Raw genomic sequence first — 114904 nt, 5'->3', positions numbered from 1 at the left:
TATTTTCCCAGTAATGGGAATAACTCATACAAATGCTTATCTAGTTTTCTTTTCACCTTACTGTGTGAACACCAGTACCAAATTGAGTTTACCAATTCATTTTATATGCAGATTCTGCTAGCTGTCTATTCTTATGAATATACTTGAATTCTAAGTATACTGCCAATAACTTTCACTAATTATTGCAGAACTTACCCTGTTCCATATTTTATTAATGCCACTATATTTACTTCTGCACAGTAAGCTCATAGTAACTATGCACCTGTATGTGATTCTCTGCCTTAACTCCCAACCCAAGAAAAAACAGAACAGAATTAGGTGAAAAATTTGTCTTCAGTAGCTGAAAGTTTCTAACTGAGCAGTCCATGTAATGTAAATGCTGTAGTTATTCTTTTCAGGTGACTGAGAACACAGCTTTCTTCTATGTCTTTAGAAATGAGTCATTTAATTGTGTATAAATGAGTAAAAGAGAACTTCGTTTTCTTCAGTTCAGCCTTCCAAAGTCAGTATTTATGCCCTGTGTATGTTACAATATGTCTCTTTCGGGGTCAGCATTCTTGCACTTGTGCAAAAAACAGGCATATCAACACAGATTTGCAATACTCTTCTAGTGTGTTGATTCCCCGAGGTTCCCAGCATTAAGTACGCTTTACAGCTTGTTTCCTTTTCTGTGGTGCTGTTCCAGACTTTTTTGCTAGAAAGCCTGATTGATCAAGATTCTTAGCTTTATTCTGGATTTTTATTCCAATTTAGTAGTGTTGGAAATACAAGTATTTTAGTGATTCCTAACTCTTCAGGGTAGGTCTCAGTAGATCTCTAGAGATGTTTTGTCTTCAAATGCTGCAGAAGTGTCTCCCCAACACATTGCATCATTGATGCAGTATTGTTTACTACGGAATGTCTAAGTTAAGTGATTTGTGGCTAAAGTTTGGATGAAAAGTTTCTGGCTTTTTTTTTGTTTTCTTTTTTCCACCTGCTGTGTACTGTACTGGGCCTTAAATACAACTATGTTTTAGTCTTATTGCTCTCTATATTTTCACCTGGCTTGTCTCTAATGAGAATTTTGAATAATGTGTTGAAACTTCCAAACAGAGCAAAGCTGAGCATTTATCTATGATGCTATAAACTCTTGATAATAGTAGGAATTATAATATATACTAGAGCAAAGCTGAATCCTGTTTAAGCGAGCAAGGCTAAACTTACATACTTATATTATGACAAAAGGTCATTATGATCTTTCTGATAATAGATGTATATTTTTATAAGATAAGGAATCATAAAGTAGCCTGGTTATAAGACAAAGCTTCTCTTTGATTAAAAATTGTCTACTTAGAAAATATTACAAAAAAACCTTCTTGTCTGTAGATATCATTCAAATGTTTAGTCTGTTGGTGAAAAATTGTTGTGTTACCGTTTTTGAGTCCTAGCCCACCAATTTTTAACAAAATTTGAAAGAAAATACATGTTAAAAGAGAGCTTATTAAATATTGGTTTGTATCTGTCATAATACACATAGGTAACAGCTGTATTTAGCACCTTATGGCCAGAAAAATGTACAATAATCAGATACTGCTATGTTTCTAAAACACCTTGCCAACTAATGTATAAAACAAGTAATTGTAGCAATCCAACTTAGGCTTTGCAGTTATTTTATTACTAATCTTAATGTTTAATGTCCTTTTGTTTCTGTATGTTCTTATACTGTATAGTTCAACAAAGAATGTTTATATTTGCACTGGTGGTGCAGTTTATTTGCTTCTGAACTACTGAGGTTTGCACATCGTTTCTATGTGGTATCTGTGTCGGAAAAATGGAGGCTGAGATGAAAAAGTATATTCTGGTTTAAAAAGCATGTAGAAATGTTCATTCTGATGCATTGGAATGGATTCTTACTTCAGAGGAATAAATCACATTTTATGCTTGTGCTGCCAAGTGCTGAATTTGGCACTGTATTCTAGTTGTGCATAAAGAGCCTTCAGCTGGGATTTATCAAAACAATATCAACAGGAAAAGGCCTGATCTCAAGTTTAAACGTGCTGTCTTGGGCACATGGTTCTTTTTATGCAACCTGTCTAGCCTGAGAGCTTGTACAAATCTATCAAGGTCTAGGAGGAAATAAAGGGTCTTTGAAACGTAGATAGTGAATAAAAAATAAACTACTTTAATCTCAATCTCTCACCAGCAATCAAATAATACCTTTAAATGGTATAAAACACAGGAGTGGTTAAAGTGAATGTTCAAAGTTGTTTTTTAATGTGACATGGTTAAGTATTTCCCTAGTTGCATCTAATTTTACCTGATGTTTCACAGCAAATAGGTCATTTAACTGTTTACTGGGAGTTACCAATAGTACCCATTACCTATTACCAATAATTGCCATGGTTTGAATGATAAGAATGGTGATTTTGGTTACCATAAGAACAGAGATTCTAAGCAAAAGAATGGAAATGTTCCTGAATACTTGCTGCTGCCTGTAAGATCCTAATTTACTTTCAGCTATTAGACATACCATAGTCCAGAATAAAACCTCTGTAGCTACATCAGAGTGATTGCAGAGTATTAAGTACAGGAAGTACATTGAATAGAAGGAGGAAAAGAAAACACACTAAGGAAAGATAGAAGCACAAAACCAGGAACTACATCTGCATTCATGCCAGCATGTGGCAGAAGTTATGTTATAATCTGCCACCGGAACACTGCATGCTGTTGAGTAATAACAGTTCTGTTTATTGAACAAGTCACCCTTTCTTAAGGAAATCTGAAGAAGAGCCAAATAAGCTAACTTTGCATTCTGGTTACGCGCTGTTGTAAGTGGAAAGTCACTGCATTGGTATCTCTGGGATTTCTGGAGTTGTGCAATCTAATTAAAATAAAATTATACCTTTTCTTGACTGAACAGTTCCAGGGGATAGATTTCAGTGCCACGTGGTAAATTGTTGGGCCTTATATTACGAATTTTCCATCTTTTTCAGTTGATTTATGTTAAAAACGCTGTGGTTTTTATTTGATATGCTACTAAAATAGTTGCGGTAGAGATACCAATTGGTTTTGGGTCCACTGTAAAGCTGAATTTAAATTTCACTGACTGAACGTTAGCAGGACAGAAATGGAAAAGTGACTCCTGATTTCTGATACAGCAAGTTTTCTTAGCTTCAGGAATCTTGCCTGTGGACTTTGGAAACTGTTACATAGCCAGTGCTTCTGGTGTATGAAACCCAGTCGGAATAGTGAGAAGTTTGTTGGCGGCTGTTTTCTTCCTGGACACTTCTGAGGCTAAAAAGGGGAAACTGACTTTCCCTTTTGAAGGGGAAAAAAAGGGAGGGGGGGAAAGGGAGAGCTAACACTTGCTTTTGTTTTTCTTCTTTGAATTTTTCATTGCTTGCCTAGGACAGCCAGGTTGGAATCCTATTCTCTGTCTGCCTGGCTGTCTTAAATAGATAGCAGAGCCTTCAAAGAAAACTCTTTCATCTGTCGTTAGTATCTGTGCTCTGTGCTTCCCTGGAATTATGCAAAACAGAGGGAACTGCTTGTCTTGGCTAGCTGTAGCAGGATAGCCATTAGGAAAGGATCGAGAGAGAAAATGCAGGAGAAATCTGGGTGTAAAGGTTAACAGTGAGGTAGAAGTAGGGATATATTGGATAGGGATTTCCGTAGCACCTGAACCGTTGATACCACATTATACCACACAGAATAATGTGACAGAATAGTGCAAATGTCATTGTGATGGAAAGGCGTTAAATAAGAAAAATTATAATCCAGAGTAATCACTTACTGGCTAAAAGGAGGCAATATGATCTGGAGGTAACACAGAGCAAACCAGTTACTTCTGCTTAAGAAAAAAGCTGATGAGGGTAGGTGGACCTCCCTCCAGGCCAAATTGCTGGTTTTATGTAGTTGGAGTTCTCTGATGACAACTGCAGAGAAAGTGTGTTTTGAGTTCCTGTATGAAGACTGTTATGAGTACAGCCAGAACAGGATTCTGTGTCTGTGTGAAAACCTTTCAGAGCTATGGCTAATAGCCATTTCTTTGGATGACGTATGTCTGAAAAACACACCAAGTTGGGGGAAAAAAAAGGAAGTTTTGTAACGCCAGACCTTAAAAGTTTAATGGTTTTAGTCCTTTTTTCTCAAGTTAAATTGAAAAGTCTGTATTTATGAATTGCTGACAGACTTGGCAAGACTTTTTAAAAAAATTCATTGTGTTCATTGTGGTTTAGAACTAGACAGTTACCTCCATGTAGATGTGAAGTGGGATTCATTCCTCCTTCTGAACTTTGGGCGTGTGTTGTAGGTTTCCTCGGGGGACCTCCAGGGAAAAGAAGGTGAATACTGATCAGATATAACGGCTGAATTAGGTTAAATTAAATTAAATCAAATAATAGGAAAATAGTTGGTCTTGTTACTTGTGATGTCTTCAGTGTAAAATTAGAGGTTTGGAGGCACTTGTTCACTCCTTTAGGATGCTTCAGTTTCACAGATACTAACTGTAGGAAGAATCCCAGTATAAAGGAGTTGCTTGCAGCTGCAGATGTTCTTAACAGAAACATTGCTCAGCTCAGGGCAAGCGCACAAGTTTTCCTGGAATAAGAAGCTTTTCCAAGAGCACTGTTCTTAAAACAGGGATTATGTAGACTGCATAGTGACTGGTGTCCACTATAGTACAGTTGAGTACCTGTACTCAATTTGAGGGGATAAAAAAATAATGAAAATCACTTAGTAAATTAATAGCAGCAACAATTTGAGTAGAAGATATAGAGGATAGAGCCTCTTACCCTGGCAGAAAAAGCTAGAAATGAGCTGATACAGTACTGCTTGTTTAGAATGTTATAAAATAGTATTTTCTAAATTTTTGAATGTTTGAATTTGAATGTTCTGAATTTTAATGTTCTGTCAATGGTTCTGTAAGCTCTTGCTGGTTTATTTCCTGTGAAATCTGTAATGTTTGTGAACCTTCACACCTAATTTTGAAGCTGCTGTTCTGTTGATTGTGGGGGATTTTTTTGACACAGAAGCTAATACAACTACAGCAGTTGTATTTTTCACTACATAATAAATTGTTTCTATCCAAAACTGTATGCTATCTGTTTGGAGGTGATGTTGGGCACCTGGAGGGGTGAGGGTGGTGTATGATATAATCCAACTGAAGAGACTGTCCATTTTACAGGCTAAGGAGTTTTAATCCCCTGTTGTTTCCTGACTTGGGTAGTTAGTCAAGGTTTTGGGAGACCAGGATGCCTTTCAAAACTCACTGAGAAAGAGCTTGGATGCTCATATTTTCTAGGTGGCTTCATGACAGCCACTTACGCAAACATGCGTACAATGACCTGGATGATTTTCAAACTAGGTTTTTCGGTTTTAAACCATAATTGAAATTTTGGAGGGGGGCAGAGAACATAATCTCAAAACATTTGTGACAATAAGATCATACAAATGCAAATGGCATAATGGTTATATTACATGTCCAAGTGTTATCTATGCACCTATCTGAATTCTTCAGCATTCAGATTCCTTTGTGCTGCTGTGCCAAAGCAGCACGTGGAAGGGATGAGGACATCCATGAGGGGACCTGCTCCATATCTCTAGGTGAGCAATAAGGGGATGGAAAGAAAAGCAGACCACAAATTTTTCTTTCAAGGCAGACCACAGGTTTTTCTTTCTGCTTTGCCTTATAAATCTGTGTTTGACCAGCATGTGTGTAGTGGGGGAATGGTGAGTTGGGAGTCTTGGTTTATAGTTCTGTTTTGCAGGGGGTAATACAGTTATGATGGGTGGAAAGGTATCATCTGTGTTACCTGTTTTAGGTGTATGTTAAAAAAACTCAACCAAGCAAAAAGCAGAACAGAATATCCCACAACAAATGCGCCCCCCCCCCAGTTAACTTTGCAGTGGGGACCCTTGATTGAGCATGGATATTGAACAATTTCAAAAGTAACTGGGAAAATTTCGTTCTTCATTGCTATTCATTTAATGAAGGCTCATACGTCTTTATTCAATTGGTGGTATGTGGTAATTCAGCTGAATCTCCACTTCTGAAATATATTTTCCAATCTAGTAAATAATCAGCTGCCTAGTAAAGTACATCTTTCGATGAAGAAAGCCTCTTGGATCAATTCAGTGGATCAATTCAGTAACAAGACTCACTAAAGTAAAGTGAGATCTAGTGACTAATGTGAAAGTCTTACATTCCAAGATCTCCTCAAAGAAAATACTAATAAGGAGCAGAGTGAAAAATGCTCATGGAAGTAGCTGCCACTTAAGAGGCAACATGAAATTTTTCTGTGCAATTCTTTTAGTTGTTTGGAGCACAGTCCCTGCCCCCTGCAGAGAACTGTTTTAAAATGCAATGTGTTTGTAAAAGAGTATCCCTCAAGAGGTACCCCAGGAGAGAGACACAGTAGTGGTGATTAATCCTGGCAAGAGGAAATCTGGATCTGTGTTGTAAGAAGCCTAGCTCTTTTCATCTGAAACTTCTTAAGTCATAAGATTGGTTTTGTAGCATGGGTCTGACAGTTCTGCCAATGGGTGAAAACTTTTAGCAGTTATTAAATGAATTAGTCTTTCATGAACCATGTACATGCACAGTTGTTAACTCTCAGATGTCTCAACTTTCAGTGACAAGATCTGAGCAAGTATGTAACATTAACAGGATTATTTCCAGGCAAAGACAGTAAAGTCTTCAAGCAAAATCTTAAGTCTGAAGTTGGATTTCATTTGGAATAGAAGAGCATTGTTTTGACCAATTGAAAGCACGCAGTTAAATCATAGCACTGAAGTAGCAGATTGGAGTAAATTTTTAGGTGGCACGTGTTGCTGTTACTCTGTCAGAGGAGCCGGTGACTTCTATTAAAAGAGTGAGTGGGGCTTGACCATTTCATTTCTAGAATCTCTCTCAGAGAGCCTGTGCGGTGTCGTAACTGTGCAGAACCAGAAGCAATGCTGAGAGATAGGCAGAAGACCTTACCTACCACCTGAAGACTGAAGTTTGTTCATCCATAAACCGAGCATGTTTCCAACAGCCCATTCTGTCACCTTCTTCACCTAGCACATGCACATTCTGCATTGATACCTTGTATTGCATACTTTGGCCTAAGGTTGTCATAAACATGCAGTTAAGGTGTCCTGGATTATTGGAATACTTAGATAGTGTTTTATTTAGGAACAGGTCAAGTAACACATCTTTCCATGTCTATATGTAGAAATATGTGCAATAAGTTTTCACAAATATAAAAAAGTTGATATTCCAATACACTTTTGATCAGTATTATCCTTTGTTAACTCCATTCACTGCTGCAATATAGGTAGGCAAGGTGAAAGGTTTAAGAGGCTGGCTGCACAAGGGCAAGGACTCGGCTGATATCTGTAGTAGGTATGTGAGAACAACATAGGAGGGGTTTTCTGGGCATAAATCCATTGCATTGTTAATTAATAGTTGTATTTTAATAATTATAAACATTGTTTCTCAGAAAGCAGATTGCTTGGATAAATGTAGCTGTCCCACAGCTATTTCTGGGTGAACACTCAACATTTAAACTGTCCTGTTCTGCCTAATACTGGCAGCTGCCACCCAGATTGCAGGGCAGAAGCCTGGAGCAGTAGGCCTGCTGGGTCTCACAGGAAAGACTTTGCACTGTAACTCCTACTTCAAATACAGAATAACCCACTGTTATCCACCCAGTGCATCCCTATGGATTTCAGTGTGCTTGCTGTGACTATGTGATCATACTAATTGGTCTCCTATGGCCAGCTGCTACTGTAGCACTGTAAAACACTTGTGTGTTTTACAGTAGTGAAGAGGCATTAGAAGTATCTTGTGACACTGTGTAAAGAAAACAGGAGTTCCCAGTGCCATAGCATCACCATGTTTCACACGGAGCTTCACACTCTGCTGCTGTGCTGCTGTGCCATTTAGCAGGGTTTCCTGGGGGAGTTGTTTCTTCCCCCTAGCCCTGTTACCTTGCTGACTTTTTTGAGGGACCTCAGATTGGCTGCCACCACGTAGGTACCTCTAGCACTAGAAAATATCATCAGCAAAAGCTTGTTAGCTCAAACAGCATTGTTTTTAAAGGAAAACAAAAGAGCCCATCACCTCCCAAATCTTTCTGGAGAACGGGCTTCCAGGAGAAGCATCAGAGGCAGTTTCATTCAGAAAAGGCTGAAATTTTTTAAGTATAAAAAGCTAGTGGTGGATGGCTCAAGGATCTGAAGTATTTTGAAACGGTTTCATGTATTTTCCTACCAAACATGTAATGTTTCTGTGAGCCATGGCGGGGTTGTGAACATTTCAGCTACAGAGCCAGGATGAAGCTGTCTTCTCAGAAGGTCAGGAGCCCTTGTGGGACAGTTCCAGTTAAGAAACATGAAGGCACAGCCACCCTGAAATACCCGAATCTGGATGTTGGAAAATGATCAGGAACACATTTTATGGTACAAAACCAGAATCAAACAGAAACTGATTATCTGAGCTCGTTTGTTTATACTTCAGGCTTTTTGATAGGTCTGTTCAATCTCTTAACTCAGGAAGTGGCTGATTTGTCAAAGGACAAGCTTTTGAAGAAAGCCAGATGGAAGGGCATTGAACTCCCTCTTACTTCGTTTGAAAGAAAATGGATTGTTTTGTTGCAGTTCTGGATGTTCTGGAAATTCAGCCAGTTTAAGCTTCATTTGTCCTCATTGCAATGCATGTGCTAGAAGCTTGCACAAGCTACATTTTACTAAACTGCAATGTCATTAAAGAGTGTTAAACTAGCAGAATATGATTACAAGACCTAGAGGCTGGACACATGAGAACAGGCTGTGCCCTGCTCTCATGACAAAAGCTGACATGCTCTTGGGTTAACACAAGGCTCCTTGCTGCTTTGCCCCATTGCAGCAGTTCAAAGCAGTAGGATGAGCAGCCTATCAGTGAAGCTGCAAAATTGAAAGGTAACACAAAGTGCAGTTTTAACAAAGAAATGCTTTTTTGAGTTAGGGGGAAAAACCACTCTCTTCCTTCTCCTGATGCATTCTGTTTCCTTTCCTTTCCCTCCTTCCTTCCCTCCAGGGGAGGGAAACCCAGCAGCAGAGCCCAGTCCCAAATTGTGGCCAGGACCAGCAAGTACACAATATTCTTCCCTGTTGCTCCTGCTCAAGCTTGGCAGGTGGAGCTGATTGTGATCAGGATATTTATTGCTGTTCATGTGGTACTCACTGTGTGTGCAAAAACAGGGCCTCGAGCCTCTCCATAAATTTACAGATCTCTTAACATGCTGCAGGCATTCTTCATAGAAATGGAATGGATGCCACCCTGCGGTTATTGAACAGGGAAATTAAATAGGCTAGGTGGTGTAAAGAAAATCACAGCTTTGAACTTTCCTATTTAAAAATAACCCTGCCCAGAGAGTACTATTTTGAACATGTGAGAAGGCATTCCTGGTAGGGCTTGTGGGTGATGTGGCACTTCTCCAGTGACAGATAGATGCAGGTGTTGAAATTGGGCTTGTTAGCAGTTAGGTTTCATCTTAGTCCCAGAACTGCTCCATCTCCCAACCAATCACCTGAAAAAAATCAAGGGTGAGGGAGGTGGGTTTGCCTCTTACATGGGTGTGTGGATGGTTGCATCTTTATCAATGGTTAGGCCTTACATGGGAAGGCAACTTCAAGAGCAGTTGGATCATTTATTTTAAGTTTTATGAAAATGGTATGTCATTATTGGTCAGAGAGAATAATGCATATGAACAATGTATTTCTCAAAGGAAAGAAGGCGTTTGATACAGGGGGGCTTTAGGGCAGTTTTATGACCAGTCAGAGAGAATCTGAGTAAGCCACCGGAGGAACTGCCAGCGATGCTCCTGCTGCAGGATGCTGACGGAGAGGTGGTGCCAGGGGAAGCCCTGGGCTAGGAGGGTGTTCCCTCACCAGTATCAGGGAAGACACCCCAGTCTTCCTGACCATGGCAGAGGCAAGATCAACAGCAGAAACTGCAGCCTTACTGCCTTGCTAAAGCACAGTGGCCCAGCATCAGCCCCCAGGCAGGGACCCTGGAACACCAATCATGATGTAAAGCATCTTGTGTTTTGTTCTTCTTTCTCTCTTCTAAGTTCATGCCCTCTCCTACCCTTATCTTGTCCCCTGTGAATAACCTATGTGACCAGATCAGCACTTCCCAGAGGGCACAGATTCTGCTCCCCAGGGAGAGCCGTGGCTGCTGTGAGCTATCCTCACCCTTATCAACACAAAGACAGACTCTCAAGCTGCAGAGAAAAAAGGGGTTGCCCTTTACAGGAGCTAATTGAAACTGAGAATACAAGATGCTGTGGGAACTATTTCTCAGGACATGAAAGAAATAGCTGTAGCTTAACAAGGTTAGCAGAACTTGAGAAATATGTGCAATGTTATTTGGGACACTGTTACGGTCGTTGGGGAAGCAGTTGGAGGACTGAGTACAGACAGCTGCGTGTTACAGAGAGATGCTGTTCACAGAGGAAGCAGCAGTCTGAAAAGCAGACAGCAAGACCTGGGAACTGAAGGAATAGTACAAGTCCTATCAGTATCACCAAAATAAAACATCTTCAGAAACTAGTGTCATAGGTTCATGTCTCCAAAGCTGTAAACTGGCCATTGTCCTTTTGGCTGCATTGGCTGCAGACGCATGAGGACATGACCGGGGGCACAGCCAAAACAGCAGCTGAGAGGACACTGACACGGAGGTCTGTAGATGCAGTATCTGGCACATCCAAAGCACATCACTGCATAAGGGGCTAGACAAACTCCTTCCAACATTTAGGATGTGAAGGGTAACGGTGTATTTGAAATGACATTGCAGGGGTGGTTGAGACAGATGGAGGTTAAGTGTTTTCAAACTTCTCAGACTGTCTTGTACATTATTTGTTTGGATCTCATGCAATTCAAACATGGGATCTGTGCACAATTTAGAGCAGAGCAGGAGCAGAACGGAGGTGGGTACATAGGCACTGAGACTCATGCCAAGACTGGGCTTAGGGTCCTGATGCACTGACATCCCAGCCCACTGACAGGAGAGAAAGCAAGTGTTGCAAAACTTCGAGAATATGTCATTTTCCTACCCAGGGTTTCCAGGTAGGTGCCAAAATGAGAAAGAATGTGAAACAGGGGCTCCTGTACAGCCTGCAAGAAAAACCAGATGATAAAGCACCAGGACTGGATTGACGTGCAGCTGATTTTAAGGGACATTGTGAGGCAAATTACTTCCAGTTGTAAATGAAGTTGATGTACGTAAGAAACAAAATATTTTCCCCTAACCTAATTTATCATACCAGGAAAAAAAGCCAGAGAAGTGTAGAGTGTACAAATCTACGTCACTGTCTTGCACTGACTACAATAACTGTAAAAAGCAATTCCTATTAGGTTAGGGGACAACATTATAAGATTTTCTCAGGAGAAGTCTGCTAGAAGCTACTGTCTGAATCACAGCACAGAGTGAGTGTATCAGCTTTACTATAGCATTACAATTTGATTGACTAGGGGTATCTCAGCAGGGCTTCATTTTACCTCCTGAAAAAGGAAGCTACTCACTCAGGCAGACACTCTCTTAACCTATTTGTTAGAAGAGCATTGATTGCCCTTTCCCACCACTGCCCTGGGAAGTGGAGCACACTCGCCTTGTATGTGTTGGAACTGCCTCACACGCTGCACTGCTGGCCCTGAGGGCTCTGAGCAGCCTGGATGTGCACTGGTATGAGGCTCTAAAAGTGCTGACACAGCAGCTCACAGCAGTGGACACCAGCTCAGTGTGTAGTGAATTATGCCTTTGTCTGGGGCCAAAAGTACGTTGTGAGTCCAGTAATTTCAGTAGTGCATGCCATTCTCTGTGCAATGCAATTATCATCACAGTTTATCAAGAAGTGTTTCTGGTTTTTAGGTTATACCACTCAAACCTAGATTTTCTACTTGTGTAAGATGCAGTATGTCTGCATATATATCTATGTGGGTGATAGCCTGCAGAGCTATCTTTGTCAGAGGTGATGTTTTTGAAAGACATTACCCTATTATCAGAATTTGGGTCATTGTTCAGCATCTTTGTTGCACATGTATTTCATGTGCTTCTCTCTATCAACATGTATTTGTAAGGTATCAGTTGCTGTGGTGTAAACTTATACATATGTATTAACACGTAGGCATATATATGTGTGTATATATGCTTTTTAAACATCTATTTAAAATAAATAATTATTCCACTTGGGCATAATTCCATGTAACGATGTGAGCCTTAGAAATATGAATTTGTAGCGCTTGGAGAACACTTCTCCCCCTGTTAGCGTTTGCTCCATAGTTGCAGCACAGGCACAAACACAGAGAGGTTTATTATAGGAGGGGAGTAGAGCTGTCTCCAGAATCAGAGCATCCCTCCCCTCAGATGGCCCTGATGTCACTGGCCTATGCTGAAGCGGAGCTACTCGTCTGCTACAGATGTATTGTGACTACTTTTAGTGCAAGATGTCTCTGGTAGGTACCTGATCATCCTCATGCTTTCCAAATACAAATGGAATCCCACCTCCCTCCCTCCAAACAGAGGGAGATGAGCTTGGCTGTGGAGCTGTTGCTCTCTGCTGTGCCAGGCAGCAAACTCATCTGCAGAAGGGGGTTCATTAATGGTTTGAATAACATTTTCAGTTTTATACAGCTTTTACCTATGTGATTTGAAACAAAAACGACTTGCTCACGGTCAGCGATGTCTCCATGGCCTGTGTAAAGGACTCTAATGCTTTGCTCTGAGGCTATGCATATGCCCTGCCTTTCATACAAGAGTGTGCTGAGAGGTTTTTCAAACTGTAACAGGGATTTCTAAACTTTATCAGAGTATTTGTTTCCCATGTTTGTCCTGTTGCAAACACAGACTCTTGTTTCTGAGCAGCGCTTCCTACCAGCCCAGGAGGTGAATAAAAAATAGCCAATGTACTTTTAGAAATGGTTCCAGTGTGACCTAGGACATCTCAATACCTCGGATGTCTAGAACTTATATGTTCTCTGAAGAAGCTGGGAGTCTTTTTTCAGTCATTTCAAGGTTTGTAAGATAACATCTTAGACTGATTCAGGCTAAAACAGTGTATCTAAGGATTTATGTATAAAGGAGTAGGAGAAGTATTTCTGTTGTTTAATCGATCCATTGCCAGCTGTCTAGAGATGTCCAGAAGCCTCTATATCCACAGTCTCCAAGAGCAAACATGGCTATACCATAGAATAGCTTCAGCACGAAGTTTTTATTCTGCCTTTATTCTGTCGTTGCTGTGCTGCGCTTTCCTCAGTAGGTGGCAAACTTGACAAGCTGTAGCTGGCTTGGTATTTTTGCAGGGCTTTTATCCCTCAAATAAAAGAGCATGTGCTGAGAAAGCTTTGTTTGGACTTCATCCAAATAATATTTGCTTTCCTTCACTCGCAAAAAAAAGGAGCCATTATTGCTCCTAATTCAATCATTTTCTTTTCTGGGCTGATCTGTGGAAAGCCCATAGCTCCTGCAATGGAGTGTTCACTTTGTGCAAGAGTGTTCTTTGTAATTGTTGAGTAAACAACAGGGAAAAGGCCCTTTTTTTTTGCTATTTAAAAAAGAAACACTTCACATCAAGTCCATCCATGAAACACAGGCCTGGTTTATTGATCCCACAGAATAATTAGTTAAAATGAGGAAAAGCACTGCCATTTTCCTATGTAAATTTACTTTGGGGCTACCATTTTTTTAGTTTCACTATAAAGTACAGGAAGAGCACTTGGCACTCTTCATACCACAGAAACAAGGATGACCTTCAAGAAAATTATATATGTGTGTATATATACATATATATATATGCTATATATGTATATCCAGCTACTAACATGACTCGTGTTTCAGCAACCGCATAATCTAATTTCACGTTAGTGATACAGTGTAAGTAGCTAGGTGATACAGAAAGCAGCGTCTGCCTTGGGGTCCCAGCAGGTTTTCTTTTCACTCATGGACTGGTGGCATTTCTACTAAGCATCAGTGGGCTTTGCAGAGGAACTGATGTCCCAGGAGGCATTTGAAAGGAAACAAAATGAATGTCTGATGCACAAGGGCACTAAGAAAAGTCTAAAGTGTACAGGCCTGTGCCAGGTTGGCCTGACTCTTACCAGAAACTCTGAAAACAATTTTTATTACATTTGTTGCATAGTACCTTAAATAATGTACTAAATTTGCACATTATTTTGTATAGGTACTTGTTCACTAGCATTTCTCACAGTAGGAAGACAGAGTGAAGAAAATTGGAGAAACAAACATCAGGAACAACAGATAGATAGATTTCAATACAAGATGTGAAAAGTACTGGAGAGCCTCAGTACCTGGGATGACAGTTCAGCTGAAACTGCTGCTGCAGCTGTTAGGCTTACTGTTAATGATACTGAATTTAGACTAAGAACAAAGCCCCCCTAATCCACAGGAAGAAAGTTCTCTGTGGGAATGTTTCTGGGTCTCTGAAGGAGAAATTGCTTGCCCATCAGCAAGAATGCAGTGTGTGCCTGGGCAGTTGAAACCAGTCGGACTGATAAAGTATTGTGGTCTGAACTGCAATTTGCTCTTCTGAGTGGTCACGATGGCATGCTGTGCTTCTAGGGGCATGTTATTTCATTAGTCTGTGCCTCTAGAGTTTTCGGCTGCCAGCCACGAGGTCCTGAAACACTAATAAGGGTTTTTTTTAAAGTCAGACATCTACTTTTTTAGCTGAAGTGCCCAGTCCCTAGGGTTCGTACCAGTGGTCTCTAGCAGCACACATACCATGCCTGTGCTTTTAAGAAGTAGCTGATTCACAAGTGCCTCTTCAGAAAAGGGCTTTTAAATATTCCTAAAGGGGCAACAAGGTGTCAATTGGAGGAAAAGGATTACTTTTTCCCCTATTTCCTTTTAACAACACAGCAAAAAGTTTTTAAAACCTCAGCATGGGCAAATATAAATATTTGAAAGTGCAAAGTCCTCCTGAGGGACGTTTTGGGGGATATGGATTACCAATGAACAGGAAAAGAAGACCACTATTTGCTCTGCTGGCCAAGATAACCAGTACTTCATGAGGGGCTGATTGGGCTTCACTTCCCACCCCCTGTTGCACAGGCTTTGGGTTGACTTTCAGAGCTAATATCAATAGCACCGTTCCTCCACAGCCCCAGGCTGTGCCTGTTGGTGGAACAAATCAAAGCAATCTGCACCTCATAGCTCATAATCCCTTTCCTTTGCATCCCACCCTGGCTAAATCAGCTTGTTTACAAATGCAAGCAAGTCTGGGATAAACAGATGGTTGTTTACTGATGTCCTGTGCAAACTGACAGTCTTCCTGCTGGAGAAAGGGAAAGAAAGCTTAGCCTGGGCTCCATGGGGGCCAAAGGCAAATAGTGAAAGCAGCAGTGTGGTGGAGGCTTCCTCAATGTGGCCATGTGGTTTGCAGTATGTAATGTCATGCACAGTTGAAAAATACTCCGGTCCACAGTGGGGCTGCATGATCTTTCTGGATTTGACACACTCTTGTTTCTTCAGAGCAGATGGTCAGGTTAGAAGCACACAGTGTGTTTGACACATGTGGCTCAGCCTGTGTGCGGAAAATGCAAAGTCCACCAAACCCCACACTGCTCTGTGGCTTTCCTGAAGCTGCATACCAAATTGTCATGGGTGGGTTTCATTACCTGGAACTCTTTACGGTCCTACTGTGAACATTTTTTCTGGCCTGTATGCTTGGAAATGTTAGAAGCAAAACCTGTTAAAGGCCTTTTTGGTGTAACTAGGAAGAATCTTACTGTTTACAAATTCATGTTTTGACACAAAAAGGGAACGTGTTTTTAAAACTTGTAACAGTTCTCCCCTCATTTCACTATCTGCTTGGCCTCATGCCTGCATCTGCTACACAGTTTTATCACTATAGCTTTGTGGAAGAAAAAGGACCTTAAGCAGATGCAATACAAAATCAGGCTTTGTTTTTAACTGTCATCTTCTCTATTCACCTGTTTACTTATCCAGTCACTTGAGCTTCAAAATGTTTAAAAATACCTAGGATTTTCAACTACTCATATTTTCAGACACTCCTGTGTGGATTAAAATAACTCCTGAAGCAGGACCCTACGTTGCTGCCAGAATGGCTTTACAAATTCCATTGACTGGGATCTTTGCAGGATACAACAGTTAAGTAAGGTTGACATGAATCTCTTTTGAAAGCATGTACAAAATCTCCCTGGTCTCTAGTCCTTGCTTTCAGCTGTTGCCTTTTCTTGGGATTGCCTGCAGACAGTGCTTGCTCTGCTGCGGGGTAGGTACTGGGGGTTGAATTTGAATGCTGGTGGGAGGAAATGCAGCAATTATCATACCAGAATTACTCATTGTTAATTGTGGCAATGGAAGAAACAAACGTTACGTTCTAATACCAACTGTAATTTTTGAGTGGTTAAGGCATCACAGCACCAAAAAAACCTAGATAAAATAATAAAGAACAGAGTCAGTCTAGGAATAGAAATAAGTAAGATGGCCCAGCCAAGGAGTGTGCATCTCACTTTTCTAGTTTTCTGTCAGGAAAGCTTGATTGTTCGCTTTTTGAAAGCATCGTTTTGGAAGCAGAGGGTAGCCTGGTAGCACAGCTATCCTCTCACCTTCTCCCTGATGTGCAGCATGAGGGGAATGAAATGGAAAACATGAAAACAGGAGGGAAAACATCAGTTCCTCCTGCAGTCTTACAAAAAAAAAAACGGAAGGAGGAAACTCAGCTTGCTAAGGTCGCTTTTGCTAAGGCTTCTTTTCACAAAAGCAGCCCGCCCTGCTAGGTAGCTGGGTGAGATCGCTGCTGTCCTTCTGCACAGCACAGCACAGCTGAGATTAAAATTTAGCTGGAGCTGAGACAGCTTGCAAAATCATGGATTTTCCAAGACCGTGGACAAGTTCCGAGTCTCGGTGCCCACAAGGAGGCGTCTCTCACATCGCTGTGCAGAGTGCAATGGAAGCTGCGTGAAGTTTTGTTCTGAAATCGCAGCGCCAGGCAGGGAATTTTACTGCCGCTGAATGAATCTGTGAGACGAAGGCAAACTGTTGATAACTTTTTGTGACGTTTAAGCTCATTAGTTCTACAAGTCAGTACATGTAGGCATAGCTGGAACAGCAAATCCTGCATGAAAATAAGTGAAAAGACAGAAAGAGCGTTGTTCTGATTTCTCTGAAGGACAGGGAAGATTAAGATGAGAAGGTACACAGCCCAGTGTGGCTTATTCTATCTCTAAGGCATTCCCATGAGGCCCTTTTCTGTAATTGCACCTTCTCTGCCCCCTCATGGAGTTATTCCTTGGGTGGATTCATCCCATCACGAAAAATTTTGGGTTATTTCCCTTGACTGCTCTGGTGCATCAGTAGAGCAGCAGCTCTGGTACCTCTTTCTCTGGCTAATATGCACAGTTTATGTCAGTCCTCAGGAAGAGAGTCAGAGGATGCTGGAATGTACAATCTCATTTCTACAATGAAAGGCATCTTCTGGCTAGAGCTGCTGAACCTTCGTTTCAGGGATCAAAAGTGGTGCACTGATATCTCTACATGCTGTCCATCCATAGGTCTTGCCTACTGATTTCTACCATCTTGCTATTTTACAGACAGTGATTCAGTAAAGTGCAGAGATTCTAGGAACTGGAATAAAAACCCTATGTACAAAAGGATCTGGAAGTTAGAAAACACATGATAGGAGAGGGTTGGAGACAGAAGTCTTTAACGTCTTCTGCATTGAACTGTTTGAACTTAGGCAGGTCAGTCCTCACCTTTGTGTCTCTAAATGGGGATAAAAGTAATCCATCTGTGGTGTTATTTGTTGAAATATTTTACACAAACTACAGATATTTTCTTGGTTTAGATCAACCATGCCCACATACAGAGATATACTCCTGTCCTAAATTCCCCATTGAAATTAGTATAAACTACTACATTACTCAAAATCACAGATTCCCCTCAAACAAATATAACCTGATGCTTCTTTTCGTGGTGTAAACCCTTCATAAAAATGTTGCTCTATTTGAATGAAGAAAAGCCCTTGTGCTGTGAATTAACTGTCTTAGGGTGGACCACCATATAAGAATGATTTCCTTAAGAAGATCATTCTAGGACCTTGGGCTACTTCCCTTTAACTCATCACAATTTCCCCTGTTGTACCTCCAGAATTAATCTTCTTTTATTTTTTCCCTAGTAATTTCTTTCTTGCTTCAATGCACTAGAAAGGGAATTTGTAGAAAATGATTTATGGGTTGTTTATGTACTTAGATGCCTCCTTAAGTTCCTGACATCATTCTTGATTGAATTAATCTTTCCTCCACATAAACCATCCATCCTTGTGGTAACAATGAGCATGTGCTTCACCCCTCCTGACCACATCTCTGACTCTCAGCATCAGTGTGGCAGACAGCACATATTCACTCTGCTTTGTTGAGAGCAACCCCTCTAAACTGCTGAACTGTATTGTAGAATAACTGCCCACTCTTCCCATTTGACTTCTTTTGACAACCTGTATCTTGCAGCCACTGTCTGCACTGTTTGATCTGCTGGTATGGTTTCCAGCCCTAAAATTGAACTAATGTGTACAAACCATAGATCTCTCTTGGTCCCCCTGAAGCTGGTAGCTGTGTAAAATAGCTTGGTGGCTCAAAGGCAGGAAGAGCAGCTGCCAGTTCTGTCCTTTACAACACCATGCTCCTCAACATGCCTGTGACTTGGTCTGTGAAGTGAGACATGCAAATATGCCATTGTACTGTGGTCTCTGTTTGCTCTGTCAGATCAGTTTTGCTCCCAGAAATACAACATCTACTATCTTTCGTCTTGCTAGACTAGGAAGAGCTTCTGACTTCATTCTCCTTTATCCCTTGCATTCTTTTTTTCTCCACAGCATATCAAAGTACTGACTGGGCCTTAAACATGACACCTTAACTACCATCATGATCACTCCAGCTTTGTCTTTGGCCATGCTGGGGGCTGCAAAAGTTGCTTTCTTATACCCTGTCATCCTAACCACATTTCTGTACTTTTCATGTCTCTTCATCACCAGTTTTCCTTTTCACTGCATTGAATTCAACTATTTCCCTCAATTTTAAGGCTTTCCAGCAGTGCTTTTGGCTTTCTCTCAGTGCTATCAGCTCCTGAGCAGAGCCTTGCCCGAGTTCCTCTTTTGTATGTTTTTTTCACACAGTTGTGTGTGCATGCTTAATAATGCCAAGAACACATTCTTCTTTTATTTTTAGTCATCCCTTCATTCTCCAAGAGCTCACTGATGAATACCATCACATATAATTGCTTTTCTTAGTTAACAAAAAAATGGAAATGTGGTAAAAAGCACTAAGGGAACCCGCATTGTCTTTTCTCTGTTTTGACTACTGAATTGCTGTGTGCTTTTTCAGCTTTTTCTTCGACCTCTTCTAATCCTTCTAGTCCATTTCATGGGCTTTTAATGCCCAGTTTCACCTTCTTGTATATTTGACATTTATTTCTGTGTGGTTATCCTAGATGTGCACACCCTCTCTCAGACCTGAATGTTTCTCTTTCATCCAGGAAATCTCTCTAATACCTTCTCATCTCATATTACCTTACAAGAAAATATGTAACGGTCTGCAAAAATAAACCCAAACACCACTGTGTTGAAACACACTTACATTCACCTTTCACAGTGCTTATTCTGCTGCCATTCCTGCGACATAAAAACATGGAAACTTTGTCTTTGGTGTCCTGAGGTGTGGTAACACCTCAGCACAAGGCTTAGTGTGGGAATGCAAGAAGGCTAACTTTACTTTTTTATTCCCCCATTAAATGTTTCAGGCTAAAAGTGAAGACAATATGGACAAGAATGTGCCATACAAAAGGATATGGGCAATGAGCTACAATCTTATTTTCTAAAACATGATTTCCTTAACAGCTACTGAGCCTCATTAACTTGTAGAAGCTATTTGCAAGGCTCCTGTGCAGCCATTTGTAAACTGAAAGTGCTTTATAAGCAAAAGTACTCAGTTACAAAGTAAGCATAAATTGCTGACTCCTTTGGTAACCTTTTCCCCATGTCCTCAGATTCCATAAACATTTCCCAGTTAGTTTTGACTGAAAATATACAACTGGTGACAAAGGTAACTACCGAGCTCTGCAAAAACCCACTTGCAAGGTCTATTTTCATGGCTTGCTCTTCTGTAGACTGCAATGCACTGCAGTGAAAAATACTAGCTTTCCCATTTCGCAGGTGGAGAAACTGACATACAGGACTTAAAAGAAGAAATGAGGTGAGCTGGGTAGGACTGACTAACAGTTAGCTGACTGACATGACTACTTTCTTGTCATGCCTGTGACACACAGCAGAGTATAGGGCAGTCACAGGGAAAAGAAAGAGGATTCAGAAGCCCACACTGAATATAACCAGTCCAGCAAAACTAGCCTGCCGTTGGGTTTTTAGCCTCTTCATACCATGCAGTATTGATATGCTCTGTAATCTTTCAGATTCATGCCCAAGAAACAGCACAGCCTTCCAGCTTCAGTCAAAGCTCAGCCACGGCTCTAATCTCTCACAGCTGTGGTGAGGGCATTCTACTACCTACAGTAAACTAGAGATCCAGCCTACATATTTAGCTAAAATCCTTAGCAAAGCTTCTCCACAGACTACAAGTTGATATAAGTGCAAGTTGATTTAAAAATATTTAAAAATAAGGCCTCTATTTTACAGAAAAGGTCACAGAGTCTTATGCTGTGTGCTCCCCCATATGTGCCACAGCTTTCATGAACCAAAAACTGCTTCATAAAGGCATGTTCTTTAACAGTTAATTCTGGATGTGTTTTCTTAATAAAGCATCTAGCAGAAGACCACACAGGGAGCTGAACAATGCAATTTAAGCACAAGCCCTTAGTGATCGGGGCCTCCTAAAAGCCAGAAAACCTCAGAAATACAAGCTGGCTGGAAAAAGGGCTTGACAGCCCTTAGCTGGCAGAGCCTTCATCTTGGGCCCAATTTCCCTTCCACTTGCAGATAAAATATTTGAAACTACATGAACTCATATCATTGCTGCACTGTGATCCTTTTGCACCGGCAACCCAAGTGCGGCTCCAAGTGTGCATCAGTATTGAGTACAGGTTTGGGGCAGCAGCAGCATTTAGAAACCCACAGCTGGGGTGGAAGGGGTGCACAGTGGTCCATTGCAATAATCTGCTCTGGTGTGGCCCCATCTGTTACCTGAATGTTGGGTAAGTATTTTTATGTCTGTTTTAGGGATATCCCAGGTATTTGAGTCTCCTCTTCCACAATGTGTGTTACTGCCTGGGACACTTAACTGAGGTTAGTACTCTTATAAGCCTTCACCTGTGACTGCCTTTACCAGCTCTGCTGTCGGTTTGAATGTATCTCAATGTAACATTCTTATTTTAGATGTCTTTCAGAATACATGATATGTTTTGTTTGGTTTATAGAGGTTTTTTTAATTTTAGATGGATAATCCTCATCCTTCAATTTATTCTTTAGCAGTGCAATCTCTGCAAACTCAGAGTAGCAGTAAACTGACTGCCAGTTTTCCTTGTGAAAACTTAGTATGTCTCCTGTCCTTTGCTGTGGCATTCCTGGGATTTCATGATCCTGTCTCCTTTTCCACTTGGATATCTATGCTGTTGGACTTCAAAGCATGAAAGCATAGTTGTAAGCAACTTACTGCTAGTCTGGTTGTAATTTCTCTTGTGCTTTGTAGTTATTATTCATGGTTAAATTGGTCGGTCCTCATCCCTTAGTATTGGAGATAGACCTTTCAGGTAATGAAACTATTCACAAGGCCCCTGGCTAGTTGTTTATAAACTGGAAGGCTGGCAAACTGCATTTTTAGCTGCCTGAGGTATTTAATTATTGAATTCTCTCCTCCAAAGACCAGAAAAAGTCTCTTTGAAGAAAATCAGTAGAAGAATCAGGAATCCTGCATAGGTTTAGAAGGAACATCACTAAACGTATGTTCCCATGAATGGCAGTCACTTCTCAATTGGGAAGAGGTGTTCTAATGACTGTTTTTAATTTCTCTGACTGACTTTGTTCAACATACCTTCTGTAAAAAACCTCGGTTTTCTGCTTATGAATTACATGCTTTGGTGTTCACCTTTGTGGAACATCAGTTCAGAACATCAGTTCTTGTGCTCTTTGTTAGGATTATTTAGACCATTTGAAACAACTATTTCATCATCAGTAAGTCGTCAAAGGATATACTGTTATTGATGGAAACAGCTGAGGAACAGAGTCAATGTTACATCTGTAATAAGAAGTATATTAGGGGTTGCTACTTAAAAAGCAGATATTTTTCTAGGTGAAATTATAAAACTTGTGTTGGTATGCTATGGTATTCATTTGATTGACCTTGCTTCACTTTCAGTTCTGGGAAGTTATTGCAAGAAACAATTTCACGATTGTGGTTGGAAAATTAGCACTTGGTATATGAGGTCTTCGTTGAAGTTTTTAACCAGTATACTTTGGTGAGGGAAAATGGTTCAGTGAGTTCAACTTCCTGAGTTTGGAAGATGAGTATATTCTACTCTGAATTTGCAGTGGAGAAAGAAAGGCAAAGTTGCTACAGCTGAAATGCAGGATAATGACTTTGTAAGGTGTAACTGCTTATAGTTTTCTGACCTCCTTCCACTGTATTGCATTAATGTTTCCTGAGAACTGATACAAAAGACAAAATTTGCAGCCTACAAGCCCTGTATTTAGTCAGTTTCTTCTTGTCAGAATTGCATTTTCTATTAAGCAGTCATAGCTCAGTCATCCAGGAAGACTAGCAACATCATCTTTCAGCTTTCACTCCCTCAGCTCCCACTGTCTAGAGGTCTTGTGGACTAGATAATAATATACCTTTTGGTCTGCAGGGTGAAGGAGGAGGTCTCATCGGTATTGTTTGTTCATTAGAGAATGTAGATGTTATTCTCTCACACGTTTTCCCAATTTCAGTGTCAGGTGGGAATTGCTGCCCTTTCTGTAGGAGTTTTCGCTTTCTTCATTGCATGACTCTAGTAAGTGTTACAGATGCACTGTAATCTTGTTTGGATTTGCTCGTCAGCTGATGAAGTCCATGTTGTGTAGTGTAGCCTTCCAACAGAGATACTTCTGTAGAAATTGGACCTATCAAAATTCTTAGTATCTATAAGCCAAGTAAATCACATAAATTTCAAGATCTGTCACAAATGGGTGCCCTTTGTAAGGTGACTACTTTCACTGTGCACTAATAATTTAAGAAGATGCTGTGACAACTGGAGTTCTCACGCTGAAATTTTCAGGAGAACAAGATTGCCAATGGTAATTTCTTGTTTGTCTCTGAGCAAGCCTGAGACTGGACTTCTGGAGGAATTTCTGCACTCCCTGTTATTCACAGCCTGTCCTGTGATACCCATCTGAAAAGTTCAGAAATATTAAAGCAGTAACATTTCTGCTATTACAGAAATCAGGGTTGTTTGAAACTTTATAGGAAAAACGTCACCCTTAACTTGTAGTAAGCTCTACCTACAGCCAAGTCTGGGCCTGCAAACAAAACATAGAATTAGAGTGGTGTGGGGTTGACATTCCAGGAATCTTTTCCAGTTGCTTCCTGCTTCCTTCATGTTTCGGAGGAGCATTGGTCCAGTGTCCATCAGTCTGGCAGATGTATGTGTCCTCAGAGAGCTAACATGATGGGCAAAGAAAAGACTTGGTAGTCCGGCTAGTATGCAAAATCATAAATTTCTGTAGTTTTTTATAGCTATGAATTTTGTGTATGAGTTTGGTTTTGCTTATGGTTAATGGATAACTTTTTAAAGGATGTCTTTTGCAACTAAACAGGACCTGCAGAATGAAATTAAGCTGATTAACAAGAAATGGAGAAAGAAACTGCTATTTCTTTCTAAAAGCAACTTGAATATGGGGATGATCAGATGACCACTGCCAAGAACATTATTTTCCTGTTTTAAGTAATTCAGCTGTGGTTTATTGGAGTTGTGCTTGGGTGTTTTGTTTTGTTTTTCAATCTTCTAACTTCAGAGTAGGGAAGGTTCCTAGTGTTTTGATGGAAATTTACTGCAACAGGACAATGATTTGTTCATGTGACCCTGCTGATTATTTTTTCTCCCTATCTCTAGATGTAAAATGTCCACTGAAAGTAAAAGATTTATTGGGACAAGGCACTGGTTGAGCTGTTCGTTCTACAAAAGAATAAACACTAGCACTAGTTAAAAACTAAGCAGCTGTTATTAATGGCTTTATACAGAGTTACCTTTTCTTCTAATTTTAACCTAAAAACCATGCTGTTCAGAAGATTGCAAAAATAAAATGAATCTGCACTGGATCTGTGCAGGGTCCAGACTCTGCCTCCCAACAGTGCTGAAAGTGGGCACTGAGGAAAAAGGGTGGAAAGAGAAAGATCACTACACAACATTTCAGCCTTTTTGTTCCCCTTCCTGCACTCTGTGCTGTCCAAGCATTTGACATTTCCCATACTCATGTTGCTAAATTAGGAATGGTTTCTGCGTACTTTGTGTAGCTCTGTGGATTTCTTCTCCACTAACCTGCAAGGACTCCCCTTCAATGTATATAAATCATTATGGTCCATATTGCCCTGTGTCGAGCAGTTCCACAGTGTAACCACCTGGGTTTGCCACAAATCTCCCTGCTTTGCTTGCTGATCACTGTTTCTTTCTGAAGGGGATAGGGACTAACCTTTCTGCCCAGATATACTCTAGGACAAACTGGTATGTGGATTGTTATTTCACTGTGTAAAACATTATTGGTCAACCTGAATTTTGTGTTTGTGTGAAGGGGTATGTGTATATGATAGCCATACCTGCTAGGAATATTTGCTGAAGGGAAGGCCAAAAGAGGACACTGTTAACTTTTATGAAAACTTGCACAGATTTTAGCTGCTGAGTTAAAATTTTTTGACAAATGTTACTGAGGTTGGACTAGAGTTTTCTTAGGGTGGTGAGCTCCATCCACTGCATTGCAGCTATTTCTGGTTGCAAACTTAGGTCAAGTGTATTTTTTTAGCAATGATTCTTGCTTTCAGAAGCTCTGCTGGGTTTGTTTCTTTGAGAAAAAACAGTCAAGAGGTCAGTTGTCAGTATGCTCAAACACTGGTTATGGAGTTATATCTCATTACATGTTTTCTTAAGGTTGGAGTTTGCATTTGAACTAAACCTCTACTATTGATATGCAGCTTCCCTCTTTAGAATCACATAGGAGGTGAAGGCTGGTTCCTACCCAGGTCTGTCTGCACACTGTATGTGGACAATTGACAACTGCAAATTCAAGCTTATACCTAGCAGCTCCCAAAGGCAATGTGGCCATCCCATGTACTGCTTCTAAACAGACAACCATTGTATACCCTGGAGTCCCTTTTCCCAGATTCAAGAGGCTGTGGATGTGTGGAAACCACCAAATGTATTTTTGGGGGATGGTGGTATTACTTTATCAGCTCTATGGCTCTGTAAGAATGGACAGGGTGACCCAATGCAATAGATTTTTGGTTTTTTCCCATTAGCTGTAGGTTTCAGTTTCCAGATCTAGTAAGGACTTGTGGGCTTGTTTTAGCTCTTGCCAGGAAGGGTATTGCCTCTGACTCCCTTTGCCTATTACCAGTGAAGCTGCCTGAGGTTTAATGTTCCCTTCTCTGACATGCTTTTTTTTGAGAACTTTTTTAACTGTGGAAGCCATATGTTCCTTGTCACACAGAAGACCATTAACCATGCCAGGCTGACTGCCAATAGCCCTGGAGCCAGTGAGGTGCTTTGTCTCTGGAGATGTTTTTCTTTTTCATCTTTTCAGTATCTCCCTGTCTTTTGCAGGGATCTGGCTGTACTTACAGCTGGTTTAACAAAGAGAATTCCATCTTCAGCTGCTTTAGGAATAAATCACATCCTAGGCCCCCTTATCAGCACAACTCCATGAATGCTGTTACTGACACAGAACAAATTGCTTTACCACTGCACCAGACAAGCTGTGGGCAGTGATGTGAACCTGATATGCCCTTGCACAGCCTGTGCTTGAAACCCCTTGAGAATGCACAGAGATTCATCTGAATGGGAGAGAAAAGAAAACCCTTTAAGCGGTTTTTCCCTGAGGTGTTCTTAGTATTTTGTTTACTCTTTTTAAAAAAGAGAAATTAAATGCCTCAGTTCACAGGATTTATTTAATGACCTTCAGACTCCTTGAACACAGACTGTAGTAGGGTGCTTACTCAGGATTATTTATTAATGAGAAGCCTGTATCACTTTTTGTTAACAGTGGTGAATTTTAGTATTAGTTATCGTCTACTTTAGAAGAAGGTATTGCTAGGTCAGAATGAACTGGACTATTAAAACTCTCTGACAACATCCCAGCTATTTAGTTTCAAGAAAAATAGTGTTTCTGTACAAGCAAAAAAATTCTCTAACCATTTGACAAAAAGCTTTATGTAGGACTACATAAAACCCTTATACAGGAGACCCACTAAAGATCCCACATGAGCAAAGTAGTTTAGCAGCTTTGATGGCATAACGGCCTTTGTACTTGTTCCTGAATGGCGGTCTCCTCAGGCAGGAACATATTCATATCATCTCTAAAAGTGTTCAAGGCCAGGTTGGATGGCGCTTTGAGCAACCTTGTCCAGTGAAAGGTGTCCCTGCCCATTGCCAGGGGGGCTGGAACTAGATGATCTTAAGGTCCTTTCTGACCCAAACCACTCTGTTATTCTATGATTCTGTATCAGCTACTTAAAAACGCATTTCTGCTATTCATATTCTCTGATTTTACAGATTTTGAAGTGTCTTCAATATATTCCCCAGTGATGACTGAGAAGTTTCTGTTACAGTTCTTCCCCCCACTCCCCCCTGCTTCCTTTTAAGATTTAGTGAAATAAAAATGTGAAGCATGGAGGTAAGCAAATTTTTTCAAGTGAATGGATTTCCCTATTGGCATGAAAGCAACTGTTGCCTCTGGAATTGACATGAGGCTCCCCAGGAGAGAAGAGCAGACAATTCACTCCCTGTTCTGTCACCTTTCCAAAGGTATGCACTGTAAGTCAGAGACTGCTGGTAGGAGCACCCCAGGAACTTTGTGTTTCTCCAGGAACCTTGCATTTCCCCAAGCCCAGACTAAGGTGCAAACCCCATGAATTGGACCTGTCATTGCTAGGAGCGTTTGCTATTTCCATGGAAGAAAAATCCTGAGATTGAAAAAATAACTCCTATGTTTGCATGCTGAAAATGCTAATGTTTCAGAAGCGAGACAATGGGGGTCTAGTGGGAACCCCACTAGCCATTATACCAGTATCCTGTTTAACTGCGAGATATGTTTGAAAAGAGACACAATCATCCACGTAGGCTGATATAGTCTAAGGATCCTTTTGCTGAGAGTGTCTAAGCACCAATACGATGGCACCATGTACTGAATAGCATGCATATTGGCATTCAGTGCCATTGCCAACTTCTGGCAGCTCTGAGTTTGCAGCTTTGTCTCTCCGTTGCCTGTGCCTTACTTTTAATAAATAACATTTTATACAGGTATGTGTTCTATATTAACATACATGTGTCCCTAATAGTATTCTGTAAGTCTGCCAAATATTTACTTGTAGTTATTTTAATCACTGCTGTCTTGTCCTCCTTTTTAGTATTTCATAAAAATCAAGCTAATGCTTCCTGCTTCATGTCTAGCTAAAAGCACAGAATATGGCTTACTTTAATACCTGTTGGGCCTGATTTTAACTTTATTCTGTGCACAATGCCCAGAATAAATATTGTTTAGCTTTACAGAATGTGGAATTTTTCCCAAAATTTTTCCAAAAGCTTGTCCAGGGCAAAACTTTAATTAGCACAGTGCAGTGCACTGGCAATTATTAATGGAGCCTTTACTTGGTATGTGTTCTGGCTATCTTGGGGACTTAAGCATCTGTCAGAAGAAACACAGTAATTCTTCTATTTCTTTTGCTCTCCTAAGCCTCTTTATGCTGAGAGTTACACCACAGGCCCCAGCTCTTTCTTTGTCACGATTACCAAACACGTGCTTTTTTTCTCTACCACTGGAGAAAATGGTGGATGAGCAGTGTAATAAAAATGATGGAGGGAAGTTACACACTGTGTGCTTTGAGAATCTGCATGTCCTGTCACCCTGAGAAAACTTCCCCTTTTCACTAAAACCTTTTAAGTATGTTAATAAACGATATAAGGGAGATGTGCCTGATGTTTTATGGTTATCTGTGATTTCAGAATAGTCTGGGACACTCTATAGTTAACTGTGGTAAGAGGAGGCCTTTGCGCAGCTTTTGTAAATCTAGCTATCTCTGGCTGTGCTAATCACAGAGTTTTATTAGCTCAGGCTAGATAATGTGACTTTTCATGGTTTGAACTTCTGTCAAGGTAAGCCATGTAACATGTTTAGACTTAATTTCTAAGAATACATCTCACAAGAAGAGATTAACGCAACCAGTACCGTATGTGGAGACCACAGTCCTGGAGAGGACTAGCTATGGCCATCACACCAGGCGGGTGTGATATGAAAACATGGGAGGACATTTTTCTGTACTACAGGAACCTAATGTTCCAGTCACAGGATTCAGAAAAATGCAAGGATTGATAATGCTGCTGCAAGTGGAATACAAATGCTTTTCTCCCTACATTTAGATTTGCACCCCTGCTTACTTTACTCTGACTTCCAGGGCAGAAATAAAGGGTCGAATCTGGCGACTCCTTCAACTCTGAAAAAAAATTATACCAGTGATTTTAAAAAATAGGAGGTGAAACCATGAAGGTAATATGCTGAATGTTTTTTTAAAGGCAGAATATGATGGGGGGATTAGTCCGTGTGAAAATTGAACTAGATATCCTATTAACAATTGATTTTTCTTCAGAAGGATACTCTCCATCTGTGCTTAATTAACAGAACTGTTTTTCTATTTTGTGGGAGTCAAAATCCACCCAGTGCTCATCAATAGAGAGGACTACAAACATGTTTACTTTATCCTGCTGTGTTATCAACATGGCACTTTATCACCCTGCATTCTTCTTACTCCACAAAAGCATCTTCCATTTGAGTGAGTTTTTGTGAGCTCATGAGCAGCCCTGCACTGAAAGGATTCAATGAAATCTGAGTAGTAAACATTTAATTGTTTTGCATAGGAAACAAACATTTTGTTTGTACTATTGTTTCGATATTTCTTTTTGGTGGGCTGAAATACAACCCATAAAAGATCTTTCAAATAAAGTTTTTAATCTATTTTTCAGCTTTTCTGGCTTTTAAAAAGAGCTGACCTCCTCAACCTATACATTTCTGTTTTTAAGAAGAGTCTCTTTGGGTGTTTTCTTTCCTAAGAAGCATCAGGAGTAGTTGCTCTGCTCTACTCTTGTTTTGGTGAAGGATTTCCTGGCCCAGGAGAAGGGTTTACATATGTGTTATCAGCATGTATTCTTTGATTGACAGGAAAACACTTCAAAGTGTTAGCCGAACCATTATTACAAAGCATGGTAAAAAGCTGTTAACAAAAGCTTAAACAAAGCCGAAATTCCCAGAAATCTGTTTTTAACATCCCTTTTGCTGGGTTTGTCAGTTTCGTCACTCTAGTAAGATAATAATTTTGCCAGTTCCCTATATACCTTAAGGGAACTTGTAGCAGCTGAGACCTGATGTTCTGACCAAAGAGGAAAAGAGTTTCTGCTGCAGTAGACCTCTTTCATCCACAGGTTCTGTCTCTCCTGTACTTACATTTTTGCAGACTATTTTTGATGAAATAAAATATTTGATCTTCCTTTCTTGTTCTTACTTTTTCTTTTTTTTTTTTTCATGTCCTTCTGAAGGAAATGGTGGTGGAAGGATGAGAAGAAGCAGAGTAAACAGGACTGCAAGCTAATGGACAAGATACTACTTTGGCATTCCTGCAAAAAATATCCTGGACTGGCTGCTGACCCCTGAGCTCCCTCTGCTCATGGCAAAAATAACAGGGAACACTTTTTTCATGGGAAAAGGGTATAACTCTTCAAAAGTAAGCAAATGCACCAGCAGCATAACCAGCAAAGTGTTATGAAGCAGCATTAGCAAAGAAATGTGTTTCTTTGCAGTAAGTAATGTTCAATTTTAGTTTCTTAAACAACCAAATTATTTTGTTGTTAAACTGTAAATGTTGCAACCAATGCTAACTCTGTTGACCGTTACAGCTGTTACCAGTCTGGTTCTGCAGAGAACTTCCCTGTCCTGCTTCTCTCACCTCCTAGAGGTGAGGAAATATGCTTTTCAGTATACTAGTATCTCATTTTGGTAAGGCTGAGAATGGCACGTGGGTTAGTCACATGAGTGGTAACACAGGCCTCCTAATCTTATGAATGTATTTGCTACAGGGAGTGAAGAAATTGTCCTCATAGAATAAAAATATATTGTGCAAAGCCCACATGAATAGGTACCCTGGCAATTACTTTGGTTTTGGAAGGTGATATACATACTTCATATCTTGTCATTGTCAGTATTTGTCAGTGCCCTTAGCAAGAACTAGTTTGGTTAATTCAGCAGGATGCCAACTTGGGGCCCCTCGAACTACGGATATTCTAGAAGTCATGCCCTCAGTTTCAGAGAAGATAGCTGAAATAGAGGTGGTCCCTTTAAATACATTTAAAGACATTTCTTATATGCGATTTACTTCTGTTTACATGAGATCTTATCTAGAGGATGCTAGGAATTTAAACATCACTATTCATTTGTGCTTACCATAAAAACTGATTGCAACCATCTGTTGTAAAACAGCCTCAGAAAGGGAAAACCTTCCTGGTTTCTAGTTCTTCCTAGCTGAAGCTCAAGAGTGCAAAATGAGAGAGCAGAAATACCATTGTGTTGTTAAAGTCCTGAGCTGCAGGATAGGCAGTTGTTTGACTGCTGTTTGAAAGGAAGTTAATTGAAGTTTTCTATACAGAAGTATTTTACTTTTAATGCACATTGCCACTAAATGTTTTGAAATGTACAGACTGTTAAAATACTGATTCTGATCTTGTTGTCAAGTCTCTCTTGATGTGACGCTGTTCCCTTAACAGCTAGCACCAGCATTTTGGAGATGCCAGAAGGTCAGCATCTCAGCAAATGAGGGTATCATCTATCTCAGCAGCACTGCAAACTGCCATAACATAGGAATTTCATATCTGGTACTGACAGGACTGAGGGGGACTCCTGAGAAGAGCCAAGTGCTAAAAATTGTGAGGAGATGGGTTCAGAACTGGTAGAAATGAGACTCCAGAGAATTAAATCTACACCTATGAAGATTGGGAATCATGGAACCATAGAATAGTTAGGGTTGGAAATGACCTTAAGATCATCAAGTTCCAACCCCCCTGCCATGGGCAGGAACAACTCACACTAAACCATGTCACCCAAGACTCTGTCCAACCTGGCTTTGAACAGCCAGCGATGGAGCATTCACAACTTCCCTGGGCAACCCATTCCAGCGCCTCACCACCCTTACAATGAACTTTCTCTTTAAATCCAACCTAAACTTCCCCTGTTTAAGTTTTAACCCATTACCCCTTGCCCTATCACTACAGTGCCTAATGAAGAGTCCATCCCCACTATCCCTACAGATGCCCCGCACATACTGGAAGGCTGCTATGAGGTCTCCACGTAGCCTTCTCTTCTCCAGGCTGAACAGCCCCAACTTTCTTAGCCTGTCTTCATACAGGAGGTGCTTCAGTCCCCTGACAGACCTCATGGCCCTCCTCTGGACTTGTTCCAACAGATCCATGTCCTTCTTATGCTGAGGACACCAGAACTGTACACAATACTCCAGGTGAGGTCTCACAAGAGCAGAGTAGAGGGGCAGGATCACCTCCTTCAACCTGCTGGTCACGCTCCTTTTGATGCAGCCCAGGATACGGTTGGCTTTCTGGGCTGCGAGTGCACACTGCCAGCTCATATTAAGTTTCTCATTGACCAACACCCCCAAGTCCTTCTCCACAGGGCTGCTCTGAATCTCTTCTCTGCCCAGCCTGTAGCTGTGCCTGGGATTGCTCCGACCCAGGTGTAGGACCTTGCACTTGTCAAGGTTAAACTACATGAGGTCGGCATCAGACCACCTCACAAGCGTGTCAAGGTCCCTCTGGATGGCATTCCTTCCCTCCAGCGTATCAACCAAACCACACAGCTTGGTGTCATTGGCAAACTTGCTGAGGGTGCACTCAATCCCACTGTCCATGTCAGTGATGAATATGCTGAACAAGACCGGTCCCAACACCGATCCCTGGGGAACACCACTCGTTACTGTTCTCCAGCAGGACATTGAGCCATTGACCCCAACTCTTTGCATGCGGCCATCCAGCCAGTTCTTTATCTACCAAGTGGTCCACCTATCAAATTGATGTCTCTCCAATTTAGAGACAAGGGTGTGGGACAGCAAGAAAACATGGGCTGAACACAGTAATACAGAAGAGGCAGGACACCAGCTTGTTTAAGATTTTTTTTAAAAGAGAGACCTTTTCCCTCTCCTTTTCACTTGAATCACAGTAACTTTCTGTTATTGGTACAACCTGCTTGGACTCCTCAGAATAAAAAGTCTGGAAATAGAAATCTAAAATGTGTTTTGTCTGAGGCTGTTGGTTTACACATAGATTTAAAAAAAAAAACCCCACTGCTAAGTTAAAGGGTCTTTCATCTATGTGACATGATTGTCTCTTCTGTATCCAGGCAAAATCTATGAATACCAAGAGGTACGAGTTCAAAAGGGTAAAATCACTAATATCACAGTCAGAGCTCTGGCTGGCTTCAGCAGAGATGGTCTTCCAACCCCAAACCTGACCAGAACTCGGAGGTTTTGTAGCTAGCCTGTGTCTCTGTTTAAAACATTCTTGTCAAGTGTCTTGGCTGTCCTGCATGTGACCCAGGTCAGCTTTGGAAATAAGGGCACAGTGCTAGAGACAGAAAAAGCATTTTCACACAGAGAGACAATTTCTTTTGTTTGGTATCTTGTTAATCAGTATCCCTCATTCTGCTGGAGAGAAAAGGGAGGGGCAGGTGGGGGAAGTGAGGGGGATTTTCTGGCCTACTCTAGCTTATATGGAATACTGAAGTTGACATTTATTTTACATTGAACACTAGGGTCTGGTTAAGAACTTGTCCTTAACTTTAGATAGGGCTCATAAGCATAATTGACTGAAGGCTAGAAAATTTTGACTAAACAGTTCTCTGTTTTGGCAAGGCCTCTTTTGCAGAGGAAGTCAGCTATGTTGGGGAGATACAGTAGCAAAGATCACTGGTGTAAAGCATACATTTTTGTTAAGAATACTGAAACCCTCCAAAATTTGCTAAGGTGCAGTAACTAGCAGGTAATTACTCTTTCCCTCATGGGTACTAATAATGCTCCTCTCCCTCCAATAGTTTTGGGGTCTTTTTTCCATTCTGACGCCACATAATTTTTACAAGTTAACAGCATATGTAAGTAATTGCCTTCTTCAGTCACAAGCAAAGTACCACATTCTTGCTTGTCTGAGCTCTTTGAAGGATGAGGTTTAGCTGACACCTTAATTCTCTGTAAAAGGGCTTTGGCAGGGTTGAGAATGCAGGGAGCAGGCTTAGTAAATGGAAAGAACCATTTATTGCCATCTGATTCCCACCCTCCCCCCCAGCCCAGATCTCTCAGTTTGCAGATTTGTTTCCTCTCATAGTGGGAAGCTATCCCAGCCCAGGTTGTGTCTGAGGAAGGAGCTGTTTGCAGATGTCTGCTGAGGCTGGGATTTCTGTCAGCAGCCTGCTCCTCAGCCTCAGGCTTCCTGAGGACCCACCCAGCTCCCACCATGTTCAGATTTACCACTTAGATTCAGCTCCTCAAGCACAGAAGCTGGTGCACTCAAGTTGAGGTCTCTAGTCTCCCACTGTGGTGTTGTGTGGCCACATGGTCTGTGGCCAGTGCAGTGCACATGGAGAGAGCGTGTCTCCACAATGCTAGTTTGCATGAGTGGATGCTGGCCTTCACCAGGGTATAAGCAGTGCACAAAGTATCTTCCAACAGTGGCACCCAACAGTGCTACTCCCTTCTAAAGTCAGTTTTAGGGGGACATCTGTGTAATTACGGAAGTAACCTAAGTTTGTGATCTGAAAGTATCAAACTACAGTTTTTGGCTAGGCTCTTAATAGGGTTTTGTTGTTGTCTGTATTAGTTAGTTTTAATAAAACTACTGGCTGCTAGACTGAACAGTTCAGTAAATTCCACTGCTGAGGCTTTTGGCTGGTCTTAGTTCAAACTGAATATTAGCAAGGAGCAGTTTGATACACTTTATAACGGTGAATCTATGATGTACATTTAAATTTCTGCTCTTCCCAGAAGATTTTAAGTGGAGCTTAAACCTTTGTAATATTTTATATTGGAGTATTGTATGTAGTTCTGGTGTCCTCAACATAAAAAGGACATGGAACTGTTGGAACAAGTCCAGAGGAGGGCCACAAGGATGATCAGGGGACTGGAGCACCTCCCGTATGAAGATAGGCCGAGAAAGTTGGAGCTGTTCAGCCTGGAGAAGAGAAGGCTGCGTGGAGACCTCATAGCAGCCTTCAGTATCTGAAGGGGGCCTATAGGGATGCTGGGGATGGACTCTTCATTAGGGACTGTAGTGGTAGGACAAGGGGTAATGGGTTAAAACTTAAACAGGGGAAGTTTAGATTGGATATAAGGAGGAAATTCTTTCCTGTTAGGGTGGTGAGGCACAGGAATGGGTTGCCCAAGGAGACTGTGAATGCTCCACCACTGGCGATGTTCAAAGCCAGGTTGGACTGAGCCTTGGGTGACATGGTTTAGTGTGAGGTGTCCCTGCCCATGGCAGGGGGGTTGGAACTTGATGATCTTCAGTTCATTTCCAACCCTATTTATTCTGTGATATTAGAGACCTTCTTTTCTTTGCTTCTTTATTTTTTAATCAAAAGGGTATTTAACAGAATGTCTTTTTTAGTTTTTGAAGTCTCCAAACTTCCAGTGATGTTGCTATGGGTGGTGACAAGCTAAATGGTTAGGAAGCAAGAGTTATCAGTTCTGATGCCTGCATAGCAAAGGATCCTCTCTCCCCCAAATCAATAAAAATTCAGTTTTGCAGAGCTTCAATCTTACTGTCTTTGGTCTGAAAGGCTAAAAAGAAAATCTTTCTGGAAATGAACCAAAACCAACCACTGTAAAACTGTATATGCACACAATACAACTTTTTTCTTTTTGCAGGTTTTAATCATGCGAGATCAAAGCCCTGTTTCTGTGGATAACAGTAGAGCTGCCTGCTTTGAATAAAAGCTCATTTTATGCTGGTTTTCAGTTTTAAATCCTCGCTGTTTTGGCTGCATCCTGAATATAGCTTGGTGGCTATCTTGGTTCTTGTGCTGAAGTTGTTGAGAAGCACCAAGGCCATCTCCCCTCCTGACCCTGCTTTGGGCCCAGTGACCTTTAAACAACGGTGGTCACAAGCTGCTGGGAGGTAGATACAAATGGATGCCACTGCAGCTCTCAGTGAGTCATAATGTAGGGCCTCAACTAATTATTTCTGCTTAAGCAGAGTATATCCTCCAGGGCAAAGCTACGCGTTGACATGGTTGCTCATTAGCCAGTGTGCGAACTCATTCAGCACCAGCCAGGGAGTGTTTACTCAGCATGATGGTGCCCTCCAAGTAAAGCTTCCTCTGGGCTTGTGGACATAGATGCCTCTAAATAACTAAGTAACCTTGAACTTTAAGTTGGTTATTTTTCTGAAATCATTCAGTTTGACTCTGAATGCAGTCTGGAAAGTGCCATTTGCAAAAGCTGCAAGGAACTGAGATGGGCAATCCAAATTTAAGGGCATACATCCTTTACTTCTATAGCTACATCCCTGCATACTGTACTGTTGTTAAGGCTGAGCAGGTTCCTCACAACTATGCCCAGGCTCTGAGGGAGATGCTTCCTTTTATCTCTATCTGTCTTTATGGAGAAATACGGTAATTAGACACTTCAATCTGACACTGACACAAGATATGCCCCAATCTATCCTGTGGAATCTGTACCAAAATGGCGTTTGGTGAAATTTTGAGCAACCTGACCTAGCAAAAGATGTCCCTGCCCATAGCAGGATCTTTAAGGGTCCCTTCCAAATCAAAACAATCTGTGTTTCTAGGATTCCATGTGTTTTGTTGTTGGCCTTGACATTTAGCAGCTGGCTCAATTTCTGTGGTCTTGTGCTTTCACTGTTTGAATCTCTGACCTTTGAGAGGGGAAGGTCAGAAAATGGGAGAATTTTCTTTGTTTCTTGTACATATTTCTATTTTCCCACAACACCCAGCCCTCTCTGGCAACACTAGTTTCTGGCCAACACACTGCAGTCCTCAAAAGACTTCCTGTGTGCTTTTTTACTTAGACCTAGTTTGGCTAATTTCAAATTCTGTTTGGACAAACTTCCAAGTGAAAAAACGTGTCACGCTATCGTTCACTGGTACTTTATAAAAAATCTCAGCTGGAAAGAAATTAATTTTGATACCTTGTAAAAAAAAAAGAGTGTCTAGTTAGGAAAAAGAGGAACTAAAACAGAAACCAGAACTAGCAGTAGATATGATCCAATTCAAGGAGAAAGCATCTGAGCGTACAAATTTTAGCACAGAGGTTTGGGAAACCATGATATTAACTAACCAGTTTATGAAGTAAAAATCGAAGAATGGTTCAAGTAAGGAACAGACACTGAGAATAAAAAGTAGGCACTCCCAAGAGAAACTGCGATGAAGCTACATCTGGTCATTAAAGACTTGGAAAAACAATGGCTTGAAAAAAACAGTGAAAGAGGAAGAGAAGGAAGAACCTGCTTTATTAAAAAAAAAATAAATAATGAATTGCTATCAGCTACAGATGTGATCATATGATGAATTTTAAGAAAAGTTTCTGCTCTTGGTAACTTGTACAGGTGTTTTGTGGTGCATGTTTTACAATTTCTTTTTCTAGACATGGAAAACTTCAAAGTTAACTCAAAATATTTATTCAAGGCCCTTTCTCAGTCATTCAGAAGTTCTTGCTTGAGAATTTTCTCCTTGTATTATCTACTGTCACCCTAAGATACACTGAAAAAAAATTAAAAGAAAAAAAGAGGAAAAAATAATTAATTTCTTCCACTGACCTGGCTTAATTGCATTACTTGCATCAAATCCTTGATGGTTTTTATCTGTCTGTAAATTTGCATCAGGCTGGAGGAGTGTTTATTTGGCTTCAACAGATTACTACTGAATACTAGCACGTTATTCAGTAAGAATACCAAAACAAAGGTGTGCCTTAGGCTGCATGAGATGGAGCTGGAGGCTATACCCAGTGCCTGGGTTTCAGGCTCTCCTTTTCTGTTGTATTCCTTGTTCTGCGTTCTCTTTCTTTTGGACTTCGTCTTTCAAACCTCCCAGGTTGCACATTCTCTCCTTTTCCTTTGTACTTCCCATCATTAGGTCTGCATCTGCCCAGACAACTGTGGATCCGGCTTGGGCCACAGCTGGGCTTTGTTATAGTAGGAAGATTACAGTAATACCTACATGTGCAGTGGGGATTTTCTGGAGGAGTCTGAACTGTACTCTTCCAGTTGATAATTTCTTTCACTCCAAGCAAGGATCATATCTGTTACTATTATAATTAATGCACACCTTCCTAGATTTCCCCAAGCTCTCTCTAGGTTCACACAAGTCGGGTTTCTTCTATTCCTGTATCTCAGAAGGCTCTTTCAATTTTCTCTAATTAAACTCTCATCTTAATAACACCTTGGCTGAATGCCAAGATATGAAAATTCTTCAGAAAGTAACCTTTAAAGGATTATAGCAGATTAAAGCACCATCCTGTGCCTAAAGACTTCAGCATACTTTCCAAACAGCCAGGGATTGCAGTGATTTCAGAATATGTTACCCTTATTAAAGCATTGCTCTAAGTAAAAATGTAGATTTCAGAAGGAAGGGAAATTCTTTATGAAGATTAGAATTCCTGGTTTTCAATATGATGCTGTGTGTAGCACGTACAAGGATAAGCACAATATACTGAAATGTATGGGTTTACTGGAGCTACAAGTTGAGGACAGGAGTGGTATCAGTTATGTTAGTCCTACCTGATTATGCTTCTGAGAAGCATTCTGCCTTCATAGAACTTGCAACTTTCTGCACAAAATGAAATAAAATGGATGATATTTTTCAGATATTTCATTGCAGATATTTTGTAGTCAGTGGCAATGTAAACTGAATGAAGAAAGCTCATAAAAGTTTAGAAGCATTAACTGATACGAAAATCAGTTGTGCCAGCTGTGGTCTAATCCACATAAGCCAAAATAAAGTCCCTGCCCCCAAAAGGCTCCGTTTTCAAAGACTGGATAAATATCTTCAGACTCTCAGTAAGTTCACTTTGATTGATCTCAATTAAAACAACTAAGGCAACTTTTCTGAGTGCACTGATATTATTTTAATAGTAATAATTATAATATAATTATTATAATATATCAAGTATATATTATTATATAAATATAAAATAATAAAAAATATAAAGTAACATTCTTAAAATCCTTTCAGTTTGTGATAAATAGTAGTTTAACTACAAGAAAATTCCCCATCTGCATTAATGGGACAGTGTTGTTTCGGGGTTTTGCTGGAATGATTGGAGCAGGAATAACATACTTTAAAGAAAGGGAGGGAAAGCACTGGAATTTTGAATATGCTGTTTGAAGCCTAGTTATGAGCATTGTTACAAGGAGTGGGCAGACTACCAGCAAGCAACAGTCTTCATGTAGTTTAGGGCTTTGTTCGCCTATGGTGTCTGACTACATTTTGAGCCTGAAGTCTTTACCCTTTCTCCCTGTGCTTCTTGACGTGGAAAAAAAAAACTAATTCTATCCCTTGTTAGGTTCATTAAAGGATAGGCCAGCTCTTCACAAGCTGGAATCTGATTTCCTGTTACGGGGACATGGATGCTCCTCCAGCACCTTCATTCCTGTCTCCAACTGTGCCAAAGACCCTTCTGTGCCCTCTGTGAACATACTGGCTGTCTCAGGAAGGGATGGAAAAAGGTTAATCCAGGGCCTCATTGGTAACACCTGTGTGACAAATCAGACTGTCCCCACCCTCAAAACTTAGAAATGCTGATGGCCATCTTAGCTGCCACCAACCATTTCACGCTATGTTACCTAAGATTTGAAAAAGCCAACCTCTATCTTCTACCGTAGATAAGCAGTGTACAGCAGCAGCCTGGGACAAAATGGGAAGAATCAATACCTCTATAGATGCTGAAAGCATAAGTACAAATATTCATAACCACAATTTCCAGAATTGAAGTCCTGGGAGGAAGCTTAAACATGCAAGAATGCACTTTAACGTTGCAGAAGATGCTATGCAAGACCAGTGGTAGCCTGATTTTCTCTTACTATATTGTTATGTATCATCTGTACTATCCTCATTCAATGATGGACATGTCACCTCTGATGATCACATAGTCCCAAAACCATGGTGAGGCTTGCCCTGAAAGGGACAGGAGTGCTCTGGTGCTGTGCACCCAGTTGTGCCTAGTCTCCCTCACGTCTCTGAAAAGAAAGACGTGGCTACTAAGAGGTGTTTTTATGATTTGTGGTATGTATGCTGATCCTTATGGCTGTATATTTTGAAAAAACTTTAGAAGTGGTGATGTGCTCTAGGTGTATTCAGGCCAAGGACTGCAGGGACTGCCAAGGTGCTGAAGTCCTAAAAGACATCCGTTTACTGTTTCACTGCAATAAGTGAAGACCTAGCATAAGACATGAATAATTTTGAGAAAAATCAAACTGTTTAAAAATAGAGAGACTATCATCAAGCATGGATTTTTCACTGGAGATACTACATTGTTTTAATTAAGAGACTACACTATTTCAGAGAGTAACTTTAGTAAATAAAACATTTGTCATGATATGTGAAATAAATAGTATTGTTGTTCTCTATAATATGTTCCAGTCAAGAATCTCAGTGTTTTATAAGCATGCATCTTGACTGCTGAGGAGCAACCATGATTTCAAATAGCTTTGATACAACCAGGGCATCGATGGATCAGGTCATTTAACACAACTGAGGTGAGGAGTTTTTATTTGACAGAAAAACTGAGACACAAAATGCTTTCCAGGAAGCTGGACTAAAGCTTTTGAGTTGAAACCAGTGTCCAGAATTTCTAACTCTAAATGTTATGCTCAATCTGACTAGCATTTTTACATGGGTGCATGTCTCTGCCATGTTCATTACTTGTTAATAGTAAGTTGGGGGGCAGCTGCTCTTGCTGAGGGACTTTCCCTGCTATTTAACCCAAAATAAATCTCTAAATGCAATTTGAAGCAAATAGTATTTTCTCTGCTAGTTTGAGGTTTTACAGTAGGGTAAATACAGGCTTCCTTATATTCAGTAAATGGCTGTTTTTAGTTGACTGGATCTGGGTAACATCCCTCATTCCCTGAAGATTAACAGGTTGCCTTTCTTTCTCTTTAGTGGAAGTGTATACAGGTTAAAACTCCCTTTAGGTCACAGCTGCTTTTTTCAACAGCACAGCTATGTCATGGTTCATAAATTAAGAGGTCAGTTATTTGCCGCTGAAGCTGAAAATAACTCCCTTTAGGGTTAGCCCTCTTTAAAATGCTGTCAAGTTTCAATGGCAATGGTCCTTTGAAAAGAATGTTTTCTGATACTTACCAGGAAAGAAACAACAGTGTGATGCCTTATCACTTTTCGGTGCTGTTTGTGGAGTGTCATTGACATTTCTACTGTTGGTTACAGACAGTTAAACCTGTGTTGCATAAACTCTAGCACTGATAAAATGCAATTTCCAGTCTTCTTCTTTCCCAAAGAAAATAATGCTTTTGTGGAATACAGCTAAACCCAGTGCTCTTCACTCAAGCAGATGTACCAAATCTCCAGGACTGCTTCACTCCATGCTTGTAAAGGGGTAGGTGTAATGTGACTCTAGATCGCCTAACTAGCAGGTCACAAACCATTGGGTTCATTATGAAAGTCATCAAAACTACCCAGGACTGTGTTCCAGATTATGTCACTAGGAGTTTGAAGGCCGCAATGTCTTTGTACAGGCATCTCTCTCCATTCAGTCTGCTGTTACTGCAGCAACCTTTCCTGAGCACTACTGCTGCAGTGACTGTGGGCAATTGAGGGTTTAATGAAGCAGAGAAGCTTTTTTTGGTGTCTTTGTGTTGGATGAGGCTTTTTAGTGCCTCAGACATGGAAGAGGAAATGGATGTACTCCCTGCAGCAATGACTGTTTTCTCTGTTGTGTTGTTTTGCACTATGTGAATTAAGCAAGTTTCTTGCTTAACTGTACCTGACAACCAATAGATCCACAGTCTTCTATGACAGAACTTAAAGGAGTATCTTACACAGTTTTTCCTTGTTAATGTTTCAGAAAATATTTTTGGATAAAAAAGGGAAACAGCCGGAAGTCTGTTTAATTTTGAATTTCATTATTAACTTCTTGCTTGTAAAGTCCAGTTTATTGTGGATGAAGATGACAGGCTGGAGCATCAGCATTACCCTCTTAGTTGTGGTGGCAGTGCACAGCACTGCAAAGAAGCCCCAGGCAGTGACTCTGGCCACAAGCATGCAGTATTCCCAGATTATCCTTGTTTCTTTTATAGGAAGTACTGAGGTTTTTTTGTTTGGTTGCTTTTGTTTGTTTGTTTGTTTTTCTAATGGCATGAACATGATTATCATGTTCTTACGAACTTGATCTTGAGAACCACCAGGCAAGTCTCCATGCAAGCCTTGTGATTTTTCAGCCTCTTGCAGAATTAGCTTTCTATCAACATATCAATCCTTATTTTCCTCTTCACTGTCTGACCTTGCATTGTTAATCTTATTGTATCTTTAACCTTGCATTTTTATGTTTAGGAAGAACATAACTAAGTGAACTCAAGGGCTTTACCATTTGCAGTAGCTAAGTGAATCTTTATGGACTTGAATATATATACATAGGCTGGGGAAGGATGAAAAGGTAGATTTAATATTTCCCTTTTTAAATGTAATCTTTATCCTGTTCTCCTCAGCCTGAATTAGAAACTGAAGAATGGACTGCTGCAGCTAGGTACTGGTGCTCACAGAATGAAATTTCTGCCATTCAGTAAATATCTGGGAAGTAATTGTATCTTTTTCCCCCACAGTTCAGCAGATCTTCCTGTGTGCAGGAAAATTGAGATTTGTGATTAGTACAAGTCTTTTTTTGCTCTGAGAACCTCATCCTCCTTACAGGAGTATTGACTGAATGTGCAGATGACAGTGTGCGGTTCAGGACTTTGCTCATCAACTCAAAAGTTATCAAGTTGAAATGAAAGAGAAGAGATTGGAGTGTGTATGTATGTGCATCAGGTACGGTTTTTTTTCTCTTTTCCAAAAAAAGGCCTGGAAAGAAAGGGACTGATTTCTTGTTAAAGAAAGCTTACAGAAAAGAATTGACTGATTACCTTCATGTCAACAGTCTGAGCTGCACAATTTTAGCTAGTAATTAAAAAGGAATACATACTGTGCTTAAGTTCCTTTCAAACCGAACTATTCTCTTCCCTGCGTGAATAAATGTTGAAATAAAAAGACTTAGTATGCATACAAAATGCATGTCTTCTTTTCAGTGCTCTGGCTTTTCTCAATAAAAGCTTTTGTAATTTCAGTCTATCCTTTAGATAATGTCTCTGATAAACTGCAAAAATGAATTGTAATTAAGATGTACAATCAGCAACTAAATACCAAGTTCATTGCTGAAGTAATCAAACTGGTTTTAAAAAAACTTCTGCACTTATGTTTTGGATTAATGGGACAGAGACCCCCATACTTTAAAGTAAGCTGCCACTTTTTTAATCCGCCTGTAAGTACAGTTATATTGATGATCCTAACCAGACCACTGGACAATACAAACAGGCCATTCATCATGGTGAATTAGAAGCTACATTCCAGCAAGCACAAACACAAACATACAAGTGAATGCATAGTCATCTACAGGACTTAGAGGAGGTAAATACTCCTGAAACCCAGGACAGTATAACAATCCGATGTTAGTATTGTACCTCAAAGAATACTTTTTTTGCCTACTGTTTTTTCATAACCAAATATATCACAGACTGTATCCTATTACACATGGTGTAGCTTTGAGTTCATTTTAATTTCTCACAGTCATCTGTTTTCTTCATCTGCCTTCAAGTCGTGCCACAGTTAACATCTGTTGATTCTTTTCTTCCATACTATTGACTTCAGTTTTGCATTTTTATAGTGTGGTTTTGTTTCCGTATGAGGGTCTAACTCAGCTTGCTTGCTCAAAAGAGGGCAAGGGGAAATAACATACTGCAGTTACTGTTATGCTGGATTTGGCCCATGCTTACAAAGGAAACCTGAGAGTCAGAAGTTCTTCCCTATGTTGTCCTTCTTCTACTGCAGCTGGGCTTGAAATTTGTTTGTCCACTATGCTTAAAAATGCTTTTAGTTCCTGTCTCTGTATTGCAATTTTGCTTCTGTACTCTGAAAATGTGGCCTGTGAAGTTTATTTCTCAGGGTGCACCAATGAGCCACTGTGTGGTAGCAAATTTTACTTAGATTCCCACCAGCCAGTCCAAGCTGCAAATCTGATATGAATCTCATGACAGAAGGCTGGAGAGATACCTTGAGTTTTACAAGTTATTAAGTAATTGATGGGACTTGGCCTATAGACTTCCTCTATCCTGTTTTTCCGAATGGGGATAAGAAATCAGAATTTGGATAGTCATGGATTTTCCCTTGTTGCAACTGCAATTAGTCAGTAAAATGAATATATGTTATTTGAATCCTTAATATTTTAACACATAACAGGATTTTGAACAGCAGTTAACCAAACTTTTCAGCTTGTAAATAGCATCGCATTTATAAGAAGGCAATACACATTACTATTAAATTGTTAATTCACCTGATTTTAATTTCATCACCCACCTTGAAACAAGAGCAAACCTGTTTTGTTATCATCTTTAAAAGGAACTTAGTCACGTCTGTATTTTTATAAGGACTCTTTTTCTTCTTTTGTGTGGGAAAATTGATTGATCTGAAAAGACTTTAGGTCACCCCTTTGTCTCTTAATCTTTAATATGTAAGTGTGTGTGTGTGTGTGTGTGTGTGTGTGTGTGTGTGTGTGTTGAAGAAAATAAGCTAACAGAAGTGGGGAGGAAAAATAAGCAAACCTTATTAACAGGAGCTCAGTTTTTAGTCCCAGCAGACTTAACTAGCAGAAGGGGAAGGGAAGATCTGGGGCTGGCTGCCAGTGAAGCATTGCTGAGTGTTAACACTCCAAGGCATCTCAGAATGCCCTTATCATAGGGAGCCTGAAAGTGTTTGTACTCTGTGACTCTGCAGTCAGGAGCAGTCTTGCAAGGAAAGAGTGTTTACTGAGGATTTGAAGTAGGGAGAAAACTACAGCCAAGCTGACCAGAAAGACTGGAATTTCATCTATCTCTGCCTGTCCCCTCCCCCTCTCTGTCTCCCACTCACTGGATTTCTTTCTCTGCCAGCCTTTTAAACCAGAGATTACTGGGTCAGAGACATTCATTATTCCTTTTATTCTAGTATGATCTCGTGTTTGGCCGCCTGGAGAAGCGCTGCTACGTGTAAGTATCTGCTTCAAGTTTACAGTATACACTTAACGCTGTCATGCTTGTGTTTGTAATAGTGTTTAACACTCGCAACATTCAGTTTGCTGCTGAATGTTGCAGAAAAGCAGTCGGACAGTAATTATTGTACTTTGAATGGATGAAAGCTCAGTTCTAACTTTCCACGAAAGCAGGCGCTTGCTCTTACCAATAGTTTAGCAGGAGTTAACTTGGAAGTAAGCGTTTGAAGCAACTTAGTTTACCCTAATATTCAAGTTGACATAGATTTCTCAACTATGCTGGCTTTCTTCCATCAGCTCTAATAAAACTACGTGGTTTTCTCTTTTATAAAAGCTTGGAAGCACTAAGCAAGATTTCTTAAATCAGTCTTTTCAGTAGGATACACTGGGAGGGATGTAAAAAAAAGAACTGAAAAACATTCATTATTAGTAAGTGTTTCTAAAGGAAGTATCTAATTTAGCTGGGGGAACATATTTTTTAAACGCATGCTTTAAAATTGTAAACTTTTATTTTGCAGTAGAGATCTGTAATAGTTTTCACATTTCCATGTACATTCAGACAGCTGACTTCCTTCATCTGAATTAGACAGATGTTCATTGGCCATATGTATGTGTAAATATTTATGTGTGTTTCAGGGAAGTCACATACATTCTTGCACAGTTTTTGCATTTCCTGCTGCTTTCTATGAGTTTATCTAAAAACAAACTCTGAAAAATCACCTTTTAATGGTTAGTTGCTGTAGCTCTATGTTGTGCTGAGACACTTCAACAAATTCTGCAGATTATTATACACAGTTTTTTGGAACAGTTATTAAAAAGTGATTTTGTAAATTATTTTTGCTAGTTAGAAAATTCTACTACTTCACCATCTCAGCTAACTCAGGACTGAACATTACCTTAGACAAAATGCATCTCTGCTGTTGACATATGTCCAAGGTGTCTGTGGGAGGCATTGGCACTGCAAATCTCCAGTTGCTTTCACAGTAAAAGAACATACACATTTCCAGTTGTCTCATCTCTTTTCCCTTACTTGGCTGTTACTGCTGTGTGCCTGCCAGCATTTTCTTCATGATTTTTCCTTGGGGTTTAGTTTTGCATGCAACATGACTGCATGCAAATTGTTTTTACTCAGAGAATGAGGAGCTGGAGTTTTGGGTCTGGGCACCTTTAGGTTTTGAGCATTTTCTCCAGTGTAGATCCCCTCTCTCAGGAGAATTAGTCAAGTCTAAGGACAAATGATTAAACAAGTGCCTGGACAAGGTCTAATTTTTTTTTTTTTTTTTAATGAGAGTACGTCATAGCTGTTCATTCATTACATTTATTGTCTGCACTCCTTGAAGTAGTCTTGATAATAGTAATCTTTGATATTAGTTACACTACAACAAGGGAAAAGAAATGGTTATGGATTTCATCAACCTAACATTGAATATAGATGACAACAACTATGTGTAGTAAAAACTTCACAGTAAAATAGCACATGCTAGTCAAATAGTGACATTAAAAGTGCAATCCACTTGGATGTACCTGTTGAACATAAAGGGAAATTAAGAAGATGATTTGTCATCGATACTTTAACTTTGCTTCTCTCATTTTTTGAGATTGTGTGGCAGTGAGTTGTGGACCTGGATGAATTTATTTCATGTTAGCGTCTGTGTGAGCTACAGTTACTGAAGCTAGGGTGTCCTTGCAAAACTTCCTGCTTTCACACTTTGCAACGTAAGATCCTCAGGGCGATTCAGCTACCTTTTGAGCAGTTGGGTAAAAAAATGTGAAAGGACTACAGCTGGGAAATTGTTAAACACTCCCTAACAAATGTGTTATTTCAGTCTCTAGTTGCTGCAATTTTGAAGTCTGCAGCAGTAGTTCAAAGAACTCTAATAGCTGTCTGTGGAGATAAACTGTAGCTGGATTGTGTTTGATTTTCGATTTTCTGACAAATATTGTCTAAAACCATTATGCAATTACATGAGCTGAATGGCTGTAGCTGCACTGTGCAGGCATCCTGAATGTGTAAGGATATACATATGTAAATGAAAATTGTTAGCTAAAGAGGAATCATGGGTTTGTTTTGTTTCTTTTACTGGATCTAGATTAATTTTGATGAGATGTGTAACTATTTATTCTAGTGTACGATCATTGTTTATCAAACATAATTTGAAGGTAATCATACCACATCTAAGTAACCTACATGATTCACAGAAGAATCTGAAATCACTTTAGATTTGTATGCATGGGCATGAAACTCCCAGTGAAGTCCCCACCTTTGCAAACCTAATTTTGTTCTGGACTAAACCTATCCTCTTTCCCTAAGATAGCTGTATAAACTGGAAGGAAATGCTTTTTGGAGGCACATTTTTTGCTCCCATAATAGGGCAATAATTCTGGCATAACCTTCAAATGAGCACCTAAATTTCACATATGTAAGGCTCAAAGAGAGGAACCAAGCCACTGTGTTTGTGGGAAAGTGTAAACCATACCATCTACCAGCTGTTAAAATTTAAGCATTCAAAAAAATCCTCTGTGTAACATGGGCAGCAGATTGCAAGTCTTCCTTTGTTTAGCACTGTGAGATGGGGCACATCCTCCAGTGAGCTTGTTTTTGTGAAGAACAGTCTGAAAAGTCTTTCCTTCTCAAAAAGAACCAAAACCTCTGCTATTACCCTCAAGGATTGTCAGCTAAAAGCTCAGCCTTCTCACTCACTCTTTTAACCATACAGTCAACAGCAGTGCATCAATTATTCTAAACCCACTAAAACCATATGCTGTGCTTCAGGTAGGTTTCTACCAGTAAAAGGGGGTCTGCCAGAGGTGGAAGTCCATTGCTCTGTACCTCCAAGTAGAACAGCGTTGTGTGCTACCACACACAACTCACTGAGGACAGGAACAGATGTTTAACATCTCTGTGTGGAGATGTGCAAAATGTTGGTGGTATTGCATTTCACCACCATTGCCCAGCAATTGTTTCACTGAAGTGTCACTCCTTGCAGTTTGAGGTGTAGTGAAATAATGTTACTGTTGGGCAGCTGGTTACCGGCTCCTCATCTCTGCGCCTGCACCTTTCTATTGCCTGTGCAGGATGCTTTTACTGCTTCTTTATATGGATTTTGACACGTCACACTTGTGCATCAGAGATGCATTCACTCTGGTAGCGCTGCTCTGGCTAGCCCAAGCTCATCTATAGCACTTCATGCAAAAGATCTGACCATAGCTTGCAAAGATCATGGGGGTCCAGAGCTGGAAGCCTTGTGTAGCCATCTTAGGTACTGAATGCAATACTGTTAAGTTTCTTTCTTCACTCACCAAATTTATGGCTCAAGGTGAAGGTAATTATTTTGTCCTCGTAACACAAGCACAGTGGTCATTGACTAATCCTAGGCTGTTTGCCAAGTTTCACTAGTTTCTTTTCTATCCATTACTAGATTCTTACTAAAATGAAATGTCTTTTCAAAGTCAATGGACTTGGGGGATTTCCTCTATCTACTACACTCCCTTCGGCTATCTACAGTTTCCATTATTAGGGGTGGTTTAATTTTATTTTTGTGTCATTCTCCGGGTGGATTAGGGAAAGCCATTCCACTACCCACATGTTGTTATAGACTGCTTGTCTCAGAACAAAGCCGAGAGAGGAGAAAAAAAAAAAAAAAAAAATGAAAAAGGAAAAAAGAAAAAAGAGAACTGTTATCTACCCTTTGTTAACTCAGAACACACCTTGCTGAAGTTCCTATGTGACCTGTAATCCTTGTTTGTAGCACACAGAGAAAAAACAGTAAGTAGCAAACAGTCCAAGCAGTGCATGTGTTAATTGCACATTCTGAAGTGACAACCCCCTAATTTAATAGCTCAGGATCCTTCCATTGCCCTGGGCTAAATTTTAATTGCTGTAATAATATCGGTCTTGTTTCCTAGAAATCGTGGAAGCCTGCTATTTTGTTTTTTTTTTTTTCTTTAATCCCATCATCTAAAAAAAGAAAAAACCCAATGTTCTTTCTGTTTCTTGTAAACTTTTTCTGGTGCTCATTAAAACAAACCAGTCCAGCTCCCAGCCCACAAGAGTCATTTTCCATAATCCCCTTCAAGCTTGGCAAAATAAATGGGCAATTTTGGATCCAATTGTTCAGTGAAATCTCCCAGGCAACCAAAGATTTTGTCACACACAGAGAAACTGTGACAGTCTCATCCAAATCCAATTGAAGACTTTGAGTGTCATTGAAATTTGTTTCAAGGTCAATAGTGATTTAGATTTCTTTGTGGGTGCTCTTAAGGATTTAATGGAGTTCTCCAGATTCCAGAAGCCAGGGAGGACTTCTCAAATTAGGAAGTTTTGTCAGATAATTTGTGATTATGATAAGTCTACTGCAGTCCTTTTTGTATTTTTCTATCTTTTTTTTTGTTTGTTTGTTAAGAATCTTGAAAGCCAGTTGTATTTGGTAAGAAGTGAGAATATTAATGTTTTCAATTAACCATTGCATCATCTCTCACATCTGTACCAGCAGCCCTGAGGAAAAACTAGCTCTTTTGGCATTTGGAGGAAATCTTAAACAAACCACATCAGAAGTTCTCAGTAACCCTCCCCTACACTGTTCCCATTCTGGTCTGTCCCTCTGTTACACCCACCACCTCTTCAGAGGCTCGTTCTCCATTTACCTTTTCCTCTGGGCTCATCTGCAGATGGGGCAACACTGCCAGCAGATGAGGAGATCCTCAGAGTTCCCCTTGCTAAGTCTCCCTTGCACTATTCCTTGGACATGTCTCTGGGACTCTCTTTCCAAGCTCCCAGACCTCAGGGTCAGCTTGGCCAGTCAATCTCTTATTATGGGAAAGGTCTTTGTTGTCACATTTTTTATACCAGTCTGGTTTTATACTGGATCTCATGGGAACTAGTGGAGAGTTTGTGTGATACAAAGCAGTATTCTGCAAAAATATGCCAGGAAATTAACTTGGGCCCAGGAAGCCAGACAGCACTGGCTCCTGCTCCTTTCAGAGCCTTTCTGCTGTTAGTATGTGATGCAGCAAAGAAACCGTCACCTGTGCCTGAGGTTTGTACCGGCACCCATTGCTGGGATTTGTAAGGCAGGCACCAGAAACTGATCAACTGCACATCAGATCTGAGGTGCAGATGTCCCTGTATGAAACTTCTGGCAGTGCCTGTTGCAGACAGACAGCTTGTAAGCACATATGTAAGGTGAAAAGAGAGTAATACACTTCCCAACCAGTGCTATTTCTGAACTGGTGATTAGGCAGTCTCTGAACTATAACGTGTTCTTGTTGTGGCAGCTATACAGGTGGCAGTGGAGAAATTCGGAACCACTCAGGCTTCAATTTTGTATTTTCTCTAAAGTACTTAGTGCCCTATGAATAAAGACATTTTGTGTTGTAAGTCAATGCCCTTACCTGGTATTATGAAGCATGCAGTTACTGGCATTGTCATGACTATAAACCACCAGGTCTATGCTTCAGTTATTGACTGCTTCTCAGCACTTTGACAGGTTCTAGTTGGAGCCTAAATGTCTAATTACTTTCTTCTTATCTGAGCCCAACTGTGGCTTCAGAAACTGTGTCTTCTCTGAAACAATTTGAGACTTATTCACGCACTGCTTGTTCATCAGGGTCTGGAATCAAAGGATTTAAAATCCATTTCTGTCCCTGTGCCAGCAGGTTCCTGCTAGACAAGTATCCTGACATGCCTGAAGTCACAGGAGACAGTAGGCAGAGCATCTTCTTGAGACACGTGCCAAGAAAGTTATTTCACTTCCCTTAGACCTAGCTTCACTTTGTTTGATGCAGGAAGTAGAAAAAGGGTACAGCAACAGAGAAGGTTTTTGCTCAGAATATGTCTCCATGCTTTGCAGCTGGTATTTTAAGGAAACACAGATTATGTTGGATAAATGCTAGCAACCCGTGCACTATGTGACAAATGCCAATCAAATATTCAGGTTAAAAGGATGCGCTTGCTGCAAACCATACATTCGCACTTGAAGGCTGAAGTGTAATCTGTTTTTCTCCCCATCTTTCCAAGTTGTCGTTTATGGGATTTAAGCTGTGTTTCAAAACTGTGAATTTTAGGAAGTTGATTGCTGTCTCAGATGTGCTTATTTCAGTAAAGTGCTATGCATAGCCATCCCACTAAAGAAAAACAAAAACTAGCAAGTACTTTGGGCACATTTACACATCTGGGTTTTAGTGGAAGCTGTCTGGGTAAGTAAACTTTATTAAAAGGAATTGAGATTTTGAACAAATTAAAAAACTTTCAAACATGAATTTCATTCCTTTTCCTCTGGCAGAACTTTACATTTCCTCTCAGGCTTTGTTCAGACTGATCTGACAGCATAATTTTAGACCAAAATTGAAATAGTTTCAGGTAAAAAGCTAGACAAACAGCGTTGAGATTTGTGGCCCAGACTGCATGGTCAACATACATCTAACTTTAGACGTTAGTTCCAGTGTCTTCAGTCTTGAATCTGAGCTGAAGTGAGTGGGTCTGTCTTGTGTTACTTTAGGAAGTTAATGATTTTAAAGACATTAATGACTACTGGTCACTTTTCACTGAGAGGTAAAACTGGGCAATTGTAGTCTGTTTAGAAGGTCATCCTGTGAGAAGCAACAGAGAAAACACCTATTAACAACAATGAAGAAAATCAAGAGATACATGGATCTTGGTTTTTTACTCATGTTCAGGAAATCTCGCAGATGGTGGTAGGACTGGGGTTAAATCAGACCGTACAATTAGGTAGACAGGGTACTAAAAATTTACAAGAGACTAAAGGAATGTTGAAGTTTCACTACCTTGAAATACTCAAGATCTTATGAAATTTAATTAAATCAATACCATTGCCTATTCTTTGGGACATATGTTCAGTTACTTTGGAGGGTTGTAGAAATTAGGGTCTTATAAGGATTTCAGTTGGACTTGTTCAATATCAGAACTCTGTTTTTTGTATGAGTTTATGAAAATGAAAGATGAAGATTAACTGGAATTGGGGGGCATGAGGAACTTTTCTATTTTTTTTCATATTATATTTTGCTCTTTTTTTTTTCTTGCTGAAATGCTTTCAGAATGCTTACTTTTTTTGTGAGTGAAAAATAAAAACCTCAGCTTTCATATGTTTCCATGCTGATGTCCTGGCATAGTTACTTGCTATATCAGGAAGAGTAAAAAGGCACTTGCCATGTATTTTGAACTGAAGTTTTCCCCCACAAATTCAATGGCAAAGAAAAAATGAATTTAACAAAAGGCTACTCTTCTGTTATCCCATTTTCAGGTATATTTAATCTGGTCAAATGTCTACTCCTTTATTTTCACATTATTTGGATGCTCAAACCCTTTTATCAATACCTACGCAAATCAGCAGTAAAAAAGCCTGGTAACAAAGAATACTATGCAGCAAGTATTTATTACGGATCATATGGATCACAGGTGGCTGGAATTCATATTGAGAGCTGACCTGTTGAAGGAGAGAGTATCATTGGTACATAGTTAATTTTCTGAGCATGTGTGCTTTTAATAGCATTCAAATGTAAATTCAAGCTGCTGTTTGCAATGAACTGCAATTGTAAGAAATGGATTTTTTTGTGTGTGTGGTTATTTTAATTCCCCCGATAGTTGCTCAGAGTTTTATACCAATTTTCTTTCTTTCCCCCCCCCCAGGATTAACAAACATTTGAAGCACTCTGAGGACACATTCATCATCTTGTCAGGCTTGACCAACGAATTTCATAAAAACTCAAGCATATTTTCAAAGGCTCCTGTCCAAACTTCAGTCAATGGGTGCATCTTAATATAAAACATGTGGTACATATTTACCTGTGGATAACGTTTTGGTCCTTCATTGTATGGTGGAAATCTGCTGGTGGAGAAAGAGAAGACTTCTGGAACATTTTCACTGGTGGAAAAGAGCTGTTTTTCCCTTTTAATATGAAGCCCATTGAGAAAAGCTGGTTGTTTCTACTGCTGCCTTTGTTACTAAGAGTTGTATGCTCCTCCCTTATTAGTGTCAACCTTGGGGTGAAAGTGATGAAGGGACAGTCTGTCTTCCTGTCAGAAGATGATCTAAAGTTTTCCATCCCCAGAAAGAAGGATGCCTGCAAAGTAGAAGTTGTGATCAATGAGCCAATAACACAGAGGGTTGGGAAACTAACTCCACAGGTATTTGGGCTCTGTTTGTGCTGCTCTGAGTGTCCATGGGTGCACAGTTGTGGGACAAACTAGGAAGAGCTGCTTTATTGATTTTTTTTTTTTATTTCTTTTTTTTTTCTGTTAATGACCAAAAAACACAAAATGGGATGGTCTATTAGATTCAGCCTTATCCTGAAAGTAGCCAGCTGATAGATAGCTGCACCCCTGAAATCCTAAAGCTCACTTCAGTATTACAAGTGCCTAAGAGTGAGTTTGGTCAGAGTCTCCTTTCACAAGCAGAGAATGGGTAATTCAAACCTTTTGGTTAGGAAGCATTCTCCAGTCTCTCAGCTGCTTGTTTTTCCACCATGAGGGTAACCAGCGCCCCTCGGATAATGCGTAGCCTCCTAGAGCATTTCACATTTCAGTCACGCAGCCACTACTTAGGGAGCAATTAAGAAAAAAAAAAATCATCCCATACAATAAGCACATTGTGTACACTGTTGCTTGCTCTGCTACAGCTAAATTGCTAGCAGATGGCGAGTACATGAAAAAAAACCCAACTGTTTCTGTTAAAATGTCAAGATCGTAAGAATAATGAAATGTATGTCACATATCACCATTTTGCCACTCATTTGCCTTACAAATCTCCCCACCTGAGTCATGGCAGGAAGGAGCTGAAAGTAATTGACATGAAAGTGTGATGCTAGAGATAGAAGATGAATGGTTTGAATGAAGCATAACCAAAGAGGTTTTGCCTATTTTCAGAAAGTTTTGTTTGTTGCACCATACAGTATATGCTCTTTTATGTTTGTATATGTATATTGTTTTAAACATCCTCTGTGAGGTTTCTGGTGGTCTCTGTGAAGGCGGAGGCAGGAGCACCAGGCTCAACATATTTTTCAAAGCTTGTTGCTCAGTCATTGACATTATTTTTGTATACCACAGACAAGTACTGTGGCTGAACCAGAAGGAGCAGAGGCATGCTAGGGAATACAGGAGGCAATGAGCAGGGCAATGTGTGACCTTCTGTAGAGACTGTTCCCAAGCAGTGTAGTGCTTCTGATGAGACTACCCCAGGGCTTGCTCTCTATCAGCACAGGGGCTGTGGCCATAATCCCCCTGCTCCACTTCCTCTGCCTAGTTTGCCCCATGAGAAGAAAAATAAGGACTTTGGTGTGTCATTGCTGGAAAACCTATTTTGTAGGCAAGCTGGCTGACTGATTGAGTGACTTGGCTTTTGATTTCTGCCTCAGCTTCTATATGCAGCAGGACCCAGCTATGTTGAAAAAGCCACTTTGTCCTTTGTAACCTGACATGCTTCTAGCAAAGGGTTTTCCAGAGACCCCTGGGGACCTGTATTCACACACCTTATTTTACAAAATACCTATGGACCCAGGGACTTGCCCCACTCCCAACCCCATCTGTGTTAAGTGTCCAACCATCCAGGGCCTCAGTGCGAGTCCAGCCAGCTGCGTGTGGAGGCTGCAGGCCTCCCTGCAATGGGGGTGAGCTCTGCTGGGCCGGTGGCACTGGGGTACTGGGCCAGTGGCACTGGGGTACCAGGCTGGACGAGTGTTGTGGCTGCAGGTGATGCTCGAGATACCTGCCCTGAAAGGCTCCTCATCTGAGTGCTATCCTGGTAGGAAAGGTGCCTTTTCTTCTCTGCAGCCATGGGGAGCTGGGAGTTCCAGAGACATACCACAGCACAGTGTCCTCCAGGGATACTGCCAGCAAGATAGGCATTCTGGTTATCTGAAGTCTTATTTCCCTGCTGGAAAACAGCAAGACAGCATTTGCAAGTTGAGGGCTTTTGTTTTAAATGACAAAATCTTGAGCCATACACTGTAAAGAGCTGCCTGAGCTTTCACCGTTCCTGAAAAAAGGTGCCAGGGTTCAGTCAACCCTGTGGCATTCATGCTCTTTCTGCCAGGAAGTTCTGCCATGTCTCTGATATAATCTCTTTTACTGCCATTAAATGAGTAATGTCCTAGGAATGTACGACAATTTAATTACAAATTGTAGTTGAAAAGCAGTTGAAGTGGAAAAAAACAAAGCTCGACAGTAATTAGGAAAAGATTTAGAACCCCTTTGTCTTACCCAGCGAATTTACAGACAATTAGAATTGCCTGTTCATATAAAAAGGAAACATATTAGGAAACATGAAACAGATGTTTCTTTTTGCAAAGCAGATTGTGTCATATATGTATATACAATGACTGTCAGTCAATAGTAATAGACCTTTGTGGAAAAGTCTTTCATTTTCAATCACCCTGTTATCAACTAAGAGGTGGAACTAATAATGCTTTAGAAAGAAAGAAATTAATTCTTTGATATCATAGACCATTTCCTCTGTTGTAGGCAGTCACCTCCGGTTTGAGCATCATCTGAGCAGTATCTCATCATCAGGTCCGCACCAGACCTACATGTCACCAAACCCCTACTGACTTTGAGGGTTCTATACTGATTTGTTTTTTGTTAAACACTGAAAAATAACGTATTTCTGAGACATTTGAAAATAATACACAACAGAACAGCCACAACATTCTCAAAACCTTCATCATATGAGAGGAATTTTGATTTCCACAAACTGTTCCTGCCCTTCCTTTCTAAACAGTCCAAATAAATACAATCAGTCATACATTCTGTAACACCCTATATTACAGATTATTCCAAGATTATTTTAGCCATTAGGAAGAGGGGTAAATCTGTGTATATGGATCTGATAGTCAATTAATTCATCACTTAGTTAAAAATAGAAAGACTTTGTACAGTGTGTTTCTTGATACAAGTTGAAACCAACAACACATTTAAAAGTCACTAGGAGTACAGAACCATTACCACATAGTTTGAGCATCTGAGAATGACTTCAGTGGAAGTGGACAAGTCAGTAATAATGGAAGCTAATCAGCTCCAACTATTCTTCCATTATAGAAAGACACAAGTTCTAGTTCTGTGTAATTGCTAGAAAGAAACAGAAGTCATTAGTTCTTACATGCGTTAGTGTAAATCCAAAGAGCGGCCATGATGTGCTTCAGTTAACCATATATTAACAAATTAAAGTATTTAATGTAATGAGAAATCGAAACATTATTTTGTTTTTACACTGAAAGTCAGAGCATCCAAAGAATTTCTTCATGCACTGCACTTCTAGTCAACATTTCAGATCCTCACTAAAATTGCCCTTCCATTTCACCACCCTCCAAATTGTCTGGGAAGATGTACGTAATTCAGGCAAGCCACTTCAATTTCATGATTCTTTTGGTGCATTTTAAGAAATGACTGGCAGTAAGAAATGACCTCATCTTTCTGAAAAACTAAACAAAACAGAAGGTAATTTGTCAGCTAGCTGTATATTTATATTAATCTGTGTTAGTAATGGCCTCATTATATCTACTACTGAGTACTGAACAAATTTTACTTTAGTCCATAGGTGTCCCAAGACTTGTATATGCATACCACCCATAAAAAACACATGCAGTTTCACACTGAGATATCCAGGAAATGTAATTATTATTTTTTGCCTTCTTGCTGACAAGAATGTTTCCTGTCTTACTGTAAATATAAAATACATATATATTCTCCATCTGCGCATGGACTATGTAGGGATTCCCTGTTATCACAAGGATAACATAGACAAGGTTTTATCAATGCTAGCATCTTTCAGCTGTTAAAAATCTGTAAAGAAATATAGATACATGGGAACTGTAATTTGCCAGACTTGCAAACTGGTATGTGCAGACATGAAAATCATGTGTCCCAGAATCCAAATCCCTTCCTCAAAGAATGGTGTGTCACAACTCTCCATAGTAATCTTTTTTCCAGTTGGGAAAGGCATTTCTACTCATTGACTTACTTGTGCAAGTCAACAAACCATTAAATAAAACAACTAGACTGAGAGAAATGTCTGGTTTAGATGGCTAAACTGTGTCCAGACAGCTTTGTAAATTTGGCTTGTATCAGACATGTCTCTTAGACTCTTTTGAATTTGCTGGTGGATCGAATATAGAAATTCTTCATGCTTTTATGCTGTTGGATTACACTGACATTGGGGTTAGGTGTTGGTATGGCATGGAGAAGACATCGGATCTGGTAAAACGCTATCAGTACAAAGTCGGTATTCCAAAAATTGTAACAAATCTGAGCTAACAAATTTTCCAACAGAGAAATATCACCAGATAATACTTTTGTAGTCCAGTGGTAGTGGCCCTAAAGCAGGATTTACTATCTAATCAAGCTTCTGCCACTAGCAAGTTTAAAAGCTAATGTATCTAACAGTAAATGGCAGGAATTTGCTGCCTTTTCGGATCCACTGAAGTTGTACTACTGAATACAACTGTGTGCATGTGTGAGCTACTTGTTGCACCAGAGGAGGGACTCAGCAGCCTGCAACAAACACATTTATATGGCCCATTCCTTTTCTAATTGTAGAGTGCCAGCAGCCCCATGTTAAAGTGGTTACTCTGACTCTCACTGGGAGACAACAGAATGGGTGAATACTTATTCATAAATTACAGATTAAAAATTTCCAGTTGGAGAGAGATGAAATGGAAGCTGTGAAGTCAGCACCCTTGACAGTGTTATATCTGTCTATTCTTTCTCCTTCACAGGTTTTTGATTGTCACTTCCTTCCTAATGAAGTCAAATACACCCACAATGGCTGTCCAATTTTAGATGAAGATGCAGTCATGCTCAGACTGTACAGGTAAGTGGACAATTCACTGTTACCAGAAGCACAGTTGCCCTTGGGAAGAGCAAGCAGTTCATTTCTCATGGTAAAAGCATGTTCTGCTACACTTGTTTTACCTACTTAGATCCAGTAGTGGCATCATTCAACAAGCAACCAACTGTTTACAGAAACATTTCTCACAATGTATTTCAGCTACATTTAAATAACTTGTTTGGTAATATTAATAGATATCATGTATTGCTTGTTTATTACAGATAATCAGAGATTTTTCTTTTTATTATTGAAAATTACAACAGAACTTTCAGAGCACTGCATGTTCTGTGCTGTCCAGCTGACAGTGACACAGACCCTTGTATATATGTAGCCACCAACCTCTTACTTCACACAGACATCCTTTTTACAAGTATGAGGGTGTCGGCAGCAGGGTCTGGCACCTCATGACCTCTGGTGGTCTGGGGTTTGAAGGCACATGAGAGAAAGTGGTTAAAATATTCAGTTTAGAAGGTGAGGCCAATGCCAAAGTCACAGAGTGACAGAACATGGGATGAAGCAAATTAATTTCCTTCTATCACCTGCAGGTTTACAGAAACTGAAACGTTTGTAGAGACATTCACCCTTCGTGTGCAGTTACTAGAGCCAGACTGTAACATCATCAAAATGCGTTCCCGTGCCCTGGAGGTCCCTGAGTACTATGGTCTGTCTAGGGTGATTGACAAGAACGTCCTCACATTTGACTATGACAGGAAGATAAATCTGGATTGCACCATTTCCATAGCCTCTTCGGAAACCCACCTGCCTGCTCATGGGCAGCTCATCGCTGGGGAAGTGCAGCAAGAGCAGCTCCGTGGGGATCAGCCGCAGAGCTTCTTCCCTGGCCCTAGTACGAAGTGCTTAGTTGTTTGTACTATCAGATTCAAAGAGTCCCAGCAGATTAAGTATGCTGAAGTGGGTTGCTTCAGACATGCTGGGTAAGAGTTGGTTATGTTAAGTTTAATGAACAGCTTGAGCTTTTGTATAAACTGAAAGGGCCATGAAGTTTGTGTGGGGCACAATATGCACCACAGAACTGGGTCAGTAGTCCCCTCACTGGAGTCTGGTTTTGTATGTTAGACACATGAACCAATGTGACATTTTGTGGGTGTCAAGACTCAGTAGACACAGCACAGGGAGTTTTTGGAGGCATCACCTACCCAAGAGACCAAGGGAGGTTGGAGTTGGAAGATGTCAGTTGAAAACAAAATCCTGTAGGAAAACCTAAGTCATGAAAGGAACCTTAATTCTCATCACTGGCTTTTTATCAGGGTTAGTTTAGCTGTAGGGATAGACTTCCCATCTTGGTTTCTGCTCTGATAACTGTTTTGCTTTTGCTTCCATTGCATTACAGAGAACAATCTGGGCCAGCAGTGCAGAAATAGGAGCTGCACACTGGGACTGGGAGTTGTTCACAACATAAAAATGAGCTGTGAAGATTTTCTGCGGATGGGGATTCAATATCAGCATCTTGACCCTCCCTCACCTGACACTGACTATATTCCTGTGAGGTTGGATCTCACAGACACTAGAAGCAAAACTGTGCACAAGGTAGACTTTCGGACAACCTCACAACGTCTGATTGTCCTCCTGGCTTTCAAAACATTTAAGTTTTTTGCTCCTTTTCACATATAGAGATAGTGAGCCTGAAAATTTGTTCAGTTCTTACACTATTACATCATCTTACACTATTACATCATCTCCATGCCTCAGTGCTTGGACCACTGTGGGTACAGAGAAACGTCTCTGGTTGTTTACTGGCAGGCATAAGTCATATAGCTCAAGAACGAAATTAATTCTGGCATAATTCCACCTTTTTATAGAGAATGATACGCACTGAATTCAACATATATAGTAATTAATAAGTTAAGAGCTGTATGAACATATTCAGTTAATAATAATTAATGGCTCATGCATCCTTCTGTTATACATTACACTCACATCAAATTAAGCAAGTTGTTTTGGCCCAAAATTAAGAACACAAATAAGATTAATGAACCTGGAAGACCTTTTCATGAGGTCTAAATATTTACTTTAGGCATTTGCTCATAAAAAATGTTTTTTTCCTTTTAAAAATAATTATTGCTTTAAAATGTACCCCAATTAATTACATGGGGGTAATAGAAGTTTAATGTATTCTGTTTGTTTCACTTTGTCCTTTTATTTGTCTCATTTTTTCCTGTTGTAGACTGAGTATGCATGGCTTCCTGTTCAGATTACAGGCGCTGCTCCCAATCAAATACCCAAAGCTGTCCCAATGGCAAAGTTCATCCTGGAAGTGGACCAATTTATTTTAACCACCATTACAACCGCAACTGTTGATGCTGAAGACAATGAAACTCCAAAGTCCCTACTTGTGTTCAACATTACCAAGCCACCTCCACGGGGCTTCATCACTCATCTATCTGACCACACAAAACCTGTTGGCTCCTTCACGTGGAAAGATCTCAGTGACATGCTCATTGCTTATCAGCCTCCAAATGTCAGCCACACAGAGAAGAGGAATTATGAGGTAACAGTTCAGTGTATAGGCATTTTTAGGTATTTTCTGGTTTCCACCTAACCAGGAATCCAGGATTTTTTGGTTCCTGGTTGGTTATTTTTGTTGTGGTTTTTTTTTTTTTAATTGTTTATTTGTTTGTTCTTTAATGAGAATAGGGGAATAACTACACTTGTGGATCTAACCAAGAGCCTTTGGGAAGATCATGGTACTACTTTCACACAGATTTTACTCCTATGTGACAGTACTGATTCCTATGACCTGTAGATAGGTGACACATTTGAAGCCATGAAAGAGGGACCAGCTAGCTGTCAGGATTACCATTTGATCTCACAACTTACCTACCGCAGCAGTAGCGGTGTAGGGATAACAAAAAGGGGCTCCCAACAGTTCCTGCTGGGAGTAGTAAAAGCATATCAGTAACACAAAGAACATGGTGCAAACAATGAGAGCAGGGTCTGGAGTGAGTAAACAAACAGTGCTGATTTATGAGACCAAAGCTGTAGGAATACATTTACATTTTATGGGAGCAAAAAGAGGACCATTTCTACCTTTCCCATGTTGGCTGCTAGGTGCACAGTGTTACTTCATTTCTTCAGTAATTAGTGCTGGTAGATATTTTGTATAGTTTAGCAGTGTGCCAGCACTCTCAGAAATAAGCAGTAGTCTTAAAAAGGAGATATGAAAGGAAGATAAATGAGTTAAAGGAGTATATGGATATGCTGGTAGTTATAATTATTTGATAGGATAGCTAAGCAGTATCCCAAATAAAATGGTTGGTACTAAAAGCATGACACCAAAGCAACAAAATCAGAGCAAGGTAAGCTTGGGAAAAGGTGGACTGGAAAGCAGAGGAACAGTAACAGTAACTGGCACCTGATCCTGACAAAGATTGTCTCTTTTTAATCTTGGCTGTTTCCTTAGTACAGGAATCAGTCATCCCACCAAACCACTGACTCCTTAAGTAGTTCTTCTCTCTTCTGCTTTCAGTGCTGTTTCACAGCAGGTTCAAGAATTTGACAGTTCAGGAGCCTGACATTTTCTTCAACAAATAGTTTGTCTGTTTTGACAACAGGTGGAGTTTGAGGTTCATGACTTCTACTTTGAAAGGAGTTTACCGATCACTGTGCATCTTTCCATCAGAACAACAGATACAAATGCTCCTCGGGTTTCATGGAACACAGGTGAGATCTCTTTTCCTGAGTTTATTTTGCTACAGAATTTATAACATTTTGACACAGACCTTTGACAAAGCTCTAAACTTCAGATTTACTCCTGGGGCTTAAAGACCATTAAACTAATAAGAGTGTAAATCTATTCCTTCCCTTTATCCATTGTGGGGGGAACATGCTACACCAACTTCTGATAATCTTATGTTTTAACTGGAATGAAAAATAAAGAAAAAAAGGGTATTACAGGAAAATCTGGATTTTTGTATATAGTCTTTTCTTCAAGAATGAACTGAACATAAAAGAGTATAAATAGTAAAGACAAATATGTGATGGAAAAACAGTAGCAGGGTAGTGTGTGGCAAAGACCAGTGTTTGCTGATTTTGTTTAAAATGGAAGTCGGTAAAAACAAGCAACTAGAGAGGGCATGATACACCACCAGCCATTAGAAACCTGGAAACCTTAGAGGGTTAAGGTTAATTCAAAGGGATTTATAATGCTTACACTGGAAAGGGGGCAGGCTTTCCCATCTGGGGTGAAAAGTACATTGATATTTAATCCTCAGAAGGCAAAGATATAAGATCAAACAAGTCTTGAAGTTAACACCAGAGTAAGTGCAGTCTCCTCACAATAGAAAAGGAAGGAAACTGAAAAGAAGAGGCTTCATGTCTCCCAGAGAAACCCCACCTGAAATGACTGTCAGAGTGAAAAGAAGAGATATCATCCTCATTCATGAAGATTAATAGATATTTTCAAGTGCTGACTCACTAAGGAAGCTCAGTGCCCATTTTCAGGCATTGTGAAATTTCAACTGCAGTGCTCCATTTTGTGCAAATATTCAGAAATGTGTCTAACTAGTCTGTCAGATCATTTGGAATCAAATACATTATTTCTCTGAAAAAAAGTCCTTAAAGACAGTTGACTAAGGCAAGTATCCCAGAATAAAAGTTGATACCAAAGTTTTGTGCTGGCTTTGAATTGTCTGTCACAGGTAGTTATATAGATGGATTTAAACGTGCTTTTTTTTCTGACTGTACATACCTTTAGAAAATATCTGACCAGACGCTGCTCACCTTGAATGTCGCAGATGTTTCGGTGAAATAAAGTTCTGCTCTTTACAGGCCTCAGCCTCTTGGAAGGACAATCCAGACCGATCACATGGCAGCACTTCCAAATTGTAGACAACGATGACATCCAGAGTGTTCGCTTGGTCACAGTTGATGGCTTACAGCATGGGAGGCTCACAGTGAGAGGTAAATAATTTCAATTTGAGGGCCTGGGAACATTCTCTGGTGCAAATGGATATGATAATATGGCAGTCAATAAGACACTGATAGCATCTGTTTTATATCACTCCCTATTGAGGCCTGCCAGCCTAAGAGCCAGATTTACATGAGAATAAAGGAACAGAAGGAAATATCTGGATGCACAGTAAGAAATTAAAAAAATTCACAAGCTCATAAAGAAAAACAGTTGCTTTACTTTTGCAAACAGTTTACTTATGCTGTTTATATCCTTAAATGGGAATACATGCAAGTCTGGCATTTTGCCTACACACCACTTTCATTTGAAAATTAAACTGGTTCTTAATTTCTCCATTGGAGGTGAGTTCAGCCCAGTGAGCCAATGCACTTAGTAACATGCTTGGTGCTGGCCTGTCTCACTGAGGCTAAATGAGGACGGATGCCCGTGATAATGCTGTGATGTCACTGCAAAAACAAGACTAATACCAGCATGGCCGTATATTGCTCTGGGTTCCTCAAAGAAAACAAGAAAATTCTGGGGCATGAGAATGCGTCTTCTGCAGGTTTACCCTCCAAAGCAAAGAGCAAGACCAGTATGTATGGAAGCAGGCAGCACTCCCGGCTGCAGCCAGACAGGCAGGGAGCTCTGCTCCCTCTGCTGACTGGCTTACGAGGAATACAAGAGTATTGAAAAATTCGGTATTTAAACTTTTACTTTCCTAACATACATTTACTTTTACCTTAAACTTTTACTTTCTTTTACTCTATTTTTACTTCATATCATACTTTTAAACTTTTTACTTTCTTAACTTTTACTTAACATTAAACTTTTACTACCTAAACTTTTACTACCTTAATATACATTTACATCCCAACGCTAAAATTTTAAAGGAATCAGGCTTGCTATCATTGAGCAGACATGACCTAGGCAAAATGCAGTCATTGTATTGTAACTTCCTACATTTTTACTTGAAGATGTTAAGGAATAAGGAGTGATTTTGATTTGTTAGCAAATACGGACAGCATATGGATGGTGTTGCTATTTATTGGAAACTTTAAGGTTTATTTCAAAAAGTGGCAATTAAATCGGACCTAATTCCTTAGTAATTTTGCTTTGAAGTCTCATGAGGCAGCATAGTGCTGCTTTCTTTGGGAAAATGATTAAGTTTAAAATGTCACTCTGCTGTTGGCAGGGTAGAAAGATGCTGCCTCTGTCAATGCTGGATTTTTTGGTAGTTAAATGTATTCATGTAAACTTCATAGCCTAGAGACATACAACAAGTATTTTAAAAAAGGGAAGGTGGTGTTTGGAATTTAATGGAAACAGAAGTTTTCCAGAAGTGCATTTCATCTCAGGAAATTACTGCTGATCTGCAGGATCATTCTCCTGTAATGCTGTCATTTCTGGTGGTGAGGTAGTTATTTCTCCATCCTAAAGTTTGTCCATACTCTTCAAGCAAGGAGCAAAAATAATGAATTGTGTGTCCCAGCTGATGTTACACAGCCTGGAGGGCAAGGCAATATTCTCCTTGGAGACCCTGGGGAGATCATCTCTTCCAGCATCAGCTTTCAATTCTTGAAACCTTTAACCCACGTGAATATTTGTCTGTGTACATAACATGTCTATAGAAGCAGACCTGTAAAATTGTCTTATTATAGAGAGTAGCCTCAGTATACAGAAAAAACAAGAATCAGAAATTAAATGCTGAGCTATATTTATAAAGCATATCCTCTTTGATGCTTAAAGTACATACAAAATATTCTGATGAGAAAGTAAAGTTTGAAATTAAAGTGGTAATAATTCCAGTTAAAAATCCTTTATATCTCTGCTTAGCTTTAGTTCAACGGACATTTTGAGGATTCTCTTTGCTAGCACAGTTACAAAGTCTGCATTCTTATTAACTGTTCCAACTTTAACAATCTTGTTTCCAGTAGGAAAAGTTACATTTGATTCTTCTTGTTGGAAATGCATTCTCTTTCTCTCTCTCTCTTAGTAACGTTCAGATTGGAAGGATTCTTCTCTGGGCTGAACTGGACATTTTTGATGTGTTTTCTTTCATTGTTTTGACAGGAGGGAAAGGATTCATGTTCACAGTCTCTGACATTCAGGCTGGAGTTGTTCACTACCATCATGATGACAGTGATTCTACTAAGGATTTTGTGGTATTTAGGATTTTTGATGGCCTCCACAGTATTCGCCATAAGTTTCCAATCAATATCCTCCCTAAAGATGACAGCCCTCCATTTCTTATCAGCAATGTGGTCATAGAAGTTCACGAGGGACAGATGATCCTGATTCAGGGCTCTATGCTTCATGCATCTGACATGGATTCCAGTGATGATCACATACTATTCAATATTACCAAGCCACCACAGGCTGGAGAAATCATGAAGAAACCAGGACCAAACCTGATAGGTAATGAAACACATCCACAATAGCACACTTATCTTTGTCCGTGCTCCCCTTCCCCCTTGCTTTTTTAAACTGCATTAAATGTTACAGTTAGGCAATTCATTTTGGCTCAGAACAAATAATAGAAAATTTGGACTTCTTTGTAGAGACCCATCATTAATGAAGGTTCGTCTTGGCACCAGGATAACTGTACATGTGAATACAATTTATCCCGTAATTCTTTCATTTTCTATCTATTTGCCTGATGTACTTTTCTCTTCCAGAAAAGTGGGGCTAGTCAGGAGTTACTTGACCGATAAGGATCTCTGACAAGTTCAAAGTTATTAGGTGATGCTAATGATGCTAAAAGGGAAGAAAGATCTCCTTTCATTGAACTAAACTCAGAAATTCCTGTGCTAGACTGTAGAGGCTGCTAGTCCTGCAAATACTCTTTTGCCCTCTGAACAGGGCTTTAGGCCAATTTGCTGTGGTGCGTAATTTTTTGAATGATCTTTAAGTGATGTAGAAAAGATGTTCGTGATTTTCAGGAAATGTGGGAGACAATACGATAAAGGACTTGCCCTAGTTAGGGTGAGAAAAAGGACATTTTGCTTCACCAGTTGCTTGCACAGCTAACAGATAATTTTTACAAATTATCAAAATCATGCACTGTTCAATATAAGATATATTCTTCAATTCAACAGGGTATTCTGTCAGCAGTTTTCTTCAGAAGGATATATTTAATGGAATAATGTATTATCATCACTTGGGAGGAGAAGTATTTGAAGATTCCCTTGAGTTTGTGCTGTGTGATAGCCATGACCCCCCCAATCTCTCAGATCCACAGGTATAAAAATGAAGCATCTTTTGGCAGAGCCCCACGTATTTCCTTCAAATGGATGATGATTTTTTTGCCTTTTGTTAGACTTTAAAATCAAACTGGTATGGATCTCTTCTGTTTGCTGCTGCCCTGGTCATCACCACAAGTAACGGTCTTCAGAGCTAGCTCTTGTTCTTGATTCCCATAGGGTAATTCTTTCTCCTGAGCCACAGGGAGACAAGGTCATTGCAAAGGCTTTTTGCTTCAGTGTAAAATGAAATGTTGAAAACAGGTTAGATTTGGAGATCATACAAACAAACAAAACAGCACTCCTGAAGTCAACTGACTCACCCAGGAGTCCAACATACTGAATTTAACTTTGATTTCAATTTAAAAGGAAACTACTAAGAATTATAGGCTTTGCGTTTAACTGCTGTGTATCTCCATTGCTCATGTATTCATGAACTGGGCATGATAGCCACATCATGTATACCATATTCCAGTGATTTACTTACTTGTCTGTGTGCATGTTTATAAACAACTGCTTGGACAATCTCATCTTGAGATGAATGTCTGCTGATTGCACTGTCTCCCTGATTTCAGGTGATGGTGGTGCACATAATCCCTGTGGACGATCAGCTACCCAGAGAAGCCCCAGGCGTGACCCGTCACCTGATCGTTAAGGAGACTGAGATTGCTCACCTAACTAAGAAACACCTCCACTTCTTAGATGTGGAAGATCAGGACAGGGAACTCACATACACCATAACCACTTCCCCATTTTTCTCTTGCACACACAGGTAGGTGTGACCTGCCATACCTTTCAGGTGGGACTGGGCAATGACTTATGTAAGAGAAGCAGCCTCATCGGCAGTAGCATTCTTGTGTATCAGGTTCTTCAATTGTTTACTTAAAGTGCAACAGATGGTGCACCACCCTGTTGGTGTGAGCTAAAGCTGAAAGCAGCAGAATAATACATGGAGTAATTAAAAAAGCCCCATAGTTTAGCAAGAAATAAAGAGGAAAGCACCTGAAATATTTTCTTTCCTTTTGTTGGACTTGCATTTTACACTGCCATATGAGAACCTGTGCAGCCTTGAGCACAAGTCACAGCACGTCTCTTACTGATGGAGTGGGACTGACTTGGGCCTGCCCCGGGCCTGCCCCAGGCTGAGAACATGAGCTGCTATAGTTTTTTCTAGGATAGTAACATAACCATGGCACGGCAAAGGACTCCTGGTCCTGGACCCGCGGAGCACAGTAGAAGCAGAACTGGTTAAGGAGGCAATGAGGGTATGGGATGAACGGGTATATTAGCTGTTTACATGTCATTGATGCTGTTTCACCAGCTGGAAATTCATGAGAATTCATGAAAACATTGTTGACAATTTTCCAAATAGAGAAGTTTAATATCCAGCCATTGCACAGTTCAAGCTGAAGAACACCACTTTCAGTTTTGACCTCAAGTAACAGAGGATCAGTGTGCGACTAGGAAGAAGGATGTTTATGCTGTTCCCCTATTCAGTCAAAGAGCTACATGGTTATCTAGTTTGCTGGCTACTGCTGTTGGAAAGCTGACTTGTTGGAGACGCTTTTATTTCAGAAGTTTAAAGATGCATGATATAATTTATTTTTCTACATAAAAGTAAATGCAGGTTTGTAAGTAATAAGAATGTGATGGACTGGACTTTCAGGAGGTGTAATTGGTGTCTGGGCTGTACAGAGACACACTTGTAACAAACCCAGAGCTTGCTTAAAAGGTATGTAATAAATTTTCATGACCATCCTGATACACATTTTTTTGTGGTCAGTTTTCTGTGATAATGTTTAAATGAATAACAAGTACAGAAGAAAGAAATAGAATATAGTTTGTGTGGGATTTAATTTGAAATGCAAGACTGACTGAGCTATGTGACTGTTGTTTTTCCTGTTCTTCAGTTTTGCAACCAGGATGTGACATACTTATTTTTGTACAGCCACTCAGATGCTGGGAAGCTGTTTATGGTGGACACCATCCCTAAACTAGTCAAGGACCCTACTGCTCTTGCACTGCGGTCCTTTGCTCAGGTGTGTTATATGTTACCTGACATAAAAACCTGTTCTAAATGATTTAAAAGTTCCAAGTATACAGCTTCTTTTTTACTAGAAGAGGTTAAAAATCAAAACTTTCATAATTCAATTCCAGCTTCTAAAAGAAATGTCCATTATGCTTCGGTTCTGCAACATGTAAACACAACTTCTGAAACCAGCAGGGGCTGCAGTTTCCTAGGGTAGCCTGTGTTTGGATCCAGAATGATTTTAAGATGAAGGAAAAAAGGAGGCCTTGAGAGTTTTCTGCTTATTCTCAGTGTCTCCTCCAATAGATTCCATACAGGCTGAAACAGGCCTCTTTCAGGATTTTGTTGCTACGTTTCCACTTAGTCTGGTGGATGTCTTACGAATATTAGTAAAGTGCCCTGGTTTATATCCTGATGCATTGATGAGGTAATCGTAATAGATGATAATGGTGATCATCGCAGTACCATAATGGGAGCTCTGAGCCTACAAATCCTTAATCAGGTGCCTAATATGGGTGTCTGGATGCCAGATTTTGGTGGTTATTTTGGCCTTTTTCACCAGCCTGCTCTCGGAAAAAAGAAAATAAAGGAGGAGGCAAATTCCGTATTCAGACATGCAGTTCCTGTGTGTTTGTTAAACTTCATTAGTTTACAAGAAAACATTTCATTAGAAAAGGCTTTTGGACCAGCATTCATAAAGGCATCCATCAAGGAGACAGGCCATCACCTCTGTCATCATTTATAAACTGTGCCTGTGCTTTTTGCTACAGGTTTGAGTATTTGAACCTGTACTTACTTGATTGGTAACTAAAGATGCATTTAATCAAGGTATTGCCAGTATATAAAGAGTAGATGAGAAGTTTACGGAATTAATTTTGGCAGTTCAGATGCCATCTAATCAGGGGGTGAGAAAGGTCCCTAATGTCAGTTTTGGCTCTCCCAAATTATGGGTTTATGGCTCTCCCATTATCTCTTCTTACGTTCACCTCTCTTCTCTTTTTGCAGCATGCTGTGAACTATAGGAAAGTTGCTTACATGCCACCGCTGCAGGACATCGGGCCTGAACCTCAGCACGTCCAGTTTATTTTTTCTGTCAGCAATCAGCATGGTGGCACTTTGCATGGGATATGCTTCAATATTACAATTCTTCCTGTGGACAATCAAGCGCCAGAGGTAGGGTGGTGGTGAAGGCAAGAGGAAAGGACTGGAAATGGCTCTGAGTAGAAACAGAAATGCAGAGAGAGGTCTTGCTCTGACTGAAATGAAAAATAAGTCTTCAGTGGGATCAGTGTTTCAGTGCATTATACGTAGCCTGCATTGGGACTACAGTGAGGGGAAAGTATGGTGAGCGTGCAATGTGATTTTGTCTGCTGAGTAATCTGAGGGCTACCTCCAATGCCTGAGTGGCTGTACAAAAAGATGTATGCCATATCCTGGTTAACAAAATGAATCCCTCCTCCTTATACTGCCTATTGCCTATAAAGGCCAGGAGCCTCCTTGACAGGTCTGCATGTAGTAGGGCCTACTATTAGTAAATTCCTTAGGTTTTCCTAACACAGCCGTTGGCATTTTATTTTTTAAGGTGTCATACATCCTTATACTGGAGCAAACTGAAATTGGCCTGTTTGGTGTATATTGGGAAATGCAATAGAAAAGAGAGTGAAACATTTTCTCTTCCATGCAGGTTTATACAAGCCATTTAAGAGTGGAAGAAGGTGGCCTGAGCCCTGTCACAGAGGAGCACATTCTCATTTCTGATGTGGACACAAAACGGGAGCATCTCCTCCTCCTCCTGCAGAGACAGCCTAAGCATGGGATGTTGGAACTGGATGGCATTCTCGTCAATGAAGGTGGCAGGCTTTCCTGTGGGGATCTGCGTACCCTGGCAGTCAGGTTAGAAGAGTGGCTGTCTTCTCCTCTTACAGTGGCTGAGTTTTTCAGTCAGATGAGTGAAAGCCCTGCAATGAATTGGTGAGGTGCAGGTGCTGCAGCCAGGAATACTCACCATAGCACAGCTCTGGCAGAGCTGCTCCAGGCCAAGATTGCTGGCTGATCCTCAGGACTGCAACAATCACTGCAGAAGCTAAGCTGCTGTGTTGCCAGAAAGTGGGAGCTAGTGACCATGTCTGGTTTAGATAGGTTTCCCTATATAGCACTGCCCCAAGCAGAAGAAGAGGCAAATTCTGTATTCAGACATGCAGCTCCTGTGAAGAAGGCAGTGGCTGGCAGCTTTTTTCTTTTAAGGAAATTGTATGTTTATTAAACTTTGTTAGTTTACAAGAAAACTTGTATTAACAGTGATTAACCCATAGATGAAAATGCTGCTGATATATTTGTGGCAAGAATGAGACTTGATTTCCTACATGCATGCAGAATAAGAGCTCTCTGACTCCATTTTCATCTATTAGCCAAAGTAGGCACCTACCACAGCAAGGGCATACATGCTTGGCAGACATCTCACAAGAAACAGAGACGACAAAGCCTCAGTGAAACCTTTTTCCCAGCTATTGTCTGTTTTTTATTGGCAGTTTTCTTCATGTAGGAGACCCCAAAAGTCTCCTGAAGACTTCCTAACCCAGAATCAGCAGTCTTAGATGGACACACTGGCACAGGGATTGGCTTTTATGTTGGGAAGGATCCATATTGTCTCTGGCATGACCAGAAAGCAGAGCTTCTTTGTCTATGTGAAATACGTGTAGCTCTTTTCTTTTTTTGCCCCCTCACAGTTATCGGCACGATGGCTCTGAGACTCTCACTGATGATATCCTCTTTGCAGCCACAGATGGCACCCACTTTGTAGAGTTCATTCTGCAGGTCAAGGTCAGTGTGTTGCACATTTCTGAAAGCAGTTGCCTCTGTAGAAGAGTGCAAAGCTTGATGCCTGAAAGTCTTCGCATTCTCTTGGAAACTGGATGATAATGGACTTGTTAGGCATCAGGTTTATGTGGCAAATTGAGACATTTGGCCTGTACTAGCTGAAAGGCGTTTGCACTTGCTCTAGTCTCGGTTGTTTAACTTGGAATTATTCTCTCTGTACTTAAATTTGGGCACTGAGATTTTTCTCAGGCTGTAATTATCTAGTTGAGTTTACTTTTGTCTTTGAATTTTTAACGTGACCCTAATTCAGCTAGCTTCATTTGTTTCATAGGGAAAGCTCAGTGTACTCTGACCATGACACCATACTGCTGGTTTGAGCAGTATGGAAGGCAATGTATTAAAACAACAGCTTTCCACTGAAATGAAAGATAAAAGATCTTAATTTATTTTTCTGATTAGGTGTTGCCTGTGAATGATGAGCCACCTGTTATACAGACAGGCCTTGTTCCTGTGCTCCACTGCCTAGAGGGTGAAGAAGTGGTCCTCTCCTCAGAGTACATTTATGCCACAGATGCAGACAGTGATGACATGAAACTGATGTTTACTCTGGCTCGCCAGCCCTATCATGGGCTGGTGAGGAAAGCTGGCATTGCTGTGGATTGTTTCTCCCAAGCTGATGTAATCTCTGGTTTAGTCACATATAAACACACCAGTAAGTGAGTTCAGTATAGAATTTGGCTGGAAGGTGGTCACAGAGTTTTCTGGAAGAAAATCTTAAAAAGAATACATATAATCTTTGCAGAAGCTCAGCAGGAACTGCTGAGAAGCCACACGTGTTCTGTCCAGGGAAAAAAATAAGGTGGCTTTGAAAGAGCGCTGATGATATAAAACTACCAAATGCTTTAATGTGCTCTCCAAATCCCTGTTTGAAGTGAAAAAAATTATTACAACAGCTCCATGGAAATATCATAACCTTAGAGGGTTTCTTTCACTCTTCCTGGTAAAATATCTTTGGCAGGTTTTTTTTTTTTTTTTTCTTTTTTTTTGGGGGGAGAGGAGGGGAATTACTGTTAAATTAGGTACAAAATAGAACCTTTTTATTTGTTTCATGACATTAAAAAAACCCACTTCAAAATTTTTCTATAGTCATGTTTAGATAAAAAGATATAATGCTGTAAATTGGGATGCCACGTTTTAATAGAAAACTGCTAACAACCTGAAGTACTTATTGCTTGCCTCTCCAATCTAGATGGCTATCCATTTCTGGACTGTTTATAGTCTTTCTGTACCATAAGGTAAACGATCAGATTTTCTTCAAGAGAACCACAATGCTAAAAAGGTGTTATTTTGTGGTTTTATTGTAAAAATTAAAAAAAAAAAAAAACCCAAAAAAGTATTTGGGGGTATTTTTTTTTTTTAATTACACACTGAAATCAAGGGCCAGTTAACACCATTTCCTACTTAACATCATCTTTTTCTTGGCATTAAAGGGTTTCTCTTCTATATCTCTGATGACAGCTTTAGTCTTGTTTGTTTTTTTCTCCTTTTTTTCAAAGGCTGTTTTCTATGTAATTAGTCTGTAATTTTGTGCTATATATGTGATATTTTCAGGCTTGGCACTATCTAAAATAAGCAGCTGGTATTTGAGAAGAGAAGCAAGCACTTGATTATGTCCACCCATAACAAACTTTTCTTCAGCAGCTGAAAGATACCAGGAACATTATTTCAATGGCAGTGTTTTGCAGAGTAATGAAGGGCAGAAACTGACTTTCAGGAGTGCAGTGTCGGTGTTTTTTCATTCCCAAATTTCTGCATGTGCCTGCAGTCAAATGTTCTAACAGCAGATATCACAAGAGATGGTGGGAATCACTGCCCTTTCTTTGCAGACAGCGTATTAGAAATATCCTGCAACAAAACAAGACATAGGCTGTCAGAAGTGCTGAGAAATGCAACCACAGATGTTTCTTGCAAGGGGTGGTAGTTCCCAGTCCTGTGCTGTATCAGCCCACATTTTGAACATGATTACATATTGGCACAATATACAGTTGCAAAAAAGTACATATACAAAGCACAGCCCTTGTTATAGTCCATTTTGTAGGAATAAGAGGTATATATGAATACATGCATTTTTAGGTGTGCAAAAATGTTTTCTTCTGGAACACTGTGGATATTACCATTTGTAATAGAGAGAGTATATATACGTATATACATATCTAAAGAATGACCTTTTCCTACATTTTTTTAGAAAGAATGCAGGAAAATCTCTGTGCATGAATGTATGTTTTGCAAATGCCTTAGTGATCAAAGAACAGAATTATGAGTGCTACTAGCAACTTTATTACAATTACAATATAGTATTACAAAATTGAATGAGTAATGTTATAAATGTTAGTAATAATTAGTGATATACTTTTCTGCACCGTTTTATTCTAGAACAGAAGCTGGTTAAACTTAATTACAAACAGCAAACCAAATTCTTAACCAAACAGCACCCCCATCAGCCAGAATTAAGAATTCTAGAAATTTTTTTTTTTCTTCTGCTTCGAATACTGCAGACTGTCCTTGCAGGATACAAAACTATTCTTCATGAAGCTTTGGTAAAACATTTCCTCTGAACTGCAATATTTTTTCCAGGTGGGGAGATTGGCCTGACTCCTTCCATTGAGATCTTAACCTTCATTGTCTCTGACAGTGAGGCTGGCATAGATGTGAAAGACTGCTGTTATGATGGACCTCTTTCTCCTCCAGTTCCGCTTCAAGATCCATTTCCAGTATATGACCTTAACATCACTGTACTTCCAGTGGACAACCAGCCTCCATCAATTGCAACTGGTGAAAGCTTCCTCTCACTACACAGTTATAATGTGGGCTTACACAGTACTGTAATGGCTAAGGACACAGGGATATTACTTGTTTGTTTGTTTATTTGGGATTCTTTTTTTTCTTTAGCATCAGAAAGAGCTGAGATCAGCATACAACAGTTTTGAATCAGAATATCCATCGCTATTTTTTTTCTTTTGCTAGTACAGTATAGCCAACAAATTCAGCTGCAGGTGCAAGTGTGAGTAACTGCTTGTGGCTCTTCAGCTACATGTTTAAATCATGTGGTTAGAGATAAGAGTGTTCAGATCTACTCCCCTTCATCTATGCATGTCCATTGCTTCACGTACGTAGGCATCATAGTTTATCTCCAACCAGCTACGAAGCGCCACACAACCTCTCACTCACTCCCCCTGGTGGCATAGGGGAGAGAAACAGCAGAATTAAAGTAAGAAAACTCACCGGCCACCCATACCAGCGAAACAAAGCAAGACAAGGTATTCATTCACTGTTTCCTACGGTCAGGCAGGTGTTCAGCCATCTCCAGGAAAGCATTACATGTTAATGGTTACCTGGGGAGACAAACGCCATTGCTCCAAATGTTCCTCCCTTCCTACTTCTTACCCCAGCTTTACATGCTGAACATGATGCCATATGCTCTGGGATATCCCTATGGACAGTTAGGGTCAGCTGCCCCGGCTGCGTCCCCTCCCAGCTACTTGTGCACCCCCAGCCAGCTCACTGGTGGGGTGGTGTGAGAATCAGAAAAGGCCTTGGCTGTGTAAGCACTGCTCAGCAGTAACCAAGACATTGCTGAATTACCAACACTGCAGCACAAACCCCAAACTTAGCTACATACAACCTATTATGAAGAAAATTAACCCCAATTCAGCCAAAACCATCATAGTAAACTATACCTGAGAAAAAGTGATCAACCTCTTCTCCCTGAACAGAAAATAGTCATATGCATTGTTTATACAATAACATAAAGTAAATATCTATCTACTTTTACATGTAAAATCTACAGAAGAAATTTAGACTCTGGCCCTTATATAAAAAGAGATAATCTTTTAATACCAATATTTAACTCTGTTAATAGATGAAGCCAAATTTATGTTATACATGCAGTCAATCAAATGCATAGATTTGAACTCATATTTTTACTAATACTCTTCAAAATAAAAAATATTTAGTTAAAATGGAAATAGTTTTGGTAATATACGTGTAGCCTAACAGACATCATTGTGCGAAATTTCCATTGACTTCCTGGGCTTTCAATGAGGTCTGTAGTATACACATAAAGGTATGATTTCTGTATGCCTGCCTTTTTCAATGTCATTTGTTTGTTAGCATAAAATACATGTTATGTATCTCAGAGAATACCTAAACATATGTATGAGTAGTTTCATAATTGGCAGGCTTTCACCCAAATAATGTTCTGGAATGAAGCATTGTGCCAACAGGGAAATTAAGCAGTGTTGCATGAAAAATTATTCATTACGAGCAATTCAGAACAGCTCTCAAGTAATTAATGCTCTGACTAACACAGGTAACATCTGATTTTGAGCAGCACATAGACTATAGCTAATAACTTACCAGCAAAATAATTTCATGATCCCCTTCCTCTCTACATACATGATAGCAAAAGTAATGTTGACAGCGTAGGCACAGAAAAAAACCTTAAACCAAACCCCTTCGGTAACTCAGTATTTGTTGTCTTTTCCTCCTTACTTACTCCTTTCATATATATTAACAAAAGCAACAGCAAAATGAGCTAAAAGAGCAATAACACTTATCATATTGTTTGTGTGCAGGTGCAAGGTTTGTGGTGGAGGAGGGCTCCTCAGCAGCCCTTACCACAAACCATTTGCTTGCCACTGACCCTGACACCACTGCAGATGACTTAGAGTTTGTCTTGGTTTCTCCTCCCCAGTTTGGTTACATTGAAAATATACTGCCTTCTCCTGGGTTTGAGAAGAGCAACATTGGTATAAGTATAGGTAAGTCTTAGTGACATACAGTAATCAAACAGGTGCAATACAGAGGCCTTCTGGTGCTGTGGGCTCTGGTAGTGTGTGCGTTAATATGGACTTATTGAGGAAGGCAGGTGCTGGCAAATAGAGAGCAAATGGGACTGTGAGGGAGGAGTTCAAAGGCAGACTACAGATCTGAAAATGTGAAGAATTAGCACTTGAAGTAAATAACCCAGTCTTCGCTTTATGCATTCCAGCTGCAGTCTATTAGAAGTGGCAATATGAGACATTAATCTGCTCTCTCTCTGCCTCTGCCTTCAATCCCCCATGCAAGGATCCTGCACTTCCCTTCACCTAAACCTCTGTCACTTAAGTGCTTTAGCTGAGAACTTGAGAAGCCTGGGTCCATGTTAGTTTTCAAGACAAAGTAACAGAAATGATAGACATGTGGGTTGGGTTGGGTGTCTTCCCTTGCCCTTCTTCAGACACTGTAATGCAGTTTTATCCTCAGTGGAATGGACTGTGGCATGCTCTGTAATACTATCAGCTTTCACCAGTGTCTCCAGACACTCGGAACCACTGAGCCTTTTGGTCCTCATTTTCCTGGTCTGTCATAGAAACATTAGTGTTGAAGTGGACCTTAAACCTCATTCCAAACCCCACAGCCATTGGCAGGGATACTTTCCGCTAGACCGGATCAGTCAAGTAACAATCAATTTAACTACTTAGAGCCCAGATCTTACCCATCATTTGGGTCTTATTTTGTGGGGCTGAGTTCTGCAGACTGAACTGGGAAGCATGAAAGTTGCACAGTCCCAAGAGCAGCATTTGTGTTTCAAGGGAAGGGCATGTGTCCTGCGGTAAAGTGCAGTGTAAATCTTTCATCCCCCCAAAAAATAATTGAAAACTTATAAAAACCCTTGCAAAATCCAAAATATTTCTTTGAAGAAATACATAGTTTCAGAATTTTTTATGATAAGACCAGAAGGCTGGAAAAGATTGTGTTAACTCATAATCTCTTTAAAATCTCTAGCTTCGTTTCAGCTGAAGCACCTGAAAGCTCTGAACATAAACTATGTACAAGCTAGGCATGAGCGAATGGAACCAACAGCAGACCACTTTGTGCTTTATGTCACTGATGGGCTGCATCGCTCCGCAAAGACTCCATTTTATGTGCTGATCAACCCAACCAATGATGAAGTCCCGGAATTCATAGCAGGAAATATTACCGTAAGGAAATAATCAAAATGACTGTTACAGAATTATTTTATACCAGAAAACACTTTTTCACATAGATAGGAACATAGTTCTGACACTTGTTCCTCTGCATCTTTCCTTTGCTTATGTAGTTCAGCCTAGCTCAGGAAACAGCCCAGTTAAATCCCACGTAAACTGGTAACAGAGAGCTGCAATGGGACTGTACTAGTGCACAGCTCTGGTAACTTGCAATTAAGAGCTCAATCTTTAAACAAACAAGTAATCTGGAAAGCAGAAGGATCTTCATGCTCCTTCTGGTTTCTCAAGAGCTTTTATATTTTCCTGTAGTTTTTTTATGCTTCAGGCTTAGCCAGTCCCCTCTCTAAAGACTGCTTTTAAAATAAGTAATAGTTCTGCCTTCCCCTGGGTTTGGGAAGGGCAACATTGGCAACCATGCTAAGGCAGTGTAAACTAATCTTCCTGTGAAGTAAAAAATGTGTGCATGTGTATAAAAGTATATGCATCCATCATTTATACATACATACCTTTACATATTCAAATTCTTTCTCCTTGGCACCTAATATGAAGTTTATTTTTACCTAACAGCTTTCCTATTAATTGGGGTGTTACAAACTCCTTATCCCTCCTTCTTTTTTCATCACTGTGACCATTTACTTCTCTATGTCACTTAAAGTGGTTTAAGTCAGTAGCTGATTCAAAAGCAACTGGGAAACAGGTGGAGGAAACAAACTCATACACAGTAACAACCTACTTAGGAAACTGAGCTAAAATTCTCTGATTCTTTTTATGCAAAAGAATTTGACATTCTTTTCTTTTGTGTTTAGGTTCAAGAAGGGGAGATGAAAGAGCTGGATCTTTCTATTATCAATGCAGTTGATCTGGATGTGCCTCAAGACCATTTGGTATTTGGGGTTGTACAGAGGCCCCTGTATGGGTTCCTTATTAATGGAGTTCATGGCAAAGATATTCTATACTACAAACAGTTAATTAACGATGACTACCACAGCCATGAGTTGCTTGTTCATGACTTTTCCATGGAGCTACTGAAGAATGGTAGGTGCAGCATTCGTCTGACATTGGTCTTTCATCTTTTTAATGAGGCAAGGTGGCACAGTAAGAAACCTTCAGCACTCGTTTAGTCACTTGCCTTATGTGTATTTCCAAGATGATGTTTAGGAAGCCTACTGTAGGAGAGCATCAGTTTTGAGACCATCTTAAGAACCTGAACATGCACAAGTCCATGGGACCTGATGAAATCCATCTGCAGGTCCTGAAGGAGCTGGCAAATGAAGTTGTTAAGCCACTGTCCATCATATTTGAAAAATCATGGCAGTCAGGTTAAGTTCCTGACAACTGGAAAAAGGGAAATATAACCCCGATTTTCAAGAAGGGGAAAATGGAAGGCCTGGTAAACTAGAGACCAGTCAGTCTCACCTCTGTGACTGGCAGGATCATGGAGCAGATCCTCCTGGAAACTATGCCCCTTCAAAACCTGAGGAGAGATTTTTCTTTTCTCTGTTGCCTAATACGAACCTTCAGAAGTGTCAAGTTCCCACCCCAAATTCCTCAGCCTTCCCAAGTGCTGTTTTTTTCTCTCTTCCAATTGCTTGGCTTTTCTCTTTTCCCATTCACAATGGTGACCAAGCTACCTGCAGCCCAGATCCTCTGATTGGCTATGATCACAGCCACAAGGTCATCTGTCCTCCCTGAAGCTTGTTTAAAGATCCCTGAGGATTAAGGCACAGAAGAGTGTTGCCTGATAGTCTCACCCTTGCTATGGTCCCTGTTAAAATGAATTGGAATGAGGAGAGGAGAAGGAATGTGCCTTTTTTCAGACCAACAGAGACTTTTTTGTGGAGGGAGTCACTCCTTTCTCCAGTCATGCTGGTGTCTTTGAGACAATGATGAACATCATCAGCTCACTAAGCTTACTTTCTGGTAGCTGAACAAGACTGCTGTGACAGGTCATATGGGGAAGGGAGATGGAAGAAGGGTGAGGTGGAAACAGAAAGAAATGATGTGAGAGATTTTGCTGCAGTCAGAATTATTTGATTTTTCCATTTTTCTCCCTCTCTTTTTTTTTTCCCCACCTGCATAGGAATGAAGCTGATGTATATGCATGACAATTCGGAAAACCTCACTGACAGCTTTAGAATCCAGTTATCAGATGGGAAACATAAAGTCATCAGAACCATTTCAGTAAAGGTCATTCCAGTTAATGATGAGAAACCAGTGCTGAGCAAGTAAGCCACATGTTCCTGTCTCTGACAGAGGGATAAGTTTAGACAAAATGATCCAAAAGTGATCAAAACAGCAAGTTGGTGACTCATGGGGAGAATCACAGACTAATGTCAATACAGATGTTTCCATATGGGTCTCTATCAGCCTGTTTAACAAAAAACATTTCTAGTGAAATAAGGATACGCTTTAATGTGGCTCAATATTAAAAGAATAGTAAGAAAAGAAAAAGTGGGGGAGAATGCTGTTTTGCCTTTTACAGCTTACTTGAAGATGTCTGTCAGAGAGCTCTCATGTTTGCACACATCTAGTGGCTAGACAACCATGGTATTGACTACAGCTACTTTGCTTTGCCTTTCCCTGGGACAACTGCATGTCTAAAACATCTTTCTGAAAGCACTTATGTATTTTGGCATGAGATAATCCACAAAGTTGATGCCTCCTTGCCTCACAGGGGAAAGCTTTTCAGCTTAATGATTCTTTTCTCTTTGCTTAGCTATAATTCAGCTTCTGACTAACTCCCCTTACATTTCAGCATGCTAACTTCCCTTACAGTTCAAAACTAGGAAAGAGAAATGAAATAGACATAGTCAGAAATTGCTTGGCTGACCATTTGCAGATAGGCAGCTGGCTGTTAGAAAGGCAGACCTCCTGGACATTTTAACAAGGAGCTTTTCCCTTGGGATCCCCATTTTTTAGCTAATGATCTGCTACAGAGCATGAGGGCTTCCATCTTCCTGCATGATTTCCAGTCCCAGTCAGGCAGATGGGGAGCTGGGAACCCAAAAGCTTTGGGCACACAGCTTGAACCTCTGAAGTCTGCATTTCAGAAATGACTCACAGTCTGTTCAGCAGGCTGCCAATAACGTGGGCATTTCTAATCCCTCAGGATATTTGGCCTACCTTCAGATCAGACATACATTTCCCATTGCAGAGATTTTTGAACATTTTGTTTTGTTTACTATGCAGAGGTTCCTGCATTAATAAATTTTAGCTTTATAGTTGAAAGATTATCAAGGATCACATAATACTAACATGAGAGAGTGTCCATTTCTTGTTAGAATAAATTATATAGTTTATGAATTCATATCATATATTGATAATTGCCTATTTGTTCCTCATATGGTGAAGACTGATACAACATTTTCCATCCCTTCTCTCTGAAGGAAGGTGATGGAGTACTAGAAATCAAGTGTTTCTAGGTTCGCCCAGCTGGATCCAGAAACTGTTGCTGCCTTGCCGGGTGTTGTTAGAACTCACCATTTGCCATTCCTGTGATAAACAGCATACAGTGAGCCACCTACTTGAAAAATATCTATTTCATTATAAGAATTTACTGCTTCTTGCCTGTTACTCTTCCACTGATATGCAGTATGCTCCCAGTATTTAAGCAGTAGTGCTTTGAGGAAATGCGTTCAGCTTGGCGTTGGAGTGGTTTAGCTTCTACATTCAGTCATGACATCTTTGCTGTGGGGTAGGAGCTCCCTTATGCTACTGAAGTGTTTTACGGGTAAACATCTGACAATACTTATAAGCTTTTTCTCACCTTTTGATCTGGGGACACCCTTTCACCTCAGGGAGTTTCAGGTCTCATCCCCATTAGCGGTGGTCAATACTGAAGAATATGCAATGGGATGTTTTTAGCTGGCAGTGAGTGCCAAAAGCTCAATCTGTCAGCTCTTGGATTGCATTCTGTAGCAAAGAGTGCCCTTGGGGAATGTAAGGCCCTGACACATTCCCCTTGAAAGCTTCTTCTCAAGATGAGCTATTGGTGCTAGAAACAGCAAAAGAAGTTGGTTACATCTTTGTAGTATCTTTTAAAGATTAAGTGACAGAGTAGTCAGCTGAAAGACAGTCTTTAGTGAACAATCAGTTCATTGGAGCCAGTATTAATATCATAGCAGTAACATATAATTCAACCTATTTGTTTACATCACACTCTTATAAATTTTATGAAGGTAAACAGAATAGATTATAGATTAAGACAGATGTGATAAATCCCTTATTGCTGTGTGTATCTGCTCTGCTATTTTTCACCATTCTAAGGAGAAGCTGGTGTACCCTGTTTGCTTTTTTTTCCCCTGAACTGAAATAGGCACCCTTCTTTTAGTCTTTCTGTAGTCATCATTTCTGTCAGAATCTGGGTAATCCACGTTCCTGGCAAAGAAATTACATTGTCAGAAATGTTACTTTTCTTTTACTGCATCAATACATGACTTTTAACTTTTGCAGAAAGGATGATATAGAGGTGAACATGGGCGAAACTCGAATAATTTCGAGTGCTGTTCTGTCAGCAGAAGATAAAGACACCCCCAGGGAGAGAATTTATTATATATTTGAAAGACTTCCAGAAAACGGTCATCTTCAGCTCAAGGTTAGTCTTTGTACTTCAACAAAAAGCAGGCATGCAAACAACTCTCTCTTTTTTGGATAGAATGGAGTTCGTCTGCCTTTTCTCCCAAATGTCCGTCATGTTTTGAAGTAGACAGCTATGGCTTGTTTGACTGTTCAGTGTTTGACCCAAACAATGATGCTGTCTCATAGGCTTTGACAGTAAACACCAGATCCTCAAGGAGAGGGTGAAAAGCATAGCAGATCATCTAAGGTGACAATGGAGAGAGATGCTGGGAGAATCAGCCCATGGAGGGGACAAAGAAAGTGTCAAAGATGACAGAGGTGAAGGGGGAAAGTTCTTGATCAAAAAAAAGTGACAAGTAAGCCATTACTTCAGGATTCAGAAGGAATGGAGGGAGATGTGTGTGAAAGAGTGAGGAATAAATCATGAGCTAGAAAAAAAGTGTAAGGGGAAGGAAGGGAAAAAAGGAAGCGGATGAAAAGGATACAGCAAGAAGAAAGGCAGAAAATAAGTTTGGAAATGGAAGGAAAGATGACCATTAATTGACCAAATATAGGCCACAGGAAGGAACAAAGTTAGAAAAAATGCCTCTTTTAAATTGCATGCATATATAATAGGAAAAAAAATCAGTTTTTAAGATCCATAAGCAAGGAAAGTATTTTGATGTTGGACCCTTGCAAGAACCTGTGGATCACAGGATCATAGGATCATAGAACAGTTTGGGTTGGATAGGGCCTTAAAGCTCATCTAGTTCCAATCCTTCTGCCATGGGCAGGGACAACTTCTGCCAGGTCAGGTCACTGCAAGCCCCACCCAGCCTGGCCTTAAACACTGCCAGGGATGGGCCAGGGATGGGGCATCCTCATCTTCTCTGGACAACCTGTGCCAGGGCCTCAGCACCCTCATGATGAAGAATTTCTTCCTGATGTAAATCTACCCTCTGTCAGCTTAAAGCCATTACCCCTTGTCTCATCACTAGTTGATTTAACAAAAAGCCCCTCTCCAGCTTTCTCCATTTAGGTACTTGAAGGCTGCTCTAAGGTCTCTCTGGAGCCTTCTCTTCTCCAGGCTGAAGAAGCCCAACTCTCTCAGTCTCCGTAGGAGTGGTGCTCCAGCCCTTGGAGCATCTTCATGACCCTCCTCTGGACTCACGTTAACAGGTCCATGACGAAATCTTACATGAGACTTGTGAATTAGAGGGGTCCCACTCACTGGCTGAAGTCTGAAAGTTTGAACATTCAGGGAACCCAAGCGTGTTTGAGCTCTCTGTCCTTGATAAGCTTTGCTCCAAAGCCACTGACGCTGTTACTGCAGGCTAAATGTCAAATATACAGATCAGTCCAGGTAGATCAGAAAAGCAGGAAATTTCGTTTGTCAATTCAATTTTTTCCATCAAAAGACAACCTCTGGGGCTCACAATTTCTCTGCTTTCCTGAAGTTCCCTGTAGGTTCACTTCTGATATCCCTTTAGGTATGGTTTCAGATGGAACCAAAGACAGCTTTGTGAAATTAAGAAATAAAAAACATATGCTAGGTCAGGAACCGTTTAATATTCATCTTGTTGGTGTTTCAAAGAGAAATGTGCATAAATGTATTTCCTGGAGTAAAAGTAACTGAGAAGGATGCATAGGTGACAATCTGTTTAATAAAGGGTGTTTATACTTTCTAGGAAGACCAAGGCTGGATAAGTCTCCAAACTGGAATGAAGTGCAGTCAGGAAGACCTGGATATGAACCTTGTGAGATATGTCCATACGGGAACTATAGGCTCAAAGAACCAAGACAGCTTTACATTTTACCTGTGGGATGGGTACAACAGGTCCCCAGGTGTGGAGTTCTATATAAATATCAACAACATGGAAAAGGGTAAAGATCTGTCAGACTTGACATTTTACAGCCTCTTTCTGAAATAAAGATGATGTGAATATGTGTCCTGATACTTCCCTGAACATTATATAGGCCCTTGACAAGTCTCCCTGCAGATCCTGAAAGGTCTCTGTATGGATTTCACTGCTGGCCAGAGCCCTGATGCCCCGGCTGGTGGAGAAGTGGCCCTGGGATTGGAAAAGGCACTGCCTAAGGCAGTGTGTTGCACCTTGCCTCTCAGGACTCCCTTCTAGTTTTCAAACAGAGTTGAAAATATCCTTCTGAAACTAGATTTATGTCTGAATGAAAGCACAATAAAACTGCAAGAATGTAATAAGGCAGACAAAAAGCTGTTCAAGAACAGCTCTGTCTCCCAGGTTTATGCTCTATTCTTATGGTCTCTTCCTTTATTGCATTCTTATTAGACCTGAAATTAGACCAAGTTAACCTGACACTGCTAAAATGGGAGAAAAAGTTCAAGGAGGTTGTGCTGTCTCCATCCCTGGTAGCTTTCAAGCCCTAGTAGGTAAAGACCTGAGCAACCCTGTTACAGGTGATCTTATGGCTGACCCTGCTTCAAGCAGAAGGTTGGACTAGAGAGATCCTGAAGTACCTTTCAGAGTGACTTTCCCTATAATCATAGAGCCCTATGATTTTTCTGCTGGTGAGGGCTTGCATGGGGCTAAATAATGCAAAAGAGATCAATTTATGATTTAATATGACTATGTTAGTGTTTTGTCTATCTTGCAGGAGACATTGCTGTTTTTATAAAGCCTCTTACAGTGCCAAAAGGGGATCAGGGCTACATTACAACTGACGTCCTCCTTGCACTGGATGGTACTGACAAGCCAGAGGAACTCCTGTATGTGATAACCTCCCCACCCCAGTATGGACAAATAGAGTATGTCAGATATCCTGGCAACCCCATTACAAGCTTCAGTCAAATGGATGTAGTAAGACAGATAGTCTGCTATGTTCACAATACAAAGGCAGTTGTTCCTGAAGATACATTCAGGTAAGGGATAACAAACACTTAACCTCCTGAACTTTCCCCCTTGGATTTTTTCGGTATTCAGAAAAACTCACAACACAGAACAAACAAAAACAATTACAAATAGGTGGAAAGCTTGTGGGAATTCAGAGTATTCAGACAGCAAAGATATTTCTACTATAATACACACTGTTGTGACTTCTTTGGTAATAAATGCATTTTCTAATTGATGTTGAAATTGTAGCCAGAGCACATTCACTCGATACTAGCGTCAATAGTATTATAGCACCCAAACATACACATCTGTAAAGATATAAGTGCTGGAGAAGGACTCAGAACATACTCTGTGGAATTTTCCTTTGGTTTCTTGCTACAGCTGGATGTGGCAAAACTGGTCCATTCAGGTACTGAATAGATTCTTTCTTGTCTATTCTTATTTATCATATTAATTCAGCTCCAGGCTTTTTGAAGCCATAACTGGCTCTTGAACAAAGTGAAAATCAGTCCACTTAACCTATTTTTGACAACACAATAGCTCAGAAATTCATGTAGACAATTGGATTTTTGAGGTAAACCTTGTTACCTATAGATCCAGTTCAGCAGCCTAGTGATATTTGTTTACTTTCAACCAGTTCTGAACTTTCCTCTTAGGCCTGCTTAGCCTGAAGTGAATACTTCCTTATTTTATTCTTAAATGAACCTCCCTTGTTTTTAGAGTGGAATGACATAATGAGTTATCATCAGGTAAAGACAAAGCATACATATTGTTGTTCAGAGTCCCAGGGACAGTTTTGTAAAAGAGAGCAAATTCAGTGGAAAAGAACCTCTCAGAAACAAACAAACTGTTTCTAAAGGTAAAACACTTCTTGCTAACATTGTCAATTTTGTCTGAAAGCATCTTTTGACAGAAAATGAACTTTCTATAAAATCCAGTTTTTCCACCCAAAATGAAAAGTTCATTGTTTTTTCAATTTTGACTAAGAAAAATTAAGGATTTGTCTTCTAAGAGTTGAAATGTATAAACAACCACTTTTTACACTCTATTTGACTATATTCCTGATGTAAATGGCATTTTCCATGATGCATGATGAAGATTCGAGAGCATGTTGTGTCATTCGTTTTGAAAGGTATTTTGCAGGAAAGTCAAGCAAATGGGGCATGGAGACATTAAATAAATCTCCCTATGACATGGGGCAGCTCAGCTGACATTATCTAGAGTTAAGCCAAAAGTAATTTTGGAATTTTCCTTGTTTTAAACATTTTAAGCTATCCCTCCCACTAAATTCCATGTAACGGATACTTGTCTTATCTACTTGAGTCATAACAGAAAAAGTGAACAAATTATTTTTGGCTTTATGTTTCTCAATTGCGAAACACTACAACCAAAACTAGGATTATCTTATATAAACAAGGTTGCAGTCATGCCAACCCTAGGCTGCAGGAGTGGCTTGTGTAAGCATGACCTCTGTATCACACTTATGAAAAGCAGATCAAATAATTCCAGGGAAACTGTGCATGTGGATAAACCCAGTGTCTTCTGTTTAGGTCAATGGCTATGAACCAAACTAGAAAAGTAACATTACTAGCCTTATAAAAGTGATTTTATAATGCTTTAATAAATATTGATATTCAATAACTATTTAAATCACAATAATTAGTATCCTCGATGTTGTCATTTGAAAAGAATTTGGTTTTGTGTAGACATATAAATATTGTGGCAGAGTATTATGGTTACTTAAACAAGGAATGGTTACATTAATTATATGGGTAATTATAGGGGGAGGAGGGATTAACTGATCAAATTTTTACTGTCCACTCAAGTACTTCCTTCAGACATAAATCTGCCTGTATTCTTTGGTGCTGGTGGCCTGGAAGAAAGATTTGGCAGTGCTTGTTTGGACAGACAGCTTCAAGTGATTAGCAACCTGACATCAGATGCTGGCAGCAGGATATGAAAAGAACATGCTAATGTCCTCCATTTTGACATGCTGGCTTGATTTTGTAATAAGATGGCACTATTTATGATTCCATTTTTATCTTTTAAATGCCATGACAGATGGTAGGTCCTGCAGCCAACTTTGTTGCCATCAAACTGCAGAAAGCATGAAATGTTGGTAATGGTGAAATCAAACCATGCAACATGTCCTCCTAAATGGGCCTGAGATTTGTCCCCTGAATTTCATTAGAGTGAGGAGAATAGTGGCTTCTCTCTATTCCTAAGGAAATGATGAAGCAGCCATAAACCAGAAATAAAGAACCAAAATCTCCCAAAGTTCAGAAAAAAAAGGACATCTTGGACACAGGCAGTTCACCACCTGTGAAATTAAATGGTGTATGACATTTGCATGATAAATTTCAGTCTGATATATATCCCAGAGGTTTGCTCCTATCTGGCGTTCTGTAGAAGATTGGATGAGTCTTCAGTTTCGTGAATGGAATTATCTAAGTCTTTCACTTAAATCATCCGAATTATTTTACAGTCATCAAAAGAACCAAAGGAAACTCACTTCTGCTGCAATCTTGCAGACTCTTTGAGAAATGGTTAACGTCTTGACTGAATGTGTTTTGCCCCTTTTTGACTTAGCATTGTCCTATTGATCATTATTCTAGTTCTGTATTTGATTTCAGCTAAATTACTAATAGCACAACCCTTTTACTACTGGCATAATAGCATTAGGTCAGTGCAGACAGATGTCTCAGGGTTCCCAGCTGGGAATATCATCCTCAGTAAACATATTTCTAACTGCTATATAGTTCCTGGTCTGCCTATGCTCATTCCCATCTGTTTCATGGCACACTGCCAGCTTACAAGTTGATCAAGCCCTAATCATCAAGTATTGGTGAAGGCAGTGAGTAATTTTAGATGGACAGTCTGTGTGACACAGTAAGTTACTCCATGATCTAAGTGAAGGTCACTTACATTCAAGGCATACAACAAAAGGTCAGGCTTTGACCCTGTTATTATTTAAATACTTTGATCTGTGTAGCCAAGAGGGCAAGGGGAGGCAGGTAATTTAAAAGTCAACCAGTTCCCATTTCACTTCTGAATGGTACAAGCGTGCTATGTGAAAAGCAGCCAGTTAGGCTGGCCCTCATAGTGCTTGAAACAACTGTTTGTGACAGTCTCCCATTCAAGATCAACTTCATAAGGTGTATGTAAGCCAGAGGGTGCACTAAGCCCGCAGCCAGCCTTCCATTTTAGATGTGCTCCATCTGTATCTAGGGTAGCAGATTAGATCAACTCTGTTATGACTACTAGGCTGATGAGTACATCCTCAAAGCCATTCTTCTGGCATCTACTCAGATTCCTATGGATGCAATTGTATCTCTTGACATATACCTAGCCATCTGCTTTCGTGATTCTAAGTCATACACCCACCCCACCCACAGCCTGGCTTTGAGCTTGAACCAGCTCTACTACTTTTAAAGTATCAGCACAGGCAAGTCCTGTAGTAAAGGTGTGTATTGTCATTTCATTTCAGTACATGGTGAATCAAGAACATATGCTGAAGACTACCTTGCCTCTCTTTGCCAGATTCATCATCAGCAATGGAATGAGGACTAAGCACGGGACATTCATGATCTCTTTGGAGGCAGTCGACCAAGCTTTGCCCACACTGTCTAGGAACATGGGGTTAAGATTAGTGGAAGGCACTATGGCACTCCTTTCTCCTGACCTCCTGCAGCTTTCAGACCCAGACACTGCCAAAGAAAACCTTACCTTCCTCTTGGCTCAGCTGCCCCAATACGGTCATCTCTATTACCGAGGGGTTGTGCTACTGCAGTACAATTTCACCCAGCAAGATGTGGACAACAGGGATGTTGCGTACAAGCACCGAGGTGGGGATTCCCAGATTGACAGATTTACATTCATGGCAACAGATAGGACAAATCAAGGATTCATCGTGAAGGGAAGGGTGCAGAGCGAGCCAGTGGCATTCACCATTCAGGCAAGTGTGACTACAGGCTTACTTAAAAGAGATATATAGCATGGTAAGGTGGAAAATGTAGTCATTTTGCTGAGAACTGGTACTTGCTGCAGTTTATGATTTAACTGAGGTATTTGTCAGCTAAAATGTTTGCTTTCTGTGTTCCATCAGTAATTAAGTACTTGCTACAATGTAATTAAAAGTAATTAACTACTTGCCACAACTCAGGCAAAGAATTTTATAGAGTTCAAAGAGAAAGACTGTATTTAAGAGAAAAAAAAAAAAAAAAGACATCTTGCTTATATAAGTATGTACTTATATACTTATATTTGCTGAAATATTTTACACAGAAATCTCAACTCTAAAGCTGAGCCCAGCTGTTGGGAGGAATGAGCTTCCCCCTGCTCTGCTTACCCACTTGGTACCTGACTCACTGATTTGCATGTGAAGGACACTAGCATGACTGTTGATCTTCATGTTACAGGAATCTTGAATTACAGACACTTTGCTCCCACAGCCAGACAGCCTGTTTTCCTTCCGGAAGTCTTTGCCTGCTCTGATTCTTCCTTCCCTTACTAGACTATTTCTGTTCACTTCCCATTTTCGTTATTTTCAAGTTCTTCCCACTGTGTCATAGGCTTAGGTGCTTCTTCTATAACTTCTTGTATGTATGTATGTGTCTGACATGTTTCAGCATGAAAAGCAGGCCTGGTTGCACTCTGTGTCAAAATTCTGTAGTTTTCAAAACACTAACAAAAACGCTCCTAACGTTTCCTCATTACAAAGTCTGAAGTTATATGATGAGCAATGATGCTGTATCAGCAGAAGATTAGGTATAAAAACAGCAACAACTGTTGCAGAGTGCTAGAAGATCCATTAGAAGTTGTGAAAGGTGGAACAGATTTTAGGAGACACAGTTGCCATGTCTATGACTATCATAATCTTTAGGTTTCCAAGCTTGTTATTGTAAAATATTGGTGAGAAGCCCTTGCTTTGCTATGAAAAAAAATATGTCAAAAAGGAGAAAGACCATGGGGAGTGTAGGACATCAAGGCAGAGGTACACAGAATCTGTATTGCCCTCCCCAGTGTGTGCTGTAGCCCACCACATACATGAAGTGACCGGGCAATGTGGGCCTGGAAACCTCCCATGGGAAATAGTACTTTAGTGGGGATCAGACTCTTGGAGCACACTGCAAGTCAAAGTGGCTATTGCTACCCTAAGCAGGTTACAGTGCTTTTAACGAAAGAAAGTAAGACAGAGAATATTCTGATGCTGTAAAATTAATATCCATTAGTCTAACTTTGATTTAGGTGGATCATTTGGACAAAACGGCACCAAAAATTATTCATCTCCATTGCTCTTCTGATGTGGAACTACTGAAGAATGGCAATTATGGGATCTACATTACTTCCAGGTCCCTGAAGGCATCTGACCCCAATACAGAGGATGACGAAATAATTTTCAAGATTTTACAAGGTCCTCGTTATGGCTACCTGGAAAACGTAACAACAGGTGCTGTCTTCTATAATCTCTACATTTTGGCACAAACATACCCTGTTCGTGTTTGCTTGATAGAGGAAATCAAAATTTCTTATCAAATTTTGGGCAAGGTTTGAATGTAATAACAAAGCTTTTACACTAGAACTTGAGTGTCATATTCATCATGAATGCTCAGAGAGTTTGAGATGATTGTTACTAGGTGCCTTTGAGAAATTTCTTGGTTTTTTTGTGTTAAGATTAAAAAAAAAAAAAAAAGAACATTGAACTTGGCCATTTGATAAATACTTCACATGGAAAGAAATTGGTGGGGGCTTGTAACAAGCTGGTGTGTTGCTCTTTGGCTATGAAACCACATTTTTGCAAGTCCAAATTTTCTAGGTGCTCAATAAAAAGTTGAAAGCAGCCTATAGGAGCTATGTGGTTCTTATTAACAGGCTTCTGATTCACCTGAATGTTTCTCTTCTTTCCCAGGTGGATTTATTCAGGAAAGGTTTAGTCAGAAAGATTTAAACAGCAAAATCATACTTTATGTCATCAACCCATTGTGGGAAGTGAATGCAGACAACTTGGAGTTTCAAGTCACAGATGCCAGTGGAAACTCAGCAGTGCCCCAAAGGTAACTCTGACCCACCCTTGGTGGTGTGTACTTTCCCCACAGCAAATGAACACAGGCCCGGCTTGAAGCCATGCAGGCATGAACGTAGCTGTGAATCAAACTGCCGTTCTGTTGAAGAGTAGAAAGGTTTCTTCCCTTAGGGAGGTGAAATACAAAGAGCTAGCTCCAGCTTAGACTGGGGCACAGTACTTGAGCCTTTGGGGCGTCACAGGAAAACATAATGGAGTTTACTGTAAGTGGCAGTTGGGCTTTGGAGGTGGGAGACACTGGGTGCTGAAGAACAGGACTCTTGTTTCATGTAAATGGTCCTGCAGCTGGAGGTCACTCTTGCCCTGTGCTGATGGCAGCACTTTTTTCACAAGCTTGAAATCACAATGGAGGGAATGCTCTCAAGCAGCAAAAGCTAAGACAGACATAGTTCTGCAAAAGAGCACTGAAAGAAGTTGGAGGGCTCATATCCACTACCAAAACTTATGTGTGACATAAGATAAGCCTCTTGGACAAAAATTAGAGACTGGGGTGTCATCTTAACTGCGCTTTGAGGATTAAGGCCAAAGTGAGAGTAGCTCTAAAGCAAGGGCAATGCTTATCTTTAGTTATAGAATCATAGAATAGTTAGGGTTGGAAAGGACCTTAAGATCATCAAGTTCCAACCCCGCTGCCATGGCAGGGACACCTCGCTCTAAACCGTATCACCCAAGGCCTCGTCCAACCTGGCCTTGAACACCGCCAGGGATGGAGCATTCACAACCTCCCTGGGGAGCCTATTCAGGGCTGAATGTTCAACCACTTTAATCACAAGTAATTGAGAAAAATAATAAATGCAATTGTGCTTCTCAGAAACTTGGTCTAGTCGAAGATGGGGGATTGGACTAGATGACATTTGAAAGTCCTTTCCAGCTCCTGCTATTCTATGGTTCTGTGATTCTGGGCTTCCTGGGCTAAAGTGGCTACTCACAAAGCAGGACCCATGGCGAGAGAAAAGCATCAGAGAGCTGGCTCCAAGGGCCAGGCTCCTCTGCAAAGCGCTACCCTGCACTCTAGATTGAGAAGAGATGAGCGGGAGAGAGTGTTCTGGCAGTTATGTGCTGTGCCAAAAGATGTCCCCATACACAAACACGTAGAAAACAGCCATCCTAGGCTCTTCCCAGCTGCACTGTGCTGGCTCAGAGATGTACTGATATTAAATCACCATCAAAACGCTGCCACTCCTCTTGGGAAAGTGTGGCTTCTTGTATATAAATAGCAACACATAACATAGCTTTACAAAAAGAGCAAAGAGAAAGCACGTTTTGTATGGAAAATGGGACTTCCAGAGGAGTAGAAGTTCTCTGTTAGCTGCACTGGATCTCAGAACAAAGGGATTTTGTTTTTTAAGGAAAAGACAATAATATTGGGTTTAAAAGCTTGTGAGAGGTATTTTTTGTTGTTTGTTTGCTTTTTGTTTGCTTTTTTGTGTTTGTTTTTATTATTTTGTAGGGTTTTTTTGGTGTGGTTTTTTTTTTATTTTTTTTATTTATCACCCAATGATCACGGTGTAAAATACAAGTTTGATATTATTAAAAACTAATCCCAGCTTTTATCTGAATGCTGCTGGACTACATCTGGTACATGCACCCTCTTTAGGAAAAATAAAGCAAATCAGCTTCTAAATGGGTTCCCACAAAATTAGTATCAGAGGATACAGGAGGACAGGAGCAAACTTCCACTGATGTTAGAGTTCATCTACTTTGAAAGGTCTAGAAGTTTGTTTTAGAAAAGTTAAAAATGTTTTGTAAGTATCACAGCTCATTTTCCTTCTTTCTGCTCTCCTTCATTTCTCTTTGACTCTCACTAATTCTTGTCACAGCTTTTAAAAATGCAAGAACTTTATTTGCTATCCTGTACAGCATGCAGTCCTCTGAGGAGGATTCTAAATTCAGTGTATAAGACACCTGGACTCAGCCGCTTCTATTGTTGAAGAGTGAAGTACACAGAGAACTCAAGCAGGGTGAATGCGTAAAGTCTTAGAGTGTGTCCTATATGTTACAGGAGGAGAGATAGAGGATAGATGAAGGAAGGTGGGAATAAAAGAAGATATTACAGAGAAAATACAGGAAAGTGAGAGTAAAGTAAAACTACAGGGTTAAAGGAAACCAGGAAGAATCAGTGATAGGTTTGTCTTGGCCTATTTGTTGTTACAAAGATGCTGCAGCATCCCTCTAGATCCGAAACAGGATCAGACAAGGTTCAGACTTGGCACGGGGTAGACTAAGGCTTGACTGGAAGATTTATTAACTGACTGGAAGATCTGTTAACTGCCTCTCCTTATTTCTCATCAGCCAAATCAGACAAATTTGTTGATTTGGAAACAAAGGCTCAGTATGTGTATTGGCTAAATCAGCAGTCAGCAGAGAAACAGCTCTTCACTGAACCTGGCAGCAGGGGGTGGGGGCAGCAGGGGAGGTGGCTTTGCTTCTTATGGGCTTTCCCTCCTATCCTGCAGCCTGGAGCTACGGTGGTCTCGGATTGAAATGCAACAGACTGAATATGAAGTGTGTGAGACCATGGGAGTGGTGTCTCTGAAAATCACCAGGGCTGGACACTCCACAGAGTCTGCCTTTGTGGCTGTGAAGGTAAAGCTAAAAGACAAACTCCTAACTGGAAACTTGATAGTAAGCAGTGTAGCCCATTAAATTTTCGTTTGGACTTAAAAGGTACTTAAATAATCAGCAAAGTGGCTGTGTAATTCAAACCAGACTTACCGGAACATTGTCCTTGCTATGCAGATGGTTGAAAAGTTACTAACAAACTTTCTGAGTTTTAAGTAGAAATGCTGATTAACCACAACTGAAATGTTTTGGAGTGGTGTTTCAGTTTTGATTACCTTCTGTGACAGAGCAGGCATTTTCCTCTGGTACTGTGCTCAGAAGCTAGGTTTCCAGGATTTGCCACATTAAAACCCAGGCTTTGGGCAACCTGGGGCCTTGGAACTTCTCATTTCCCTTCTCAGGCTGGCAGAGCCAGGGAGCTATGGGATCTTCAACTCCACAGTCATGACAGCCTTCCTCATTTCTCCCCCCACTGCCATCAGCCTCAGTAGAAGTCCCAGGAACCCCCTATATATTCAGTAACAGTGTCTGCCTTACTTGAAAAAAAAAACAAACCAAATCCCCAAACCAAACAATTAGTCTAAAAGTGACACGTTATAATTTTGTAAACCAGGTTTTGTGCAACTACTCTTCACAAATTTTTTTTCCTTATAAAACGGAAATTCCAGGATTTTACCAAATCCCCTTACTAGAAAAACACTAAAACTCACAGTTTCTAAGCATGATCACCTTAACTGGAAACATAGTTTTGATTTTTCTTTCACTGAAGTCACTGAAATTTTGCTATTGACTTCATGGGAAAACATCCTGCCCTGTACTTCATGGACTCCAGTGACTCTACTCTGGTTGTCACTTGGCTAAAAAGACCAGTGAAACTGGTCCTAGAACTGTGAACAACAGTGGAAACTGATGTCCTCTCTCTATGAAAATCCAGGTAGTCACTGGTGTCCCCAGACGTAGGTATATAGGGATTCATGACTACCCCCATGAGTCTCTGGGGCCTGCCAGTCAGCTCTGTTTGCAAAGACTTCTTCCCAAGACCTCACAAAAGGCTAAATAGGCAAATGTGGCCACGCTGCTTCTTCTCTTCCAGGACACCAGGATGTGCCTGTCCAGGAGCCAGGTATGGCTGGGTCCCCAGGCATGGTGAACAGCAGTGTTGTCTGATGCTGTCAAGTAGCTATTTGAAAGAGGTGGCAAAATTTTAAGTTGAACAAGTCTTTTATGGGGAGTTTTAAAACATGAGTAAGGACAGAATGACAGTTGAAGATCACAATGTTTATTCTTTAGGGTTTTATCTTCTTTTCTTCAGCCTGAGCACATGTATTATGGGTTGGCATGTCTTTTATAGACTCTGTGGAGAGGCACACAGTAACTTCAGCACACAGCAGAATGCAGCGTTTTGGTCACAGCATGGCATTCACTGTCTGCTCTCTTCTCAGGTGAATGAAATATCTGCTGTTCTGGGACAGGATTTTACAGTAACTCCCTCCAAGCTTGTTCAGTTTGATCCAGGTATGAATCAGTGCAATGAAAAATTTAACAGTTAATTCACTGATTTTGAAAGTGTAAATTCTCATTTTGGAGAATAAAACCTATTACCTTTCTGTAGCTAGAGGAGCTGAGTGCAATGCAGGACACTCATTTTCTGGAAGTGCAGTGGGCTTTCTTTGTGAATTAGTACCCTTATTATAGTTAAAGTATCAAAACTGCTGTAATTATGCTTCCTTATCCCCCTACAGCTAAGCTGCAGAGGACTCACCCTAAGCTGAGCCATGAGATACTTTAAAGATTTCAGGCGTAATAGGTAAAATGCAGGATGCTGGCCAAATGTGGACAAAACTGAATACAACTTAAGTTATACAAGGTATCCAAGACCAGAAAGGTGTAAAGGAACCTGATAACTGTTAGACTTCATCTTGCTTGTACTGTAATCATAACAGCAGTCTGACCTTTGCTGAGTCCAGGATTTGAGTTTATAAAATGGGGTCTGCACAAGCCTCCCAGGATGCTGCCTGCTGTGTCAGCAGAGGTTATCCCAAGACTGTAAGCAGTAAGATTTCAATGGGAGAAAGTCACAGTGACTACAGGGGAGACAAAACACATCATCTGTGAAAGGCTGAAATAAATGACATCTACTTGATCATAAAAATTGGTCTAAGTGCTTACCTGCATTTGAAAAGCAGATATGGGGAATACAATACATCAGTTCCATCCAAAGCTTTGGGTCTTTAGGAAAAAAACCCATTGCATCCCATGGATGAATTCATATATACCCAAGCTTTGTTTGTCTATTCCATAGAAAAAATTGTGGCTTTAAGTTCTGAATCACAAATCTGATTACTTTGTAAATCTTCAACTACAGTCCACCTTGAGAAGGCAGATTTTATGTAAAGGTATAAAATGAGTGAATGCAGGTTATTTTTCAGAGGTGGATAAGAGAGGACACCCAGCAGACAGCAGTAAATAAAAAAAACTGTGTGGAAAGGTGAAAATCTGCCCTAATTTTCAGTGGAAAAGAAACCTCTGAAACCAATGAGCCACTCTCTGAGACCCTTTATCTGTCATTAGATTTTTGTTTGCTTGTTTTAAATTAGAAGACGGAAGAAAGATCTGAGAGATAAGTGCTAAAAGTCCTTCATACTGTGCTGGCCCAGTATTCCATCGTTCTTTCCTCTAATGTACTACACAGTCAGGCTTACCAGCCTCTGAATTAAAATGGCTCAAGATTGTTACGAAGAAATTGTGACAGGAGAGATACACACTGTTCCCCTTTTCTGTCCACCTTCTCAGTTTTAAGCCTGCTGAGTTCCCTCACACAGTCTTTTTTGTGTGGCTCTCTCTCTCTTTACTTAGACTTAACTGTAGGGAAACACCCTCCAAACTCTTATGCTCAAGGCATCAGATTCTTAGTTCTAAATTCAAGTTTTTGATATTTATTAATTACTTAGTAAAGCTTTAGAAACAACCCTCATCTGTGCACTTGACTGGACTGATAGGCACGTCGGACTGCAAACAATAAACTGTAGTGGGAAGGGGTAGAAGACCCTAACTAAGTATATGGGACTGTACTGAAGGCTTATGTTAGCTAGAAAATTCATACTGGAAAGGAGCAAGGAACCAGAGGTTAGGCAGTGTCTTAAGGATGTAGAGATTTATTTTTACAATGTTGCACATGTACCTTTGGTACTAATTTTGGATGTCAGTGCTGACTTTGAGATGCAGAAATAATTCCCAAGAAGGTTTGCTGACAGCAATGGGTATGTTGAGGTCTGTTTCTGTCTTGCTACCTCTGACCTCTCCTGAACAAATTTTAGCCTTCTGGGTTAATAACCAGCTTCATCCTTTACCTTGAAAAGATCATGTCCATAATACAAGCCTGAAGTTACGCAGTAAAGGCAAGCAACCCAGCAAAAATTTTGTAACCAAGTATAAAATCTGCCTAAAAAGTTGTACTTCAATCTAAGAGAGTCTTTGATCCATTTGCAAGTATTTTAAATAATGTTCAGTCTCTAGAATAGATCTTTCAAGATAAATAGCATATGATTTTCTCCTGGAACTTGCAATGGAAGTCCTAAATCTATGTGTTGTAATGTCATTTTGCACATCTGCAGCAACTTTTTGTTACAGTACGTGCACTTGAACTTGAATTTGTTCAGGAAAATATTTGAACTTAATGTTACTTGGGAGAACAGCAGGACTCCAGTCAGTTGGTAAGAGCACAATAGCACACACCAGCTACTCCATTCTAGCTGCAGACATGTTAATTAATATATTCCTTTGACACCCCGATTGATTGAAATAGCACTTAAAGAGTAATTAAAATGTTTATTTCTATTAGGAATGTCAACCAAGACATGGAATATAGCAATTACCTATGACGGATTAGAGGAAGATGATGAAGTCTTTGAAGTAGTTCTGAACTCCCCTGTGAATGCTGTTCTTGGCATCCAGACAAAAGCTGTAGTGAAAATTTTGGACTCAAAAGGAGGTATTCTCTTTTGATCTTCATCATTAAGAAGGTGGGATAATCTTGGCTGAGTAGCTGCTTATTTTCAACCATAAGTACTTCCTAACACTCACCTTCAGATCAAAATGCTGAATTTCTTTTAGGAAAAACAGGCTTGACAGTTGCAGGCTTTTTATTCTCTCGCACAATCATATATGCATCCTCTTAGGAAACACAGTGTGGAGTAAGCAGTAAATACAAAATGAGAAGGGTGCAAGAAAAGAAACCGCTTTTGATAACAACATGAGTTCAGTTCCCATTTATTAAAGTGGGAATAATGTTTTTAAGTCCATTAGAATTTTTTCCCTGTTATTGTTTAATGGTAAATGTTGCATGTCTCTGAAAAAAAGATTTATTTTCCTCTCAAAAAAGACCTTAAAAACTAAAGCCAGCTCTTAGCAATACATTTTCTAATGCTTAACAAACAGAGCCCACAGCATTAAAGCACACAGCAGTGATCATCACAGTTTAGGCTTTTGTGCCTGCACTATTATTCTGTGTCTCAGTCATCAAATGTGGTATTCCTAAAACCACACTAAAAAAACAAGAAACTGTAGAAAATTAGAAATAACTAGCAAGGCAGCAGAGTCCTCTGGAAGCACAAGAATTTTTTTTAACTCTGGTCCTTAATGAAACAATATTTTAAATACTCGTGTTGCAATGAATCAGGCTTCAGTTTACAAAAAAATCCTTTCAAAATTTCAGACCTATTTTCTTTATAACATCATAATGTAAATCAGGAGTTAATTCACATAATTGTTTTGTAGGAACAATAGTGTCCTGGATTTCTGGACACTGGAAAATTATCTGGGCATGACAAAAGTACCACTGACATTAGCCAAACATACCTGCCTATCCATGATCAGAATCCTAGTACTCCAAACCCCAATCTATGCATGAAAACAGGTAAATTCAGCAGATGCTTGACTGAAATTCTGATCTGTAGATAGACAAACACATTATGCATAAAAACACATATACAGGTAATAGTTGCAGTCATAGGCATAGCAAACCCCCAAATGAGGATGACTGAATGAACAACAAATCAACTACACCAAGTGAAAGAATCATCCAACTTTTAATGACAAGCTGTTTATGTGTCCATGTCAACATGACCAGTTATCTGCTCATGCAGTTAGAACTGACCATCTGCCATTTTTTATGCTTTCAGGTCAGTGCAGCTATTCCCATTCTTCTGGCCAAAGCAAGCATGACTACTGGGGGAAAGGCACACTGTTTCCAGTTTCCTCGGGCTCTTCATCACCTCCCAGGCCTGGCAATGCTCCCTTGGAAAGGATCCCATTGCCTCCTTCCAAAAGGATAAGAGAGAATGGAGGGGACCCACAGCAGGAACACAGCTTGGTGAATCAGAAAAGGACCAGGCTGAGAGTGACTGGAAATGGCAGAATAGTAAGACGTTTCTGTAATGCAGTGATGGACTGATTTGTAAATTAATTGGGATGTGACATCTTCATTTAGTGCTTTTTGTAGTGATCCTAACTGACTATATAATAACCATAAGCTACCTGAATTTTCTCTGAGTCAAAAGTGAGAGGTATTTAAAAACACTGTGAGATAAAAATATAATATTAATAATAATAAAAATAGTAATTTTGATGATCCATGTATGCAAGAGAATAAAAACAGAGTTGGGGGATGAAATATGCACCAGGCAACTTCAGCAATTACACAGTTTCTTATCTTGTCTAAATTATGGGTCAGATAGAAGAAAGAAGTCAGTAGGGCCAGGCAAATGTACAGAAGCTGTGCATCTGGGCCTGAAGTATTAGAGCTGAAAATACTGCTAGCTTAAGCAGGGAACTGTTACTTAAAACTTGCCCATTGATTTTCCTGCTTAAATTATATTGGTTTAACTAGCTGGTTTAGTAACATTCCACTACTGTGAACCTAAAGGTTAATGAAATGTGTTTATAAACACATTCGTAATAGGTGACTTTTAATGGCTGTTTTCAGAGTTGATCAGGTTCCATTCTGAAAGAGAAAGAACTAAAGTCAAGATACATTCTGCATGACCTGTGACCTAGATCTTGTAGTAAATCTCTTATAAAGTCTGTTTCTATAATGCATGAATATGCCCATCTCATTCTGCTATTCTACTTTTTTCAGGTTCATCCTTCATCTGTATTTAGAAATGGAACTGATGTGATTTTCAAAGTAAGAGTATTAGGAATATTTTTCTGACATTTCTATGATTTCTTTCTGATTCTGTTCTTTCCAGAATATTTCTTCCTTAATAATTAACTATGACCCATACTTTATTTTTCTTTGCACCATGGTGTTTTTTTTTTTTTTTTTTTTTGGTAGCGCTTTCCCTTGATTTGTGACAATTTCTATTATAATTATCTTTTAATTATTATTTTGTTTTGTTTTGTTTTAGAGTTGCTTATATGTGCTAACCTTTGCTTTTCCCTCCCCTGTTCTCTTTGCGTGTGTAATACTGTGAAACAAAGTATCACGGGATGGTATCACTCAAAGTAGAGGATGACACTTCATCAGCTAAAGCAAACAAGAAAGCTCAAGTGTCAGTCATTAACCAAGCACAGCCACAGATAAATGTCATCTCCTCTAGGAGCACAGAAATCCCACAAGCTGATAAGGCAGAGCTGGCATCTGGATCAAGCTCAAGACATCAGGTATGATGTTTCATAGGCATTTTCACCATCTGCTTTCAGACATGCTGTTTTCCAAAATCATTTAACACTTCTCAGCCTAACCTTTCCCACTCCAAAGCTGAGTCTAACCAATACACAGATAAATTAACAACTCAGCATAAAGTTTAACATAAGACCTATTTAATCTGTTTCAAGTAGCTTTTTTTTCTGTAATTTTCTCCTTCAACTGTTCAAATGACATCTCTTTCCAGGACTTCTCTTTCCCAAAGGCCTGTACGGAAGATTTAAAGGGGCTCTTGCATTATGAAGAAAGCACTCAAAAGTTATTTCAGTGTGATGGGATAATATGGCAATTCTGGAATTCCCAAAGCAAGGTAAAAATGCCACCATAACTATGCATTTAGATGGAGTCTACAATGAGTGAGACTTTCAAGCAAAGGACCTAAGTGTAACAACTATTGACTTGTATAGTGAATAAAAGAATTGTCCAGAGTCAGGTTTGCCAACCCCCAAAAAAAAGATTCCCAGAAACCTGATAAGGGTATGATTGCCTTTCTTTCTGTCATCCATAGGTGCCTCTGTGCAAGACACATGAGCACTGATGTCTTGGTGCTTGTGGGGATATAGATGAGACAGTCAGTGAATGAAGACTATGACAGAGTGAGTGAGTTAGTAAAATTAGCTCACTTAGGTATCCTTTTCCATCCATTTCCACATCCATTCCACAACATAAGATGTTGTCTGTGCATAATGTCTGTGCATTGCCTACACAGACTGCAGGAGACACAAAATGGTGTCCAAACTAATTTGGCCTCTTAAGAAAGTTTTTGGAACTGAAACATCAAGTCATTTTTAAAGCTACTCATTATAAATTGTAGAGTCCTCTGGCAGGCATTTATTTCCTTACATCTTTCAAGCAACGCTGTAGCATTATTGACACATTGCAAAGTTGATCTTCAACTTAATTCTGGGGAGACCACTCACAGCATCTCTATCCTTCAGCCTCATTATTGTGCACAGACCTAATTGCTGTGAGCAGCAGTCTGTTTTGCCTTTTCTTCTTTTATTTTAGGAGGCAAGCACGAAGAAATGTCCCTCTGGATGGAGCCGTCACAAGGGCAGCTGCTACTTGCTGGTAGTGAACCACAAGGTCACCTGGAACACTGCTGCTCGGGCTTGCAGGGAACAGTAAGAGACTTGGCCGACTGAATGTGTTTGCTGTGCACTTCTGTTGCCCTGAGCTGAATGCTGCTCTTGAGGCTGAGCTCATTCAAATAAACCTCACTTTGGCTGTGCTGCACAGCTCCCCAGAACAAGAACCCCTGGGATTCAGACCAAGTGGAAAATAGAAATATTACTAGTCTCAAACTGTTTCAGGTTATTCACAGCATGAATTCCTGAAGCTATCCATTTGCAGTGAGGATACTTTCCTAACAGGAGACTGGGAGGACAGAAATAGAACAAAGCAGTCTTTTGTCCTCCCTGACACACCAATTCCTTGGCTGTACCTTCACTTTATTTAGAAACAGTACAATTTTGCCAGCTCCTGTGTGCCTCACTATATTCTTCTGAAGATGCAGTTCTTCAGATTCTGTAACTACTTGAAAACATTCAATTATAACAGTAAATTTCTGAATGCTAGAAATGCCAGCCATGCTAAAATGGAGCTTGCCCTAGGTCTGTGCATGTTCTGTACCTTGTGCTGCATTGTGAGCACCAGGTTGAAGACCAAGATGAGCAACAGGTGGGGCTTTAACAGACCTCTACACTACTCCATGAAATGAGAAATGAAACAGGGAAGAACTGGATATAAAAGAAACAGAATGTATTCTGTAAGTGGTTGAAGAACATGCAGATACATGAAACATGGACCAGCATGCATGACAACCCTTGATTCATTCCACTCTGTTATGCCAGATTATGTTGTCTTGGTAACACACAAAAGGGAAGTCTTGGTTCTCATACCCCCCAACCGATGGAAGCTATTCTTTACTAAGATGTAAATGCTACCTGCTTTTTCAAGTTACCACAAATCTCACATTGTTGAATGGTTTACTTCAAATTTTGGCTTCTGAAATATTTTTCTATCACCTGCCTTTATTTTGTTACTTACCCAAGCAAATCTGTAAGCTATGAATGTTCTAATATTTTTTTTTCCCCCTGGAGACTTCAACATTCAGTTGATCCCTTGGGAACATATGCCGCTCTGCTGGGAAGTGTTCCCCTTTTCCTAAAAAAGTGTGCTCCTGGTGACCCAGAATATGTATAGAAAGTAACTTCTTGCTGAAGGCTTTAGTGTGCAATGTAGATGTTAAACTGCATAACAGTAAGTTAATGACAGTGTTAAATACCTACATAAAAAGTCAAGGCATCGCTGAATCCACAATGAAATGAATTCTATGGCAGGGATGATTCAATTAATGTCAGACTATTACAAAATAAGAAAGCTCTATCCTGGTAAATGGAGTAATCCTGGCCTCCCTCTGAAACTGATTTACAAAAGTACAACCCCATGCACACATTGAAAAGTGATACAAGAAGATAACTCTATAAATTTTATTTTGTGATTTTGCCCAGCTCCTCCCTGGCAATCACCACTACCACTAGTTGTGGTGCTTCTGTTATTAATATTTCTACTGTTGACATTTAAATATCTGGTATTTCCAACAAGGAAAGAAAACCAGCATAGATGTCAATCCTCAGTTTTTTTTAAATAGATCAAAAAAATAGACATTAAATAAAAATATTAGAACCAACTTTCACTAAATCATTCCATTTCACTGAAAAAGAAGAATTATTTTTATCACTACAAAAAAAGGGTATTATTTTAAACTTCTTTTTAATTTTCTTGCTAGACTTTTTCTATTATACAGAACAGGAAAAATGTACAAGCATTGACAAAGTCATTTCAGAAAGTCTCAAACTAACTGACTTCCTAACCTCTTAGAGAAAACAGTGCTATCCTGAGATGATGGAATTGAGACCAAGCTATATAGAAAAGATGTGGGTAGGCTGGAGAGGATACAGAGAATGGCTCCAAAGATGATCAAAGACTGGAAAACCTGACATTTGAGGATAGGCTGAGACACCGGGGTTTGGTCAGCCTTGAGAAAAGAAGGCTCAGGAGAGACCTTATCACCATGTTCCAGCATCTAAAGGGTGGCTACAAAGAAGACAAAGACTCCCTTTTTACAAGGAGTCTCATGGAAAAGATGAGAAGTAATGGGTTCAAGTTATTTCTCGGAAGATTCTGGTTGGACACAACAGGAAAAGTTTTCACAGTAACAATCAGCCATTGGAATCAAATGGTGGAATCTCCAGTGTTGGACACTTTAAAGATTTGCTGGACAGGGTGCTGGGCCATCTTGTCTAGGCCATGCTTTTGCCAAGAAAGGTTGGAGCAGATGATCCTTGAGGTCCCTTCCAACCTGTTAGTCTATGGTTCTATTCCATAAAAGCAATGATATCCATTTATTTCAGAAGCAATTGTTGTCTGGACATAACTACATATACATGGGTATATGGAAACCTATTTGGGCTTCTAATGAGCTTTGGCATATGTTGCACGCATTTGTTGCAGGTGGCATACCAACCTTATCTTCAGTTTCCACAGGCAGGGATAGAAGCAGACACAAAAATGTGCTTGTCTTGATGCAAGCTGCTGTATGCCACAGTGATAATGTGGGTGGAAAAAAATCTCACCTAATTGCTGTGAAAACCTTGTATGATTTCTAACCCTTCTCTGATACATCACAGAGAAAGGTGGTTTAAGAATTCATTTCTCTAGCTTTGCTTGTTTGCATGAATTGGCCCTTGGCAACATGCAGGGAAGCATCTGGCGGATAATACGGCTGAGTGATCCCACAGTTGCCTGATTTAGCAGCAATTTTGTGATTTATGTTACAGTTCTTGTTTTTCCCACAGGAACATGTCCTCCCTGAGGGTCAGCACAGCAGGGCTCACTCTCATGTGAGGTGGTTTCAGTAGTGCCACGGAAGGGACTCTCCACCGGATAGACAGAGTCCACAATTCTGTCTTTTGCTTTGTTAGTCAGGTTATACCTTCATCTTCCTGAAGCTGAACACTGAATTAGAACTTAAATACAGTCAGATTTCAGATTCTTTACTGCCAGCTTTATAAGGCAGGGGCTGTTATTTTGTTTGGTGTTTGTATATTGGCAGCATGTGGCTTTGGTCCTTGGGAATCACCGGCAGAACAACATCTAAAATAATAGGCTAGATCCTTCATGATGGAGGATCATGTTGCCTAGTGCAAAGCAGGATGGACCCTGCTGCCCTCCTGTCCTAATGCTGTGCTAGTTGTGTAGGTGACTGGTTTAACTTGTGCTATTGTTAGTGATTGCAGCATGGGGACTCAGGTACCTAGAGTCATTTAAAGGCCCAGTGTATCTTGTCTGATTTTCAGCTGCCACTCCAGAAGTGCAGGGCTCCTTTAAGCTCTGTGTCATGTCTGAGCCTCACCTGAATGCCACAGGTATTGTAAGCAACATTAGACACCTATTGCAAGGCACCAGGATTACTCCTGTAGGTGATCAAACAGTAGGCTGGGATAAGCAGAGCCTCTCAGTCCCTCCCCCCTGCCTTCAGCGTCAGTACAGGACATGGATTTGCTTCAGTGTGTCAAATTAAATGTCCTTCCGTGCAGCATAGATCTTCATAGCTAGTCAAGTGTGCTTTTGCTGAAGTTAAATTTACTACAATGGTACAAAGCTTTCTTAATATTATTATTGGTTAATAATACCAATTAATATTATCCTTAGATAATTTGATGTAAAATCAGCAAAGCCTTTCTGCTAATATTTTGGATATAATACTTCAAGGTCAATGGCTACCCAAAATATTTCCTTAATTTGGGCAACTGCTTTAAGATGATGGATGCTAAATGTTGATAGCAAACATTTCAAAGCACACAGGAATAATTTCAAATGGACTAATTCAGCACAGAAATCCGTGATGTGTGTGGGTTTTGGTTTTTTTTTTCAAGATGACATTATGACCCCTTCTCTAGAGTAATTTAAATTAGGAAGTGTTAGATTAACATAACTCCGTAATTAACATTATCTTGTCATTTCCTTTGTCTGGCACTCTGCCTAGAGGTACAGTTAGTAATATTATCCTAAGTGGTATGTTCCTTCGGGACTGTTCTCATTTCCCTACAATACACCAAAACCCTTGACTAGGTGTAACAATTGGAGTGGCTGTTCTCTCTTCAGCCATGTGTGCTTTTCAAACTGCATTTAGGATGCACTCCTATGGAGAAAAGATTAGATAACGCTATAATTATTGCGGTGCTTTCCTTTCACAGTGATGAAGTCTCTCCCTGGTACTTGGCTTAAAGTAAAAGTGTGAGACTGTTATTGCTTAGACCACCCCTGTATGCCATAAATAATACAGCAGTTACTGATACACATTGATGCTTTTTGGCTTTACGTTTTCTAAAGCAATTGAAACAACAGGAAGTAAGCTATGCTTATTGAAAGTAAATTACTTAGTTCCAGGGCTTTGATTGTCCTTAAGTAGAAGCCAGATAAAATGCCCTATTTCTATTCATGCTCAGCTAGTAGTGACACCACAGAAACTGCTGCCCAAATCTCTTCCTAGCCCAAGTTTGGTTAGTGGCCCACCATAGTCACTGTGAGGGGGAATGGCATCCTGCCAGTGACTCAGTTACCCTGGGAAGACACCCCGAATTAACTGAGCCTGCTTTCCTGGATAAAGCTTAGCCCTGAGCTTTTTACTGTCCTAGCACAGTCAAAACTTCAGCTGGGAGCTTCCCTTGGTGAACTTCTGGGAGCCTGTTGCCATACGCGGGTGCACAATCCTGACCCCTACCGGACAGCTGCTAACCACTTCGTGCTGGGACAGGCTGTAAGGTCATCATCCGTGCCTCGAAGGCCACCCTGCCACACTTCTACCTGAGGAAGGTGTACAAAGATGTTTGCAAGATCCTTTACACTTTGTTGTCTGGAGGCCCCTGAACTTGGGGGGCCCAGGATGGCACCCACATTACTGTGTAGTGCTTGGTCCAGGGCAGATGTGATTACAGAGGCTGTGAGGGCAAATTCTCAGCTGTCCCACAGGCCTTGGCAGACCTGCTGTGCAAAGCAGAGCACAGAGAGCATCACCTGCTGCTTGGTTGACTCCAGGGATAATGGAGGACGCCTTTGCAGCAGGAGCATCCCATCAGCATTACAATGAATTTGGTCCATACCGTGTGCCCAGTGTAAGGAATGGTCCAGACTTTGTGCAGTAGGGACTGTACAGAATACTGTGGGCTAATACTTTGAATTCCTCCTGATGCAAAATTTGCCTGCTTCCCTGTCTCATATGGTGTTATATGGCATCCATGGGAACAGTACTGCTAGAAGAGATACAGGGCAGCAAACAGGAATGGAGCTCGAGGTATGGGTCTCTAACTGGGCAGCAAGCTTAATGGTGGACTTGCACCCTAAAATCTGATTATGGTCTCGAGAGTGAATTCAAGTTTGCCATGCCCCTCTGGAGGTCTGGTTGTTGTCTCACCTCCTAAAGAAGCCAGTCTTTACTTCCTTTGGAGCAATACTGATCTTCTGTCTCTGTTATCTGGCAACAGTCATGAAATTAGCAAAATCCTCATAATGTCATTGACTTAGTTCTGCTGTTAGAAAAGTTTTTAGCTGTCTTAAAACATGCTTTGATGAGCCATGTTTGTTTGGGCCCTATCAAGCATAACCAGGATGTTCTGGGACGCTGGAAGTGTTGGCATCACTGTTAGACTAAATGACAGTCAGAAATACAGGACAACAGAAATAAGAGAGGCTCAGCATCAGGGGGAAGGCAACAGTAGGTGTGACAGGTAAAAATGTGACATGACATCAAGGCAGGAAAAAGATGGATCAATAAGAAAGTGGAGCCACTGATGGCTGACAGTTCCTGGCAAACATGAGGGATACAATTTGTCTCTTAATGCTTCAGGATTTAGCCTGATCTCTAAATGGCTTAAGAGCAGCCTGCTGCGGCTTGAATGCTTGGTTCTAGGTGGAAGACTTCTCAGTGCAAAGGTTTGCAAGTCCTCCTTTGGGGTTGTCATACTTTAACTACAAACACAGAGCAGAGCTTACGAACTGGCTCTATTCTGAAATAATGTGATTAATACACAATTTGCTTTGAGCTGAACTGAGTGTGTAGTCACTGCTGACAACATTACTTCTCAGAACCATACTACCACTCTAAGTCAGACCCCTAAATTACATGCATTTAGCTCAGTCTTGAAACATGACTAAGATTTTAATGGTTACTCAAAGCTGTAATTTTGTCAGAATGCAATTTAAAAAGATATAGTCTGCTCTGCTACCAAACGGATGAAGCTGCATCTTTCAGTGGTGTGGGTTTTAGTGTGATCATATTATTATTTTAAATAAAAGAAGGTATCGATGAGTGTGCCAATGGTTTAGAACACGGTTTGTGAGTATGAGGTACATATTCCCTGGATACACTTCTTTGAATTGCCTGGGTGATCTAAATCTTCTGTTAGAAAGTCAGACCAGGATTTAGATTCCTTCCTGAGAAATCCAGAATTTTTAGACTTCATTTTCATGCCAGTAAGTGGTGGTTTTCCTGCAAATGTTATTTACATGCTTTACTAGAATCAGTATTCCTTGTTGTTAAGTGGATGGGAGGTGTCTGTCACTGTGGAATGATAATTACTCTGTGCTCTCTCCTTGAACCTAGATACCTTGGGACTCTAGCCAGCGTGGCTAATGAACAAAACATGCAGTGGCTGTGGGACTTCAGTGGGAGAAGGCCTTTTTGGATAGGCAAGTATCTCATCTGACTGACACTTCTGAGGATTACAGCTCCTCTGCACCTTGGAAAGCAGAAACTGCCACAGCAGTTCCAGTCCAGTTTTCGGACACTGGACTGCCCTCCACTTTCTGCTGCTTTTCCTATTTCAGAGCAAGGCATAAGCTGCAAGCCATAATTTACCTGGTTAATTTTATAAGTCTTTATAGAAAAGAAGAGTTTATCATGCTGCCCTTTGATGAATTGTTTTGCTTTGAAACCTTTCTTATTTTAATACTAGCTGATTAATTAAGTTCTGGTGGAGCTCCTACTCTTTTGTTTATCTCATCTTTCTTTTGACTGTTCTTTTATTTATCTCTATTTCTTTTTAACATTAATTATTTATGTTACTGCTGATTTAATGGTGTCATCTTGTATCAGAAATCTTGTTAGATGATGATCAACTAAAGAAGATTTAATCCCATCACTTAAGATTTAGCTATTTCTTATTGTGTGGGTTGAAATGGCAGGTGACAAGGTGCATGGAAAGCTGCAGATCCAACCTTGCATGTGGGAGGACCAGCACATGGGTAGCTCGAATCGCTCAGGAGATGACAGTCCTGGTCGGATACTTCCTGATTGCCTAAGCACCCTTTTTTCCGACGAGATTTGCATATCCCACACGCCCTTGGTCATCGTGCTTGTAGCAAGCATGCTTAAAGCCCTTCCCAAATCTTCACTAGCAAAGACAAATGATCAGTTGTGCACCCTTCATTTAAAGAGAAATGAAGAGTGCTCAGCTGGGCCCTCTCTGTACCTCCTGATCCCCTTCTGTGAATGACTGCCTTAGCTCATGGACTAGTGCTACTGCTTTCTTCCAGTCCTTGTTTCTGTTACACTGTCCACATTTTAGGCTCTTTTTCTCCAATTATGCTGCAATTTTCAGCTGTTAGTAATTTTATAAGATGGATTTACTAGCTATAATTAGCTTTTAAAATTAGTTACTTTGGGATCAGGTTTAATGGTCTGATGCTTCTGTTAACCTGAGAGAAATAAACTCCTCTGATAAGAACAAAGAGCACAAGACCATTGTGTCAATTTTCTGATCTTGGTCTCTTCTAGCTAAGAAGACAGGTCACATCGGAAAATATGCCACTCATGTTGGTCTTAGTAACTCAGACACTAAGTGAAAAGACATGTTTTAGGTTGCATTAACTAGCACAACCTAATTTTATAACTGTTTCTGTCAGCAGTGCAAACAAGGTCTACAAAGATGTGCAGCATTTAATTTTCAGAAGGAATCTTGAGGGCATCTGGGGATGCCCAGACTTGAACACAATATTCTGCTTGGCATCTTAAGTATCAAAAGAAAATTTGGTAGGAGATACACATGCAATAGATGGAAAGACAGATAGGCAATAATGCAGAAAACTGTGTTTTCCCATATTCAGATGACACTAACTGTGATTTAGATGGTCTTTTGAAATATTAAATTGTAATTTGCTAGTATTTTCCCAAATGTATGCACAATACTGCATGCATTTTTTAACAAAGGGATAGAACATCATGCCTCTGTTTGCATCAGCTCCAGAGATGATGAACATCACTGATTTGCTCTTACCAATTTCACACAGGCTTGAATGACCAAGTCAATCCTGGACATTGGGAGTGGAACGGAGGAGAACCTGTAACCTACATGAACTGGAGGAGAGGCTCCTATCGCTCTCCAAAGAAAGGAAGAAATTGCGTATTGGTGCAGAAGCAAGGAAAATGGCAAGCAACTGACTGTAGGAAGGTCAGACGGAAGAGCTATATATGTTCAAGAAAGCTGTGAAGAACACAGGATCCTTGTAAAAGCATGCATTCATGTTGTTTCAGCTTTATTTATCTTCAGAAATGTGAGGGTGCGCAGTCAGAAAACTGTCCTAATTATCAGCAGGATTCATTTCATATGCTACCAGTGGCACAGATGCATGGAACTCTAACCCAAGGAATAGAAGTCAGTTGCAGAGGTTAAGTCCAGGCCAAGATTTTGAACTCTTCCCAAAGACTTGGATATATCACTTTTTCTACACCAAAGAGCTAGACCTGAAGGCTTTAATCACATTTCTGTGTAAAACTACTTTCTCTTTTTTTCTTTTTTTTTTAAGAGGAGAAAGTAGCACATTGGTTAATGTGCATTGCTCTTAAGGTTGTGAATTGGCTGTTTCTTTAATTCATCTGCAGAAAATAATGCAGTTTTACCCAAATGCAGGAAGACTGCTTGGGGTGGAAATGAGGGCTGACTCTGCTGGATAAAAACAGGCCCTTTTGGGTGATGAGAGGAGAGACATTATGTCAGGCGACTGGGGCTTCTTGGGGGTCACCCTAGTACAGTTTCTCACAAAAATACCAACACCAGGATTTAGTGAAAGAGTACCGACAGAAGCAAAGCCTTGTATTCTTTTTTTCTACCTCCCAAGTTCAACTACAGATCCTAATGGATCTGCTAACACAGAGCTGCAGATTGTTTCACATTCCTACTGAAAGTCATTCAACATTTTCTGGAGTTGCAGTATGATGCTATAATTTTAGTGCAATTAAATAATGGGACCTCTGTATATCCAAGGATGATTTACACAAAATAAATTAATACTGAAGCTTAATCCTAGAATATTATCTTCAGTGATACATGAACATCAATAGGATTTATATGTGTATAAACCAATGTAATCGTGAGACATATTTTGTACTACAGCATCTATAGCTTTTGAGAAGTATTAATTTAAGTCCTTATTAGGGATTTGGGTTTTTTAAAATAATAATTTTAAATCCAGATTTAGTTCTGAGAAAGGCTTAAAAATCAGAATGTAATTGGAAAAATCCAGCTGCTCATAACTTAATTTTAACTTATTTCAAATATATGCAGTCGCAGTGTTACCATTTCCTAACATCAGACTTGTCAAAAATCTTGCTTTAGGACATTCTCACTGCCAGCCTTAAAAATCAGAAAAAGAAACAAGTCACAGTCTTCCTAAAAAATAATCAAATCTCCTCTCAAACCCTCCCTCTGCACGCAATGAGTGTGTGACTGTTGCCATGGCACTGAGTAGGGTGAATTTGCCCTGCACCTCATGAACTCTCACAGCTTCCATTTGCCTGCCTGCTGCCAGCAGCTGATTTTTCCCTTGCCCCCTATCAGCCTGTCTATTTGGTCAGACTCTGGATCAACCGCATCTGTCCCTCTGCACCAGAAGTGCAAACCCTCCTCTTGGGGTTCCTCACCACAATGCCTCAGTCTTGCAAGGGACAGATGCAGCATAACCACCTTTCCTCTCTGGGCTGAGGGACACTGTGTAAGGGATTATTTATCCCTCTTCCTTGCTTTTGGCTTCATAGGTTATTTATCCTTCCTCCTTGCCTGTGACATGTTAAATGAATATGAATGTGAGAAGCTGGACAGTCTTTATATAGGAGAGAACCTTTCTGAAAGGGCTGCTGCAGGTAAGCATGACTGCATTGTAAATTGGAAAAATAATGTGGACAGAACCTCCTGACCTTTACTGTTGGCATCAACAGACGCAGACAAAAATATTTCCAAGATTTACTTTTTCTTGGTAATCTATACGCCAAGCTTCTAGACACCTTTGGAAGACACCAACACTTTTGCTTAGGGAGTCTTCTAGATCAACATAGATAGACAAATTGCTTCAAATTCTCCCAACCAAGTACCCCTGAATATCCATATAGGCCTGTTTTTACTTCTGATAGTCTTCACTGCCAAAAAAAAGGGGATATAAAAAAGCACTCTTCCTGTTGTGGTCTGGAATTCCAGGGAAAACTGACTGAGAGAATTTGGTTACACAAACACAAACTTTGATTTCTCTAGGGCCTTCTTTTTATAGAAACTGCTGAGTTTATTGGTGCTATCTTGACAAAGCCTGTCAAGATAATTTAAATATCTCTCCTAATTATTCAATAAATGAATGATATCAATAGAGAGGGAATTTTGACCAAGGTGCTTATTCCTTGATCACTAACTAATAAATAACTCATGCCTACTCCGAGACAACACTGATCTCAGAGGTTTGCTATAGTGAGAAGGGAGGATTTCCCTTTTCTGTATTTCATTTGAACCACTTTAAAGTGACTGAAGAGAATGAAGGTTTTAGTATATAATAGACAGTTGCACATATTGTATGTGCTTACTGGTTTCATTATATCTAATACACTAATGAGACTAAAATTCTTACATTGCAGTACAAGGATATTTCTGCCCTGAAAGACTACTGATTTTCTCTCAATACAACAAACTGTTTCAAATATTTATTCATAAATTCTAATTTTTCTATTCTTAAAAATTTAGGGGTTTTTTTTCACAGACTTTTACAGCTTTTATTATAATAGCAAAGAATACAACATACTCGAATCAGGGAAAGCACAAATAAATCAGTTTTTCTGCTGTCTGGGAAGTTGTTGTCTCTAAGAGGTTTAGTAAAGGAAGGGCCTAAAATCCTGGGAAGTTACTGGGAATATTTTCAGTCTTTAGTACTTTTGATTTAGGCTCCAAGTAAACTCAAAGGAAAATCAGTGTTCAGTGGATCAGCAGAAGAATTTCAAGAGGCTGAAAGTAAGAACAATGTAAATTCTGGCATTCACCTATGGATGCCACACTTTTTGGATAAACAAAGGATTTATTTCATCAGAGCTGTCCATGTATCTTTTAAGAGCAACAGAACCAAGACACAAAAGCTCAGTAAAAAGAACTCAGCAGTTAGCCCAGACCTCTACAAAGGGATAGGTAACATGAGCTCTTTGTGTGCCTGTCACTTTTAATCACCTTCTCTGTCAAGTATCTTTTACATGTGTTGAGCAATTTCAAACAAATTTGACAGAGAAGTAGTTGACTCAAACACAAAGGTTATGAAAAATATGGATAGGCAACTGGCCACAGGAGCACTTCTTCCAAACCAGAATACTCTAAAACATTTGTATTGTTATTAATAACTTCATTGAGACTGGGGTTTTAATCTGAAAAAAAAAAATCAGGAAAGTTTTCCATGTCTATTTTGTACACACTGAAACATACTGAAAACCTTCAAGTCCTTATTCACTCATTTTAAAACTATAAAAATAACTTTGAGAGAATTATATATATAATTCAGTGAATACTGTGATTCATAATTTTCATCACAAGACTGGTGCTATTGTAACTCTTGTACTCAGAACAGTATATATGTTGTTATGTTTAACTTTTTTACGTGTATTAATAAAAATTGAAACACATTACTCTGAACATGTATTTCTTCAGTTTCATAATTTCATAAAAGTTTTTCTTCTAGAGGTATAAACTATAGTGCTGGGCATATAGAAATGCATTTACAGTTAATCATAATATACCTGCTGTTTATTCTACAGTTTCTGAATTCTGTTTCGTCTTCTGCATGAACCTATTCCTGAATTACTACTATAAGGACATTTGTACCATGAGCAAAACATTTTTAAAAGAGAAAATAATGTTTATTTTGAGAAGTAAATTTAACAAAAGTTACAGGTCTGGTGGCAATTATACAAAAAGAAAAACAAAATTAAATTCTAATATGATCCTTGATTTAAAGGAGAATGTGAATAAACGTAATTTTCCCTCAGTAACCAGTAATCAGAAGAGATGCAGATGTTAGTTCTTTCTTATTACCCTTTAGGAAGCTATGCAGATTGTAATAAGAAGAACTCTTACTTTAATTCCATTGCTTAACTACTATCATCTACAGCTGTACACAAATAATACAAGGTCAGAATACAAGAACACAACAGGGTTTGTTCATTTATTTTTTATAGCATTGAGACAATCATAGAGTCATAGAATGGTTTAGTCAGAAGCAGTCCTAATGAACAGGAACCTAGTTTCTGAACTACTGGATATAACTACAATAAGCAAAAAATATAATTTTATTCACACAGATGAAATGTTCAGATAAGTCTAAATATACTTTTACTTAATAAAAGAAACCCCATCTGCATCTTCCTCCCTGTATTACGTTAACAAACATTTTCTTGGTGGTGTCACACTCTTCAGTGAATCACCACTGCTCTCTTCAAATTATTCATGGCAATCTAAGAAAGATGCGTCTCCCTGAAGACCGAAATGTCTCTTTGCCCAGACTCTTTCTCCTCTGGCTCACTGTCCCACAGCTTAACAACCTGAAGTAATCAAGCACATACACATACTCAACATAGCTCCTCAGGCTGGGTTCAGAATCAGATGCAATCTCAACAGGCAGCATGTATGTGCCAGTACTATTCAGGAGATATCTCAGGAGGTGGACACCTGTCCAAAATATACCAGTCTGAGAAGTATAATAGAAAGAAAACCATCCATTGCATCGTGCATGCACTAGTAGCCATGAAAACTTGGGCCAATACACACGAAAGGACATTTATCCTAGCCCTCCTGGACACACAGGTGAATATTTTCAAGTGTGAGCACCTCCATTTTGACACCAGCTTGAAACTTAAGACTGTTCTCAGTTTTGTTACCACAGCACAGAGAAAAGAGAAATCAAATGTGAACAGGAAGTTATAAATGAGCGACGAAAGAAATAATGCAACAAAGGACTTGAAATTGAATAGCAAAGGGAAGAATTAATGCTGTACAGTATCTGAGGTTGAAGGTACAAAACTAAACAGATTTAGTCTGTTATCATGCCTTACACAAAGCCTTTTGGTTTCATAATTATAACTTTCCCATGAGTCCTGCATGTGATCTGTTTCCCCAAAACTCAGTAAAACAAAGACTACAGATGGCTTTCTTTGATAAGTACAATAATTGAAGAATAAACTGCTCAGTGCCAATTCATTAGTTCTGAGGTCTTCATATGGGTTCTGTAAAAGATATATCTGGATACAAGTCTGTCTACATAGGATGTGTTTTGAAAACGATAGGATATTGAATTGGGCTGTAATATATAAAATACATTTTAATTATCTAATCATCAATCATGCTATGATGAGACTATTTAGCTCAACAGAAGGCAAGTAATTCAAGCACTGCCTAAGAATTATTTTTAGACATCAACTGGCAGTGTAACTAATTACTCATTTTATGTCCATAATGACTGAATAAACTCCAGCTCAGAAACAAATGAAGACCACTTTGCATTTGCATAGTCCTTGTCATCTATAGATCTGACAGTTTTAGAAGGATGGGCAAATATTCACGGTGTCTATTTCTAGTGAAGACAGAATGTCCCAAATAAATTACTACTATGAAGGCAAATCAAAGCCTGCTTGAAAGACACCACTGCGTTTAGCCACAAGATTTAACCACCAAAATACAGTGAAAACATGTGCTATGCTTATATGAAAGGGTAATCAGGCAGGAAAACAAGTTTTTATAAAAGACACAGCACTGCTTTTTGTAGAAATCTGAGATTAGCTGTATTCGCAACATAATGGTTATGTGTCCAGTCCAATCTATATTGTCAACTATTACTCTATGCAGTTGATGACACCACAAACAGACTTTTAAATACTTACTATTTTTAACTTCAGAATGATTTTTTAAACTTGCTGTCTGAACTGGGATGCCTTCCCATAATGCAGGCAGGCTCCTGCCTGAGCTGAGAAGCTGAAATCTGCTACCTCGTGCACAGTTGTACAGGCAGCTGACTCCAAAACATACTTAGACAATATGTAAATATAGAAAAAACTGTGCTGAGATGTACCAGGTTACATTTCTCACCAACCTGGTCTCTGAGAAAGCAGCCACAGCTTACTATCATAGACATGAAGGAGCAGTATTAGTCTGCCCTGGCAGAACCAGGGCTGAGTATGCTCCTTTTGTCTCTCAACAGCTCTCAGTAAAACCACCCAACAAAACCCAGGAACTAGAACTGGCTTGACCTAGACAAGAAGAGAGCTCTGTTTTATGCCTCTGTGTGACAGAGTGCTTTCTGGAGTGACTCGCTGATACTGCTTTGTTTCAGCCTTCTTTCCTACCCTTTGTAAAAAATATTTTCCGTGTTTATATCCGAAGCCCTCTAAGGCAGGGCTTTT

At 40.0% G+C, this 114904-nt stretch overlaps 1 protein-coding gene and 1 long non-coding RNA gene across 8 annotated transcripts; both read left to right on the top strand.

The window, feature by feature from the left end:
• Window positions 1-3159: 3159 nt before the first annotated feature.
• Window positions 3160-5073, top strand: LOC133212434 (uncharacterized). The gene is made up of 2 exons (XR_009725474.1): window positions 3160-3855; window positions 3901-5073. It is a non-coding gene; the product is annotated as an uncharacterized LOC133212434 (long non-coding RNA).
• A 39059-nt stretch (window positions 5074-44132) lies between these two features.
• On the top strand, window positions 44133-108977 carry FREM1 (FRAS1 related extracellular matrix 1). 7 transcript variants are annotated; one of them, XM_061353844.1, is made up of 37 exons: window positions 44137-44512; window positions 52160-52657; window positions 57238-57332; window positions 57896-58197; window positions 58702-58898; window positions 59536-59859; window positions 60923-61031; window positions 62139-62270; window positions 64333-64677; window positions 65358-65500; window positions 66077-66273; window positions 67450-67540; window positions 68536-68703; window positions 69215-69423; window positions 70257-70350; window positions 70807-71059; window positions 72982-73179; window positions 74982-75167; window positions 76174-76370; window positions 77183-77411; window positions 78457-78601; window positions 80829-80970; window positions 82622-82817; window positions 83568-83832; window positions 87344-87758; window positions 89051-89252; window positions 89712-89856; window positions 92342-92471; window positions 93890-93962; window positions 96289-96438; window positions 97628-97866; window positions 98584-98631; window positions 98928-99110; window positions 99341-99463; window positions 100162-100277; window positions 106820-106905; window positions 108505-108977. In XM_061353844.1, exons 2-37 carry the CDS (start codon window positions 52427-52429, stop codon window positions 108702-108704), a joined length of 6558 nt encoding a protein of 2185 aa, XP_061209828.1. In that variant the 5' UTR covers window positions 44137-44512; window positions 52160-52426; the 3' UTR covers window positions 108705-108977. The 7 variants fall into 7 exon arrangements, 4 of the variants coding, with proteins under 4 accessions (XP_061209826.1, XP_061209827.1, XP_061209825.1 ...); XM_061353841.1 differs by lacking the exons at window positions 89051-89252; window positions 89712-89856; window positions 92342-92471; ... (7 more) ...; window positions 106820-106905; window positions 108505-108977 and having other exon boundaries at window positions 44134-44512; window positions 87291-87375; XR_009725473.1 differs by lacking the exons at window positions 76174-76370; window positions 78457-78601; window positions 80829-80970; ... (13 more) ...; window positions 106820-106905; window positions 108505-108977 and having other exon boundaries at window positions 44133-44512; window positions 75101-75167; window positions 77183-77319.
• The last annotated feature ends 5927 nt before the right edge of the window (window positions 108978-114904 follow it).

Source organism: Neopsephotus bourkii, unplaced genomic scaffold (assembly GCF_033783945.1).
Source record: "Neopsephotus bourkii isolate Nb327-2 ecotype Australia unplaced genomic scaffold, CSIRO-AGI_Nbou_v1 NB_704, whole genome shotgun sequence".
NCBI classification, from domain to species: domain Eukaryota; kingdom Metazoa; phylum Chordata; class Aves; order Psittaciformes; family Psittacidae; genus Neopsephotus; species Neopsephotus bourkii.
This window is presented reverse-complemented; position numbering and strand designations above follow the sequence as displayed.

What these genes read in the sequence shown, in the direction of transcription:
- FREM1 (XM_061353844.1), top strand. Translation starts at nt 52,427, where the DNA reads ATGAAGCCCATTGAGAAAAGCTGGTTGTTTCTACTGCTGCCTTTGTTA. An exon ending in GAGCTTCTTCCCTGGCCCTA is followed by an intron (nt 58,198 to 58,701) that starts GTACGAAGTGCT and finishes ATTGCATTACAG; the next exon opens with AGAACAATCTGGGCCAGCAG. An exon ending in CCAATCTCTCAGATCCACAG is followed by an intron (nt 65,501 to 66,076) that starts GTATAAAAATGA and finishes CCCTGATTTCAG; the next exon opens with GTGATGGTGGTGCACATAAT.